We start from the raw sequence: 144,179 nt of genomic DNA on the forward strand, positions 1-144,179 counted from the left end.
TCTTCAACTGCCCCTAGCGATCCTACCCAACCTAAGGCCCTGAAAGTACTTTTACTTTATAGGTTGTAAACTGTTTCCGATAAAGTGACTGTGCCCAGATACCCTATAGTGCATTTTAATGTACATATATTACCACATTTGTGCATGTTGTAAATATTTGTATAACAAGATGAGTTTATTCGTGTGTGCAATGTTTAAGAATGTTTCCGTTTTTTGGTTGAAGTTTCCAATTAATTTTCATGATAAAGACCTACGTTACACCCGGATGTTAAATATGTAAGTCTTTCTTAATTTAAGTCTAATAACTTGTCAGATGTGAGTATTGTTAAAATATGTTTATGACTGACATATCAATTCAGGTATACAACAGAAGCAAAGTTGAAGATTTCTTGATGTGGGTCCTCATCCTGGGCTCCCGCTGGGCCTTCGCCCTTGGACGCAGTCAGGAGCCATTAGGCGGGACCATGGACACCACCCGATATAAAGGCTTTGCGCCAAGCCGGTCGCCTTCAGTTTTATTCATATTCAGTCATTTATTCCCCCCCCCCCCCTCCACTTTCCAACTGGGATTGACGCCACTGTGTCTGGCCCTCATGAGCCGATCATTATCTAGAGACGTTTAAAACAAAATAGGAGATAAAAGACGTTTAATGTTGTTATATACAGCGCTCTGGGGTTAAGACGGCAATCAAACCTGTGCACATATCTTCTGAAATTATTTGATCTGATTTACGCTGCTTCTGCGAAGTGCAAAGCTTCATCGTTATGAGCGAGCCACCTACATAACAATGCAGTTGTGGAAATAACTTGAGAAGTTTCTTAACCAACAATGCATTTATAGTTAGTAACCTGAGACTATATCACATGTTGAAATCTTTGGAATGAAATAGATCAGCCCACTGATATTGGTTAAAGTACCTTATTCCCACTGAGGAAAATGAGGTTATCAAAAGAATGTCTTCTCTGCGAAATTTGAAAAGCCCTGGGTTTAATCAGATGCTACTGCACGCGTTGTCTCTCATGTTTTTAATATATCTATAGAGAGCGGCATCTCCCCCCCCCCCCCTCCAAAGAAAAACCAACCAAAGTAAAAAATCTGGAATTTGTTAAAGTGGTTCCAATTTTCAAAGATGGTGATTCTAGTTTAATAAAAAAAAAATGCAGACCTATTTCTGTACGACCTGTCCTTTCTAAAGTTTTTGAAAGGTTAATGCATAACATAATTAGTAGTTTTCTCACCAAATACAATATCCTTAACAAAAATCAATATGGCTTCCGTGAGAACCACTCAACACATATGTGGCAGTTGCTAACCTTGATAAGATTGATAAGGTTACTTCTGCCCTGAATAAGAGGCTCAATGCCATTGGTGTCTTTTAAGATTTATCTGAGCCGTTTAATTTATCTTAAAAACCAAAATCTCATGGCTTTAGAGGTCAAATGTGTGACATGCGTTAGTGGCTATCCAAGAAATCGTTTGCAATATGTTGATTTTAGTTCCAACAATTCCAATCTATAGAATTTTGCATGTAGAATTTTGCGAGGATCTAGTTTTTGACCTCTTTTATTTATCATCTACATGAATGATATCGTTGCAGTATTCAAGATGTTACATTTTTACTCTATTTGCAGAACGGTACAAATACCCTGTACGAACATATTCACTTCGCAGCTATTGAACTCTGCTCTTTTAGCATATATGGTAGTACAATACATAGTAATAAGCTGTCCTTCGTTTGTGAATTTCTTTATTTCATTTCATACAAGGAAAATATAAGAAGCTAACAAATGTTAATATAGAAATGAATAATGCTGAAATCATAAAGTCACGCAAACAAAGCTATTTGGAGGTACTGTCCTTGAATTTATACAATGGACTTTTCATATTAATAACGTTTGTAATAAAGTAGCATATATGCCTGTAGGCATTATCAAAAGACTATGTAATTTGCTTCAAACTAGAATTCACAATATTATTTCTTTTTGTAAAAGTGTATGTAGTTTATATATGTAAGTATATTTAGTATATATATATATATATATATATATATATATATAGATATATATATATAGATATATATATATATATATAGATATATATATGTATATATATGTATATATATATATATATATATATATATATATATATATATAATTCGTAATTCCACTGTAGGCGATATACATAAATATATATATATAATATTTATATACATAAATATATATATCTATAATATAAATATAAATATATATGTAGAAAGGTAGATAGATATAGAACTAGATATAATTTTATTGTTAAAATTCTAGGCATCAGCGAACAAAACGGAATAACTAGTAGCTAGTTAGTATTTATTTAAAATAGCGAGTCCGTAGACTCGACACACCATAACTGTAATGTCATAATGTACTTGTGTACTGTAATGTCATACACCATTTTTATCCTCTCCTTTTCCATACTCACGAATGTCAACAATTGAATCAACTTGTAAACATTCTTCGGTTTTTCAGAAATTGTTCTATATTTGGACAAATGAATTGGCCCTCGTTAATTCCGCTTCAATCGTCGTTTTTCGACGTGTATATATTAGTTCAGAGTCCGTACCACACTACAGACGTCAATGTACCTTCATTAGGGATATTTATATCAACCAAAGCTCTTTAATTGAGGTGGTATAGACGATACCGCTTTTCGGAAAGACAATCTTTATTTAAACCCAGCTCTCAGCTTATCTTAACCGTTATGCTAAGAAGATGATATAAAAACACACTTCTCTTTTCGAACTGGACTATTTATCAGTCTCCGATTAATCAGGGGAAACGACCCCACAGCGAATTGTTTATGGAGAATGATGATTCCCTCTGTTTAATTTGTTTGAAATTAAATTCTAGTCCTCCAATTGACTGAATGGCTTAAGGCGTTGTGTCCTGTTTTGTAAGCTGTTTGTGTACCCAGGGTGATTAAATCTTTTCCACTCAAAATAAATTTAATCGCGTATCTATTTGTCCTAGAAGGATATTACCGACCCAGATAAAGTAAATCCTTTACATAGAAGACTGTAAGAGAAGAGAAGGCGATATGTAATCACATCAGGATCAAATGATACGTTGATAATAGCAGAGTAATAGCTCTAACTGGTACAATTTAAGGGATATCATGTTTGCTTTCTTTCTTTTCGAGTCCTGTCGATTACATGACGCGTGCGAGATTCCTGCACTATACGTCACTGATTAATCTCCTCGGTCAGCTAAAGTTTGAGATATTTAAAGGTGATAGGTCGTTTTCCATCGAGAAATCAGTTGCACGTGACTTATATACTCTGTACGAGAGCGAGCTTCATTATGCGTTTATGATCGGAGAAGCTGTACAAGTTTTGTGATTGTTTCAATACATGCAAATGGATTACCCATTTTAGTAGGCAATATTATCCATGAGACAATACCGACTACACGTTTGAATTTCAAAGAAAAAGATGATATTTTGCGCTGATGATAGCGGAATATGCTAATTGTCCTGTTGGGTTTGCATTCAGTTTCTATTACATAGTCGTAAATTTCATATAGTTGCACACTGGCAACAAAATGTTTTATTTTACACACAAAAACTAAACTAGTCAATATTGCCACGGACTAACGTTAAATTAGTCTGTAACGTTAGTCAATGCACACGGACTAGCAAAAATCTTCGTTTCATCGCTGCTTCTTAGTCAGTTTACACTGACTAAGGAAAATATAATCGCAGCTTAGTCGGTGGCGACGGACTAAAGTATTTTAACCCATGGACTAAGAACGATACGGACACCCGATTTACGCCATAATCGTAGCTTAGTCGGTGTCGACGGACTAATGTATTTTAACCCAATTCGATTCACTTCAATTTGGAAACCGAGAGGCAACGGCAGCTTGCTGGACTTGGCATAGTTTCATACGATCACTCTAAGCAACTTTCAACCGTAAATCACCCAAGAAGGTCTTTACAAGAATGGAGGTATTAACTGCCATCATCGGCCTACCTGTTATTCCTTTAACTTGAAGGTAAAATTAAAGTTAATTGTTAGGCCACTGGCACTAGTACTGTATTATGGTTAGTGTAACGCTACCGTTGTCACGCTGGCGTTTCGCAATACACAAGTGCAATGACAGTGAGTAGCCTATAGGCTTCTACTGGGTACTGCAGTGCATTCTCAACACTAAAGTGTGCATTCTAAACACCAATTAACAATGTGTTATGTGTGTATTGGGCTAGATTGAACAGTGGCACATAATCTTCTAATTTATTCCCAAACAAATGCTGGAACTATAAGTCTCAATAGTTTATTTGAAGTCTACACTCATTTGGTAAAGATTTCCTGTAATTTCCCATGTGAATCTAAATGGGTAGGCTTTGTGATATTGAATAAGCAAGGCTAGACCTTCAAACGTACAGTCACAGTAGTCTGAACAAATTATGTTGGCTAGTCAACGGTATTATATGTTGCGAGCAGTCAGGATGCACGCTTCAGTTCTATTTAACCTTTTCATTTATCATTTTTTAGTATTTAATTTCCGGTCACGCCCAGGAAACAATTGCGACATTCCTTCACGGTCGACTTGTTTACTGTAAGAAGTATTAACCGTTTTTTCTTAGGAAAGCTTGATAGTCTGAAGTTATTATAACATGTGCTTTTAGTATACTGCCAAAAGAGTAAGTTGTTGTATTTGTATTGATATTTTATGTAGAAGTAACGGAAAATTTAGTATGTTTAGTTTGGTCTAATTGCACGTTTTTTTCTGTCCAATGTAGTGCAGGGTACACTTGCGCGAATTCAAATTATTCTGTTTATCTATATGTATATGCATCGATTCGTAGATTATGATGTTCTTTTGACATTTATTTGTAATTCAAGCATATCTGTTTAGTAGCAAAGTTTAAAGGTTAAGATTAATTAGTTTTCTCATTTTGATCCTAGATTGAATGAAACTCATTGACGTAAATAATAGATCAGATGATACAGTTTAACGCAGTTGCTAAAACTCTGGGTATTCTCTAGTCTTCGCCGGTCCATTATATACTTTAATACTACTATTAAGACTAAATCAAAACGACCGAAAGACAAACTTAGTGTAACAAAGTACTGATTCTCCTCTAGCCTATGTCTAAACAGGCTTGTTATGTGAGCAAGCAAAATAACAACTAAAAACGATCAGGCCTATAAATAAGTTGGCTCAGTGCATTTCTGTTTCTAAAATTTTATATTTTTAAAGATCATAAAAACAAACAAAGATTTAGCCCATGTTTTATTATCTCTGTATTCTGGGCATTTGATTCTGGTTGCAATGGTGATGACACTCTCGTTCAAATTTTCAGCTTTATACAGTCTGCTTCAAACTTTGGGATTGTTTTTTGAGACTATAGTGGAAGCAAATCTCACATAACTTTGTGGTGACAACTTTATTTAATTTTTTTTTTCAAATGATGAATACTTTGCTGTTTCTTTTTTCCAGCAGGAATTGAAAAGCCAAATATCTAAGTCAAGGGTGAGGTGTCCTGTGATGTACGACACCAGTGTGGAGGCAACAACAGAAGAGGAGAACTGTGTTATATATGGCTTAAAGACATGTTTTAAGATGATATATTGGTACCCTTCGCAGAACCAAAGAGTTTATCCAAGAGTCCAAAAAGCAAAGGAACAAGTACCATAGAGAAAAAAGATGGAAGAGTGAGTTTAACTATTGTACCCAACTGTTTAATGATATTAAAGATACTTTTCATAACCTGTTTTTAAAAAAAAAACAGTCTAGTATATCATTTACGTGCAAGCTTCATAAATTTGGTCAAATTTTCTGATCTGTAGAGCGGGAGTCCAGAGAGTTTGGTTAGCTGGGAAGGTAAGCAATTGCCTGGTACATCACAATGTTCACAATGCATTCCTGTATATGAAACCTGACGACTGGCAAACCGACTGTGGTGGATGTGGCTGGGAGAGCAATTTTAAAGTCACCTAATAGCTAACCTAGATCAGCTTTCATGGTAACCACATCAAAGTAAGTACAATGTGTCAAGTATGGCCCCAAGAGCAACAAATGGCCATCGCCAGTAATTATTGGTGGTGGGGTACCCCTGCCAGTGATCAACAATTGACCCCTCACGGCTGACCTGGGTCAGCTCATGTGGTAACCACTTGTAACCTACTGGAAAATGTTGGTTAGGACTTCAGATACAAGGGATGGGCATTGCCAGTAATTTTTATTGGTGGGGTACCTCTGCCAGTAGACCCCCAATATGCCCATCCCCTCATTGACCTAGGTGAGCTCATGATTTGACCAGTTGAAACCTATAGGAAAATGATAGGTATCACTTCATATGTAAGGATGGGCATTTCCAGTATTTTATATTGGTGGGCCACCACTGCCAGAGTCCGCCCCTGCCTTACATATAGAATCCTGTCAATCATTTTCCAGTAGTTTTCAACTGGCTAAATCATGAGCTGACCTAGATCAATGAGGGGGAGGCGGGCATTTTGGGGGTCTACTGGCAGGGGTACCCCCCAATATAAATTACTGGAAATGCCCATCCCTTACATATGAAGTGATACCATTTTCCAGTAGTTTTCAACTGGTTACATCATGAGCTCATCTAGGTCAATGGGGGATGGGCATTTTGGGGGTCTATTGACAGGGGTACCCCACCAATAAAAATTACTGGCAATGCCCATCAGTTGTATCCGAAGTCCTAACCAACATTTTCCAGTAGGTTTCAAGTGGTTACCTCATGAGCTGACCAAGGTCAGCCTTGAGGGGTCAATTATAGATCACTGGCAGGGGTACCCCACCACCAATAATTACTGGCAATGGCCATTTGTTGCTCTTGGGGCCATACCTGACACATTGTACTTACTTTGATGTGTTACCATGAAAACTGATCTAGGTTAGCTATCAGGTGACTTTAAAATTGCTCTCCCAGCCACACCCACCACAGTCGGTTTGCCAGTCGTCTGGTTTCATATACATGAATGCACTGTGAACATTGTGATGTACAAGGCAATTGGTTACCTTCCCAGCTAACCAAACCCTCTGGGCTCCCGGTCTATTGGGATCATTATTAACATGATTAACATAATTATTAAGCTTTGAAAAATAACTTGGTGTTATGCTGTGCAAAGCTAATAATTATTTGGTAAAGCTGCTATTCCTGGCTTATAATTTGAGGGACCTAGATTTAAATGTATACCTCCCAATATGTTATAAAATTTTAATGTAAATGTATGTTTATGATAATGTGAGTTATCATGTGCTATATCTGTATCTGTGCTTACACGTATATCATATTTTCTGTTCACAGGTCAGTAATGGTGCAGATTTTGGCTTCCTGAAGACAAGTGGGAGGCCATTTGTAGTTAAGAGAAACACTCTTTGTTCGTGAAGACTTAGCTGGTGTCGATTTGGGGTACCACTTTAAAACGAAAGTCATGAGGAACCCTTGCCCAAGATTCAGCTTTGCATTATTGTGCAGTGCTATACTTTTGCGATTCATGTTTGATCCATTAACTTGTCTTAACTTTGTTGGACTAAAATCAGATTTTCAGATTTTTGTTTACAGTGATTTCTTCTCTATCTGTCGATAGTCAGCCTTTGTAGACATCAGAAGTTTTATCAGAAATAAATACTGCCAACGTACACATTATTTGTGTTTCTTCTGCTCTCTTTTCTTTCAGTGATGCTAGTCAGTGAAACTAGTCGGGTTTAATTCTTTCAGTGATTCTAGTCAGTACAACTAGTCAGTCGATACCGACTAAGAAAGGTTAGTCGGGAGAGGCACCATCCTGACTAATGTAAAACCTGCTATAAACTAGTCGGTGGCTTATATAAATTAGTCGGTAAAGACCGACTAATGTCACCAACTAATGTAACTGACTAATATACATTTACCGACTAAGAAATTGTTGATCGACTAAGCTGACGGACTAAGATGACCGACTAAGAAATCCAACTGACTAAGGAATAAATTAGTCGGTATAGCAACTGACTAAGGCTATGTTAGTCGGGAGAGGCACCAGATGGACTAACGTTATGTTAGTCGGTGAACCAATTTAAGTTTTCAGTATAGTATATTCCTAAATCTCATTGGTTTGATCTTGAATTTGAATAAAGTTCATAGAAGGGCTGTGAATTAAGCTATCAAAACAAGAATAAATAAACATTCATGTGCCGGCATCATACGTCTTCGCTTACTGAATTTCAAGTTTGTTACTTCAAACGCATCAGGTTAAAATGTTTTGATTTTGAAAATGGCATGTAGGAAAAATTCATTGAATACAATATTCAACAGCCTGGATGAATTTAATATATGCCTCTTTAAAATTAATTTACTCCTTTAATGGCAATCATTTTAAACAATGCTCGATCCCATAAATAACATTTAATTAATACTTGATGCCATGATTTCATTTGTTGTGTCAGGAGTAGTGAATGCTTTAGATTTAATTAAAATCACTCGTGCAGGTGGAAGCGGAACTCCAACTTCTTGAATATCATTAACTTACTATCCATTACACTAGAAACCGTCCGAGCATTTCTTCGTCGTGATTTTAACTGCATTGTGAAACTTGGAGTATACTCGCAAGTTGCACGTTATATTGCATACTTCCACGGAGAGATAATAACATAAGGCCACGTTAACAGGTTAAAGGTCGTATGTTTTATAAATGATAACTTTTCCAGTAACTTTTATTGAATCAATATTGAACGAACAAAAATGTATGACAATGCTTTTATATAGGTTTTAAGAGTATTCTAATCCATTTCCTACTTTGGATTAAATAAAAATGAAAATAATCTCTCAAATGCAGACTGAGTTTATATTTAATTTGATAAATTAACGGGTATGTTTTTCTTTTATGGTCAAGTCTCTCGAAAAGAGATCAAGATATATGACTCCCGATTACAAGCAGCCGTGCACGGAATGCATGGCGTGTATGAGTTCTATAGGTGTATGTTAAACATGGCTGCTACAAAACATTCAACTTAACTATAACGTCAACGTGACGAATTCAATCTTAAGGTGACATAGCAAATGATGTTATGATTGATCTCTCAAGGTAAGGGTAGGTGTGATACTTCATATTTAGCATGCTAATGTATTAATCATTATGTTAAGTTTCAATATCAGTATTTCAGCAACAACATCAACATGTTACAATTCATTAAAAGCAAGCCACTGTTATAATCATTATGTTAAGTTTCAATATCAGTATTTCAGCAATAACATCAACATGTTACAATTCATTAAAAGCAAGCCACTGTTATAATCATTATGTTAAGTTTCAATATTAGTATTTCAGCAATAACATCAACATGTTACAATTCATTAAAAGCAAGCCACTGTTATAATCATTATGTTAAGTTTTAATATCAGTATTCGGAAATAACATCAACATGTTACAATTCATTAAAAGCAAGCCACTGTTATCATCATTATGTTAAGTTTCAATATCAGTATTCAGAAATAACATCAACATGTTACAATTCATTATAAGCGTGCCAATGTTATAATCATTATGCTAAGTTTCAATAACAGTATTTCAGCAATAACATTAACATGTTACAATGTAGATTTGAACCTACTGGCGTACATGGCCGGCGTCAGTACTTCAAAATCAAAATAGTTTTGTGTCAGTACTGAACATCAATACACCACGGTTGATTTTCATGTATCACACACAAATATCAGTGTGTCGGAAAGCAATATTTACTAATGTTTCTGTTTACTACTAACATTGTGAAACAATTGTGTTTCTGTTTTCATAACTATTGGATAACAAGAACTGACAAGTCATGATAATATTCATATTCGAAAAACTATTCATTTGATCCGAAATTGGAATGTCACCCTTATGAAATTCAATTTTATTTTGAGTAACGAATTCACAGTATGGGTTTGGCGACCAAACACAAATGACTGTTTACATGTAACACGAATCGTACGAGAATAAATTAGACTCTTCATGGCACTCAGTACAGTTCACACTCAAAAAGTGTTAGAAGCTAATCACGTTGCTATGTATGTATAAGCTTAGTTACACCAAGGACGTTTTACTTGCTGCATCGGATACAGTAACGACTCTGAAATACTTGGACTAGCTTTGAAAGTGAGAACTTGGAATGATTTATTCTTCCTCTTCGATGTCGAGGTGTTAATTTATACTTTTGGAATCTCTGTGTGAGAAAGAACTTGTGGTCGATATGTATAATCTTATCTCGTGCGTTGTCGGAAGAAATAGTTCGAGAAGTTTATTATCATCAATTTGGTTATGCTGATTTTTTGAGATATTGTTGAACTTTGCATGCAATGAACAGAACATATGAGACAAATTCTAACGGATTAAGTTATCATTTGGGCACAAAGAGGGAAAATAGATACCTTACGTGAATATCACCTTACCTTACCGCGCCTGGAGCACCCTCCCGCGCCCTGAGAACCTTTCCGGGTGGATATGCGCGCGTATGGAACGTCATGTTAACATTTAACATCAATAATTAGAGATATCTTCAATTACATTCGAGATATCTGCAATTAAGTTCAGATATCTCGAATTAAATTGAAGATATCTGTTATTATTCCGGATACTTCAATTCAATTTGAGATATCAGAAATTGCATTTTCAATATCTTGAATTTTATTTTATTTTTAAGTTATGAAATAAATAAAAGCTATCAAAAGGGAAATATTATTTTAAGATATCTCGAATTGAATTCTAGATATCCAAAATTGAATTCGAGATATCAAGGAAAGAAGAATTTGAGATAACAAGAATTCGAATTCGAGATATTCAAAATTGAATGCAAGATATCAAGAACTCGAATTCGACATATCCAACATTGATTTAGAAATATCTGTAATTGTTGAGTAAATGTTACAATGGCGTTCCATATGCGCGTTATAAATCACTATTATTATCATTATATAAAAGTAACATCCAATTCATATTTAACTCAATCACTGAAAAGAGGCCTCGAGTTCCAAGTTTAGCCATGGGGACAATAATATGACCTAGCCCCTAAATTCAGTCAGAAATGAGAGAATATGTATTCTTTGCTTCTGGGCCTCTTCACGTTTTACCGGTCAGGGTCATTGACCCGGATCGATGGGTCATTCCGAGAACCGGATAATATGGGATCAAGAGAATTGTATATTCAGCTGTTCAATATATATCGTACGTAAGGTGAAAAGGGGATTGGGGGAAGGGGAACCGACAAAATTATCCCAGGGGCCTAACCTGGGCAACTGAAAGACAACTTGCGGCAGCGGTAACATCAGCAAATGATTCAGTGACAGTGGCAAAAGTGCTATTTTGGCATATATTTGATAATTAAACGTAGAATGTAGAAAATTGTTAACAATATAAGGTATACGTTTCCAAAACAGAAAATATAAACTGCCCTTAAAACAAATATTCCTCTACCGTATATAATGAGATTTTTGCGGGTTTAAAAGCACCTATGTTTGTTTCACTTTGCAGATGTATTGCCGCCGGCATTACATGCTCTGCGGTTTATAAATTGTGCGGTTTGCTAAAATGCTCAACAAAACAGCTGACATCAAACCATTAACAACGGATACTTATTATTATTATTATTACTTTTCTAAATAAATTCTAAATTAACAAAGTTTCAAGGATTGTATAACCTTTTCGAGATACTCGAGAGCATGATAATAATAATAATATTTAGATTTATAAAAGCGCAGACTTATCCACCGATAACGATCTCAAGGCACATCACAGTATTACCCTGGTCAACGATAACCTGTCAAACATAGAGACAATCTCTCCACATGGTAGCAGCTAAACAACGCCCAAGTGGCAATTTATCTTACAGGTCCCTATTTATACATCTGGGTGAAGAGAGGCAATGGAGATAAAGTGTCTTGCACAAGGATACAACGTAATGATCTGGCTAGGCCTCAAATATGCAAACCTTAGTTCACAAGTCCAACGCATAATATATATGTGCTTGAGTATACTCGGCCCATTTCAGAGGTAGTATGAGTGCTAGTGCGGAATTACTTATTAATACTCGTACTTAGAGCTTTTTACTCGGACTCATTCGATTGGGAGTACTCATACTGCTCAATTCGTACCAAACTTCTAACAATAAAGTAATGCTCTAAACATAAAAAACCGAAACTAGGGCTGACAATTGAATCCAGTAGAATTCGGAGGAGTCATCAACGTCTTTGTCTTGTAATAAAAAAGCAGTTATAGACTAGTTTATTTTTGTTTGATTTTTTCCCCCTTGAATATATGAACGATCGATAACATAAAATTTCATGTTTAAGCATAGCGACAAAAGAGAACACATGATGACCTACGTCAGTGAATATTATTATTGTCAGACAGTCTACACAATGAACTACTTGTGTGATGAAGCCGCAATGAAAGGGTTAGTCCCGAATAAAAGTAAAAGATCATCGCAAAACTTGGAAACTGTTTATATATTTCTGTCAAGAGCCAGATTTTATGGAATATTAGGAAAGGATTAATTGGCTCATGATGATGTACAGTCGGTATTTAAGCTGTAATATATGTTAAAGTAACACTATACATTACGTCTTCTCCATATTTGTAAAATTAAAAACGCATAGGAGAGCAGGAAGAAACAGTTCTTGTTTTCTGGTTGTTGGTATTAAACTATAGCTAAATATTGAATGTAAATCAGTGTTACAATGCAACACGTGTTACACATGCATGTTTTAATTGTTGAACGCAAGCGTTTTGACATCAAGTGTCACGCTATATGTACATTAACTATACCCTTTATAAATTTAAAAAAAATCTCTCTCGCATACGTATTTCATATATTAGGTTTAACTTAAAATAACAATTAACAACAAATACTCTGAACAATATAACAATTGCTTGGAAAATTGCAATTTGCTGTATTACGCATTACAACCACATAATTTCATAACCTTGTGTTTCATAGCTAAAGGCACATTAATCTTATAATTAATGAACCTATAAAAACATAATGAATACTAAATATTTAACATTTTGTGAACGCTGTCTCTCTATATCCTGTAGCTACTGACAAGAGTTAAATACAACTTTTTTAATTTTCAGCACGTTTGTCTTTAGAATAAAATATTTCTATACGTTTGCCTTGTATTCACGAAGCTTTTCACGACCAGAACATCCATGAATCAGCACCGAACTGTTTTGTTGAAGACCTCAGAGTCTTTGGCAGTTATATCGCTTGAAGTCATAGCATGTCCTTGAAGGTAAGGCTTCTTATCCATCCTATGTGTTTATTTTAAAATGGCTCTGGTTGAGCAGCTACATTTCAGTAGCAAAAGGTTTCTCTTGATAGGAAATAATATACCTCCGAAATTGTTTGTTTGATCCACGGTAAGAGCAATCCATTTTTTAAAGACAATTGTCAGAAGACAGTTATCATCTAAGGGGGTTAATGATGGATGCAAACGTTAAATCATACGTGACCATATTTTCACATCAGTGACCCTTTCTCGAATCGAAAAGACTAGAAATAAAACCGTTTACGATCTAGAATTTCTCCACAAATGGGAACTGGAGACCTAAATTATAGAAAGTCGTGATGCACGGTGACCATGGAAAATCAATCTTTACAAAATTGTCATTGCGATGCATCAGGGAGTTGAAAAAACTGGAAGATAAATAGGAGGCATAAATAAGGTATAAGTCATTTCTCCACGCCAACGGCACAGGCTATTTCTTAAAAATTCCATAGTACGTCCTTGGTTCGTAGATTATTACTTTTTCGAGTATCTCCCGATTTTTTGCTTAATGTACATCACGTCACCACGGGCTACACCCTTTTAAGATTGATTGTCACATAGGCGTATGCCTACGTAAGATATACCACGCTGTTTGTATTTTGTAACATATCTCTGTGTGAACGTGAAGTACATGTTATTAACCCCTTGTTTCGCAGGATAAGACAGCAACAATCTCCGGAAATTCTTGATGAAGCTATTTTCAAATTTTACAAGGAAATGTACGTTTATGATATCGTTGTTGGACAGCTACCAAATTGTAACAATGTTACAAGCTGTAACTATAGTTGCACTTTAATCACGACCCCCCCCCCCACCTCCGGTAACACAGAAATGGTGGTGTAGCTATTCCAGAAGAAAGTTGTTAAACATACAGGTATACGGAAGAGCTCCATGAGTGTTACAGTGTATATAAAATTACTGACAATGGTTTTCTACCGTCATACAACAAAATGACAACACAATTAAAACAAAATAACGAGAAAACCCCTCTCAGTAAGGATTCCCAACTACGGAACTCGACCCAGAAAAAAAGGCGGGTCCCGGGATCTTTATCAGACGGAAGAAAATATATCGACACTGTTCTGATATCTCAGAGGGTGACCGATTAAGTTATGTAAATATATATTTTTGACAGCAAGTCCATAGATAAATCTAGCTTCGATGCATTCTGATCTCATGGCACATCCTAGGTCGTTTGCATAAATGTTTTGTGGGACGCTTCTGTATAAAGTCAATAAGAGTCTGCAGGGGAGGAGTAAAAAATCTCCCAAGCACGAGTATACTACTTTATTTTGCTCTAGTGCCTAGACTACCATTATAATTATTTTGTGGGAGGTCTTGCTGAGTACAACACCACAATATTAAGACCAACTAAAATATCATGAGTAAGATCTTTGGTAGCTGTTCACAGTCAAGGGAGAGGTATTGTTAAGTACAACACCACAAGATTGAAACAAACTAAAATATCATGAGTAAGAGCGTAGGTAGCATTTGACAGTTTCATCTATTCTCCACTAATTGAGATATACCATGATACAATGTTTTGTTGCCTCATGCAACTCTCTTGTTGGGTGTTATTCAAAATGAAAGTCATAACATACCAAAAGCTTCCGCATCAGAAGTCGTGTTGATTCCTAGGACTATAGTGTGTTTTTTTCCCGCTTATTTTATTAGCAATATATCATGTTTATGTACAGCGATGTATTTTTTTCACAAGTCACTATATTATTGTCGTATGGAGAAAGACATGGCAGCTTTATTAGTCGGTTTCGTTTTGAAAACTTCTTAGCAAGCAAGGGTAAAGCAAACTAAAAGCCATTATATTATAAAGTGATATATTTCGTTATAAAAGGCATGTGACATTTACTAACGTCTTACCGAAGTCACAAAAGAAGGGGTGAAAAGATTAATATACTAATAAGATATAAGCACAATCAAATTTCCAAGCTCCGGTCTTCTTCACCGTGCATTACCAACAATGAGACTTGTGTAATATAAGCACCTGTGCAAATAAAGCGACTGTTTTAATGAAACCATAACCCTTTGAACTAATTCTCCCGCACTTACGATGTCCCTGACTACAAGGTTCTTCAGATTGCTCTGTAAATATCGAGTTAGTAATCATTTAGGTATTCTCATTTACATATGATGCACTAAATTATAGGGTTCTTTAGTGTTCTAAATAGTCAGAAGAAAACAAGATAGCAGTAATAGGAAGGTCAAAAAGTGACGTTGTATTCGTTACAAAAGAAGGAAAGAAGAACCGAATGATTTTTTTTTTTGGACGTGGATGCTGTATTGTTTACGTTTATATAAGACAAAAAAAAAACTAACGTCATGAGTTTACTGGGAGGTACGGACAGGCTGAAGAAGTCATACCAAATTAGAAAAAAAGAGAAAATGTAAATTAATCAGTGTTTAATGAGTTATCGATATTAAGAATGGGTTTAGATGACTCTCTTGGTTCCTTAATAGAAATAACAGTTATTGATCATTTTTTGGAAGTGAGAAGGATGGTTGCAATAGCGATTATTTATCGTCATCGTCCTTTTTCCGTCATCACAATCGTCGTCGCCATATTATCGTCATCGTCATTGTACTGGTGACGTGCACAGGATTTCAAAGGTTGAGGAACATATTATTTTAACTCCCCCGACTGATTTACGTAGGGGCACAAACCTTCAAGGACGGGCTTAGGCACATCAAAATCTTTTCGAATGAGGGGTGCAGGTGTGGGGTCGCAGAATGAGGCTCCTTATTGTAGAGGGTCTGTGGTTCCTCTCCCAGAAAAAAAAAATCAGTTTGGACGTCAAATGTTTCATTTTCATCCTTGAAGCAAGGTTGTGCTGTTAATTACTTTTTAACTTTGAAAACAATTCTCTAACTGAACGTTCTCCCACCGACTAACTGGGCCATTGGGCCATGCCTCCATCCCACATCCTCCTTGCCTCCCATCACTACATTACATCCATCACCGACAACGTTCTCTGTAATTGTTTCATTATATGTTATTTATATATATTAATAACTATACTTATATGTGTAGACAGAGGTTTCCAGTCAACAAAATACAAAGGAAAGTTAAGTCAATGTTACATTATACATGCAATATTCTACGTCAACCATGCACCTCCCTTTCGTATGTTGTGCATGACCATGCAAAATCAGTCTCCTTGTGACTCCAACCTCTTTCAGCTACTATAGGCGAGAAAAACAAAATAATTATGAGCGTTGATTGTTCAACACACTAATTACCGCAATGTTGGCATTATTTCCCAGTGCTTGTTTCTACTTGCAACCAGCACAACGATGTGGCACCGACCTATTTTTGCTACCGACTATACCTATCTAGTTTCAGTCAACCCCCCTCCACCCCCCACCCACCAATAAAAAATATGATGAAGAAGAAGATGGGGGAAAATGTCAAGAATGTCTTCATCTTCGTCACATCTGATTTCAGTCACATCTGTTAAATGAATAATCATCTCTGCTTACCAGCATGATTAAAATGATTTCATTTCCGTCACCCTTTATCATACTGATATGCATCTGTAGGTTCTGACAATCCGTCATATTCATTAGGTTGTGTCTCAATATGTAGATCATTCGATATACTTTAAAGCGGCTTTCCAGCTCATCATAAAGTGATACTCAACTCCAGTAGCAATATATAAAGCTATTCAAGTGTCATTTTCAATTTGGCATCTATATGTGGTAAATACTAACTGGAACAAAATATCTTTTCTATTTGGCAATATTTTGGACGGAATCAATCAAACTCATTAACCGTCGTCTGGTAAAATAATTTGAAAGGGTTGAATAAATTTGCAACTAACTTGCAATCTTATGTAGAAATAAAATGTGTATATAGGCTTGTTGAAAAGGCCAACAAATAAAGAAAGTAACTTTAAAGCTGAATTTTCCGTGGATTTTAAATCCCCACCCGGTGTATCCATGCTCCACTTTCTTAAGGAAAGAAAAGAAATTCGAAAATATATCACCCCCAAAAATAAAATTAAAAAAAAAAAATATATATAATAATTTACATAATAAATCCTACAAAATCGCACAAAGTATAATGAAATTAGGTATCAGTTACGATAAGTTTACAAGTTATTCAAAAACAATCTTACTTTAGATGGACTTTCACTCACACGGAGTGATTAAATGGTTGTAAAATCACTTTTATCTCCAATTTAATCAAATATCCATATCAAATTGACTGCTTACAACACAACACAATTTGTCATTCTTTGAGATAACTGAATTTTCATTGATAATATTATTTACATTTAAGTCTAGATGTAAGTGATGATATTGTCTAGAAGGTTGCTGTCTGTTTAAATTAGATTTAATTTAAATTTGACAGTTTATTAACAACTGAAGATGACATGATGTCTCATGTACTTGAGGCTTGCCCTTGAACTAATGAAATAACATAGCTCACGATTTGGCATTGTTTCTCTCTGATAACCTAAGCATGAACTCCGTGTCGACTTGGCAGCGGTGGTAAATTAGTGGCGCTCAACGCAATCTGTTCAGTTGAATTGATAATATAAGTAGGTACCGTAGTAGGCCTATATCTGTTACAATTCACAAGTACAATACCCTCGATGTCTGCACGCTAGCAATAAGATACCGTGCTAGTATCAGAACCATGATTTGTAATTATGGTTAATCTTCGTGGATTGTACGCTTCATATCATGCATGTACACATGTCTATTATAACGTTCGTAATGTCTTAAAATAATAACAAGGTCCTTAATTTAAGGTACTATATAGCGAGGAACCAAAATTGCTGGATATGCTAAATGGCCTAAACATTGACGATTCAACATTAAACAGTAACGATTTTACGTTTTTCAAACGTGGTGTTTCTTAACACTCTAGGCAGTTAAGCATGTTGTTGTGGAACACTACATATTACCTTTTCATCTCCCTAAGGTTTTCGTATCATTATTTCCACAAAAAAAAGACAATTATGAAACCCTATAAAGCATGTATTAAATTCACTCAACCAGTCATGACCGAGGCACTTGACTTCATGATAAAGTTGGTTTATGTCTTTCGTGTTCATTAGAGTGATTTATAATTAAAATATTTGCCTTGTAGGGCATAAATTCTTGTTCCTCTGACGTCAACTTTTAAGCTTAATGGAGTACGAAATCAACACTTGGAACGCCAGTATGTAGTAATTATATCCCATGTATTATCAAACGTAAGTTTATCCGATATATTATTAATGGTAAATCTATGCGACATATTTTCAAACGTAACTATCCCATATATTATCAAACGTAAGTCTATCCGATATAGTATTGAACGTAACTCTATCCAATTTATTATCAAACGCAACTCTATCCCATATATGATCAAATGTAAGTCTATCTGATATATTATTAATGGTAAATCTATCCGACATATTATCGAACGTAACTATCCCATATATTATCTAACGTAACTGTATCCCATATATTATTAAGCGCAACTATCCAATATATTATCAAATTAAATTTACTGATGATACGAAGTATATAAATTGTTTGCCGTATGAGAATGCTCTTCCATTTTACAGCCTTCTTGTTACTGACGTATTCTGAAAAGATGGCGCTACTTTCAATTGAAGTGAATTGATTTGATTCTTTTTCCAACTGCACTAGGTATTTTGGAATACGGCTCATTAGCGTTTTGCATATGTTCCTTTGGAGATTTTTTTTTTTCTTCTGTAGGATGGATTTCTTAGGGAAACAATCTTCATAACGAGTTGGGGGGGGGGGGGTCTAAGCAGCAGGTGGAAGATAAATAGGATTAATAAAATGTTTAAAAAAAGTGAACCGCTTCCTTTCCATGATTCCAAATTTCAAAAACATCATCCAGATATCTCCCCCAATTGTATGGAGTGGACGGACCTTCAGTTCTGGCAAACAATTCAGTCGGGGGAGATATCGTCCACTGCCGTGGCCTCCAACCGCTTTTTGACCACATACACAAAATCAAGAGCATTTTTTATTATTTTTATTATTTTAGGTTTACAGTCTTGTTCAAGGCCAAGGCCCTCTAACACGATTTTGGAACTAACCCTGGGCATTGGTAACTTGTCACACCTACCCACCAAAGTGTGCACACTTCAGTGAATCTCTCCTGGGGCTCCATAGTGCACCACAACCACGTGTCCCCGGGGGACTTCCCATAGGGTGCTGTCACAAACCGGCGCACGCATATATTTACAAGTTACCTCGCAAGTCCCCATTTATACACCTGGGTGAAGAGAGGCAATGGAGATAAAGTGCCACTGCCTTAACCCCTTGACCACAACGCCCTATATTTAGTGGCACGAACTTGCGCAAAGAGCTAATTACAGATATATAAGTCATATTCTAAATACGAATGCACCATTAGACGTATCTACTTTAATTTTTGTGTCTCGGGAAACCCCAGACTCCCATGAATGGGAGATGACTGCAACGAGCCAGGGCCATCCCAATCCTTTATAAAATCCTTCATTCGATTCTGTCCGTCACATATATACATACAAGACTTATTGATAACATTATTGTTACTGTTAGTTAACATTGCCTTGATGTTCCAAGAAACTAGATTGACAAAACTGAAATGGGCATAGACCTACTAAGGACCACTATGACTTACAAATTCGTAGTATTTTATTATCTAAAACTTCATCTAATAGCAAGTGCAAAACTTTTTTTTCTCGAACGGGAAACTTATACCAAATGTGTTTCATCACACATATAGGATATTAACATAAAATCGACAAAAAAATTAAACTTTTGTTTAACATTTCTCATTCGTATAACGCAATTCCGGTAAAATTGAATTTTAAGTAACTCAGAATTGAATAAATGTTTGCACAAGTGTTGAATCAACATAGCACATGAAATTCTTTGGAAAGAGGAATACGAAGGTAGGGCAGTGTCAAGTAGTTACTTTGCAGTTAAAAGTGGTATATCGCCCCCATATTCATATATCAGTGTTGTAAATATTTGGGGATTCCAACAATGTAGTTGAATAGCATCACCTTACATTGTAAATATGTTATTACAAGTTCAGCGAGGTACGTGCATGTTAAACATATGCGTTAAGTGGAGTCCTGACATATAATTATCTTCGAACATTTTCTTATCAAGCTCACTTCTTAAAGAGTTGGTACTTTTCATTTAAATTTTACGTAACCCCCCGCCCCTCCCCCTACTTGGTGTACTCAAGAGCTGTAAAGTTTTATGTTTTATACGAATGCCATTAATTCTTTCTTCACATCTACAAGGTTTCACAATTAGCCTAGGCTATACATAAGGTAGAAATGAAAGAATGAAAATTTCGTCCAGATTCCTTTTGTGCAGTTTAGGCTAGGTCAAGTATTTGCCCTGAATAGTAGGAAACCAGCCTGGTTTAGATATTAATGCAATTAGCTAACGATCCATTTCTCACTGACATTCATTGGAATGACGAGTGATACGTCGTTTTCACATACACTATAGTAGTTTTCATAATCCAAACTCCCTACAAAATACTTTCGTCACATCATTTCCGTTTGAAAAATAACATTACCTAAGCTTATTTTCTGCACCACATTACCCACAGTACTTCAACCACGATACCACATTTTACTGTTTCGAATTGAGCCTTCTAAGTGTGTTGGGGCTTATGTTACGTCCAGGGGCGGAGTGTGGGATAAATTGATACCGGCTCAGTTATCCAGTCGGTGGCGAAAGGGCCTTGAAGGAAGCAGAGCATTCGGCAATTCGCGGCCGACCCAATATGAGAAAAAATCGGGTGGATAAAGAGTCAATCGCCGCCTTCGGCATATCAGTTTGTTCCTGAACCGGTAGGACGAGTCTCCCCTGGTAACGTCAGTGCGGACATGCGGTGGCGCAGACTTTTTCGAGATGGATGTTCCGAGGTAAAGACGTTTTGTGTTGAGTGTTCATTCCTACGTACAACTGATACGTGTAATTTTAATGCTGCCAAGATGTTTCTTCTAGTCCTTACAAGTCCATCGCTTACGTTTGATGAAATTATTAAGAGGAAGGAAGACGCAATTCGCGTTAACTAAATATAAATATGTGATTGAAGAATGCTGTAATGTCAATACTGTATGAAATCAAATATTTAAAGTAATACAAGTTTATTGAACGCTTTACGTCGGACATATCAACCACATCATAATATGTTGGAATCTCATTTATGAAAAAACCGAACGATCAATGAACCGAACATAACCGAACATGAACGAACAAGAACGAACAAGAACGATCAAGAACAGGAACGACAACTTAATATACAATAACAATTATCAAGCAAGACATTCCATTGGAATCGGATTACCTTTTCGTCTTTGGTCTTTCATCAAAAAAATAAAACCAAATTAAATATTATAAACCATTTTTTTTTTGCAATTGTATCAAATATTTCAAGGGATGAAGAAGTATTATCCGATAACTTTAAAGGTGCAGGTCAATTATTTCTCAACTTCAAATAATTTATCATGTGGTATTATATGAAACGTCAATTTTCCGATGTGAACACGAATAGACACCAGACAAAACATTTCCGTCTAGTAAAACATAACTAACAATGAAAGATGTCTACCGCCATCTATATATGACAGTGTATTATATATTGGTAGTCATTATGTCCACACAAGGCCAACGAGCTTACGAATGTGTATAAATTGCTTTCAAATGTGTCGATGGTTCTACCTGATATGTAGACACAAATTTACACTTGCTGAAAACCTTTGTTTTGGGCTTTCTTGATCTTTGGGGAGGCTGCACATCCTTGCTCTGGTGGATGGGAAAATATATGATAACACGATATGCTACCGATTCAAAAGAAACATATTTTTTATGAAAGTAAATTTTCGTCAAAAACATGCCAATGTTAAAATTTAAAAAACTGTAAATGGTATTAAAAGTTTTCTGGAGGATAAACATTCTCAAATCTGCACTTAATTCACAAGAGACTTAAGTAATTTCCACCTTGGCATTTCACAATAACTTGTGTCAACATCACTCCCTTAGAACGTCAATAAAAGGTAAGCAAATTTTCCTTCCAAATGTAAACTAACTTATTTGAATGAACGCAACTTCTTATGTTTACTGCTCAATCTAAAGACATGTTTTCAAGAAACACTACTTGCAAAGAACACAAAGAATGTGCAAGTTGCTTTTAATCAACAACGAATTTGTTGCAATGTTAATCAAGCTGAGGTTGTAGCAAACTAAAAGTAGAATAAAAGAGCAATTTATTTGCTAGTAACAACTCATTCAATTTACTGTAACACATCACACTAAGGCAGTGGCGGACTGTCCACACGGGCATTTGGGCAATGCCCAGTGGGCTTGGGAGCCTGGTAAAAATTAAGCCCATTTTCACAGTAGTTAATAGAATACAGACGGGCTGTGCAGAAATATTATTTTAACTGTTGGAATCAGCTCATGAAATCACCATGTTATAGTTAGTCCGTTAGTTCGTAACAAAATAACGTGCTATTGGCAACCCGTCAGTACTAATGGATGTTATTTAGGTTTGTTTCCATTTTTCAAGCATGTTGTCACAACTTGCTTGAAAAAATGAATAAAATCCAGTCTTAAACATATGTTTTGTCTATATTTGTTTACGTTTTTAACTTTCCTTAGATGAATCAAGTGTTGGTTCTGGAATATTATTTTTGGGTCAGTTTTAAAGGATGATTGTAACCTACAAAATTGAGAAATATAGCACCATTTTGCATTTAGGCATTCCTTAACTTCAAAAAATCTCAACGGGGAGGGGGACACCCCTCCCCTAGGATGGCGATCGCTATGTAAGTAGCATATCAATGAATAATGGGCCGGTCTAGGTGGAAAATGCCCAGGCCGGTTTTAAGACCCAGTCCGCCCCTGCTTTAAGGTAACCGCAGCGTCAACAATATATGTCAATTTGGTAAACTATATATATAGACATATATACTCGATAATAAAACTTTTGGACATCCAAGTGGCAAAGGATAAAACTATAATTACTTTGACTAGTTATATCAATAATTCATCAGTTTTCACTATACTTATAGGCAAGAATACTCATGTTTCAAATAAGGCTTAGATTCAAAGTACAGTCCTTTTTGCTTTATGAAGGAAATGGATAAAAAACAAACTTGTTCTTTTTTTTATGACGTGCAGTCTTGACTCCTTCAAATGTACCTCATAGGTTATGGTGTTATCATCCGTACTAAGAAACTGTTTCAAATTCTGACCTTTTAAATATGGCCTCCGACAAAATTAAACCGAGAAATTTGAAACTGGCCTCTTGAATTTTCAACGCGTTCGATCTTTATCAAAAAATTGTTTGACTGAAGTTTCACAAATATTTTATTAAGAAACACCAGTTACTGTATTATGTGTATCAATTGTAATTTCCTGGAGATTAACATCTTTTAAGATGCCCTTTAGTATGCCCATAGGTGTGGATATATAGTCATTAAATATTCCTAAACTCTTCTGTCTGATTATCCTTGAGCAACTTCACATATTATCTTGGATATGTTTTTAAAGTTGGATATGAAATTTATTATCTTGTATATTTTTTTCAAGTTGAGATAGCCCAATCATTGCAGACATTTTTTGCATGTGCTACTATTAAATTTATTTATAATATCTCCAGGCGTCTAGAGAAGTCTAAAGGAAACAGAGCTTGTAATTACTTTAGAGCAAAGGGAAAACTTTATAGTGTTTTGTACTTTCTCTTCCAAACCTCTTTGAATACTACTCCGATTTATTCCCATATCTTCCCATCATCTGACCTGCCTCTTTTCTATGTATTTCAAATGTTAACATCAACGGGTATCACGATATACCTACCTGCATAAGTGTATAGTAGAGTTGGAAACTTATAAATCTCAATATTCTCCAAAGTTACGAAGATTCTAACCTATCGTTGTGTAACTTGCTGTTTACCTTCTAATACTTAGTGTGATTAACCACATCATAATTTTTTTCTTACATTATACAGTAATTGATCCAGGCACGTGTAAACTACAGCAAACACTTTATCTCCATTCAGTTTTCCTACTTGCTTTCTTTATTTACATGAAGAAATCTTCATCAGTGAATAAGGTTTGAAAGTTGTTGACCAAGATGTTGTCTCTTCTACTTCGGATAGCTCGGCTATGGGAAACGAGAGAGAGAGAGAGAGGGAAAGCGAGAGATGAATCTGTTTGAAATGATGGATATGTGATAGCAAAACGTAAACTGCTGTGATGGATTTTTATTGCCAAATTCCGCTCAACAGCTTTTATTATTAGATTGTGAGTACGGTCTTCAACTACTTCTTAATCAAATGACTAAACAGCTAAGAAATATGGGAAGAGAAGTCAGTGACACCCACAGTGAACTTTAACTTCCAATGATTTTGCATCTATTCATTATCCCTACAGATTCATTCAGGTGCATCAACAAGTTTACTTATAGAACGAATCCGGAGAGCGTCAAAATATATTGGACAGCTGTTTTCCAGAAACTTTCCGCCAAGATGAGCCAAAATGCTGTTGTGATCAATATACGGACGACTCAAAGATGATGATGTTATCAATCACTCATCTTATCTGGGGGTAACTCTTCCACTTCACTTTCATTTATGTTGTTCCTCTTTCCATGGTTCATAACTTGCCCTTTTCATTCACCAATGTTACAGAGGATTGCTAATGTACTGTTAGAGACAGCTCAGGTAAACGAATTACAGCACTCTGTAGAAGAGTGTTGGGTGATATCATTATAGGATGACTAGACATATATTTAAGTGCATAAAAATCAATTGGCTAGTTGGAAGCGTATTATATTCTTTGCAAAAAGTGACACCGGTCGAAATGGACAGGCCACTCAAGTGTATGGCGGCGCTTGGAGAAGTTACGCCCTCACATAAATTAGTTTTGATTTATTTTTTGTTTAGTCTCTGGTGTACATTTGTTGATTGGGGGGGGGGGGATTTGAAAGAAAATGAAGCATTTAAGAATTACACATGACATTTTTATAACAAAAATACCTGTTTGATTGTACTTCAGTTACATCGTGTGCTGAAAATTGGTCATTAAACATATCGCAAAGTAAGTTTTCAGGTTTGGAATCTAGTGAACAGCTTTCATCATGCGTAATGTTGTCAGTCATCTTGAGAGCTTTATTTTCCTTTGCGTCAAGTTCCTTGTTATCCGGGTTATTTCCCAACAACAGCGAGGTTCTGCTCCTTGTTCGAACTCGAGAAGCTGTCAATTTTGTTGGGTGTTTATAAGAAAACAATAGCAAAGTAATTAGATGTTAGGTTTCAAATTTTAAAAGACAAGAACCGTATTTTCTTTTTGCTTATTTCATAGGACATAATATCTCGGTACATATGTGATTGATATTCATGAGTTTACCTTTACAGTATCTTGCTGAGAATGGATATAACCCAAAAAATATGGCTTCACTTACCAACGATGCGGGTGGGTTCTAAGTTATTGCGGGAATCCTTCAAAACTTCATAATACTCATAGGAAGACTGTGGTCCCATCTCGCCAGTATCTTCGTGTTCATCTTCACAAGATGAACTTAGAAGTGAGGACTGCTGACTGCAAAACTGGCTAAAGCTTTCGCAGATTTTTTCCCCCTTCTTTGCAATTCCTGTAAAAGCGTCGCGACTTTCTAGAGAATTTGTACTTGTCCAGATACATTTGTTAATATCATCAGAAGTGGTATTGGTCTTAGAAAACCCATCTTTATCGTCTGGGAGCGCTGAATAAGTATGCTTTGACCGTGAATTGTCCATCAATGTTTCTCTTTTCCGTGAGTTAGGATCATTATAAGATCTCCGGATTAGTGCGGGATCGTCTTCATCACTTTCCGTAGAATTTTGACACCATGAATCAAAGCTGTAGATATCTTGTTTCTCACCCGCTTCACCACTACCCCTGCGAGCGTTTTGTGCAAATCCATTATTCCCTAATTCCGAGATGCCCGGATGTTCACGCGTATGATCTATTTTGCGCTTTCTACTTGTTTTGCTCTCGCCTTCTTTTATTTCATCGGCTTCATCATTGTTTTGAGGTTCAGCTGATGTTTTCGATCGATCATAGTCAACAAACTCAACAAACATGTCTGAACATTCACGTCTTGTAACTAAAATTGCGTCTTCCTCACTAGAGTCGCTGGATTCATTCGTACCATAGCGACTGCCTTAAATGTAAAAGAAAGACAAGTTAAGACCTTAATAAATAAAACAACGTTATCAAAGGGTCTCACAAGAAGTTGCAAATCCTTTTGATTAAAAAAAAAACACGCATCAGGTACGAGTGTTATAACAAGGTAATAGGAGATAAACAATGTAAAATTACACAAAAGGTTTCATCTTAGGTTGAAAATATGCAGACAGTCGAAGTAACTTGGGGGTCACCCGCTACAGACTATCCTCTCAAAAACTTCTTCATACCTTCCTTAAAAAGACAGACACTGCTGCGAATTAAGTTCCGTGCAGGGGGATGCTACAATTTATGGTAGATTTTGTAAGTAAAGAACTCACAATTTGTTTACTTCAAATACTCATCACACAAATGAAGAAAGTGACTTAAAACAGTTTTTGGTTAAATTTAAATAGTGGATGCTAATAGATCTAAAACAAGTGCGTCATAAAATCTTCAACTTCCCTATTCAAATACTGATCACGTGATATATTAAAGTGTTTAGAGTTTCAACTATGTACGCCTACAGGTGATTTCTCAATAAGAAAATGAATGCAAGAAATGTGTCTAGGCGACAAATGGTTCGTCGAATAGAATTCATTAATTAATTAATATTCAGTTGATGGAGGAAGGATGTGTTATAGTTTGATTGTTGCCGTGTTATGTTGAGAAGTACTTGGTAAGTTTATTGATATTGTAATGCAAGCTAAACAAATGAGGAATCTAGGGCCTCAGGCCTCCCTTGCAATAAATGGTTCGTCTTCATATATACCTTGCTGTCGCGTTCCTGCTTCATCGGTCTTTCCGGTCGAGATGTGTTTCTTTATACGTGAGGAACGTCGTTTTGGGTAGAATCGTCCCACAGTATTCCACTTAGGCTCCTTGTTTCTGTCTGTGTGTCTGCGGATTGATTTCTTCCTGTCTACACCCATTGATTTCTCTGTTAATTTACGTGCCCGTGTTGATGAATTGGTCTTTGTACGTAATTCTCTCTGAGCCATTTTAGTTGACGCGGTGTGTTGAGTCTTGCCTTTTGCACCTCGCCGAACAAACTTACTTTCTGACTTGAAGTTTCCTTGTCTTTTCGTGCTGTTTAAGTTACTCTCTGCGTTATCACTGAACTCGTATTCTTGTAAAACAACCTCCGGTATAACACGCTTACGGAGTTTCACACCAGTAAAACTTCTGTCCGTCTTTTTCATGACTTTCTCTTTAGTGTCTATACAGGGTATTGTCCTCCCCGTTTCGATATCTTTGATGCCTTCAGCACGCTTTGAAATTACTCCAGCGATTCGCTTTGATCTTCTTATTGCAGAATTCGCGAGCCCATTATTAGCAGAATGCGAAACATGTGAAGCACTATGTCTCTTCGGAAATTGTTCACGGGGTTGTCCTGCTATTTCATCCGGTAACTTTTTTTCAAGTTTATCCAACTTCCTGCTATCAGCAATTTCTAGTTGACGTTCCTCTTTAAAACTACACACGTTTGGGTCTATTTCGTCATCAGTTGCAACTTTACTGCTATCTGATTGTTTAACTTTTCCATTAGAATTCCAGAACATGCGGTTTTGGTAATGTATTTGCTCTGCTTTTGTGGGTACGTTTAGCAAATTGGAGGTAACGCCAAATAATTTTCTTTCGGAATTCGTCAAGCCTTTAAATTCTAACCTAGACGGTGACCTGTGAAAGATTAAAAACGATACTCGTGCAAGAAATAATTGCGTGGATCTGTACATGTGAGGTCGAAGAATATTATCTTCACCGGAAGTGGAAGAAGATATATAGAAGGAATTAAAAAAATAACTTACCAGAATTATTTTGTAGCACAATAAGAAAGTTACTTTTGTTTGCAAGCTGGTAATGAATTTGTTTATTAAATTACAAGGTGAATTTATGACTATAAAAATCAGCTTTTACAGCGGTGGACCTAGAAGTAACGAGAGCAACAAATACAAGCACCATGTAACTTACGTGGATTTTCTATTGGTTGACATCAGCTTCATCTCTGTCGATAATGAACGCCATCTTTTCTTCACTTTAGCGGTTATCTGAGCAGACGTTAGAAATGGCATTTTAACGGACATAACCTTCGTTTCGCTGTCGCAGAATCGATGATAAAGTCGTTTCAAGGAAGATGGAGATGTTTTTGTTGTTGCTTTCAATCTCTTAGAATCCATGTTGCTATAACCAGGAAGGAGAAGAAAAGGTTTAATACATTCATCAAGTAACTAGCTGGTTATTGTGTTGATATTATATGGTGTTTAACCATGTGTTGTTCATTAACAATAAGATTTTTCATTGACCTGTACGAAAATGATATTACAAACATATTCCTACTCATCCAACTTTTTCTTCCTCTTCTTCTTCTTTTTCTTTTAGATACAAGTAATATTTTTATCTGATCTTTTTCCTTTCAGAAAGGAAGCGTAACTTTACGGCAAAAAATTGTTGGCCATGCTTTCGATGTATTCTGCAGAAATTTGTAATAAATGAAATATATCGTTATGACTTATTTATTAACGTACCTAATATTGGAATAAAAATATCAACCCCATATCCATACATCTTTTCTTTTCTTTTCTTTTTTCTCTTTTTTTTTTTTAAATGAAGCAGCATCCATCTCGGATGAATGGGTTTTAAGTTAACTATAACCCAGAACATTTCCGTTATGAATTATTTCGCAAGAGCTTTTAACTTGCCAAAGGGAATTACACAATATGTTATTGACGGAATTAACAATAGTTGTGGTAACGAAAGCACGTGTCTCTTTAAACGTTGTTAAGATAGCTAAATTTTTTAGCTTTTAGCTTTTTAGACTTTTTAGCTTTTCGGTAATTACAAAAACTCTAACCAGTTGTTAAATTTAGTCCTCAATTGGTTTTCTATAATTTCATACCGTGCACTCTACCTACGTCGACCATGTAAGTAACGTTTCTGTGAAACTATTTCTGAATTGTGTAACAGTATATTGAGGACTGATATTACAACGAGCACTTAGATGATCCCAATTTTACAGTGATGTGATTTTTAGATATTAAAGCTTCAAATTTAACAAGTGGGCAGTTCCGTAAACTAGTAAACCTTTTCACCAAAAATTAAAAAACGTTGAATCATTACATGTAGGGTATCAGATGAAAGCTAAAACTATGGAGTTCCATAATATTTAGCTAATTTTCACAGAACACATTGTTTTCAGGCAGATTAAGGTGTGTATCAGTCAACCGAAAAAATCTCAAATTTGCTTCACAAAAATCACCCCAAAACAAAATGCCTATTTTTGCCTGTGTATCTTCAGAGGAATAAATATTCTTGGATTTGCTGAAGTAATATAATATATAGATTCAATTGACAAATAGATAAAGTTGCAGGGATTTTCAGTTTTCTGAGAATAACTTTTTTTACAAATGTCGCTTGTCATGTGTACGTCCGTCACAGAAAAATCACATTTTTTAAAATTTCATACAGAAGAAAGTACCCAGATTTCAAGACATCTACAATTCAATGCACATTTTGAACACTCAATTACTACATAATGTGCCTTTAATCCCTAGGATTTTATTTTTTTCAGAAAATGCTGTGACAGACGTACGTATTTTCGTACGTCCGTCACGTACGTCCGTCACATTATTTCTGTTTAGATAAACAATGTATTTTAACATGTTTATCACTACATTACCTCTGAATTTAAAAATCAAACCCATTTAGTCATTAACACAGACATTAGGTAGTTTTAAGGTTGTCTCATTAGCATTAATGTAGTGGTATGCAAACACTGCATACTTCAGTGTCAACTAGCATATATTTTGTGTTACTGGCTAGCACTTGGCAAAATATCAAATAAATGGCATGGTATTGAACCACATGTACAGTATGCTATTGTCTACATTGATATAACACTTTCATCTAAAAAGCCTTGTTCACATTAGAACATGCACAGAGGGGATCCGATCGAATCATATCTCCTGCTCGAGACCAACATCCTAGTGTAAATACTATCCTACTCAGAGTCAGACCGCTACATGTTGGTCCCATGTTCTGGGGGATTTCAGTTCCAGAGTGTGAACACTCGGGGGACCAAGGTGACCCGAGATCAAGGCAAACGAACTACATAACACCATGCCTGTTCCACGCACTATTAGGCAAATTAACCATGGACATATATGGAACTATTAGCTACAAACTATTTGTTTGTGTACAACATTGTTTCTTGTAGTTCTGCCATTTATTCTTCCCTCTGACCATGAGGTTTCCTTTCGATATCCAACATATATATTACACTGTGTTCAACTAGTTTTGAGTAAATAATAAATCAATTTTAGAAAGGAGATTGTCTGAGAGTCATCAAGAACTGTTATTGCAATTGTTATTATTTTGTTACTGCTGTAGTATGCATGTTATTGTTTTGATGTAATTTGTTCTACATTTGCTTTAGGTTCATTACCTTTTGTGTTGGGTTTCAGGTATCATTTGTAGAAGAAGAGTTAATTTTGAACCACATGTGCTCATAGTTTTATGTTGGTGGACAGAGTTACCAGATGGTTCTTCCTTAACTTCACAGTGTTTGTGTGTATTACTTTTATACATGTTTCATAGTTGCTATACTAACCAAGGGTTTGCCGCTGTATCTCTGTATCTTGACATGAGATATTTAAGAACTATTGCCAGTAAATGCTCTCATAGCTATTCAGCAATACTACTGAAAAGCTATTTGTAGTATGCACACCCTGGTTATAACACTGACTTCACTTGTTATAACAGTGTTATCACACTGACTTCTTTCTCCCACTTTCACCTCAATCTTGAATCTATGCAGAAGTTAGTGAAACTCATCTATATTATAAATTTGCCATACACTTTGTGCATTTACACTTTTGTGAGAGTCACCATACAAATATTGTAACTTCCTCTTCATTGACTCAGAGTGGGAAATCAGAGCTGGAGCATGAGTTCAAGTGTAAACACTATAGATTTTGGAAACATATTTGCGGTTAAATTGTCAACACAGGACTAAAAACAGGGGATCCAATGCGAACACAGCCTAAGAGCGTCTGAAGCAATACAACACAATGTATCACTCATCTGAAGTTCTGAATTTCTTGTTTGCTGAAATGTGCTGTTATATTATCCATACAGAAGCCCGCAGTACATGTATATATTTTAATAAAAAAAATTGTCAAATAAATAAACAGGGTGTGAAGAAAAGTGAAAGAAAAAATGGTTTGGTGCTCATACCATCTTAATGTTAATAAAGACCCATCATTCTGACCCACTAGAGAACTTCAACACCCTAGGGGTCTAACATCTGTATTGTTTGAAATGATGCACACAAAATTTTAAATGAGCTTACCATTACCATTTCAAGTGATGATTTGCATACAACTTAAAGTGAAATATAGATTTCCAATAGAATAGAAATTTTGTGAGAGGGTGAACCTTCTTTTCACCATTACTTTTACCTAAGTTATTCCATTAGCCACAAGTAAATGCTGCATTATAGTGTACATCTGTCAACAGTGGAAACTCTGGGTGAAACTCTGTCACAAATTGAAATTTTAGGGATACCAAGTAGCACTTTTGTTTGTGACGGACGTACATTTACTATATAATTTCACACATGTACTTCCGTCACAAAAAATTGTACGTCCGTCACAGAGGAATTTTTGAAAATATTGCAGGGAAGTGATAAAGGTTTCAACTTCTTGTTTACTGATATGTGTAGTTGAGAGTCTTCTTCATAACATGTATAGTAGTTTTTAATTGTATCCCATTCCAATTCACAGAAATTTTCAAACGAAAAATACGATCTGAAAAAGTCACTTTCTCTGGGTACGTCCGTCACAGGGAGGTTTTTTGAGTATTTTTGTAGTTTATTTGGATGGACAAGGAATGAAACTCCATCAAGAATAGTACAAGGTAGATGTTCCATAAAACCCAAATGAAAACTTATCTCCTATATATAGCCATTGAGATATGGATCAACAAAGTGTCCGAAATGTACGTCCGACTTTACGGAATTGCCCAAGTTTAGAACGTTCACTGTCAACTTTGATCAGTGCCGGATAAACAATTCTGGAGCCTAAGCACCAAATGCTTCTCCCAAACCTTATTTATTTATGCACATCCGGAAAATAAAGGCTGGGATGTCTTTTCCGGAAGTCTTATCATTGGACCTTTGACACGAGAGGCCCTAAGAACTTGGGACCCACAGGCACTTTTCTCATCCGCTTATGTTATAACCTGACACCGATGAAGCCAGATGTTTAGTTAAAGTTTCAGTTATTAATATGTTGTTAATTTATTTTCTTTCAGATTTATAAATAAATTTGAAATCCACTGTAAATGTGTGTTGCAGTGAATGTGTAATTCCACATATCATAACTGCATCACATGACTGTAGCATTAAAGTTGGTGTTATGCAAGGTTACAGTCACCAAACCACCAGTAGTCTGTAGCATTTTAAACAGAGTGCGTTTAAATAATAGAAGCAAATACCCCAAGTTCGCTACTACTACAAATCATTGAATAAAGCAATACTAAACATGACTCCCACGATATTTTAGCAGTTTTAAGGCCTTGAAGCATAAGCAGAAAGGTCATTGGCTGCTCCACAAATACGTTCAAATCAAAACCTTGGAAAATCAGTATTCTTTCTAAAAGTAAGACTCATATTAAAACGATGTTTACCTTGCCATTGTTGTACATGGAAACGTCTTATTTAGTACTTTTCGCGCAGCTATTGTTACACTTAAAATACCAGAGTTAAATGTGTGTATTCTGTGGAATTCAGCTGTCTCCTGCAATAAGGCCTACACAGATTATTTAACTTCGAGACGCCGGATTTTGTCATTTTAAAAGCAGTTACCTATCCAGCAAGGCTAAATACATTTTCTAAGTTTAATATCGAACACAGAGACGTATATTGGTGGCTTGTTTCGTTACTAATCTCTAAAGATTAGAGTTGATAGAGTTTATTTGTACGTGTTGGTACAATGCTAAATACATTGTAACGCCATAAATGGAAAACACCTTAATCTGTCTGTCGATCACTCAGTTAAGATCGCTGTCTGATATTTTCCAAAGTTCCATAATCATTTCTTACACTTTATCACGGCCGATTATTGCGAAATGCAACGACATAAACTGCAATTAGTATATTTTGTTTCGGAAACAAAACAAACTTTTATTACAGGATTTGGACCAATGTGTTTCTTTCTTTTATTTAAATGGAAGCTTTATATTATGTATTCTTTAACATTAAGACGTTAACTCTTTAAGGCGGATTGAAGAACTAGAGCTACTATGCTGGATATTCTTTTCGGTCTATAAAAAATCAGGTTCCAAACACGAAGTTAACCGTCTGAAAAGTATTCTACAGATACGCTTAATAAGGCCTGTAACGATTGCCTGTAAATCTACCACTTTCATTTATAGTCAATATACAAAGTCGATATTTCGACAAAATATTGTCATATATATAAACAGAACAACATAACTTATTCTGAACTGCACGAAAATAAGAAAGTTTACTTGTTGGTAGTTGTCTTGTGCATATGTTGTTTTTGGTATTGTGTTTATTTGCATTTCGTAAAATCAGTACGGCTGCTGTAAGCTTTCACTGGCAATTTGTGATTAAGCCTAGGCTACATGTATAGCCTAGCCTCCGTAGTATTTTAACTTACTTAATTATGCCTAGATTTAGCGAAACGGAACTAAACGTGTGTAAAAATACCAGAAAATGGAAATTACCAAGGAACGTTTTAGGATTTTCCTTGCCAAAAGTTTAGATCGTAACGTCGGTTAAGCCTTTAATTATAAGGACTAGGCTTATATGCCTAGTGATTAACTGGTTTGCTGTTTCATGTAACAAAACTTAAGCTTGGACTGAGCCTAGGCTATGGCAAAGCAAACATTTTTAGACAATATGTTGAATTTCATGTGAACCGCGAAAACATGCTTATTCGAAATGAGTATTATGCATACAATTTTGGCAACGAGTTCCTTGTATTTCGCTATATTGATCTAACTACTCTAGAGCAGGCCCTAGCCTAAACCTAGTAGTAGCATGGACACTTCGAAGTTCGGACACCTAAGCCTTAAAACACCCCAAAACTGTATCTTCTGGTATAAATCACCTGAAAATATACTTGATATGGTGGGAGAAGTGTGTTATATTAAGATACACGGCCAAACTTTCTTTCCTGCAAACTGTTTTCACGTTGCATTCCAAGAAGATTCTTCGTGATTGTGGAACTGGTATTTCTTTGCTAGAGTATTGCGAAGTTCGGACACCCGGTCCCACAGTGTGGCGCTGGTGATAACATTGGTGGCGCAGTTGCTCTTTCAGTACTTATAACAGACTTCATAGATCTCCGTCATTTTATTGACAAATATGTAAGTACTTACTTGCACACGGGTCATTTTGGAGAGAAAATAACTGTAGCTTTGTAGTTTTTCGTGAAATTGGCTGTTGCTATAGGCCTAGGTTGTCATGGTGAAATCGTGTATTTCTTAGGGGTGTCCGAACTTTGCAGTGTTCCGAACTTCGCAATACTGACTATACTAGTAGGTCTCAAACTCAAGTTACGGGAATAGCTCTTCAAAGTCAAGGTAGGCGGAGGCTATATCTGCCTGGCCTAGTGCTTATCAGTTATCATATTATATAATCCAAGGGCGTAGGAACCGGGGGGCTGGGGGCGCCATCCCCCAGTGAAAAATATGGGGGCGGAAGTATCATTCCGCCCCCCCCCCCCCCCCCGCTCCGCAAGTCAGAAAACCCCTTTTTCATTTCCAAATGAGAAAAAAATCTCATTTGGAGCACGAAATTGCATTTAAGGCAAGGTGAAAATGCAAAATTCTTTACAAAATGGAGTGGGAGTTGAAGTGTGCTATATTGCACCAAATTGCATCTGAGGCCAAGTGGAAATGCAAAAAAAAATCCAAAGGGGAGGGGGACACCCCCTCCCCTTAGACCCCTCCCCCAGGCGGGCCATCAGTGATGTAGGCAGTATTACTAGTATTAGCTAACGGCAGTAACGTTATGCCGTTGCCCAGAACGAATCAGTCACGCTATGGTTGTGCTAACGAAACAGTAACATTAGACTCGAGTAACTTAGGCCTACGTTATACTAAAGCCTAACGTTACCGTTAGAGCAAATACAGCACATGTGCTGTCACAAAGAATGGATAAAGGTCGTCTTAACAACCCAACTTGCCTTTCCGTGAAGCAGAAAAACTGTTCTGGCATGTAAGCCTCTGCATCAGGCTTTTGAAGGTTATCTGAGGCCTCGTATTGAAGACGATTTGACCCGCAAACGATGTCAAACCGTAACGAAAGCACAGTACGATGGGTAAACGAATTAAAGGCTAAAGCGGTCGCTAGGCGCAGTGAAGAGACAAGTTGACGCTAGTATATTACTCGCGTTATCCAACTGGAATATAGTTAGCAATTAAACTGTGGTGACCAGTTTCTATGAGAATAAATGCAAGTTTTGTTTCATGTAGGCTTAAAACGCTATGAAAATGGGATAGCACGCGAAATCACTTTTACGTGTATGCTTCGTTGTAAAGCAATACTGCTAGAAAATATAAACTCAAAGATCCGTGTGTTAGATGGATCCCAGTGAGTAGAGAACGATTTGAAAGGCAGTGCGGGTGGGTGTGATATAGTAGATTTTGTTAAGTTTATACAGAAATTTCAGGTCGAGGCCCTTGGGGCGTAAGGCCACTGTCATATACCTGTAGCGGAGGCTGGGAACCATCCCTCAAAATAAAAAAAATAACACCCCTGTGACCTCGTGGCCATTTCAGAAGGAATACAGATAAACTGAATAATATCATTTACAATGTGGCGCTGAGGCAGATTTTAGCTCCCTGGTACAGTTATGTTGGTAGGCCGCAATGCCAAAAATTGGAGACGATTACTGTACACACTCAGAATCTTTGGTCGATAAATGCAGATCACGCACGAAATAACGATGTGGAACAAAAGTTTCAAATGTGGACTTCATGTCGGTTGATAATATCCACTTCATCAAAATGTTTGAGTCCATAGCATAAACGGCAGCTAATTTGTTCCCGAGGAGTGCAGTGGTTAAGAAAACCTACATGGAACAGAGCGTTTAGGCTGTTAATTAAAGCATGAAGACTTGGATTGATTGACTGATGGATTGATGTATGTATTGATTGATTTATAGTGATAGTCAAAGTCACAGTCATAGTCATATATGCATAGGCGTAGGAGCCCACTTTGATGGGGGGGGGGGGGCTGTAAGGACTTGCACGACAAATATAACCACAATTTTTCCGCGCGCGTACATCTTCAATTACATATCACATAGACATGCATCGGTTATTACACCGCATGCCAATTACACACAATCATTTGCCATCTTCTTACCCTACCATATTGGTTATAATTTTTGGGGAGTCGTTACAATAATAATGATAATAATGAAAAACACATTGCAATATAACCACAAGTTTTCCGCGCGCGTACATCTTCAATTACATATCATATAGACATGCATCGGTTATTACATCGCATGCCAATTACATACAATCGTTTGCCATGTTATTACCCTACCATATTGGTTATAATTTTGGGGGAGTCGTTACAATAATAATGATAATAATGAAAAACACATTGCAATATATTTTTCTTTCAGTAGGTGCCCGAAAAATTCTCAGCATATTGCCCGAATTTTCACAAAATATTTGGTTGGGGAGGGGCTGCACCCCATGCCTCCCTACGCCTATGCATATATGTAGTCATAATCATAGCCATAGTCATAGACGTAGTCATAGTGATAGCTAGTGATGGTGATGGTGATGGTGATGCATGGTGATGATGATATTGATAGTGATAGTATAATAATCAACCACAAATGTAGGAGAACTCCGCAAAGGCTTATATATTACAACTTTCACGTCGGGTATATATCTGCCAATTCAACATTTCAACTCAAATTTAGAATCTTTGCAATTTAGAAAATGTTTGGATGTACGGATGTTTTGTTAAAGTGCATATCACTCAATACACATGATTGAATAACAGTACTTGGATGAACGCAAAAATAAAATAAATAAATAAAAAAATAAATCTGGAAACACTTTGGAACATTTCATGTAAGTTCATGTGTTCCGAGGATGAGAAATGTACCCCCCTCGATTCCCCTCCTTTTTCTCGGGAGAAAATTGGCAAAAATGAAATTAATATATATAAACGCTATGTTCTTACCTTTTGGGAGTTCTTGTTCTGAAAATGCCTTTCTTACAACTTACTATGTAAAATCGAAGACTAATTAATAAGTTATCTACAATCTACGAACCATCATGATGTGTTGCTTCCGTGTTTACTCCATGAGGCGAGCGAAGCTTCTGCGGTCGTAAAATAAGTTTAAATGATCTTTATAGTACGAAAAATCGATGAATCGTCCTTCGTCAAACATTTGGACTAATCATAAAATTACCCTTATCACATTTCACTAATGTAATGTTATTTTCTGACCGTCGGTCTGTTTGAGACCACTGCAGCTAATTTGCAACAATGCAGTTTAATATGATATTTGTATAAATGGTCCCTACATAATTATTTTCATTTTACGACTACAGTTTACAACCAGCCAGATTTTCTTTGCTGGGGGAGGGGAGGGGGAGGGGAGGGGGAGGGGTTACAAGCAATGTCCGTATATCGGGCAGGGTTCTAAAGGAACGGGTGTCCCCTCCTTTATGAGCATGCTTTGTTAGGTAAGGGACTTAGATGCAAAATGTTTTGACCATTTCCATCCTTTTCGTTACATTATGGTAGTACAATTGATTCCGTTTTTTTTTTTTACATCAAGAGTTTTTAATACATGTTATTAAGTTCTACGACTTTAAATTTTTACGCATGCATTGGTTCCAGAGATCAGAAATAATATATTCCCCGTTTTGATTAGGAAGAAGTGGCGGGACTAGGGGTATTGGTCAGGGGGCGAGAATGGTCTGTACGGGTGCCTTGACACTATCTTAGCGGAGCGCCACCACAGGTTGGCGCGGAGCGTACAGACATGTTTTTAGTAAAGATACTCCATAAATCGCCGGAAATGACCTTTCCGGGTCTTGCTAATTTGCAGATTGAACGAAAAATAAATAGTTGACATCGCCATTTGTGACAACTCGGAAGTTTAAATGGGTGTTGAAAGTACAGGCAATGTTGTCAACTAACAAATAACCTACTGCACTAATCAACACACTGATCATGGAGCGGCGTCTAACGTACACTACATGCCGACTTAAATTTTGGTGTTTATTACGATTTCAGACACTGCGCGTGGCGTATCGTCTAAAAATAGATCGAAAATCCTGTACAGTTCTTGGAAATAGTTTCGTACAACGGAAGTGCCGATAAATTAAAGACCGCCGTTAGAGCATTTTGTTAGAAAATGACACCAACAAAATGTGACAAATGTCAATAGGTAGATGAGAGCGCATTAAAAAAGTCAACAATCGCAAATAAGTAAAAAGTGGTAAAAAGCTGAAAAAGGCGCCAGCAGTCCATTTGAGTCCGTCGGGGGGGGGGGGGGGGGGGGGGGGGGCAAGGGCGGCGGAACCGGGGGGCACAGGGGGAACGTGCCCCCCCCCCACTTTTCCTCAGGGTTAAAAATTGTGCCCTTTTTCTACATAAAAATTGAGGTGTCTCAAGTAAGCAAGAGGCCAGGGAACCAGAATGAACACTCGGGAAGGGCCGTTTCCGGCCATCTGAGGGGTTTGTAAAACCAAAAATTTTCTTGCACGCTCCGCGCCAACCGATGGTGGCGCTCCGCTCAGAATGTCGTGCATACAACTTTGGATATTGCAGTGCTAGTATGCTTTTTTTACATGAAAGGGGGATAATACAATAAGAGTTATAAAGGTTACTAAATATAAGGCTACATCAGTCCAATTGAATTTCTGCAAAGTGCCCTTTGATGTCGGTGCCCCCCCAGATTAAAAGTGCTTCCGCCGCCCTTGGGGGGGGGGGGCATCCGCCGACCTGACTGTATGGACGCTCCGCAACTGTTAGGAAGAAAAGAAAATATATAGGATTTTGTGAAGTATAACTGGCACGGATTGTCTATACATGACTTTAGAAGTCAATCGATATTTTAAATAAGATTGTAATGTAGTATTGTATTATTTATTATCGGAGCTAATATTATTACATCAATCAAATTGAACCGTGTTTTTGTTCCTTAGAGCTCATGAGAACGAATATATGACCCCCCCCCCCCCCTCCCTATACTCCTCCCACACTCTATTAGATGGCAGTATTTGCATGGGTAACATTTGTTAATTGAAAACTTCTCATTCTCAGCCCCACGCCAATATCAGTACAAGTCCTCCAAAATGACGTTCTTCTAACGAGATATCATTTAAAACGTTTGAGCTACAAAATTTGAGTATAATTTTGAAGCATTGGCAACAGGTTAATTGAACAATTTGCTGGAAAATTTACATTATTTTTAAATTCAACCAAACAGTTGTAGTTGTCTTTACAGTTTTAATTCCATTTTTATTCAATATGGTTCATATGAAGTTATAAGTGATATTTGTGGAGTCGAAGTTATTGTTAAAAAGTTAGTTTTACAATCAACATCACGTTTACGGGTGAGACTTTAACCAGTGGAATTTTTACCATAGATATTACATAATGCAAGACAAGTCTGTTGGTTCATGTAAAGGTGAATAATTGCTCGTAGAAAACAAGCGAAAACAAAGGCAGCTGAAATACACTCCATACATATCGTTATCTTTATGCTTAAGGCAGTTTCAATACACTCCAGGTTTACCGTTATCTTTATGCTTAAGGTGCAGTTCGCATTTGGAAAGGATCGAGCCGTGACACAATACCTAAAACAAATATTTGATATTATAGTCATCTTATAATCATAATAAAAGTGGCTTGCCACTTCCGAGACAAATTTAATGAAAATGATCAGATGTTATACATTTGTATCCTTTCAACAACGATCAATTAGGGAATTTTCACTGCAATGGATACTGGCTGCGTTTTGCATGTAGGCTGTATAGTCGAGGCAGAACATATCGTCTCTAAGGGGTTCAGGAAAATTCCACTGGCTTTTTACTGAACAGTACGATATATAGATTTGGGAATGTGCTCAAACATCGGAAATGGGGAAATCGATATACTAATAAAACAAAAATTCTTCGTTTTTGTTTTTAGTTTATCACGTATACCTACGCAGGAAATGCAAGTATTGCTGAAGTCAACTTGAGCGTTAAGTCTCATAGATTAATTTGTCACACTAACTTTCAAGTGCATCGGAATGTCGTCAACTGGAAACGAATCAAAGTTTACGAAACAACAATAAAAATTACACAATTTTATTACCTTTTCAGAAAGCCGGGCATTCACACGACCTGATTGACTTATGCAAGGAAACACAAGACATCTGGTTCCATACCGTGACGTTAACAGTCATGTCGAGTTATACATATTTATTTGATTACTTATTGAAAAATGATAACAGAACGTTTTGGGATTTTGTGAATATTTTCTGTCAAAACAATGCCTCCTGGCAAGAAATGTGTTTCCGCACGCTCTTATAGAAATATTATACCCGTAGCTTATAAACTATGAAGAGAAAAAACTTTCCTAGTGTATTATTCTTTAGATTTTACAAGATGAACTAAATGTGTGTTCATACTGTTAAGTTTGTTTTCAAAGCCCATGCATGGTATCTCTGTTAATCATTGATTTTATTAATAAAATATAAGCAGTTATGCAAAATGGTTTAGTTTGATAATGATAAACAGATAAGATAAGAAACAACGCAGTACAAAAAAAAAAGGTATTTGAGTTGGTTTGAGATCTCCACGCTTTATTCGTCGTTAATACTCAGTTCATAAAATGCATTATATTAACTCCACATGTCATATAATAAATACAAATTCAAACGGGCAATTTATATTATTCATAAATAAATACCATAAAAGTGTTCGGACGACGAATTGTTGACGAACCGAATGGAATTTCAAATAAATTCATTTATTTACAAAGCTAGAAGACAATGGGGTCAATTTCAATCTTACTTTGAACGATACTCGATTGTTTGTTAAACTTTTTGACCAAACTTGAGAAAAATGGTTTAAAATGGGGAACAATGAACCACCTTTCAATATTTGGAACAACACATAACGTGACTAAAGTGAACGTGAGACTTATTTGAATTTTTCTTTTTTTCAAATTTCATTTGAATTACATCAACAATTCGACGACATTAATGATTTCGTCTCTCGATATATTTGGTCTTACTTTTCATAAATTTCCTAATCAGTATATAGCATAAGTTATTTCTGCATACGAGTTACACATATATGTTACATTCTACAAGTATCGTTACCAAACCTGGGGGGGGGGGCAGGGGCTGGTTATCTGTCTTACTATATATACAGAAACGGTGATTAATGAAGCCAAGGGTACCCGGGATTTGCCGATGATAAAGTATTCTTCATTCCCAATATTTTAGATGTGTGTGTCAAGGGAATGCAACCTATACGCTGGAATGAGAATTTGTTTTTTTTTAATCTCAGATACGAGCTTTCTCGTTTCAAACACCTTGCCTACACGACTTCATGCGCATGCATATAAAATCGCGAGACACCACAGTAGTTAATCACAATATTCATATACAGGAGTTTTCAGAAAGGTAGTAAATTATAAATATTCAAGTATACTAATTCTTCCACCTCTATTTATGTATACCATATATACTGAACTTTCCTAGACACCTTATAACTTTAATACATGACTGAATTGTTCCATGATACAACATATACAGCATACATTCATACATACAATGTATGCCAAAGAAAAATGAAAGTAAGTGACGTGTCAAACTTTTACTTTTCTGCGAAATTTCGGAAAATGTCATAAAGACTGGAATAAATTTTTATGCATAATATAGACATTATTTTTTTTTTTTATGGTTTCTGTTTCTCCTTCATAAAATAACCGACAAAGGGATATGAGAGCTATTAAACGTGATGAGCAATCCTCAAATATTAACTTTTGTAACATTCTCTTGACGATCAGGTGAATGCTATATTACACCATACGCGAATCTTTGACGAATGATCTCACCATTACCAATTATTAAATTGTTGTCGCGATGTCGAATAAAATAGTCGACGGTTTCGCGTGTTCGATCAAATGTAGCCGATGCGTTCAGTTTATGGTAGAATGAGCACAAATTAGGCATGCTTAAAGCTGTACTTTTTGCTTCATGTACTGTTGATGTTAACCTGAACCAATCTGTTAAACGAGCACAACAACGTGGGCACGAGTAAAAGTAGAATTCTCCCTTCGGTTTTGTGAGTATAAAGCAAGGGCGTTACCACGTATAATTCAAGCTCCCTTCCCCTCGAAAAGAATCAGGGGGTCACCGCCCCTCCGTCAAGTTGGACGCTGCAGAATTTCAAAAAAAAAACAAATCGTTGTGTACAGTACAGTACATTAAATATATATGTATATACGGAACAACATAAACCGTCAAAAATTCCTCAACATCGTTTCAAAAGTTGCAAAATATAGCATCATTTTGCATCTAAGGACCCACCATTTTTCTAAAAATTGCCAAAAGGGAAGGTATGGGGACCCCTCCCCCTGGACGACTTAACACGTTAGCCCCCAAGACCAAGCACATGACAGGTGTGCAGGTACACTTATACCTATAAAGTATTTAACCTAGATCTCCAAAATGCCCCAAGCAAGAGTACGGGTCATCTACATGGGCTATAGTTCGGATATACACAAGTACAAGTACGGTACGCTAGAAGCTCGGACATGCTACGAGTCTACCAAACACTCGACAAAAGAAAGGTTTAACTTTGTATTTGAAAATAAGGGGTTAGTCAACGGTCGGGGGATAATGCAAGCGATGCACGAGGGCGGAGCCCGAGTGCATCCAGCGATAGCATTAACACCCGGAGTGCATTAATCATGTGAGTAACGCACGCTAGACCGTTGATTAACCCCGTTCATTCATACACTACCATTTGTGTGGGGGGGGGGGGAAATCATAAAACAAAACATTTTTGGTTACATATAACCGAAGATTTATTAAAGTGATGCCCCGTAAGTCGAATTAACGATTTACAACCAGCATAACAATAATGTACATGAGCAATTATAAAGTAATACTGAACGATAGTGAATAATTATAAAGGAAACGTCTTTGAAAGGCTGTCATTCATAAAAGATGAACCATAATAACATTTTAACTAACCTTTGGCAATATTGCGGCCATAAAACTATTTTTGAAAGGTCTCAATAACAAGGAACTACAAACAATTACTAGTTGGCTTAATCATATCAATACCCTACAGCTTCTGGTTCCCATAGCAACCATTCTAGGGACAAACATGTACGTATGGTATACAGTCATACGATAACATAGTAGGCCTTGTATTGAACACGTACACTCACTTGAACGTACACACTACACAGTGCTTGGCACTGCGGTCGTTTAACTTTAAATTTATAACACCATGAGCAACATAACGGCCTTGCGAACATTTAATTACGGACAGATACTGGATATATTTAAACTCAAAGCATCCACAACTGTTTGGTGTTTTAATACGGATATAACTATGAAATTTGGAAGTAAACATTCACAGGACTTTGGAAAGAACATTTGGAAAACAGTTTGGACATGTTAGACGTTTCAGCCCTAACAGCAGCAGTAACGTTAAAGTCATTGTTGGAGGCAACAGCTGTGCAGCCTACACTTTGGCCTAGACTCGAGTGCGGAACCATGTTTTCGCGTCCTTTACCTCTGATGGCATCTTGCAAGACTTTTGAACAAGATCGTTTCTGTGAATTAAGTCTTTCTCAATCAGGTTTGCAAATCTTCCATTGTTTTCCTGAGTGTCTACCTCGTCTAAAGTGCGCAAATCGAAGTTCAAATCAAACGTTATATTAGCCATTTTGTGTTTTTGATGTATTTCGATAGCTCATCAAAGCAGACGACAAAACATGGTAACAATTGTATTCATCCGCCGGTAATTTTACCGTGCGTTACTCACAGGATTAACCACGGTCAGCTGACCTGAATGGACCAATAGCATTTAGGAATCTTTACTAAGTATGAATGAATAAAGGGTTAATCAACGGTCTAGCGTGCGTTACTCACAGGATTAATGCACGATCGGGGGATAATGCAAGCGATGCACGAGGGCGGAGCCCGAGGGCGGAGCCCGAGTGCATCCAGCGATAGCATTAACACCCGGAATGCATTAATCATGTGAGTAACGCACGCTAGACCGTTGATTAACCCCGTTCATTCATACACTACCATATGTGTGGGGGAAAAATCATAAAACAAAACATTTTTGGTTACATATAACCAAAGATTTATTAAAGTGATGCCCCGTAATTTTACCGTGCGTTACTCACAGGATTAACCACGGTCAGCTGACCTGAATGGACCAATAGGATTTAGGAATCTTTACTAAGTATGAATGAACATGCTTTATTAGTCAACCTAAAACCGCTTAATAAACACTAATATTAGGCATAAAATTCAAACGGCTTTCAAAGGATGAAGAAATATGGTTCACATTAAAATTGTGGAACACATTTAACTGTATTGTACTAACCGGTAAACAAATTAGTTCATTACTGGCAACCAAATGATTGTATCCACATACCAGACAAAATGTATAGCTTTAATCTTTAACTTTTGATGTATTTCGTCATGTTTGCTTCGTTAATCATTCGGTCGTTTCTTGGTCGTTGAAACTGTTTTTTTTTATACTGGCCTATAAACACCTCACTTGACGGTGCCGACAAGACATTTATAGTTTTGAAATTAGCGGGACACATTGAACCTTCTGATCATACTTTATTACAAACTCATAATTATTTAAACAATGGTAGTTGAACAACCAATACAAATATGGAAAATTGATATATAAACAGAATTAACTTTTTCAAATTGAGTTCTCAGTTTTTTGTTTTTGTAACATTAAGCAGAAGATAGCTAATATGACAAATATGCCACATTGATGTCTTTATATATTTATATAATATTGGATACAACCTTAGCTTCCAACTATACTGTGTGTTTTCTAACAAAGGGATTATTAACATCGTCATACGGCATGAATGATTAACTTGTCTAGCTAAGTATTCTGTTACATATCTCATTTTATAACAACAAACCAACAATAAACAGACATTGCTTCACACACTGTGGTGTTGATCGAAAAGCAAATTTAACCATTTTGCCTTTAGAACGATGCAAAACACGTTTTGTTTTTGCAAGGTTGATACATGTGGCTACAATATCATCATCGTTATGTGTCAGAAAATGATCGGGCAAGTATTGATTATTTTGATTTTCATTTCTTTATACATAAGAGAGTTGGCGTATAGATATAAAGCAAAGCAAAAAAGTGAGAGTACGCTTCGACCATAGATATACTGCGCATGATCGCACTCAAAATCTGGTTTAAAAATTTTTCAATTTTCAGAATCTTAACAGGCGTCTTAATATCATCCCGAGCAGAATAAAAACATATTACTCAATCATAAACTATAAACTACGCTTTTTGAGACCCCCATACAGTGATGCAACCACGAGTTTGTAGGGAACAAATCTGCTAGAATTATCTCGCATGTAGCATTTTGTGCCATAGAGGAAAAGACTACCTTATAAAACACTCAAACTAAAAGGACCGTATTCTAATTTCTTACGCGCTTTTACTTATCGTTGCATCAATATTTTATTTTCAGTTTACACAAATACCAAAATCATTCAACACTACTCCGAAATTTGAATTGTAAAGTATGTTTTAAGTGTCGAAAATATGTATTGAAAGTTACATTGAAATATATTGAGAGTGGAATCCATTTCGCTCTCTTGATCATATCAAGTTCATAATCAAATCAAAGGGGGAAAAAATATCTCTAATAAATCTAAACGCCAGTTGGCTGTCAACCCGAATGAAATCAATTCCATTTCCGAATATTTCCCTCTAAATGAAATGAACCAAGAGAGGTGGATATAGTTCTGATTTAAGTGATAAATCTATTCGTCAGTTTGGTAATCTATCTGCCAGTGACGGCTATACCCTTATCTTATTTGGAACCTCATATCACGTCAGATAATGTTGTTGATTAAAGAATTTCATCAATGTCTTTCGGATAAGTAATGATGATATTAATGGCTAATCAAGTACACGAAACATTTTTTTTTTTGGGGGGGGGGGGGCTAATTTTCAAAAGAGGATTTTGTTTTAAACATCTCCTTCAAATTCTCTGTATTAATATATCATAAAAATGATTGACAATAATTAGTCGGTTCCAAATGAATGGCGATGATATTTATCTCGCTTAATATACTGTATGCATGTAGGCCTATAGAAAATGTAGGTAAACAATAGATAACAAGCGCTCTGATGGTTGTATTATATATTTACCCCGCAAGAATCATTCGTGTAGTTTTCTTCAGCCTTGTCAGTGGCACACTTTATCAGAATTAAAAGAAAGTGATTTGAAGCCCTTTTCGTGACTTTTCGTTAACGTATATATGTTACAAGCGGGTAAAACTGATACAGCACATCTCGGGTTGCGATTCATGTTCATTCCTAACGTCCTAAACGTTGAATCACGAAACTCAGCTTAAATCATTAGCGTGAGAGGGTACCTGCCTATAGAATAGATGCATTTATTTGTCAAAACATTACATACTAAATCAGATACTAGATTGAGGGATAATCCTGTTGGTGTTAATATCTTATTAAAGTAGAATAAAGCAATTCAAAATAATGAAGAGAAGACAGAACCCAATTGTTAAATTGATAATTCTGCTTTCTAATCCTCGAACAGAGTCTCTAATGTGTGACCATTTCCGGGGGAGTGGTTAAAAACTGCTTCATTTGTCAAGTCGTTCATGAGTCTTTATTAAAAGCAATCTAGCTTATTCGATAAATATCGAAATCGCACATGGTATGCACACACGTTATGTGCCTTAGTAGTTCAACAATATACTACTACCAACCCATATACAATATACCACTATCATCACATATACAATTGCCACTATCATCACACATACAATATACCAATATCATCACATATACAATATACCATTATCATCACTTATACAATACACCATTATCATCACGTATACAATACACCATTATCACCACATATACAATATGCCACTATCATCACATATACAATACACCATTATCATCACGTATACAATACACCATTATCACCAAATATACACATACCACTACCATCACGTATACAATACACCATTATCACCACATATACACTATACTACTATCATCACGTATACAATATACCACTATCATCACGTATACAATACACCATTATCATCACATATACAATACACCATTATCACCACATATACACTATACTACTATCATCACGTTTACAATATACCACTATCATCACGTATACAATATACCACTACCGTCACGTATACAATATGCCGCTATCATCACATATACACTATATCACTACCATCACATATACAATACACCATTATCATCACATATACAATATGCCACTATCATCACGTATACCATATACCACTATCATCACGTATACAATATACCACTATCATCACGTATACAATATACCATTATCATCACAATATGGGGTGGGGTGGGGCTATTTATCACTCACATGAGAAAAAAATCAATTTGTTCACTTCATTCCAACCGAGCATTTGGAATGAAGTGAACAATAAAACATTTTGCAAAAAATGTTGAGTTGACGAGATACGATAAGTTCTCAATTAAACATTTTGCAGAGAATTTTTCAATTGCTCGGTTGGAATGAAGTGAACAATTGAACATTTTGCAGCAAAATGTCCAATTGAGGAGATATGATGAATTGTCAATTAAACATTTTGCAGAAAATTTTTCAATTGCTCAGTTAAAGCAACTGAGCAATCCAAAATTGTTCTTACTTTTGATAAGATTTTATCTTGTTATCTAAACATTTTACTGAAAAATGTCAACTTATGGGGCAAAGTTTTTCTTATGTTGGTGGCCCTTTTAAGCTTCCGTAGCATTGAGTGTTTAATTGTATACCATAGAGACAATGTATATCCTGAACTTACTTGAAGCTAGCGAACAGGGTCAACCCACCCCAATAACAAAATAAGTACATAAATAAACCGAATTGAAGTTGGCGAACGTTGTACAGTAGTTCTATTAGGCATTTAGGTATTCAAAATCATACGAAGTTTTGTATGGTGGAGTATAAGGATCGCGAGATACAATTTCTCGAAGTTGCAAGAGAAACGTGGTAAATATGACTGATTAAAGGCCAATTTTGACCAAAAATTTTAGGTCATTCACAATAACAAGAATATATGTATAGGCCTAGGTAAATGAAAGTGCAACAGTCGGAAATTCCGACTGTCGCACTCAAATTTTCCAACTATCGTCAGTTTTACCAAGATTGAGGGTGAGACACCCCCACACCCGCCTCTACAGACGTCCCTGCCCGCAAAGAATCATTCGTGTAGTTTTCTTCGGCCTTGTCAGTGGCACACTTTATCAGCATTAAAAGAAAGTGATTTGAAGCACTTATAGGGACTTATCGTTAATGTATATATGTTAAAAGCGGGTAAAACTGATACAGCACATCACGGGTTGCGATTCATGAACATTCCTAACGTCCTAAACGTTGAATCACGAAACTAAGCTTTAATCATTAGCGTGAGAGACTACCTGCCTATGAAGTAGACGCATTTATTTGTCAAAACATTACATACTAAATCAGATACTAGATTGAGGGATGATCCTGCTGGTGGTAATACCTTATTAAAGTAGAATAAAGCAATTCAAAATAATGAAGAGAAGACAGAACCCAATTGTTAAATTGTAATTCTATCTTGTAACCATCGAGAAGGCTCTTATGTATTACCGTTTTCGGGGGAGTAGTTAAAAACTGCTTCATTTGTCAAGTCGTTCATGAGTCTATATTAAAGCAATGCAGCTTATCGATACATATCGTAATCGCACATGGTATGCACATACAATATATGCCTCAGTAGTTCAACAATATACTATTACCAACGCACATATATATATATATATATACAAAATACCACTATCATCACATATACAATATGCCACTATCATCACGTATACCATATACCACTATCATCACGTATACAAAATACCACTATCATCACGTATACAATATACCATTATCATGACATGTACAATATACCACTGTCATCACATATACAATATACCACTATCATCACGTATACCATATACCACTATCATCACGTATAAAAAATACCACTATCATCACGTATACAATATACCATTATCATGACATATACAATATACCACTGTCATCACATATACAATATACCACTATCATCACGTATACAATATACCACTACCATCATGTATACAATACATCATTATCATCACATATACAATACACCATCATCATCACATATACAATATGCCACTATCATCACGTATACAATATACCACTATCATCACATATACAATATATCACTATCCCCACATATACAATATGCCCACTTTCATCATATATACAATATACCACTATCATTACATATACATCAGATCACAAAATAACTTTTTATTTCCAGTTGGTTATTTCAAAACATTCTTGACACGCTCTAAAAGACGCCATGCATATTCTTTTTCATGTTTTAAATACAAAAAAAACCCTGACATATTCGATTAAATTTCTTTTCTATTTATATCATAAGTTTGTTCAAACGTCCTAGTTAAATCTTTAAAGTTCAAGAGGCAGGACTTGTCCCTTCAACCATCACATTTCAAGTTTAATCACGTGCAAGGTGATGACAGAAGAGGACCCTCGGAAGTGGCGTAACCTTGACTACACCCCGTTAAAGAGCAAGATTTATTGAATTAATGTTGACTGCGAAATACTTGAAGCTCTATAGAATATTTATGAAATATTAAGTTCCGTACCAGGTAGATGAAACAATATTTATTCTATACAAGTGTCTGTATCAATGGAGTACTTTATGTATAAATGGAGGGGGAAATGGATAAAACTTTGAGTGCCAGTAACGTTCCTGTGGTTAATTCAGTTTTCGAGACCTTTCAGTAATGCTTTATCACTGGATTCCGTAAAAGTTAATGTTAATCCATTGTTTAATAAATATGAAAACCGCAATCAATCAGCGAATGTACGTGGTTTGACCAGTTTCTGCTGTGGATAAGAGACGACCGTTAATCGGTGTAAACTGAAGTGTGTTATAACATGTTAGACCTGTCAGCAGATGCTACTGTGCACCCAATGTACATGGCTTGATCAGTTTGTACTGTGAATAAGAGACAACCGTTAATCAGTATGAACTGAAGTATGTTATAACACCGTAACACATGTTAGACATGTCAGCAGATGCTACTGTGGAAAAATTACTAACAGACGAATTCATTACTCAAAGGCTGTTTCAACTAATGACTGGTTAGGAGTCTAAACAATTGTCCCTATGTTTGACTAGTAAGTATTGCAGAATATAAGCTTTTATTGCCACCCACTGTCTGTGAAACTGTTGACGAAAATTATTGGCGAAACCTTTAGAGTAGTCTGGTTAGTCCAGTCAATCATTATCCATAGGATTGTGTGTTTAGTATTTTCTGTTTAGAAATTATAACACACATCAATTTTAATGACTAACGGGTACTCACCTGTAACAGTTCTAACTGATAAAACCCATGAAAATCGGTTGAATCAAACCATGTTATTTTAACGTCATTTTCGAAAACATGTTGTTCATGTTTAATGGACGTTTAGATAACGTTTACTTTGCGACGCATTATTCACCTAAAAAGGTCCCGCTCGCGTACCCTGCATGATAAGTGTATATTGTTGATAAAATTATAATCTTTTTTAAATGTTCAGTTTTACAAATATATAAGCAGTTGTTTCATTTCTGTTGGAACAAAATTCGGAAATATCTACATAGTCCCAAACTATAAATAGTTAAAAAAGATTGAAACATACATAAAAAACCTTCAAAAAATTATGAAACAATATATCAATGGACGTCAATTTACAAAATGAAAAGAAATACAGCACATATCAGACGTTTGCGTTATGTAGTAAAATGTTGGTATATGATCGATAAAATAATAGATTAAATTTGCATAGAGTCCTTATATCTTCAAATGACATTTTAACAACAATCACTTGCCTATCTAATACGTCGTTACAACAAGAAATAAATTCCCATTCACAAGTTGCGCATATTGAGTGTAGTAAATAATCAGTTGCTGTCCGTTGGTTATACCTTTCTATAAACCGCCCATCGTCAATCTGTCCTGTTCACAATGGCCTCTCGTTCCGTTGGGAAATCAACATCAAATGTAATTTCAGCGAAGGCCTTCTCCCGTTCTAAAATAAGTGTAATATAAGTCCAATTTTGAGACCATACGACTACGAGTGAAACGCCAGCCTTAACATTTTCAGGTTTCTAAAACTTTGCAAGACACACGGACAATTCATCTAAAGTTTAAACACGTGCTCGATCTTTTAACTTTTTGAAACTATATGAGTGAAATGTCAAACTTAATCTCATGATTTGTCAAGGTCTGAGGCACACTGCGATTTCTCAAAGTTTCAAAGTGAGTTGCTGTCCTTGTTATCGTCCTGTTCTGTAGTCAGAAAGAAAGGTTTGGAAACTTAACAATTCTGTTCAAAGAATTGGTTGTTTCAGATACTTCTCTGGAGCAATTAACACTACATATGTGTAGTAATAGGAGTAATATTTTAAAATTATAATTTCGGAATAATTAGTGCGATTTTATATTGCTATTCAGTCTGCAAGTTTTATTTTTTGTACTTGAAGCTTATGGTTTGAGTTGGACTATTACTCTGTGTCGTTTTGACAAGGCCGTGAAATATTTTTCACGGACATGAATATACTCTTAATCTTGAGGCATCGATGCGGTCATTTCATTTGGCTGCTCCCATACTATACGAATCACTACTATATATAACTGGTCTATCCAGTTCAAACAAAACTGCGACTACCCCAATTAACGTGTCCTGCGATAGTTTTATTCGAATCTTTCTTTCCATGAAGAAAACATATACCTTCGTCAGAACAAATAAGCCTTGAATAAATGTTGGATTCTTGTGTTATCAAGAAGGCGATAAATAATGTCTATTTAACTGATGATTCACGTGAATTTGGCACGATGTTCCCTATACAATTTCGGTAATACATTTTGGGTATACACACGCAACTATTCATGCATGTCACACTTGTGTTTAGTACGTTAATAATGAGTAGGAGTAAGAAACTCAGTAAAGGTTACCATATAACCTTTACAATTTTATTCTGTTGATACCATATGTATAGTCTCATTAATCACTTAGTCTCATAAATTAAATACGATTTGAAGCAAAACTTCCGTTGGCATTTGACGCAGCTATTGCCTCCTTAATATTAAAGGATTGGTTCAGGTGTTTGACATGTCTTCTTGTATGAAAGAGCACAAAAAACAAAACAAAAAAGAACAGTGAAGAAACTACCATGATAGCATGCTTTTAAGGAGATATGACACTTTGAAGATATCAAAATTTCTTTGAAAACGACTGTTGTAGAAAGACTTATTGTGAGGGTGTGGTGTCACATCCTCACTTCCTTAACATTTGTGAATATATTTCTTTAAAAATTATTTACATTATTTAACACATTTGAAAATAATATAATCAAATATTCTTCAGATGTTTAATCTCACAAACTTCCTTTGACAAATATGAGATCTCCTGACATATATTTTGGTTGAAAGTCATGAAATCTCACAAAATATTTAGAGAAAAAACAAAGACTTTTCAGGAATGTGAGGATGTGACATCACAGCTAGTCAGATTTCAGCAGTTTCTACACAATCTGATAAAACTTAACACTTGAATATCTCTTTATCCGAAAAAGATATTTGAACAGTTTTTTCACCATTGTGTTTCTTTTATTGTCCTCTTTCATATAACATAAACATATATGACAACTGAACCAATCATTTAAGCCCAGTTCTTAATGCACGACCAGACAAATGCTTACACAGGTAAACTGTCTCCCTATAGTTTAGCCGCTGTGCAATATTATGAAACGACATCAGCTTGGACTTTCACGGTTAAAATATCGATCACATCAGTACCAGATTAACCAGTTTAGTAATAAGCGTTTTATCCTCTAAAACCTGTAAATATTACATTCATTTTTTATTTGCAAATTGATATCATTTCCGTTACGAATACGAGGGACATAGGTAAGAAGAAACGTTTTTATATTAATCAGTTTCCCTTTAATTCGGATTACATTATTAGTTATATACATTAACAATACAGTTGATGACAGTGGATAGTTTGAAATAACTAATGAAGATAACGTACAGATTAAGTTTACAGAGGCCTTTAAGGGTTGCGCTATGTTCCGAATCTACTTATAGCTTTGAAGAAATCATGCAAAGACCATCCATCGATCGTAGTAACATACGATACGTCGTAAAAACAAGGGTGCCCATTACAAATATATATATAGAATTGATCTTCAACCTATCTTCAACCTATGCAAATTAAGCCACAAATTAAGAACAATGTATATATATATATATATATATATATATATATATATATATATATATATATATATATATTTATTTATATATGAGACTATGTAAACGGCTGGTGGAACCACATGTCGTAGTCTCTACATAAATGGTAATATAAACACTGTTATCATAATAATAATTGTGCAATTTGGGTACATAGAAAGCTATCATCTGACTGATAAAAATTGTTTGGTTTAATGTGAAGGGATTATCTCACATTTTACATACACTTGTTGTTAAGCACAATGTGAACTTCAATGACTTAACTTTCATATCGGATTTTGTCATTTTCAATGTCCGTAGCATTACTCCACTGACCCTTTAGCTTTCCAATTAAACGTAAACCACATCAGATAATCCCAGTTTGTAATCTCGAGAAATCCCGTACCAGATTAAACCTTAAACCTAATTTGCCATAACGTTAGACACGATTCAGAGTAATGTAAATACGCATGTACATGCTTGTAAGTTTAAAGATATTACTGGTCAGTAGTGTCCAATAGTGAGTCTATACTGCGACTATACAGACATAATTTCAACAAATTAGACACATTTATTATCACATTTATTATCACTTGTCATTTAGCCTTTGAAGAAGATCCTGCTAGGATCGAAACGTCAGGCGAACTTACTTTTACACATTCTCTTACACACACTGAAAACTTAAATTGGTTCACCGACTAACAAAACGTTAGTCCATCTGGTGCCTCTCCCGACTAACATAGCCTTAGTCAGTTGCTATACCGACTAATTTATTCCTTAGTCAGTTGGATTTCTTAGTCGGTCATCTTAGTCCGTCAGCTTAGTCGATCAACAATTTCTCAGTCGGTAAATGTATATTAGTCAGTTACATTAGTTGGTGACATTAGTCGGTCTTTACCGACTAATTTATATGAGCCACCGACTAGTTTATAGCAGGTTTTACATTAGTCAGGATGGTGCCTCTCCCGACTAACCTTTCTTAGTCGGTATCGACTGACTAGTTGCACTGACTAGATTCACTGAAAGAATTAAACCCGACTAGTTTCACTGACTAGTATCACTGAAAGAAAAGAGAGCAGAAGAAACACAAATAATGGGTACGTTGGCAGTATTTATTTCTGATAAAACTTCTGATGTCTACAAAAGGCTGACTTTCGACAGATAGAGAAGAAATCACTGTAAATAAAATCTGAAAATCTGATTTTTTTTTCCAACAAAGTTAAGACAAGTTAATAGATCAAACATGAATCGCAAAAGTATAGCTCTGCACAATAATGCAAAGTTTAATCTTGGGCAAGGGTTCCTCATGACTTTCGTATTAAAGTGGTACCCCAAATCGACACCAGTTAAGTCTTCACGAACAAAGAGTGTTTCTCTTAACTACAAATGGCCTCCCACTTGTCTTCAGGAAGCCAAAATCTGCACCATTATTGACCTGTGAACAGAAAATATGATATACGTGTAAGCACAGATACAGATATAGCACATGATAACTCACATTATCATAAACATACATTTACATTAAAATTTTATAACATATTGGGAGGTATACATTTAAATCTAGGTCCCTCAAATTATAAGCCAGGAATAGCAGCTTTTACCAAATTATTATTAGCTTTGCACAGCATAACACCAAGTTATTTCTCAAAGCTTAATAATTATGTTAATCATGTTAATAATGATCCCAATAGACCGGGATCCCAGAGGGTTTGGTTAGCTGGGAAGGTAACCAATTGCCTTGTACATCACAATGTTCACAGTGCATTCCTGTATATGAAACCAGACGACTGGCAAACCGACTGTGGTGGGTGTGGCTGGGAGAGCAATTTTAAAGTCACCTGATAGCTAACCTAGATCAGTTTTCATGGTAACACATCAAAGTAAGTACAATATGTCAGGTATGGCCCCAAGAGCAACAAATGGCCATTGCCAGTAATTATTGGTGGTGGGGTACCCCTGCCAGTGATCTATAATTGACCCCTCAAGGCTGACCTAGGTCAGCTCATGAGGTAACCACTTGAAAGCTACTGGAAAATGTTGGTTAGGGCTTCAGATACAACTGATGGGCATTGCCAGTAATTTTTATTGGTGGGGTACCCCTGCCAGTAGACCCCCAAAATGCCCATCCCCCATTGACCTAGATGAGCTCATGATGTAACCAGTTGAAAACTACTGGAAAATGGTATCACTTCATATGTAAGGGATGGGAATTTCCAGTAATTTATATTGGGGGGGGGGTACCCCTGCCAGTAGACCCCCAAAATGCCCATTCCCTCATTGACTTAGGTCAGCTCATGAGATAACCAGTTGAAAAATTACTGGAAAATGATAGGTATCACTTCATATGTAAGGGATGGGCATTTCCAGTCATTTACATTGGTGGGGTAACCCTGTCAGTAGACCCCCAAAATGCCCATCCCCCATTGACCTAGATTAGCTCATGAGGTAACCAGTTGAAAACTACTGTAAAATGATTGGCAGGATTCTATATATATGTAAGGGATGGGCATTTCCAGTAATTTATATTAGTGGGGTACCCCTGCCAGTAGACCCCCAAAAGCCCCCCCCCCCCCTCATTGATCTAGGTCAGCTCATGATTTAACCAGTTGAAAACTACTGGAAAATTATTGACAGGATTCTATATGTAAGGGATGGGCGGACTCTGGCAGTGGTGGCCCACCAATATAAAATACTGTAAATGCCCATCCGTACATATGAAGTGATACCTATCATTTTCCTGTAGGTTTCAACTGGTCAAATCATGAGCTCACCTAGCTCACCATTTGGGTATCTTAAATATCATTAAACAGTTGGGTACAATAGTTAAACTCACTCTTCCATCTTTTTTCTCTATGGTACTTGTTCCTTTGCTTTTTGGACTCTTGGATAAACTCTTTTGTTCTGCGAAGGGTACCAATATATCATCTTAAAACATGTCTTTAAGCCATATATAACACAGTTCTCCTCTTCTGTTGTTGCCTCCACACTGGTGTCGTACATCACAGGAAAGCTCACCCTTGACTTAGATATTTGGCTTTTCAATTCCTGCTGGAAGAAAGAAACAGCAAAGTATTCATCATTTGAAAAAAAAAAATAAATAAAGTTGTCACCACAAAGTTATGTGAGATTTGCTTCCACTATAGTCTCAAAAAACAACCCCAAAGTTTGAAGCAGACTGTATAAAGCTGAAAATTTGAACGAGAGTGTCATCACCATTGCAACCAGAATCAAATGCCCAGAATACAGAGATAATAAAACATGGGCTAAATCTTTGTTTGTTTTTATGATCTTTAAGAATATAAAATTTTAGAAACAGAAATGCACTGAGCCAACTTATTTATAGGCCTAATCGTTTTTAGTTGTTATTTTGCTTGCTCACATAACAAGCCTGTTTAGACCTAGGCTAGAGGAGAATCAGTACTTTGTTACACTAAGTTTGTCTTCGGTCGTTTTGATATAGTCTTACTAGTAGTACTAAAGTATATAATGGACCGGCGAAGACTAGAGAATACCCAGAGTTTTAGCAACTGCGTTAAACTGTATCATCTGATCTATTATTTACGCCAATGAGTTTCATTCAATCTAGGATCAAAAAGAGAAAACTAATTAATCTTAACCTTTAAACTTTGCTACTAAACAGATATGCTTGAATTACAATAAATGTCAAAAAAACATCATAATCTAAGAATCGATGCATATACATATACATAAACAGAATAATTTGAATTCGCGCAAGTGAACCCTGCACTACATTGGACAGAAAAAAAAAACGTGCAATTAGACCAAACTAAACATACTAAATTTTCCGTTACTTCTACATAAAATATCAATACAAATACAACAACTTACTCTTTTGGCAGTATACTAAAAGCACATGTTATAATAACTTCAGACTATCAAGCTTTCCTGAGAAAAAACGGTTAATACTTCTTACAGTAAGCAAGTCGACCGTGAAGGAATGTCGCAATTGTTTCCTGGGCGTGACCGGAAATTAAATACTAAAAAATGATAAATGAAAAGGTTAAATAGAACTGAAGCGTGCATCCTGACTGCTCGCAACATATAATACCGTTGACTAGCCAACATAATTTGTTCAGCCTACTGTGACTGTACGTTTGAAGGTCTAGCCTTGCTTATTCAATATCACAAAGCCTACCCATTTAGATTCACATGGGAAATTACAGGAAATCTTTACCAAATGAGTGTAGACTTCAAATAAACTATTGAGCCTTATAGTTCCAGCATTTGTTTGGGAATAAATAAGAAGATTATGTGCCACTGTTCAATCTAGCCCAATACACACATAACACATTGTTAATTGGTGTTTAGGATGCACACTTTAGTGTTGAGAATGCACTGCAGTACCCAGTAGAAGCATATAGGCTACTCACTGTCATTGCACTTGTGTATTGCGAAACGCCAACGTGACAACGGTAGCGTTACACTAACCATAATACAGTACTAGTGCCATTGGCCTAATAATTAACTTTAAGTTTACCTTCAAGTTAAAGGAATAACAGGTAGGCCGATGATGCAGTTAATACCTCCGTTCTTCTAAAGACCTTCTTGGGTGATTTACGGTTGAAAGTTGCTTAGAGTGATCGTATGAAACTATGCCAAGCCCAGCAAGCTGCCGTTGCCTCTCGGTTTCCAAATTGAAGTGAATCGAATTGGGTTAAAATACATTAGTCCGTCGACACCGACTAAGCTACGATTATGGCGTAAATCGGGTGTCCGTATCGTTCTTAGTCCATGGGTTAAAACACCTTAGTCCGTCGCCACCGACTAAGCTGCGATTATATTTTCCTTAGTCAGTGTAAACTAACTAAGAAGCAGCGATGAAACGAAGATTTTTGCTAGTCCGTGTGCATTGACTAACGTTACAGACTAATTTAACGTTAGTCCGTGGCAATATTGACTAGTTTATTTTTTCAGTGCAGGCTCTCTAGTGGATAAGCAGTTTGCTAACAGTTTTATTTTATTTTGTTTACATTTATTATCCTCAGACAAAAATGTCATTACGATCAATATGATAAGGAGGCATTACTCTTGAAGCTATCATTGTTTATTCATCCTTTCGACTACTACAAGCTTGACAATAAAAGCAATTACCAAGCTCCTATCTTGAATATCATTATCAGAACGTTTCCTATAGAAGTAATAAAGTGTTTTCGAGCTAAATATATGATTTATTTATGTGGTTTTGTAAACAGTTTCCTCAGTAGGTCATATAAGTAGTTTCCATATGTAAGAACAGTTGGCATTGTACAAGGCATGATTCAAAGTATCAACATTGTTTAAGTGATGAAGAAAAAAGTTTAAAAAAATGTATATCAGGCATGTGTTATGTGTGATAGCAAATTGTCATTTAAGCAACTCAGTACTACTTTTGCTACGAACTATTTTACACCTTCATCAAGTTTCTCATTAATCAAAGTTTCGCGATGCAGTTATTCGTCAGCAGTGTCCTAAAAATGTCGTTCCACGCACATTTTATCACCTTCCATGGCGTCGTCGGAATTGAATTGGACCGGAAAATGCCTCTTTCGTCTGAGGAACGCAAACGATTTATGATCTGAGCACTATGTGTCTACATTCATGCTCCAACCTTCTGCATGTGGAAATATTATCAACTTTCTCCGTCCATGCAGGCATGTAGTTACGTCCTTAAGGTAAGTTACTGAGTCATAAATGAGATGAGCTTGGTGCCTAATAAAGTCTTAATGAAAAGATATCACTAATTTCCTAAAGCGATAATTTCGATTAATGAACCTTTATGTCACTATCACTTTTTAAGTCTTCCAAGGGTAGGTAATTGCTTCTAATTGCTTCTTTAACATGTGGACTATGAATATTTGATGACACTGAATCAAGATTATTATGTATTCATTGAAATTGTGTAATACTTTAAGAATGTTAGTATCATATGTCGCTGTTCGTTAAACATAACAGCGATTGTGTCTTATACCGAATTATGTTCTGTTCCTTGCACAAGCATGATTATATACGGTTGTGTTGTCAACACTGATCAGCTCGGCTGGTAAAAACAAATGACTAACTGTTTCTTTGCCCAACCCTATTATTGACACTTCAAGAGTACAATATAACAGAGAACAAGATTGTCAGAGGAATGATACTCTTCACAAAGTATTTTCCTAAAGAGAAGTAACATTTCTCATCGTTTGACATTCAACTTTCATTAATGTCTTATATCGAAGGGTGAATGTACTGGGCCATAACCGATATTCCGCTCTTTACCATTACTCGATCAACGCAGGAAAGCAATGTTCTTTGCGAAGCTTTATGAATTTGTCCTTGTCTATAAACAGAAGATATTTCTTCGGTTAATATAGTTTCAACAATCAATGCTAATGACAAAGTACGTGTGTTTTAATGTAGAAAGTATACCCCGTTTTACCCACTGAGACATATCGTATATTGTTTACCTTCCTGACTAATCAAACATACATCCAAGGGGTATGAGGATAAGGTAATGTCACTCTAGTCTGTGAGTTAAAACCGTAAGTAATCTTTATGTCCTCTGCTTGTTTGTCTTGTTTCACTCATCAATCAAACCGTTGTGCATGGTGAGTTACATTAGTACTCCCACGTGGTAATTGACAGGTAGCTAGCTCTATTCATTAATGTGAGGAGTATGGTCTGAAGCAAATCAATGTTATTTTCACCTCCATCCGTACACGTCATGGTCATGACAGGTTTTGAGCAGCTACAACTTCCGTTAAAAAACAGAAACCCTTGTAATATGTTGCTGACAACATTAACTTGCAATAGGCGCTACTCAAGAATGGTTTCATGGGGCCACTTTGTTGGGATGCCTGCCAGATATGTAAACACAAAATCTTCCGCAAAGACTAGTATTGACTACACTTATCGGATTCGTTTACATTTTATTAAAAATAGTAGATAAAAGAAGTAGGTATTAGGCTATGGATATAATACCAAAGACAGGTTATAATCTGAAAATGATAAATGACAACCCCCTTCATAGTGAAGGGCACAAAACATTCTGTCTAAAGATTCTAACACCTTGTCGTGTGTATTGCATAGTGTGTTAGCGCCACCTATTCTTCTGTTCCCTGTACACTGATTTTGACACTCGTCTGTAGGTCAAACGATAGAGGGAGGGGAGGGGAGGGGAGAGGGGGTGGGGCTATAGCTCCAAATCAGAAAGGGATATAATGGGATAGAGAATAAACTATTCTCAGTGTTTTAATGAAGGCTACTTAGAAAATAAAAAATGGCAAAATGGGGTGCTGATGACACCAAACTGTATTCTGAGGTCTCTTCCGGAAACGATTCTGAGATATTTCAAATGGATTTGAATAAGGTTTTTTCCTGGTCTCATGGATAGCAAATGCTTTTTAACATTAATAAATGCAAAGTTATACATATTGGTAGTAGTAACCAAACGTATACCTACAATCTTAATGGTGGGGAGTTACAGGAGGTCTTTGTTGAAAGAGACTTGCATGGGTATGTACATCGACTGATCTCTGCAACCTTGTAAACATTGTCTCGAAGCTGCTAAAAGAGGTAATAGGGTTTTACGCATGATCAAGAGGAACTTCAGTTTTCTGAAAAAGAGGACATAGTTGATAGGCTTTATAAACAGTTGGATAGGCCTCATCTGGAGTATGCTGTGCAGGCTTGGAACCCATATTTGCTAAGGATAAGGAAGTACGGTACTCGAGAAGGTACAGAGGAGGGCTACCAGGATGATTAGTTCCTTAAAAGGTGTTCTTATTATAGGCGGTTACAATTATTGAATCTCACCACACTATAGCTTAGGAGGTTACGTGGAGACTTGATTCAGGTTTTCAAGATTGTGTATGGTTTTCACAATTTATCCTTCACTGATTGTTCATGTTTGCTAAAAGTAGTTGAACCAGAGACCATTCTTAAACTCCAAAAGTCACAAAGTAGGATTAATATTCGGCAAATGAGTGGAACGGTTTGCCTGAGAACGTTGTTCTTGCAAGTAGTGTGAATGGGTTTAAGAATTGGACAAGCACTTTAAGCATTGTAATCGGGTCTGAGTGTTTGAATCTTCAGTTTTTTTCTCTCCTATAGCCTAGGATATAGCCGGGTCCTTGATAGGGACTTGAGTGTCCCTCCTGATCCTTTTTGTTCTACTAATCTAAACTAAAATAATGCCATGCCACAGTAATAACGTTACAAGTGCCTATGTTGCAAGAGATGAATTAGTACAGATAACGCCGAGTCGTTGCGGATAAATACGATTAATATCTGTTGCTTGCATTTTGTTTGCAGGATGTTGTTAACTCATATATGCCTTCAAATGTTACCTGTCTTGTTCAATTCGAGAATAATGAACCAAAGTAGAGAATTTACGTATTGTTTTGAAGAAGAATGCTACTCAACGAGATCTATTTTATTTACGTGTGCAGAATTAACTGTTCGCCGCCACCATTCTTTGCAAACCTGAGTCTGGATTTTTTTCCTGCGTAGCTAACCTGTGAATTTGAGATGTGCTATGAAGAGTGTATGTTCAGCTGGCATTCACCAGCCAGCCATGTACATGACGGAGCGGGCTAGTAATCCCAATATTGTAGCGCGCATGCGCTCTACAATTATAAGATTTAATGGCCACAGCAGTAAGCTTCTAATGCACTACAAATTTGCCAAGGGACCATGTCTTTCAAGTCTTGTTGTTCATATGATTTTTTATTCATTTGAAAACGATCGAATAAACTATTGATATTTAGGTTTGCAATGAGGATTAGATATGATGAATAATTCTTTGAATGAGCATTCAAGAGATTAAACATCGGCCTATCTTAAATCTTGATATCTTGACAAGAGAAATAGCTGTAGCATATAATTATTCTAATCTTCCAGATTTTTCTTTCCCCTCTATATCAAGATTCAAGTGATCCTTACAGGATGCCTATATTGACGCAATTTAGCATCTGATTTTTCTGTTTTTGTCATTTTATCCCAAATTTTCTGTTTCTGTTTTTGTTATTTTTCCTATTTTCTGTGTTTGTTATCTTCCGACCTTCTTATGTTTTTATTATTTTTCCGATTTTCTGTTTATGTTATTTTTTTCCCGATTTTTCTGTGTTTTTTTATTTTTCATTTGTTTTTCTTTTCTTGTGACGGAGCTCCAAATGGAAATGACTGCTTTATACAGGCTCAACGTGATTGGAGATAAGAATCAATTCTACGTGAATTGTCATAATATGGCCTCTGCTTTAGAGTTTGTTGCTCTTAAGAAGAAACTTACTTAACATTACTTAAAAACAAAATAAAGTTTAAACTTAATTAAATTAAAATTTCAATTTATTTGGCTTTTAATGGGAATGTGACGTTATGAGAGAATACAATACATGCCTCTCTGCCTATATGCAACCATTTTTGAAATGCGTTATGTAAAATGCTATTAAACACTTTTTATAATTCTCAGCTCAATATTGCAATCCCCATCCATCCCACCTCCCTCTCTCCAAAATGCCCCCCCCCCCCTTTGCATCGCATTGACAATGACTTTCAATGAATTGCATGACCAATCATAGAAGATGGAAGGGTCTCATATATAAAATTTGTTAATCAGAATTTTATATAAAAACCTCTGTTTCATCTTTTTCCTGTAGTTTAAAGGTACATGACAGTTTGTATTTTATTTTAATTTCAATTTTTGTCCATTTTATGCAAACTTAACACTAGAAAGCAAGCCCTCTATAGTGTACGTTACGAGATAATGAAAACGTAGCTAGCCGATAGCCATCAGCCGAACCATCAATGCTTCGCATACAGACTAACTACTAACTTTCAACAAACTACGTTCCTTCGTAAATTTCCTCTCAGATGGTTAGTTTGTGTAAGTTATTAACATTGATTTCAAACTCCCAAAATCGAATAATCAAAATACGAACCGCCACCAAAGTGCAACTTCACGATCAACCTCTTTCATATTATACCGGTTCATTGTCATTAATTACTTTGATGTTTTGTAACATATTCCGACTAATGCAGCTTCGTAGGAAATAAATGTGATAAAGCGAACTGGACACAATTTAAATGGTATGAGAGATTTTTCAAAAATTTCACTGTTTCTTTCACAAACACTATGGGACTTAATGTCGAATAATTTTAACACAGCTACACTGACCTAGCTTCACCATGCGTTTCCGAGACCCAACCCTACCACGCTTTCACGCACCATTCTACCCCTTACCCTTCCGACCCCTCCCCCACCCCTCACTTCCTAATCGCCGAAACCCTTAACAAGCCCTTACCATTACGATATATTACGACTATAGGTATTTGTTTAAAGGAACATTCAACTAATTTTCATTACGATATAAACAAACCTCATATCCAAATTTAAGAACCTTAGGAATATAGTCACATACAAATTTATAGTGCCGCCATCCACGTACGCGTTATTTTATGTTTCTTTTTGTCATTTCCCAGATTTTATTCCAAATATGTATTGATTGATAAACTTTTACTTTTCAAAGTAGCTGGATTAACTGCGTGCTATCTATATGGAAACAAATACATTTTTTTAACATTGAAATAATTTCACCGTACTGACAAATATTACTGTTCGCATAATGTTTCACGAACCTTTTCCACCCCCCCCCCCCACCTCACCCTCTGCAAAAAACAAACAGTTTTAATAGTGTTTTCTTAAACCAAGAAACGGACGTTTAACGTACATCACTATACATAAACAATTCAACAAAGTTATCCGCCAGCTTTATCTGTTTACATTCTTACGGTATGGATATTGCAAATCATAGCAATACAACTCTTCCACAATCGATTCATCCTCTGATGTAGCCTATATTTCGTTTTCAATGACATACTGGTACACGAAACTTTAGCTACGTTCATCCTGCATGCATGTGGTCTTTGCTTTATATAAAAACATGATTCCCCTAATACCGTTGGCATATTACTATATGTTATTTACTAATTCTTCATAATATCCGTTAAATTATAACCGAGAGGCTATAATTCTACTCAATTATCTATTTACACCTGTCCTGATATTCCATTCCATTTTCATTAAGAGATATGTTTTTTTTTTTCTTTTCTCTTTCTACCACGACTTGGCTATGCAAATACACAACAACGACGGAACGTATACTCCTCCGTAACCTAGTCCACTTCGACTGGATTCATAACGAACATTTTCAGATAGGCGTTCATACATCACGAATTTGCCTCCTGAAATACGGAAGTGTTCGGTGGATCTGCAATTGTTAATTATAGCAATTTCCTAACACGGTATGTACTCTTCTGTTTTCTTCGTTCAGTTTCGCATAAAATTGACGAACTGAGTTATTATATTTTCGTGTAAAATTATATTATTGGCTTTAATATATATATATGTTTCGGTTGATATTACTTTAGCAGTATATATACGTTCACATTGGTACTGAAAAAAATTGTCAGCTTACAAACTATTTTAATGATTGGAGATAATTGTATCCTCTGTTATCTATCGTTTTCTTATTTCTCTTTCTATTCTGTTTTCCTTTGTGTTTTCTGCTTCTTCTTCTTCTTTTTCTGTTGTTTTCTTTCTTTGTTTTTGGCGAAATAATGGCTAAATCTCATTTGTTTTGTTCATTTTTAATACAGCATATCATTATAAGTTTACTCTTGGTAGAATACAATAGTCAGATAGTTGTTGGCAGTAATCATGGTGTCCACCAGCCAACAATCTGTTTTAGAAAGTCAACAGTTGGATAAAAATGTACAAACTGATTCCACGTGTGTCGCTTTTAATACTAAAGTAGTTATTTAACTTAACCCAAAATCGTAACAATATCAACAGTGCTATTATAATGGAGGTGGGTACAATAGACATACTTACCGCTTGACAAAGGCAGTCAAAGTTTCTTTTTTTTTATTCTCTTTTTTTTTAGAGTAAACCACCTTATGATTGAACACTCGTCAAAATTTATGCAAAGTGTGTACGGTATGGGGACTAATGGGACATGATAAAATACTGTACACATTGAGTGCCATTACTATAGTCTACAATTATCGTGTTCCCGATATGTTTATATAAACAGGTACTAAAAGAAAAAATCAATATGTCTGGGTAATCATAGTCTGCTAGAGGAATGTGTATATGTAGTCGCTAAAGGGGGGATCAATATACAGGTTGACACTTAGAGTAATAAGCATTTGAATATGACAAAATGAGATAAACGTAAAGATTCTTTAAAATAATTGGCTGGCATAAACGTAACATAAAGTATACTTGTTCTAGCATATGTGGCTAGTATACCCAGCAAACACAATAACGTTTTAAAAATATCAGGAAAACGTTTGGTCAAACGGTATGAAAATGTTTTGGAATAACGTTATAATAACGTTAAATGTTGAGTCTTAGAAATAGCGGGAAAACGTTTTAAAATGTTTTGTTCCAATATCATCACAACGTTTTTATAACGTTTTCATGATGTTTAGATGAAATATTTTAAAACGTTTTCCCGCTATTTCTAAGACTCAATATTTTATGTTATTATAACGTCTTTTAAAGACATTTTCATAACATTTGACCAAAACATTTTCCTGATATTTTCATATAACGTTTACCTAACATTTGATCAAAACATTTACTTGATATTTTAATATAACGTTAATAAAATATCAGACGAAACGTTTGGAAAATATTATGTTAACGTTTATAGCAAATGTTATGATAACATTATTTCCAAATGTCATCAAAATGTCTTGGAAATGATCGGATGACAGCGACAATACGTTATTAGATATCCCCATAACCCCGCCCCCCCCTTTAGCTCACATCTGGGTCGTATGTGTCTCACCTCTTCCCCTGGCCATGCGCAGCTCGGAACTGACAGTAGGTACCCGAAAATTCTGGCAGCGGGATGCTAGGTCACTGTGGCGTGACAACCGGCGCTCTTGCGAACACAAATGGGCGGTACTTGAGCTTGAGCTACTTGGTAGCTTGAGCTACTGGAACTACTTGGTGATTGTCGCTGAACTCCCACCCCGATTAGCGAGATAATGAGTCAAATATAAGAGACATTATTTATGTTCAATGTAAACATGTTTATTTCTGACAACAAATACTAGAACACTAGAATATTACTAGAAGAGCAAATACAAAAACAGACAACAAAATCTGAGAACACAATACTAGAACGATGAGGGTTCAATCGCTGGAGTTGCTGGTCACTCATCTGATTCAACCTCAGATTCATACACCTGTGTGTTCCTCTTTTGTGCCACTTGTGATTTCTATAAGATAATGGAGAACAATGGTAATATATTTTTATTAAAAATCTTATACATGCATGCAGTTACTGATGGTTCCATCTACACAAGGATGTGCTTAACACATACATCATCCTGTTAATTTAACATGAACAATTCCAGTTACCTTTCTCATGTAGTTGCTGCCTCCTGGCATATTAATTAGGGCATTTCTGAGAACTTATACACATAAACTGGTGATTTTTTTTAGCCTAACACACTGTAGCATAGGCGAATTTAAGGCCTAAAACTATATTTTTTTTAAATCTTCAAACGATGTCAATTTCTGTTCGGATCGTTTTATACACAAACTGGTTAATTTTATAGCCTGACACCCTGTAGCATAGGCGAATATAAAACCTATACTTATATTTGAAATCTTCAAACGATGTCTTTTTTATCCTCATCATTTTATACACATAAACTGGTGAATTTTATAGCCTAACACACCATAGCATAGGCTATTTTAAAACATATATATACATATACTATCCTCCAAAAGGGCACCTTGATTCCACGACAATATGGCGTATCGCTTTGCGATGATGCCTTTGACAGAATGTTCTGTCACATAAATTTAGCACACCCACATCTAACATTTTGCCTCAGGGTGCTATCTCCCCAAGTCCAAATCTGAGGGGTGGGGAATGGTGGTTACTCCAGATTTGGCCGGTAAAAAAACGGTATTTGATGAATTTTTCAGAACATTTTGCAGATATCACTCTTCTGCTCTGCCATGCAGAACCAAGTGCATTAAGTTTGTGCCGAGTCATTTGTTTTTCACAATATTGTTCCACTCACATCTACACAAACACTAAGTGCTTTAGAGACATGATCTTGTTTATTTCATTAATATAAACAATTCCAATTACCTTTCTCATGTAGTTGCTGCCTCCTGGCATATTTGGGGCATTTCTTAGAACTTCACCGATTTCAAACAAGAAATCGCTCCTCTTCCCATTTTTGATGCATTTCCTTAGTGCTTCTGTACAAATGAAAGGAAACAAGTATTAAACATCTGTTTGAAAAAAATTGGCTAACATATTTTATACATACCCGTACCCATACTCATGAGTCGGTACTGGTACCCATACTCAGTTTCATTTTCCTTGGACCCGTACTTACAGTATAGGCCATTACCCATACTCATGAGCCTGTACCCATGGGTCCAGCACTTGTAGTGCTGTTTAATATGTATGCAATGTAAATTTTATGACACATAAATATACTCAGTGACAGATCGATATATTTTTGTTTGTACATGTAAACCCGGGGACACTATGGTATATACACAGTTGGATGACTTTTTCAGGTTAATTTCAAAACTTGCCAGTGGGAGAATATCGGGCAACCTGGAACCAGGGTTGTTGAATTTTTTTTTTAAATCAGATTTTTTTAAATTTAAATCAGATTTGTTTAAATTTTGCAATAATCAAAAGTTCAATTTCCTCTCAAATGTTACCTAAATCTTCCAAAAACACCTATACCCACCCATATTACATACGAGCAGTCAGCCCAATGCTTTAATTTGATTTCCAGACAATCAACGGAAGTCATGCTGTCTTGTATATATTATTTCACAATTAGGCCCTATATCCCCCACTAAGGGGCCAATGATACCAATTTCCCTTTGTTGAACACAGACACTTGTTTGTACCCAATGAGCTACTTCACAACCATAGTTTATGCAATCTACTGTCTACACACAGGAAGTTAATTTATTCATGATACTCCACCCCAGTAAGGTTTGATTGGGGGATTATAGGGAATTGTATTCTATTTGGAAGTTGACACTTCACTCTGAATAGGGAGTACCACAGAAGAAGTGTGCATGGGCTCATACTAGGCTATATCTTTAGGTGCACCCAATTCAGTATTATCCAAGCTCACATACTTCATTGAGTCTCTATCAAACAGGTCAACTAGAGGAGATTCTTGCAGGCAATTTCTAGAATTGTTCAATTTGTTTTAGTACGATGGGACACATGCCATACCAGTGTGACAGGATTTTTCTCACTGAAAATACCTCCCACCCCCGAGGGGAATAAAACAGGTTTAATACAAGTTCATTTGTTTGATAAAAGTTTGAATAAAGTTCCACTAAAGCAAGAGACTCGGCTCTTTCCTTTCTACAATCAAGACTATTTGCTTTGGTATTTAATTATACGAGTTTCATTATTGCAGTTTAATCAGTGCCATGGGCTATATATTACATATATAGGGACAGATATTACTGGGATTTACTGAAGTTGCTTTGATACTTGATTGTGACTCTACTTTAATACGGATTGTTTGATTTCAGAGATTAAGCTGACCACAATTTAACTTTTCCTGCCAAGAATTAGAAAATTGATATCTTTCTTGGCTGGATATATGCTACTGAATACAAATGGTGAAAGTTGCATCTTATATACTCTTTTACAATGGATTACAAGAGGATGGGACAGGATGTTACTCTGTCTACATAAACAGTGGTTAAGCTGCTGTGAAGCTGACCACACATGCATCCTGCTGAAGATTACATAATAATAGGTGCACAAACAGGTGTAGGGTTTTGGTTGTAGAAAGTTACACTAGAGGTTACAGTGTGGATGATCTCCTGGAACTAATAAGTTGGAGGTTTCTGAGAGGTGTGATGTAAGAACTCCCTGTCTGTGCTACTAGCTAAGATATTGTAAATATGTTCCTAGGGTAAGGGGAAGGTGAGATAACAGTAAAATGCTCTCTGTTACAATTGTTACAGGAAACTCAGTTAGATGATGCTCCTGTTTGGAAACAATTATATCGATGTCAAAGCAGATATGTCTTGAGAAAATTTGTACCTTTGAACCAAGAAAATTATGTTCTAACTCATTCAATTTATCTGCAAATGTTCTGGTTAAAAATAAAAGGGCTGGGACCATTTAATAAAAAACAAAGAAATTAGCTTCTTCTATACTGTATTATTCAATAGGAAATTAGTGTTACATATCACTGGAACATTTTAAGCTACGCCTGACATGGACCAATTTCTTGACAAATCTTGTACCGATACCCCAAAAAAGTTATAAACAAACTCAAACAAGTCATCTACACATGAATGTTCTGATTGCAAGTAAAGGGTCCGAACCATTTTCAGAAAGGTAAAAAATATAAAACTGACAAAGAAATATGCACATTATTAAATCGAGCCCTAACTTTTGGCGGCCATTTAAGTCGGCTGTCTGAACTTAGCAACAATGGACGTTGTTGGCTCGATGTAATAATGCGTGCACCTGTTTCCAACAACATGTACAGTACCCTAACCTATAACACTAAAACCAACTTTTTTGTTTATTTTCTGTACTAATAATCAAATCAAACAGTTAAAAAAGGATTCAAAATAGTGTGAAATATATCTAAACCCTAACCTGTAATATAATCACCCACATTTTCTTTGCAAGGTTTAACCAAAAACAGGTAGCCTATGCCTGGCCTACACATTATTAAATAACAAGCCCCAATCTCTTTGGTTTTCCTGTACAAAAAGTAGCCCTAGCCTATATACATTTTCCTAAAATGTTGAAACTTTCACAATTAATGTCTGCTAAGCTGATCTATAAAAGGGTGAACTTTGTTTCATACAGGTATTTTTTAAGCTTGAAAATTCCCTCTGATCCTCTTACGTGTCCGAACTTCGCAGGGTCCATCATACAAAATACGTGATAACGTGCATATCGTGGTAGGGTAGGCTAGGCCTATAACGTTAGTGGTACACCTTACGTTAATGCTATAAGCCTATACTATAGTACGGTAGGCTGATTTTGCATTATTTATGAAAAATACAATGAACTTACCTAATTATTTCTTGTTTTCGATCGACTTACTCCTAACTCCTGATGAAAAGTATCAAAGAATCTGGATAATTCACAGACTTGAATGAGTAATTCTTACTGCAGTAACTAGAGCAGTACGGGCTTGAAGTTGAACTTTGAAGTTGGAGGCAAAGTTGGCAGAGTTGATGGCAAATGAGCAAATCAGCGTAACCAGCGGCACATGCCAAAAAACGCTAGATTTGCAAAAGTAAAATCCCAGAAAACGCTAGATATATATATTAATGCACATATGTAATGTAGCCTATTACCTCCATCACAAGTTGCACTTACTTATATGATAGACATTGTTATGAATATGATTATTTTAAACAAACTTCAAGTCATAATGGCTCAGAATCATAACAAAACAACTGAAGAATCAACAAAAATACAACAAATTCAGACGATTCTCGTCTCAATCCGCGGTAAGGCTGTGTACGTAGTGTATACATAAACTCACACAATGGCCCACAGTTCCGCTCCTCACGTTTACTACATGCAAACGTACGCCTCAGCTGTACGTACGTTCTGCATTATTCATTTTAAATATATCGACCGCGATAACATTGTGTAAAAGTAACATATAAATAGCGGTTCAAGTGTGTTGCAAAGCGGGAATTTCACCTCGAATGTTTCGGATACGGTCATTTTTTTGGGAACCATCAATTTTGATACGAAAAAACGTACGCTAGGACACCAGAAAAGTCTAAAACACGCTAAATCTAGTATAAAACGCTAAAGCTGGTGATCTTGGTGGTAATGGCTTTAAATTTAGCGCGTATACGTCGTACGTACGAGATTTTTTTTTAACCAATGAAATTCCTGGAATTCATACATGTGACACTAAGTTTGAAACTAAGTTTGAATCTTTTTATTTCTATTTCGGGATTATGAAAGAACATGCTCCATTAATATTAACCCTTGGGAACCTAACCGAAACCTATAATTATAACTTATTTTAAACGTATCTGTGATTAACCACGGTAGTCTAATTATTATAAACGTATCTATGATTAAACACGACTGCAAACCGCGGCCGCTTCAAGTGATGCTCAGTGGAGCGTGACCTGACGGTCTGACGTCACTCCCTAATGCGGATAAGGGTTATTATAAACGTATCTGTGATTAATCACTATCACGTGATCTACCACAGATACGTTGATAATAATTAGACTACCGTGATTTATCACGATAGTCTAATTATAAACATTATGATATAACGTTTTAAGAAAACAATATTGAAACATTTTAAAGATATTTTGTAATGCAAAACGTTATAAAAATGTTTTTAAAACGTTTTTAATATAACAGTTTGTGAACCTATTTGAATCAATTTGAGGATGCAGGCAATGTTTGTTTTTAGTTTTTTTTTATTGCGTATATACCAACAAAGCATAATTTTATCTGACTTCATTAGGAAACTAGATATTTGAACAACATTTTGATATAATGTTGTAGGTAAAACATTTTTTAAACATTTTAAAAACATTTTCTTACAAATGTTATTGTATAACGCATTGAAAACATCATGATATCACGTTTTAAGAAAATATTATTGAAACATTTAAAGATATTTTGTGATGCAAAACGTTATAAAAATGTTTTTAAAACGTTTTTTAAAAAAGTTTGTGAACCTATTTGAATCAATTTGAGGGTGCAGGCAATGTTTGTTTTTAGTCTTTTTTTATCATTTGATTGCGTATATACCAACAATGCAAACTTTTATCTGACTTCATTAGAAAATATTTATATGATATTTGAACAACGTTTTGATATAATGCTGAAGGTAAAACATTTTTTAAACATTTTAAAAACATTTTCATACAAATGTTATTGTATAACGCATTGAAAACATCATGATATCACGTTTTAAGAAAATATTATTGAAACATTTTAAAGATATTTTGTGATGCAAAACGTTATAAAAATGTTTTTAAAACGTTTTTAATATAAAAGTTTGTGAACCTATTTGAATCAATTTGAGGGTGCAGGCAATGTTTGTTTTTAGTTTTTTTTTATTTAATTTTATTGCGTATGTACCAACAATGCAAACTTTTATCTGATTCATTAGAAAATATTTATATGATATTTGAAAAACATTTTGATATAGTGTTGTAGGTAAAACATTTTTAAAACATTTTAAAACATTTTCCTCAATGTTATTGTATAACAAATTAAAAACATTATGATATAACGTTTTAAGAAAATATTATTATAACATTAGGAAGATATTTTATATAGCAAGACGTTTTAAAAATGTTTTTAAAATATTATTATTAACATGCAAGTTTATTAGCATATTTGAATCACATTTGATGAAGTGCCATTGTTTTCGTAGTTTTAATGCATCATATACCCACAATGCATATTTCCATCTAATTAACGGTAGAATATATTTTTATGATATTTTAACAACATTTTGAAATAATATTGAAAACAAAACATTTTTTAAACATTTTTAAAACATTTTTATGTTATAAAATAACATCATAATAACGTTATATAAATATAATATAAAAATGTTTTGTTATAACGTTTCTACGACCTTTTAAAAATGTTATGATAATGTTATGTGTTTGCTGGGTAAACGTTAGATAAAGTATACATGTTTTAACATATGTGACTGGTATAAACGTAAGATAAGGTATCCATGTTTTAGCATATGTGACTAGTATAAACGTAAGATAAGGTATCCATGTTTTAGCATATGTGTCTGGTATAAACGTTAGATAAAGTATACATGTTTTAACATATGTGACTGGTATAAACGTAACATAAAGTACTTGTTGTAACATAATATTATGTGACTGGTATACACGTTAGATAAAGTAGGCCTATACATGTTTTATCATATGTGGCTGCCATGGTATAAACGTTAGATAAAGTATACTTGTTTCAGGGAGCTGCTACTGCTTGTTTCAACATATGTGCATATATGCATGGCTGTTATAAACGTTAGATAAAGTTTACTTGCTTTAACAAATGTGGCTGGTATATACGTTAGGTAAAGAATACTTGTTTTGTATCTGTATCAGTTTGACCAATACGAAACACATGGTGACGGAACAAATTAGTTGCTACCAAAGGGATACCTTGACCACCTCACAACTGCGAAATACTCAACCGTCTGTTTGTAATCTGAGCTAATAAGGCAAATATCGCTTACTTTGTTCAGGAGTCTATTCTGTCAAACTTGTCTGTCTAGTTAATATTTCACAAGCATCGGTTGATCTCTCAGGGATAACTCTATTTGCAGACGTAAAACGTGGGCGGTTAAACTGCAGGCATTACAAATAATCGTTATATTTACTGATATAACCAATTCCCTGCTTTCAGCGAAACGGTTATATTACTTTTGACCATATTACAGTCGTGTTTTCCTTTCTATTTCTTTCATAACTAGGCTAAAAATGAAGGGATGAATTATATTTATTTCTTTCAAAAGGGACCATTTTGGAAGCTACCTTTTATTTCAATTTTCTTTCAAGAAAGGTTTTCTATCAGCGGTGAGAATAGAGACCCCATTTATGACAATATTTTGTTACACTCAATTAAGTTTGTATATATGGCTAGGCTGACTTAACTTTATTAGCAAAACTTAAAACCGAAGAAGAATATATTACACCATTTTCTCTGGTGGCATATCCTGATTCGAAGGGAACAGAATATCAAGAATGTAACTAATTAATACCCAACGATAGAAACCTTCTCCATTTACATTTCAATTTTGTTTTCAACGAAATAAGTAGGAAAATATAGATCGATCGCTCGATCTACATATAATGTAGATGAAGTTAAGTAACATCGCTCTCTCACATTTTAGCAATATTTTCAATGTGTGTATACGACCACATTTTCATTTTCAAAAGTGACATTCTGGTCTAAGATTGAACGACTGCAGTAGAAATGTATGATTTTGTAAATCGTTAAGGTGAGGGTGGGGTGGGGCTATCCTAGCCCTTTACTATGCACAGTGAAATGTTGGAATTTAAACTGTCGTTTAGTCTATGAAAAAAATCGTAATCGAGTTGCAAAATCAAGAACAGTGAACAAACTTCCAACCTCCACCGGGATTTGAACCCGGACCCCCCGCTTTATATGCGGACACCCTAACCACTAGGCTATGGACGCTGACCGTATATGTCCAGAGGTTCGAAGCCGGTAAGGAAGGTCGTAATTCCACTGTAGGCGTTTGTCACCTGTATCGAACCATACTAGTTCTGTTTTTGGTGACCTATTTGCCTTACTAGATCAAACATGTTTCTAACCAACTCGAAGTCATTTCTGATTCTAAAGCCGGATCTCGAAAGAGATACTTTGAACAGAATTTTTGTTTATGAAGTGGAGGTAACGACAAAGGCAAATGAATATATATAATTGAAATCGTAATGAGTTGTAAAATATTTTGTTTAAAATACTTATAAATATCTAAATAAATATATAAGTACAACAGCGTTTAAATATATATATATATATCTATATCTATATATATATATATATATATATATATATATATATATATAATGGTCTCTTAAGAAATGAGACCATATAATGGTCCATATAGGGACCATAAGAGACCATATAATGGTCTTCTAAGAAATCATGTCGGTAAAAAAACTCAGAATATTGGCTCTTCCACATGCAACTCATGTGCTTTGTTAACTTTACTTTCTGCGTTTCCCACAAAACTATCCTTTTCCAATCTAAACTATGAACAAAGGTTACAACATATATATATGCTCCTTCAGTAATAGGATACACTGTCATAGAGAGAAACATTACAATATTTATAGATAACAACCCCACCCCACATTATGGGTATTGATTAATTGATTGATTTTATGGTTGTATTTATTGATTTTTTTTATATCTTTCATTTGCTTTGACTACTTTATTCCTTTAATTACTCTGTATGTATCTTATATTTTTACTTATTATAAGATTTAATTATAGTCCCATGTAAAGTGCTCTGAGATACCGTATTCTTTTACGTAAAGCGCTATATAAATATGTATATTATTATTACTTATCTATTAAAACAAGTTCACGATTAATTACTCGATACGTTTTTTAAGGGGTTTGAACTCAATATGTGTATCAAATACGGGCATTATAACTAATACTCCCACTGAAGTTGTTGTACTAGTACTCATGCTGTTGTAATAGTACTCATGCTGTTGTACTAGTACACATGTTGTTGTACTAGTACGCATGCTGTTGTACTAGTACTCATGCTGTTGTACTAATACTCATGTTGTTGTACTAGAACGCAACGCATGCTGTTGTACTAGTACAATGATGCTTTTGTACTAGTACACATGCTGTTGTACTAGTACTGATGCTGTTGTACTAGTACTTAAGCTGTTGTACTAGATAGTGTTGCTGTACTAGTAAACGTGCTGTTGTACTAGTACACATGCTGTTGTACTAGTACTCATGCTGTTATACTAGTCCGTGTTGTTGTACTAGTACGCATGCTGTTGAACTAGTACTGATGCTGTTGTATTAGTAATCAAGCTGTTGTACTAGTCCGTGTTTTTGTACTAGTACGCACACTGTTGTACTAGTACTCATGTTGTTGTACTAGTACTCATGCTGTTGTACTAGTACTCATGCTGTTATACTAGTCCGTGTTGTTGTACTAGAACACATGCTGTTGTACTAGTACTCATGCTGTTATACTAGTACTCATGCTGTTGTACTAGAAAACATGCTGTTGTACTAGTAATCATGCTGTTATACTAGTACTCATGCTGTTGTACTATGTACTCATGCTGTTATACTAGTACTCATGCTGTTGTACTAGTACTCATGCTGTTGTACTAGTACCCATGCTGTTGTACTAGTACGCATGCTGTTGTACTAGTTCGTGTTGTCGTGTTGCTGGACCAGTACGCATGTTGTTGAACTACTACCCATGCCGTTGTACTATTAAATCCACCCTTTTATAAACTTTCTCAGGTACACCTCCTTTGTGAATGACAAAGAAATTAGTTTAAGCGTGTTGATGCTCAAGGACAAAAGCAAAGTTTGCGTAAACAATTAACCAAATGCCTTAGTTTTGACTCTATTCTGTTTTCTCTATTAATAATGTAACGTTATTGTTTGCCTATAAGAACCTAAGTACAAAGTCAGCTCTTTGATACTCATTACTTGTATACTGTAGGTTGAGAAACACCAATAAATCCTTAATGGAAGACCGTAACGAAGACGGGAATCTCTTGCATCCTTTAATAAATATAGCCTATAGTTTGACGTTAATCGATAATTTATCACTCCTAGTTTTGTTCTTAGCTGAGGTTCACTGCCTAAACGACGGACAATACGTGCCTGTTATAGCATACTATATACCGAAATGAATACGGCAAGGCCACCAGACCAACCAAACAATACTATCGGCTCCAACTTGGAAGAAATGAAAATAAACGAATCGAAATAATAAAATATGTATGAAAAGATAAAGATGAGAAAGAGAAAGATAAAAATATATCATGAAACATCTTTAAAACTCTATGAACATTGATTTTATAAACCGAGTAAGGTAAATTGACTATATGATTGGAAACAGTAAAAGAAAAAAAAGCTGGATAGAATGACAGAACAGACAATGAATGGTTTGAATGTTCGATAAACATTATACGTCATACTATGACGTCATATTAGCATCCCTACGTATATGTTTAGACTAAGAGAGTGGTAAGGGGAGTTTGAATTAATTCGGACATGCGCATTAATGTATTGGTAAATGAATAGTTTGGTACATGATGTACTTCGTGCCATCCTACCTCACCCTAACCCCCCCCCCCCACCTCTCTGTCACCATTAGACTTAAATGCACACTCACCCTACCTCCTTAACTCCCCAATCCTGTGTGAGTAAAGTAGAATCCATCATATTGTTAGCGTATGATTTTTTTTATTGGAGAAATTACGTATGTTGAGAAAGTACAGGCAACGTCAAATGAGTGAATTCACAAATTGTTCGGTTTATACTTATAGCTCAGTCTTACCTTATCGATAATGATAAGTTAATAGTGATAATGATAAGTTTAGAAAATGATATTTGATAATTGCTTGTCGAAACACGAGCCAAGTTCAAAAATAAAATTTGATATAGGTTTATTGTCAATATTACATGTTTTAAATAATAATATTGAACGTAAATCAATCAAATTAATTTCAGTGAACTACAAAATACAGCTTTAAAATATCCGAAAGTTTCCAGGTAACACAAAATGCTATATTCGTTCGAAGAATTTCCATATATATTTGGCGATCTTTTCTCTTTCTTTCTCTTTTTTTCCCTTTTTTTTTGTACTCAAGTTTTATTCTTTTTTGCACCCAGTGACGCATTCACAAGGGGTCGGTTTCGCTCTGCATAAAGTAGCGACATAAACAATAAAATGAGCGATTATTCGAGAAGAGCTTTTTTAAAACAAATTCAGTGAATAAAAATTGTAACATTCACTAAAACAACGTCAAAACAGACGAGAAATAAAATTTGATATCAAGTCTCCCCGGGGTCGGAGCGGATAGAATCAAATTCCAAAGCTGTAACAGAATCCCCAGTGTCTGCTATACTGATATAGGCAGAAGAATCATGGAATCTCAAATATGTGCAAGTTAAATCCTACAATTTACATTACTATAAACTACACGCTGCAATTAAGAGGCAGTATCACTAACGCTTTATGTAAACAGCACCGCGAAGTCGATAAATACAAACAAAACTATCTTTTTTGTAGCAATAACCAGCAAATATCCGTGAGCGAATGTTGAATTCATTCTCCACGGGCTCGTTTATTCCTTCTCTCTTTGAGATTTATACTGTATCCTTCCTTATAATTCCTCTGCTTTTGTTATATGGTTCTTTGATGTATGTATTGACATTACTTTTTATGTGAATCAATTTTCTTTGCTGCCCAAGATTTTGTTAGAACAAACGTATTTGTACCGAAAAAACTTCGAAAATCCATCCGAACAACATTAGATTCATTTTGTTAGGCGTTATCAACAAACACGTGCTATATATGCTTTCAATCTCCACGAGGTGCACGCTTTACTCCTCACATTTGATATTTTATTCGTTAGTACTAATGTATCAGAATCATGGGAATGATGTTACATTCCTTGGCAGGAATATAATTAATGTACTTATACAATTTTGGGGAATTTGACTAGTTTCAGCTGCTGAACCTCAAACTGATGATTGCAGAAAATACTTCATGCATATATTAAAACGTTTGGTGGTGGGTTATTTTCTTTGTGTGTGGGGGGGGGGGGGGTGCGAAGATCTTGTACAGGTTAATCTTCTGGAACTTTGTGTATATGATTGGTTCAAGAAGTAATTGCAGGGTACTGAACTACAATTCAATTTATTCCGACTGGTCCTTGATCGGCACTATCTTTGTTCATATTATAGAAACACACATTAAACAGAGATGAAACATGTTAAAAATACCCTACTTTGGAATGCCGAACAACATGTGGTTGGAATAGGTTACGTGTGTGAAGATTTACCTTTCGAATTTAAGACAAAAATGTTATAAATAGTTGCTTCTGTAACAGAAAGTATATCATCTAATTCAAGTTCTAATACATAAATGCAAAACATGTTAGAGATTAATACATTGATTCCTATAGCTTGAAATATGTTGTCGCGAATATTGATTCAAACCTTTCAGATGCTTGAAACATCGTATTGATAAAATCTAAACGACGTCTGGACGCATAATATGAATATGAAAGGACCATCGATCACTTGGAGACGTATCTTTAATACTGTCTAAGTGTTTTTCTATTACTTTTAACTTAAAATACTATAAATGTATGCTTAAAACATCTTTAAAAAATTGTGCCCCCCCCCCCCCCACGTTTGTCATACCGATAACCAAATAAAATATAAAATAAAAAAAGACCATATTTTAACATTTCCAACATTCTCAATATTAATTACTTTGTCTGATACACGATGCGTTAAGAAGCGTTACACTTCTTATATGTTATTCTCAAAGTTGATTTAATACATAATGATATCAATATTGAAGATTGACTTTTATCCACTTAGTGAATTTTATCACAAACCTTATTTAAAAAACTAAGAAACATGATATCGGTTTGCAATCTGTCTTTGTGTCTAAATTTGGTATAGAATCCCATAAATCACACAAAGTTATGAACTGAATTTTACAGCCATCTGTAAGTGTTTCTACTAAATTATTTAATGATGCGAACACAGAATGCAAATGCATTAATAAACTATTAAATCGAAGGCTACTTCGTTTTCTATTTTTAGTACATGGACCACAGAAAAGTCCATTAATCACCAAAATTTGTTCAAAGCATGAAGTCAACCGATACACACAAAGATCACAGTAATTAGTGAAATGAAAATGTACATTTTAGGATAAAACTCATATGTCAGTTCTTCTACTGTCCTTTTGTGTGTATGTGCGTGTGTGTGTGTGGGGGGGGTGTTTATTTATTTATCGTTGTTTCGAAGTTGATATTAGTTCACCATCAAATATATAATTAATCGTATCTTATTAAGTTAATGCGGGATCCATTTTTACGGGTAAACTTATTTACAAGTCATGCCAGTATTTTTGGCCTCAAACATGTTTTGTTAACATCATTGGAGAACAATTTGTTGACTCATTTAATGCAAGTAATTGTATTTACGTACAAGTCAATATTTGAGTTTGTACAGCGGGACGCGCTAAACAGTAGTAGGCAAATTAAACTCGTGTTATTAGCAATGGGAACGTTTCACTTACGGGCACTCCGTGCATATATGCTGAAGCCTTAATCGGAATACGTATAGTCAAACCTGAGCTAATTCTTCAACTTCACTGTTTTCACGAGTGATGGCAAGAAATTTCCTCTTCTGCAGGAAAAGTCATTACGGTAGCAAAGCTGATACCTGAGTATAGCAAGCCATGTATAATGATATACCTCACATCGGAGTCATATCCATATCCCCTTTAATGTAAATGTTTACAGGTTGAAAGCACATATTAAGTAACACCGATAAAGGCCATATTGACTAATTTTCAGTTATCTTACTTGGTAAATAGTTTACACGTTGTACTAATCATACCCACATATAGCTAATATAACCTAAGTCAACTTATAGCTCCGTTAATTTGCAAAACCCATACTGGTTGGATAGCTTACACGGGCATTTCTATACGGATACATAGCAATGTGTACCCTGTAGTGGGTGTATGAAACTTGCACGTTTATAGTCCCCTGCACTGGGTGAATGGCTTACACCATCTTAGCCGTACACTAATCCTACTCGTATAGACTCCGTCAAAGCCAACAACGGTCCTAGTGTGTTAACAGCGTAAACCCTTAACGGACATTGTCTGGTTTCCCTCTTGCTACATTCTTCCTGTAATCAAAGCAAATTCTTTGTTACTTGAAATTGTAAGAGCAATGACGTAACTTCCAGCCACAACCGGGATTCGAACCAGGACCTCCTGCATTATATTGTGGCACCCTCATCATAGCATGTCCACAGGTTCGAAACCTGTATATACATATGTGTACATTGGGGAAATAGTGCACTGACGCAACGAAACGCATTTCTATCACATCACATAGAACTATATATATACTCAAGTATATTAAGCAATCGCTGTTGAGATGTGGGTAGAAAATTGCGTTAAAGGTAGACCTAGCTATAAGCTATCATGCTTGTGTTGTAATGTTATGCTTTCAAACAATGTTTGGTTGTGTGCGTAAGAATATGGCGTTTTCTGGCGTTTTCTGTAAGCCACATACCCTTAAACACTTTCTACAAAATTAGATTTCATAATGTTAAACTTTGGCATATCATTCACAGCTATACGACCTAATTTTTTCCTGGCAAACTATCGGAAATGATCTTCTAATTACGGCATGTTTGTTCAATTTCACACTATTTACATATAGTTGTAACTTGTAACTCTCGGTGTACGTGCATGACATTGTCAAATTTAATTTACATTTTAAATGAGATATTGATTATTCAAACAGTCCCAGTGGTGTGCATACATTAACAGTAAGATTAATCAGATTTCATAACGATATCTAGGAAATATTCCACTTAAATCAATCGATGATGTATGTGTTCGGAATAACTGCAAGATATGTGGTACCTGTTAATGGCCCAAGGGTGTCTCGTCGTCAAACTATGGATGTATGTATTAACAATAATTGTTAATTGGATGTAGCAATCCTTATCTTGAACCATGACCTATATGGATGTTTCCTTTAGCAACTAATACATAAATGCTGCAGTGTATAATTGTGTACATGTAACCGATTTTTTCCTAACGATTCGCTACTCTGACAGTTTTCGTGTATTGTTGATCCTCACATGTCATTTGTAGGCCCAAAAATGTGCTAGAACGTCTGATATTGGTCGCCCGTGTTCAAATTTCAAATTGCCACAAACATTTACATATGTCACTGTAGTACAGATAGTAACCCATACTGAGAGGCTTTATTATCTATGCAATAATCCTCTATGCAATACTCCTCTATGCAATAATCCTCTTTGCAATAATCCTCTATGCAATAATCCTCTATGCAATAAATTCTCTATGCAATAATCCTCTATGTAATAATCCTCTATGCAATAATCCTCTATGCAATAATCCTCTATGCAATATTCCTCTATGCAATAATCCTCTATGTAATAATCCTCTATGCAATAATCCTCTATGCAATATTCCTCTATGCAATATTCCTCTATGCAATAATGCTCAAGGCCTGGGAATAGGTTGGAGGACCACAACCTCTGGGAAATTAAACTTTGTGAAAAACGAGGGCAAAACTTGGACCCAATGCTGATGACCTTTAAGTTAACACTGTTTCTCCGCGTTCTCAACTTTTAACGCGTTATCTAATAAATTCTGAATCCCTTACTTATTACCCGAATGGGAATTTCGGTAAAATATTTGTCTTTAACCTTTAAAAAACAACCTCTCAAGTCATTTTCATGCCATCAGCTTTGACATCAATTTATTCTATTATATATATCTATTTTTAAATTACATATTTTTTTTTCTTTCACGTTTGAATATTTTGTTTATATGCAGAGTGTCAGTTGAGTGGGGTTGAGGTGAGTTGAGTAGAGATAACATTATGTCAACTTACAGAATTCCAATATCACGACAGAGAAACATCCAAAACATATGAAATTATTGCAAACGTTGTTGGTTTGGTATACATTATGTACAACAACTCACATCAAACCATCCAAAGGTCAGATATATTGATTCAAGGGGATATGGACACTACAGGATCCTGTCATATCTCATGGTGGACCTCTTTAGTCTTGGAGAAAGTTAATTTGATCAATTACGTTTCGTTGCATTAGCCTAAATGACCCCCTTTATTGCTACTTAGAGCATAGGCGTAGGAGGCGGGGGGCTGGGGGGGGCTGCAGCCCCCAACCAAATTTTTCTGTGAAAATTCGGGCAATATGTTGTGAATTTTTCGGGCACCTACTGAAAGAAGAATAATTAGCAGTGTGTTTTTTATTTTTTTAGGTAAAAATTCTGCAATATGCTGAGAATTTTTCGGGCACCTAGTGAAAGAAGAATAATTTGCAGTGTGTTTTTCAATTTTTTTGTGAAAACTGGGCAATATTTTGAGAATTTTTCGGGCACCTACTGAAAGAAGAATAATTTGCAATGTGTTTTTCAATTTTTTTGTGAAAACTGGGCAATATGCTGAGAATTTTTCGGGCACCTAATGAAAGAAGAATAATTAGCAGTGTGTTTTTCAATTTTTTAGGTAAAAATTTTGCAATATGCTGAGAATTTTTCGGGCACCTACTGGAAGAAGAATAAATTGCATTGTGTTTTTCAATTTTTTAGGTGAAAATTCGGCAATATGCTGAGAATTTTTCGGGCACCTAGTGAAAGAAGAATAATTTGCATTGTGTTTTTCAATTTTTTTGGTGGAAACTGGGCAATATGCTGAGAATTTTTCGGGCACCTAGTGAAAGAATAATAGTTTGCAGTGTGTTTTTCAAATTTTTTGTGAAAACTGGGCAATACGCTGAGAATTTTTCGGGCACCTACTGAAAGAAGAATAATTTGCAGAGTGTGTTTCAAATTTTTTGGTGAAATTTCGGCAATATTTGAGAATTTTTCGGGCACCTACTGGAAGAAGAATAAATTGCAGTGTGTTTTTCAATTTTTTTTGTGAAAACTGGGCAATACGCTGAGAATTTTTCGGGCACCTAGTGAAAGAAGAATAATTTGCAATGTGTTTTTCCATGGTTAAACTTATATTATTATTATTGTTGTAACGACTCCCCCAATATTTATAACCAATATGGAAGGGTTATAACACGAAAAATGATTGTATGTTATTGGCATGTGATGTAATAACCGATGATTGCCTATATGATTTGCACATGTGCGAGAAAAATTTTGGTTATATTTTTCGGGCAAGTCGTTACAGCCCCCCCCCCCCCCCGAAATCAAATTAGGCTCCTACGCATATGACTTAGAGGATTATCACAATTGTAACGGAACAGTAGGTATTTAAGACTTTTGAAGAACACATCAAGTAATTACGAGGCAACGAAAAAAAAAACGTTGTAAAGATTAAGTAGAAATCTCAACAAGAGTCTTTATAATCGTTATATCGTAATATAGTCGTTTCCCTCTGAACTTTATTCTTCATCCAGTAACCTCATTAGAAGAATCCCCCTCATCAACCAGAAGGGGAAATGAGGCTTCTTTTGCGGCTGTAATTTAGACTTTAACTTAAGGGTGTTTCATTAATCCCCAATCTCAAAGCATTTTTCTCTCGAAAGGCGTGTTTTATGGCTAGATATTTTCAGTACGAATTTCTAGTTTGACACACACGAAAAGTGTCCGGTTATTTTTCCTTTGGCTTCACTATAACTTATGTTTCTACCCTTGACCAAAATCTCCTTAAATTTTTGTTAAACCTGATTATGAGAACTATAAGGCACTCATAAGCGATATACTTCCAGACACTTAACGATATCTCCAAGTACCAACTGAGACACACAAAGAAAAACCGGGACATTCTTTTCTTCTCCTTTTTCCGTTCTCATAAATCGCTTGATTTCATCTTAGATGAACCGTTTACAATTATGCCATTTCAAAGTATGGATTGATAGTCCATATCAATGTTACAGTGAAAGTGATTTGTAGTTACATACATGTATTCACACACAATTTATTCTGAATCGATATCTGAACAGACTCATGTCCCTGTAAGGAACATATGATACCCGATCATCGTATAACTTTGGTGGTTGAAGTTGTCGTGGCTTTTAGAGAGATAGAGAGATGTGACACAGCATTTTATGACGATGAATTAGGCTATGATAAGGCTATGATAAAATGTGAAAGGGATAATTCGGTGACAGAGAAAAAATGTAACACTTATCTTAGTTGAGAACTTTATTATTATTATTTTGGCCTACCAGTCAACATCTTGTTGATTGAATGTATACTGGCTTACTCTAGAATGTAGACCATGTATACTGGCTTACTCTACAATGTAGACCATGTATCCTGGTTGACTCTACAATGTAGATCATGTATACTCGTTGAATCTAGAATGTAGACCATGTACCCTGGTTTACTCTAGAATGTAGACCATGTATCCTGGCTTACTATAGAATGTAGACAATGCACCCTGGCTTACTCTAGAATGTAGACAATGCACCCTGGTTTACTCTAGAATGTAGACAATGTACCCTGGTTTACTCTAGAATGTAGACAATGTACCCTGGTTTACTCTAGAATGTAGACAATGCACCCTGGTTTACTCTAGAATGTAGACAATGTACCCTGGTTTACTCTAGAATGTAGACCATGTACCCTGGTTTACTCTAGAATGTAGACAATGTACCCTGGTTTACTCTAGAATGTAGACCATGTACCATGATTTACTCTAGAATGTAGACCATGTACCCTGGTTTACTCTAGAATGTAGACCATGTATCCTGGTTTACTCTACAAGGTAGACCATGTATCCTGGTTTACTCTACAATGTAGATCATGTATACTCGTTGAATCTAGAATGTTGACCATGTACCCTGGTTTACTCTAGAATGTAGACAATGCACCCTGGTTTACTCTAGAATGTAGACAATGCACCCTGGTTTACTCTAGAATGTAGACAATGTACCCTGGTTTACTCTAGAATGTAGACAATGCACCCTGGTTTACTCTAGAATGTAGACAATGCACCCTGGTTTACTCTAGAATGTAGACAATGTACCCTGGTTTACTCTAGAATGTAGACAATGTACCCTGGTTTACTCTAGAATGTAGACAATGCACCCTGGTTTACTCTAGAATGTAGACAATGTACCCTGGTTTACTCTAGAATGTAGACAATGTACCCTGGTTTACTCTAGAATGTAGATAATGCACCCTGGTTTACTCTAGAATGTAGACAATGCACCCTGGTTTACTCTAGAATGTAGACCATGCATCCTGGTTTACTCTACAAGGTAGACCATGTATCCTGGTTGACTCTACAATGTAGATCATGTATACTGGTTTACTCTACAATGTAGGCCATGTATCATGGCTTACTCTAGAATGTAGACAATGTATCCTGTTTTACACTAGAATCTAGACCATGTATCCTGTTTTACTCTAGAATGTAGACCACAGCAGGTGGTATTTTATGTCATCAAGGGAGATGTTCTTGAAAACCCTGGCGTTTCCATTATACCATGACCTTGTAGATTTTTCGTCAAAACACGTAACTTGTTTGAAATGCCTCAAGATATCAACGTTTATTTAGAATTTTATAACAATAAATAATTAAAAAGTTGATTGGCGTATTATAAGATATGCTGCTCGGATCTGCCATGACGACAGCCATCATGCATGCTGCTGTTGGCAAGATGGATTCAAAAGATGACATCACTTAATATGTAAAATTTGTCATCTTTGCCGTGTACAGAATGTTGTGAATTAGCAAATCGTTTACTGGGACTTTGAAAAAGAAATAAATTAAGCCAACCGAGTTTAGCATTAATGACACTTGATACTGTTAGATATTACCTTATATATATGAGTGTAATATATCGTACATAGTAAGCAACGCGCTGAGAACAAAGTCATCAATATTCATGAGCCATTCAAATCAGTTTACGTAAGGTACGCACTACAATGCATACCGCATTAATTCATATGTGTGAAAAGATGTGATAGCTTAATGCTATAAACAAGAACTAGTTCAGATTCTGAAGATTTGTTAAGTATTATATCTCGATTTACATGCACTAAATCAGAATCATATAGATCAACGACCCCAAAGATGTAGTGGATGGGGACCATAGTCGCATTTTCAATTCCCGATAGCTTCCCACTAAGGGTCGAATTACCTTTAAATGATAAAAACAGTTGTTTGATTTAAATATCTTAGGACATTTTCGTTTACCAACTGTCACGCTTTAACGCTGTATCTCGGTTATTCACAACTTTTGAAGATATATAGGCGTGAAACAAATCCGATGTTTGACATGCTTTTATCATAACATGAATTCGAAACCCAAAACCCTCATGTCTTGAAAATAAAAATCTTTTTAAATTATATTAGACAAGCGGTGTGTGAAATTGGTTTGGCGAAGACTCATCGCATATCCATCTGTTCTTTAGTTATAGAGGCATTTCTATGCTGTACCACTTAAGGTTCATTAACCAAAGATGTATTAGAGGTGTATGTTACCGATGCATGCCCACCAGCGGCGGCGCTACGGGGGCATGATGGGGCATTTGCCCAGTTTTCCTCTTGCACACTCCCCCCACCCCCCCCCCCCCCCCTCCGCCAGTAGCCAGATAGCCAGATAGTACCAGTTTGCGTCTTAGTCATTTTACTTGTAGGAAACTTCACAACGGGGAGGGGTGTAATGGAGAGGGGGACACCACTTCCCCCCTCACATATCACTGTTACATCATTACCCCCTCCTAACACTAAGACATAAATGCAAACAAACAATATGGATAAAACTAAGATACGAAGTAGAAAAAATTTACCCTCTTTCTCACTTTTTACCGATATAATTGTCTCCACAGGCCGCTCCACATGTTTATGCAGATTTTGACAAAACTTCAGTGTCACGTTGACTGAGAAATTCAAATAGTTCTTGCACACTTCACTGAAATCATCTTTCCCCATCAACTAAATACAGATCGATGTCTTAGCCTCTTTTTTGGCCTGCCGAAATATTCTGCATTATGCCTTCTTTTGGAAACGCCGCAGCCAGTTTCGGATCATTAAAATCCATATCGTTATGATTTATAAGAAATTTAAAGTATAAAATTAAAGTGTTTGTCTTTGGGGATGTTAGCTGATGAAGTTTATCATCAAGTGGAAACATTTATACATCTTCACGTCGAGTAATAAATCCATTATAAAAGATACCCTGAAGTCAATCCGTTGGAGGTTCTTTTTTATGTTAAAACAAGGAGAAAGGAATCACACTTTAGTATTTTCATATCTCACACAATTCTGGCCTCATTAAGCCTCAACAGGTTCAGTTAAGTGTACTGAAGGTCAGTGTTTGCATGAATTTTGAGGGAGGTGCCTGAACTATAAAGGGTTATCGAAATCGATCGCTAAGATATTTTCAACGATACTTGAGATCTTTTAGAACCATGCAAAACGATAACAGCCCATTTGCTAAAAAGGTTTCGTGACGTTTCTCAAAATCTTTGCCCAAATCTTCCCAATTTTGTCAAAGTCTACATTGGATTATTTAAGCTTAGCAACCGAGTCATTGTCCTCTCTTATTACCTCGTTTTGTTTCAAAGGACGTGCATACTTTAAATATATGTGCTAGTGCATGCCTATGGCAAAAGGTTCCCCCGAAAGATGCTAGAACTAATGAATATCTACTTTAATTGCCTACGTTATAAAAGATTACTTTGTAAAGGTAAAATGTTTGTTATTTTTGGTGCATCTACTGTATAGCAGAACAGAAAAGAGTGGATAGGTGATTCTTTAAAACAAACGTGATGGACAAGTTAAACGAAGGGTACGCTAAGGGAGAGGGTGGGGGGGGGGGCGGAGAGGCGAAAATTTGGAGGGCAGTGTTTCAGAACTAGTTGACATGAGATTTGAGGAAGCATACAGCAAAATCACCTCAATGCGGTCCAACGAGAGGACCCTCTTTGCTTTCTGTACCAACAATTTCAAGTATTTGAATGTTTTACAAAAAAAGGTCACTTTTCAAATACCTACAAGGTCACTTAATCATTGTAGAAATGGAAAAGAATACAGTCTGTTTATTAAAAATATGGTAAGGTACTTTTAATCAATGAGAACGGACACTAAAGTTGAAACTACATAATTACAATCTTTATTAACAACAGCATAGTTTTACATTGGCAAAACTGCAATAATTAATTAACACAGAAGGACGTCTATAGTAAGGTAAAGAGAAGTACAGGCCTGGTGAATATTTGCTCTTATAATATCATCTATAGTCAGCAATTTTCTTTCCCACTCAGATTGAAAGTATTAACATTTGGTTGTCAACGGTCGCGTACCTGTCACTATGCAATGTATCATCATGTCCAGGCCTATTCGTATCAACGTAACGGTTAGTAGTCTTCACTGGTGAATATACTTGAACTGTCGAAATTTTTTGTTTAGAGTAATGTGTCATATGACCATTGATATTAACGTGTCATATAAATATCATTGACATGAACAGAGAACTCCAGAAATAGTTAAGAGATCCAGACAGACAATTAACAAACTTACTGGTAGTTAAAATTTCCCTTACGGTCATGTATTATAAGGTTTGGAGAGTGCTCGTCTTTCTATGCGTTTACCAAACCATTCTATGCAAATTGGTTGTCATCAACAGTCACTTGGGTTGTTTAGTCAAGTTGAAGCCAGGTCCAAACTAAGACCGATATAGAGATAATGACAAGCCCTCGATACGAACTCAACTTGACTTTACGTAAACAATAGTATACGCCAGTCTGACTAACCCTCTATGTGTGTACTTTCAAGCGTGACTATACCGCCCATCTATATGTGTTTGCGTATCATTCCAGTTGTTCATAACATATGCGATATTATTCGGCTTTGGAAGATTAGGTTTTGTTATTGTACTGTTACATATTGGTTTTTCTTTTAAATTATGCATTGAGGGATAAACGCCTACCCCACCCCACCCTCACCCCACCCTCACCCCCACCCTCACCTCCTCCCCCCGTTCTTTCTCATTGTATCTTTGGCGAAATGGTCGAGCGTAGAACTTATTTTATTTGAGAAACTTTGTGCAGTTCAATGCGGTCTATGGAACAAAAAAAAAAGGTGTCTCAATTTTAGTTTGCCTTGTGTTTTCCGTTGAAATAGATATTAATGATAATACGCAACTTTAATTGGTAATAAAAAATGAGAAATAAATATCCCAGCAACAGTCACATTTCCAGGGAAGTACTAAAGCCATAATTGCGTTATTTAAAGTACATTTTCAAGTTGCATTCTTAAATTTTCTTTTATTTGAATATTTTGTTCAGCTGTATTCGGTTTTTGGTCGTCCAATAACATCTCTTCGAAAAAGATTAATAATGATTACGAATTCTAATTCCGACTTGCAATTTTATAACAAAATGTCAATGCAGTCGGTGCCATAAGACTGGACAAAATTACCCAATGATTTTATATCATCGCCTTAAATATTTCTGTATTCACTACGATACTATACTTTAACAACTCAAATGTTTTGTATTTGTCGTAAATGTAATTGTTATGCTTATCATAAATATTGCTGAAATTCCTGTTGCTACTAAGATGGCAGATAATATGACACTTTGATGGAAAAGGACAAATATAACACACTGTCAATGGAACACCATCATCTCATTATCAAGTCTCTTAGACAAGGTATGGTTGTTCTAATGGACCCTTCTTTGACTGTATGAACCCTAGTTGAACTGATCAAACCCCTCGATTCTTTTCTATATTGTAGGAAAGAATGTGGTCCGTTATGTCATAATGGTAAATCTTCTTGAATATCTTAACTTACCTATTTTAGTTTTCTTGTGGATTTATCCTTAAAATAAAACTGATACATTTGTAATGATTGCTTAGCTTTAGAGGTGCACTATACTCAATTGGAATTTCATGATATCAATATTATTTACCTCTATGCATGATGAAGTAAAATATTTAGAAACAAAGCTTTTTCAGCTGATTCGCCGCATTCGCTTTGTTGTTACAAGATGAATTTACAAAGTACAACCAAATTTGAAAAATAAAATCATAACTCCGCCATAACCAATGCTGCGAGGATGTGGTGTTGTCTTAGAAATAAAAAAAAAACTTGTCATTCATATTTCATTAATCAACTTTAGAATATTCTTTTGACATAATTCCTTCTGTATTGTTCTTTTACCTTTATTATTATTATTATTTATTGAATTTCATATAGCGTAACCCCAACAAAGTTTTCGGTTGCGCTTTACAACAAAATACGAAGAAAGAATAAACCATTCAAAAGAAAATAAGATATCAAATGGCGAAATACCTTTGAAATTATTACTTTTCATACAATGCGCCTCTTTTCTCCTTACCGTCTATACTTAGCCCGACACTCCTAAATCTATCACTTTTTATCCCTCAACATTTTTTTTTAAATCCTCTTATAAATATTTCGTAACGTAGTGTACTGGAGGCCAGCGGAGGACAGCATCTAACGAAAATCGGTACAAACGGAATTTAAATATATTAAAAGCTTTAAGCCCTGAAGGGTTTCCTGTTTTTGGCAAGGGCAGACATTTTTAACCAAATGTTGTTCATTCGCACTTGTCTTAGATTGGGCAGAGGCACGAATTAAAAAAAAACAAAAAAAAAACATGCGATTTGCTTTGATTTGATAAAATGTAACTTGGTAATTGCTTCACTAACTTTTCGTTTACACTAATTAGTTTTGTAAGGTAAATTTACATAGAATGTGCAAAGTGTCTGGTCATTTGCAAATTAAATCATGTTTTAGTCGGAAAGAAGTCCCACTATTAGCTTTCCTTTGGGATAATTTCTAACTTGTTCATTGGGGCCATGACGTAATTCTTCATCGCTTAATTATTGTCCCATTTAGCTGTCAGTTATTCAGTAAGCCTCTGAAGAAGATCTGCTAGGACGGAAACGTCAGGCCCTCTAACTATTTGTATTTATTACCAACATATTAACTGTCAGACATTTTGCAATAGATACAAACATCGCTAACAGTTTTGTGTTCTCTCATTATATGAGGGAGCTGTTATAGGTATTTCGGGTAGACATTCTAGATACTTCGGTGGATGACAAAGGAAAGTTATGAATTGAAAATATATTTGACAGATACATTATGCTGGATGTCAACATTATACACGCCATTGTCGATTGCTTTAAGTTTAATTAAGGACTGTTTCAGTTAATTGAGAAACAATAGATTTATTTAGAAATCGTTTCAATGTAAACATTCAGGCCTGCACTAAAGCGACTTGCAGTATCATAATCTATCGTAAAGGTGTATGCCATACATCAAACCTAGAAATAGTAATACCTTGAAACTGGAACAGCTAACTATGTTTTTATGTTTACGTTCTTTGTTACACCTATAATATATCAACACTAACATTCTGTCAAAGGTATTCTTTAATAGGTAAAACTCAAGATTTTCATGAATTAATTCAAATTCCCATGTATAGTTCTACTAGTAGTAGTACTATGCAGCATACTGTACATGTATGATTTACTCTCATAAGCAGCACCGGGGTAATACAATACATAGCCAACACACGGTACATATGGGTTGTAAGGATTCTATGGTTGTAAGTCACCGTAACACAACGCACAATACGGTTTAGGCAGTTCCGCGAATTCCAACCACACATGCACAGAATGGACTGGTCTTTTAACGTATTTTTCTTCGTTACAAAATTCTTACCACGTTGTATGTTCCTTGCATTAGTTCCGAACGGTTTTCTTCTTCGATATGTTGTGGAGCTTCAATTTCGGCTCGTTTAACAGGCTCGAACTGATACGGTTCTATGCCTAACAGTAACACCTCAGGTCCACCATCAACTTTCGGTTCAATTTGGGCATGATCATCGCCTTCAATCTCTGCTTCGAATATGAGAAAGGGCACTCTAATTCTAGCCCGATTTCACTGCCTGGTGAAGAACCACTATCACTTTGAACTTCGGTTGCCGCATTTGGTGGTCAATCTGCCGTTCCACGGGAAATTTAGATTTTGATTTCGCGCTGACTTGTTATCGACTTTTTTGTGTATTTATGTACACTTGTCGTAGTGTACGTACGTGTATATATGTTCGGAGGAAACAGCGAGAGCAAACCGTGTTCCTAACATGACGTCACATGACGTCGTGAGATTAGGAGAATTTTCGGGCGAACGAAATTTTAAGCCCCGAAGAGGATAAATTAATTCTCAAATTTCGACTGGAAAAATCAAGTTTTCAACTGGCAGAATGGTTGATATATGTTCTTGAGAACATGCTTAGATGGATCCCCAGAAGATTGGACGTTGAGATTTTCGTGTCATGGCCACTTTAACATTTTCATCCAAAGAGAATTGAGAATAACCATGATAAAGAAAATCATTATAAAGTTTGAGCAGTCTTAAAATAAAATGGAAATATTTCAGTTGTGAGAAATGTCTCCTTTCTCTACCATGAGCGTGATATGGTATATAATCTTTTCAAGAACCTGAAGTATTGCATGGGGAATATGAATGCATTTCATGCGGTGTCAATGACTTATATGAAGAGTAACCGTATGTATTTGAATTAGTAATAGCCAAAGACTAGAGATATCACAGGATTGCCTTCTAATGACAAAGCACTTAGAACAAAACATCTGTACTAATGCGTCAAAGTTGACAAATTAACAACTAAAACAAGGGGACTGTTCAAACTGAGTTCACATTTGGGGCTACTTAAAGTCACTTTGGCACCATGATTTTAGGTAATGTGGACTTTGGCAAAAGTAGCTGCTATTTAGTCGCAATAATTTAAAGTTTTAGAAAATCTCGAGATTGCATGGAGAGGGGAAAAAATGAAATTTCTCGCATGAGTGTCTCGTCGATGATGACCCTCGATTCTTGAATAATATTAATTGTTAAAACTAACCTCAGTCTTCATGAAATAATCTGCCATGGTGCGTTTGTGAATTTCCATTCTCACGGCTTTATCAGTCAAAACTGGTAAAAGTGAGTATACGCGTTAATCAGTTAAAACTGATGTGTGTAATAATTTCTTAACACGTGTTACATTTATGACCAGTTGCTATTGAGGACTTACGAACGGATAATACTAAACACACATTCTAATGTATAATGATTTACTGGACTCACCAGACGACTCTAAAGGTTTTCCATAATTTTGACGACAGTTTAACAGAAAGTGGACGACATGTTACTACACAACGCTTAAATCTGCAATATGAATCATATGAACAAGGTATACTGACTAGTCAAATATAGGGACAGTTGTTTAGACACCTAACCAGTAAATTAGTTGAAACAGCCTTTGAGTAATAAGATCGTCTGTTAGTAATTTTTCCACAATAGCATCCGCTGACAGGTCTAACATATATTACGGTGTTATAACACACTTCAGTTTTTACTGATTAACGGTTGTCTCTTATTCACAGTACAAACTGATCAAATCATGTACATTGGGTGGTTAGGGTCCAAAAATAATTGCAATAACACACTGATTAAAATATGAAAACATCTTGATTTGCTTTGAGTGATAAGTCTTACTTTAAATAGAGAGATGTGAAAAAGTTATGATGAGTTTCTTATCAATTAATGACATACTAGCAATATAACTTATTTCATATAATGCGTTTGTGACTTTGCTGTAATTATTTGCTGGGCTTGCAATTCTATCTGGTTTCAAAATAAAATATGTCTATATATAATAGTCTACCAGATATTATGTCATTCAATATTACCTCTTATTTATTTTCATTTGCTTTTATTTCAACAGATCTTCAGGTCTCACTCTTGTAAGTCTTATCACCATTCAAGGGCCGGAACCAATCTCCTGCAGTTCACAGAGAAAGCTACAATCGATTCAGGCAATACACAAAATGGCGCTAGTAACAGAACAGTATGACTATAACATGTCTGATAACTGTATACTGTTACAAGAAATTACAAGCTATAAATACTTCGTTATCACGGTGTTGAGCATTCTATTCGTGGTTGGAATTCTAGCAAACGGAAGTCTCATTTTGCTGTTCATTAGGGTGAAAGGTCTTCGTGATACCAACAATGCCTTCATCGCCAACCTCGCTATCGGAGATCTTCTGTACACAACTATCTTTATTCCTATAAGAATCTTTGAACAGTTTTATTATTTACGTCCTTTCGGGTTACACTTTTGTTATTTTTCAATGTCCATGAATTACATTTCTCAAGATGTATCCATTTTCTCCCTGACCGCTCTCAGCATACTACGTTTCAGGGCGGTCGTGTTTCCACTTCTCCAACCACCAAGACGCCGTAAATGTGTTACGATGACTGGGTGCCTTGCCATCTGGGTCGTCTCCGCCTTTTTAGCCATGGGCGCGATTCACAAATGTGATTCGTTAACGTTCGTTGACTGCAGCGGGAAGGTATGGCAATTCCACTGGTTAGTAGGTTCGGACAACCTCTTCAAATGGTACAGCGTTATGCAGTTTGCGGTTCTCTTTCTGGTGCCCCTGGTAGTGATCTCGATTCTGTACGGTACCATGGCCTACAAGCTCTTCTGTGTCAATCTGCCACTCGGGAACTCCTCCGGTGGAAGCCACGTCAACCGATCACGACAGAGACTCGCTACTATTGTCTTAATTTTGGTGATCACCTTCGCTCTTTGCTGGTTTCCATATCACATTTACTCTATGATTGACCAGTTCCAGGACCAGGAGAATCCAATTTTAAGCGGTCAAGCTAAAACGACATTCCGTGAGATTCAATTTATTCTAACAATGCTCTCGTCAGTGGCGAATCCTCTCATTCTTTATTTGACAAGTTCATCTTTTAGAAATCACCTGGTGAACTTATTTTGTAATTGCTGTGAGAACCGGCGTTGGATAAGAGTGGATACTAACATCACCACTGTCCGGCCGAGTTGCAAGCCACTGAAACAGGACAGTAAGCGATGTACTTCGCCTTCGTCAACGACAGCTGTTTGAGGTTGCGCAATAATCGCAAAAGATGGACGAAAATCTGACCTTGTCACATAACACAGCGACTGTAGAGCCAACGCATTGGTCTAACTCTGGAAATGGTACCAAAGTATCATAGAGAACATACGTTATATACATATATATATATATATAAATGTTTATTAAATATAAATGTATATATATATATATATAAATATATATGTAATCTTATACAATCATTTTATCAATATATATATATATATATATCAATATATAAAATCTTACATTATAAAATCGTAATAACGTCTCACGAAAATGTAAAAAAGAGATGTAAGGGTACAACTATTAGATTCTGATTTTGTTAATGTTCTGTGAAATATTACGTTTGTCTTTTTACACAATTAAAAAGATAATAGTTACTCTGGTATTATCTGAATCTTTGTGACAATCAATGCTATAACGATATATGGTATATGGTTCAGATCGATGAAATGTATCGGGTTCTCACACTGTAAGTATTAGTTTGATAGTGCCTGGACCTTTCTTAAACCAACGTCAATGGTGACTTCAGAGCACCATTTTCATAACTTTAAACAACTGGATGTGAAGCCATGTGCAATAGTATTATTAATTTGACTAGATGTTTTTCATTACAACGACCTATAATAGAGCACGCACAAGGAATTCGTTTCTGAATGGTTGATAAATATAAATTTGTAAAGTTCGTTCACAGGGATCATTTACCGTTTTGGAAAATTGTCAGGGAGCACAACTTCGAGGGAAGTGACTGCAGAGCATCCTGTTAAAAATTGTAAACGACTAACTAATAACTATGTTATTTTAACTTAATATTAAGAATATGATTTCATATGTCCCTCATATGTCCACGTAAACTATATCATCATTAAACTACTATAGATTAGTATGTGAAGCCATGTGTGTTAGTATTACTGATTTGATTAGACGTTTTTTTTTTTTTTTTACAATGACCTTTTATAGATCACGCACAAGAAATTCGTTTCTGAATGGTTGATAAATATAAATTTGTAAAGTTCGTTCAGATGGATCGGATACCGTTTGGAAAATTGTCAGGCAGCATAACTTCGAGAATAGTAAAAAGCCATTTTTATCAACAATCACATAATTGAAAGCACATGGTACCTCTAACGCACCCCGATCGATCCAATCGGCAGAAAAAATGGCATGCAACTCTTTATTGCATGAAATATTTCTTAATAGTTTATTTCTGCTTGGTATTACGCGTGACCAACCTGTGTTGTGGGATTACGTTAGATCGACACTATTGTAACATATTTTTGTACACATGTGAAGAATGTTCCAAACAGTGTTGTGTTTTGTATTCAATTTTTACTTCGCCAGATTTATCATATAAATAATAAAGTATGTAAAAACTCCTCATAACTGCACCGAATTAACTCAGTCTGCTTCTGCATGGACACTACTAATGATTTATTTTTTATTTGTATTCCATAAATTATCAGACCGATTATTCTTTCCAATGAAATATCTTTTTTTTATGTTATTCATATATGAGGCTCCCCCCCCCCACACCAAAAATAAGAAAATTAGTAGTTATAATATCAGGAAGAAAATCAAAGCATAATTGCAATTTGTGTTTGAATGTGATTAAATGATTTAACGTTGCTTAGTATGCTTTTGTCATTCCAACCACAAATTTTTGATACTGCAATAGTTAATATCTCAAGACGTTTTGAATAAAAAAAGATGGAACTGCACTAGTAATTATATTTATTAATATTTCAGTTATTAATTGTATTTTAAAAATTAGGACACTAGGGACAGAGATCTAAGAATTGGTTGTCTATCCAACTAAGAACAATAGCCAATTGTTCCGTTTCTTTTGTTTCTTAATAGACATTCTAAGTTATTGGTTTGGATAGTTTGTAACTCCAAACAATGTTGTACTAACATATAATGATAATGCCTTGTTCAATTGATTTCGTGTTTGTTCGATTGTATAATACACGTATATCCAAATGATAATTTCAGTTACATATATTCATAACATGTGGACATTCTATATTAGAAAATATACAAATTAACCATGCCTTCTGTGATACCTGTTTTCTCTTGGTGTCGTTGAAACAAATTTGGATGCAAAACACTCCGGTGGTTTCATGAGGATTAAACCAGGACTCATCATCCCCATTTCTCCCCCACCACACCGAACCCCCCCCCCCCAACCACACACACTCACCCATCTCAATCCTTCATAATCGATGCTCAGAATTAAAGAGAGCTGTGGCTTGGACTAACGGGATCGTCACCCTCTGAAAGCTGTTCATTAACTTTCCGACGTGTGCAAAAATCCCGCGACACATTGGTCTCAATAGTTTACGGACCGTTGATTTAAGTTATGACCTGAATCATACTTCAACTCCACGTTTTGACAGGCGTTTGCTATAAGAATACCGACAGCCAAAACATTCAACAAAGACTAGAAAAAAATAGAAGCAGAGTATCCAAATTGACATGGTTGGGGTGGGAAGGGGTGTGAGGGATGGGGTGAGGGTTGGGATGGTTCGAGAAAGACAAAGATATGAAGGGATAAAGTATTTTGTTTAAATTCATGTTTCATTCAGTGCGAATGCAGGTTTTAAATAGGAGGGGGAGTTGGGGGGGGGGGAAGGGTCGTGTGTTCTTAAGGTCATTGCAGCGGAATCCCCTGTAAGGGGGTCTGTGGGTCCTTCGCCAGAACAAAAGTCTAATATTGCATGCTGCTGCACTTTAGGCTATAAATTAGATTCATAATTAACGCTATGCACGGAAAGTTGTGCTCATATCAATAACTAATTAAAAGGACACCCAACACCCACTCAGCATGTTTAATATGCAAAAAGCCAACTCTCTTGATTTCTCCCTTTGTTTCTCTTTGTTCATTGTCCATATTTCTTCCCATCCCCAGCCCCTTTTGTTGAACATCTAACACTCTGCATAAACACCGGACTCCCCCCCCCCCCCCATCCCCTGGTCGATTGCTTAATTTGTACACGAAATTGCTCGTGCGAAAACAAGTTTTGGCTATTTTACTTTTCCGAGTTGTTTGAAGACTGGTATACGATTGCTGATTATCGAATCATTCACATCTGTTTGTCGATATTCCTACAAAGGAAGTGGAAAAAAAGACAATGGGTTATTTTGTTTTAGTTTAGTTTAGTTTATAAAGACCAAAGGATCAGGAAGCCTTACAATATCTTATTATGAGACCCTATCCATGTTAGATCCTGGATGAACACCGGCTTATTTCAAGCCTTCTCTTTTCGATAAGTGTTCAGAGGATAACGAGGCAGGGGTGCGAGGTCGCTCCCATTATATGCTCCCGGGACTACCATGAACATCCGCATCCGACGGACGAGAGTGTATGCCCCAGCATATACCCACTTTCTCAAATACTGAGGTAGGCAAAGGCACCCAATTCGACATCACTGAAGTGCAGCCATGACGAACAAAGTTTATTTTCGAAACCAAGAGAAGAACAAAAGACAAACCCCTTTTCCTTTGATGTTCCGTAAAGAGTTTGGTTTTCCATCACTGTCTTAACCTACAACAAGTAAAATATTATGAATTTGATTTGGTTGTACTTATAAAATTCCATGAACAGTAATTATAAAGGTATATTTGGACTGGGTTTTCTGAAATAATTCAACATCCATTTAAACTTTTAAACTTCTCGAATTTAACGTTATTATTGATTGGGTACATTCTTTCTATAGCGCTTCATTTACTGCAGTAGGTAAAACCTAATCTTAAATCGTTTATCATCGCTTCCCTACTTCAAGCTCAAAATAACCCACACTATCGCATGGAATAAAACACCATCAAGGTGAGCATTTACATAAGTAAACATTCATAACAGCAATTAATCAATCAATCAACTCATAATCGCGGGGCATAATTGAAGTTTATTTTTGCAATATAATATTTTAAACGTCAAATCTTGCTGGTTCGTTGATTTTTATGTGAGGGTTGAATTTTCCCGCTAGCAGCGTATATTGATCGGCCAATGATCAAAACTCCACGATTATTCATGCAAGGTGATCAATTTAACCTTTAGAGGCAGCGACAGTTGGCAACTGACAAGAGGGTGACCACCGTTGGCCAAACGAAATGTATGCAGAACTTTGATACATCGAGAATTAACAGACCCCTCTGTTTTCTACGTTGTATTCCGACCAGCTGAAAATAGTCATCTAAATTCCTCTGATCGTAGTAACTATGCAATGTTTCTGACAGCCGTTTTTATTTTACTCTTTGAGTTATTCTCTTGAAGACGTCAAAGTGTTTTTTCCCCTTACATTGACAAGATTCTCTAGTGGTACTCTGTCCCCTTGCGGCTCCAGAGACTTGTATAGGATGTGACAAGCCTGTCCGAAGCTGACACACCCGATTCACACAGCCTCCTCATACAATCAAACCTATATCACAGTGATATAATATAAAACATCCACAAAAAATATTTGTCGTTTATTAGTACTACATGGTACAATAATATATTATGATAACAATGATATTGTTAATTTGTAATAGTACTACATGGTACAATGATATATTATGATAACAATGATATTGTTAATTTGTGTTAATATTACAGTACAAAGTATTGAACACTAGCATGTGAATCGGCTGCTGCCTGACAATGGAGATTTTCATGCAATTGTCCTACTAGGTGACGACAAATGTGTTTTTCATTGTTATTGTTTTAAGTTAATATTAACTTTTCTCGGCGTACCTGCAGTTTCGTCAGCTGGCGTATGCAAAGGGAGTTGAGGGGGGGGGGTGGTGTGATAGATGTTCAGCTAATCATTAGTAAGTGAAGTAAACTTATATGTAATTTTATAGAACAGGGTCAATCATAGTAAACAAAAACTCAAATCACGTGATCTGCTTTAAGATTGTAACTACCCAGCCTTTGATCTTAAATCTGTTTATTGAGTTGTATTCTGTTGGTAAACATACTCACTAATTCATGAAGGATAAAGTAAAGGCCTACCGCTTAGTAGACCGTTAGGCAAACAAATCACACTTAAACGAAGAAATAGACAAATTAAACTCGTTTGAAGTTAACGAAAAGTAATAATACCTGCATTAAATTCTTGAAAAAGAATATCTTTTCTAGGCTTCTTGAGCCAAAAAAAAAGTGAATAACGAGATTACTTTAGAAGCAGTCAAACGGTTTTGGATAACATAGATAATAGTAGCCAGTTATGTGTGAATATTACTCCTGTATGGATTAATCGGAAATTCAAAAGTTATAACGTAACACAACCAACGTAAGCATAACGCATACATATCGCAAACGTAACGCAACGTTAAGCAAACATAACGTAACGTAAAGCTTTAAAACACTTTGTACATTTGATTTGATTGAAAGAAAACATAATATAGAATATCCCATTTTAAAGGGTTATTTATGAAAGATTTAGGTCCAGTGTTCATTCGTAGATAGACTCCGGTTACTCATAAATATAGTGAAATGCAATCTCCTAACATTAATATCGTAGTAATCAATACAATTGATATTATATAATTGATTATATATCATATGATTTATACAAACTACATTCATTTGGTTTCATACACAGTCATTACCAAACTTTATCATAACAACCTCCTCGACAAATGCAAACAGAACGTAAACGTTTTTTTTTTTTTTTTAAGGAAATATATATTTTACGAATGATAATATAGATCCGCAAAACTTTCTTGTAAATTTGAAAAATCATTTCTCCGAGAAATTATTTTGCTTGAGCAGCCTATCCGCTTAATAATGCAGTGATATGGATTGGACTCAAGTCAGCATACTGATTTACCGGATCGGAATCGATGAGCCACTAGGTCCACGTCCCCGAACGCGCCGCCAGATGGAGGTACTGGAGGCCCTTTTTTTCTCTTGGTCGCGAAATATGTTTGTGTCATCCGAAGCGCTGAAAGCGTTGCTCGTTTCAAGACCGCATCGCCGCCGGCTCGATCAATGCGCTGGTCCTGGTTTATCCCCTAGTCCTCCCCTGCATTTAACATATATTCATGAGATCTTGAAACAAAACCTTAATATTCGACTAGCAATAACTCAACTCTTCTAAACGCTTTTAAAGATGGAGAGAGACAGACAGATATACAGACAGACAAAGAGAGATACTAGATAGATGCATGGAGAAGAAATACGGTCAATTAAGTTTTTTGCTGACGTTTACCTGTGTCACAATGAATCATTAAAGTTTATATTTGTCAATCATTGTCAAATTATGATCAGTTTGTTTGATTTATACTGCTCTGTTATTGATTCGACATAGATTCAGTACATAATGACTTATGCAGATACACATTTCATATACAGGAGACGCACTTAATGTATGTTTCATATTCAGGACACTTACACTAATATACTCGTTTGGTATACAGGACAATCACTTCAAGGAAACATTTTTACAACCTCCAATGTCATCCTTATCCATCATTATTTGAAAAAAAATCGGGGCGTTTTGATTTTAGAATGTCATTTATTTGCTTACAACATATGGCTACTTATTTGATCTAACATTTATTTCAATACAAGTTAATCCATTGTCATTCCTGTAGGACTTCTAAGCTTTATGCACATATACGAACTGTAAAATGCCATCTAGACTCAATAACTATGACAATGACAATAATATAATGACTATGACGATGATAATGTGATGATGATGATGATGGTGATGATGATGATGATGATGATGATGATGATGATGATGATGATGATGATGATGATGATGATGATGATGATGATGATGATGATGATGATGATGATGATGATGATGATGATGATGATACAGGCTATATATAAAAGCTATATATATTATATATATATATCATGGTATTGATGTTAAATTTATATATAATGTTATTGTGTAAAATTTATTATTACTGGCAGAGTTGCAGGCAAGAAAATAATACGTTGTATCGTTCCTTCTGTTCATTGTACGATCTCTCCTTAAGCCAGCATACTCCATATTAAATACCCATTACATACTTAATCGTAATATGTTAAAGAATGTGGTCTATATACAACCTTGTGGAAATTCCCACTCACAATTTTACTCATAAATCATGCGGTAAAGAATCTCTACACTGCTCTGAAAATGGTTTAAAAAAATCCACATCCCCTTGTTCTTCCATTTCTGCACTCTGACATCCAAGCCACACACAAAAAGATGTATTCCTGCTGCTATTCGACACTTGCCATAAAAATGATTTGGGCGGATTGATGTAGTCTCAATATTGAGAATGACAGTTGTAAAGAAAGGTTGTTTATAGGGATAATGTAAATATATGAGTTAAATAAACCATAAAGAGCAACCCACAAATAAACGTGCAAACAATCTCGCGCGCTTTTAGGTAAACTTATAGGTAATGAATTTCGACAACCTGATTCATTACGTTGAAACTTGATGAGTCTTTAGGCAATGGGCTTATAAACTTAAAAAGTCAAGTCGAAATTAGAAAATTAATCAAACTGGAAGTATCGGTATGATTCAGTAGACACCGAAATAAAGGACCAATCACATTTAATATTGTTTTTATAGGTCAGTTTTCGTTTTCATATAAAAATACAAATTGCATAATGAATGCATGGTACAGTTGAAGTTATTTCATATCGATTTTTATATATCGCCTACCAATACTGAACTCTATTTCCCTATTATGTCAACTCTATGAAGGCACATTTCTAAAAATGTACACACACGCGCGCGCGCTCTTGTACATGTGCGCGCGCAGATATGTGTTTACATTATATTCAGACTGAGGACCTTATTGTTCTTCAATTGTTCACATCCACATACCTTTACCTTAACAAGACCCCTTAACAATAGAATTCTTCTGATGACGTGGTGATTCTTTTGAAATGAACGTACGAGTAATTCGTAGTCAAAATACCAAACAAGCGCGGGCTGGACGGTTAAAAAGACCCCACAAACTTAATTCATGTACTGGGATCTATTTGATAAAGAAACGTACTATCTATGAAAGTTTTGTTCCGTTTATGCCAAATGCATGGTTTGCAAGCGTCGACAGTCATGTTGGGATTTTCCAGATATAAGTAAAGAATGTTGATCTTACAAAAAGAGGCTAATAACTGCAAATGAGTATCTGCGGGTTGAATTCTGCTCTATATGCATGTATTAGCGATAGTTACTTAACATGTAGCGAGGAATTCGTGTTCAATTATCATGATATATGTCTTTGTCTACATGTGAGGTGAAAACGGGTTGCTCATTATATGATACTCCTTAGACAAACAACTATCACTTAGAGAAGGGGAGACTGACACACTTACTGGGGACATTGCTGTGGCTAAAGTTCATCGTTTAACCAAATATCTGGAATTTTCCCTCATCTTTCGGTTAAAATCAATAACATTTTGTATCGTGTTATAAATGTATCCGGCAAAAGTAGAGTTATTGATGTCATAAAGAAAATGATGTTTAGAATATGTACCAAAAAAATACCAAATACATAACAAATACTTACCAAATACATACCAAATAAATACCAAATACATAACAAATACATACCAAATATATGCCAAATACATACCAAATACATACCAAATATATACCAAATATATACCAAATGCACTACAAATATATACCAAATACATACCAAATACATATCAAATACTTACCAAATACATACCAAATACATACCAAATATATACCAAATACATACCAAATATATACCAAATACTTACCAAATACACCAAATACACACAAAATATACAACAAATATATACAAAATATGAACCAAATACATACCAAATACATATCAAATACTTACCAAAGACATACCAAATATATACTAAATATATACTAAATACATACCAAATATATACCAAATACATAACAAATATATACCAAATACATACCAAATATATACCAAATACATACCAAATATATACCAAATACATACAAAATATACAACAAATATATACAAAATATGAACCAAATATATGCTAAATACATACTAAATATATACCAAAGACAAACTAAATATATACCAAAGACATACCAAAAGTGGAAGAAATTTCATTGCTGTTGAAAGAACGTTTCAATTCATCCAGTGAATTCGGACTGATTTACAGACAATCTAGTAACAATCTTCGATATTTTTTTGTTCGGTGCCCCCTCGATCAGTATTCCCTCTTGACGATGTCCAACATATTAAATTGGTGGAGAAAATTGTCGGTATTTATTTCAGAAACTACAAAGTGTCATTGAGATTCCATCTATTGAGATTTGCATTCTAAATCCAGCATAATTACACTTGGTACAATAATTGTAGCCATCGTAACGAGTAGGTTTAAACTGATTTATTTACTGCAAAGACCCTCTCTTTGGCCTAACAATATATTACAACCTACAAAATGATTGTGAAGACAATGTTCGTTGACTTTTTTGTTTTGTAAAAAGCGAGAGAAACAGCAAACAAATTAGTCATATTATAAAGTTACGCCAAAACAATGCTTCATATCTTTAGAATTTAATAGAATGCGGTAAACTGATATTTATATATGATTTTAATGTTTTCAGTTCTTTATCTCATGTTACGGTCATAATATAAGCCGTAGAGTACCACGTGATTTTGCCAAGCATGCGTACTGACGTGCCTTATAGCATAAACCGGATCTAGCCGATTTGACCAGCTGTCCAAGTTGGTGACGAGTTGTAATACTTACGACGAATTGAGTTCATTCACTGCATAACATGTGGCAGGTCCATGTTTAGACCTTACCGTCTCATACAGTGGGGCTACAAGTTACATATCAGCCAAGATTTATCTTTGTCCCACTGTTAGAAAATTCCGGTCAGAACGGCGTTACCTCGTCGTCGATAACGTGAGCAGTGCTAACGAGGGGGGGGGGGGGGGCGACAGCGGCAGTAACCCGGTGGTGCGAGGTCAATTAGGGCGCACGAGAAATATCGGATAAAGAATTTTTACCATTCTTTTTGCAAAAGATACCTGGTAAAGTGAAGAATGAAAAGGAGAGCCCGGTGACATAACTGTCTCCGTGGCCAGAGCTGACTTTCGCCGATTCTGGACTTGAGAACATTTTCTTATTTTAACATGATCGTAGAAAGTTTCCTGCGGTGTGCTGCAAAATGTGAAGCTCAGATCAACGAACCAAGCAAAATGAACCAAAAAAGGTAACATGAATAATCTCAACAGATGCCACTGCAACAGTATAGTTTATGGCAACTGAGTGCCTTTATCAAATCTGTTAAAGTACTATATACATTTAGAAGTTTATTATCTTGCATTCGAAATGTAAACAAAGACTGGTATCTCGGACGATATTTCTCCTTTGATTTAATTTTCTACCAACGTTGCGTAAAGTAAATTGCGGTAACAATTGTAATATTTCATTGCCTCTAGTGTGACCTTAGATCTAAACAAAACTGAAAAATATTACTCAACTTTGTCATCATTTTTTATTCTTTATTTTTTGTTATTTCCCTTTCTTTCTTTCTTTTTTCTTCTTTTTTTTCTGGTTTTCTTCGTTGTTACAGTTTTTTTCTGATTCACGACGATCAAGCTTTTAACTAAATTGCCGATTGTATATATCCATTCAAGTGAAACACGGGTGGGGGGGGGGGGGATAACATATTTATGTTCTGCATTAATTAGTAAATGTTATAACATCTACCGAGAATAAGCTTCCATTTCCTCATTACTTAAATGACTGCCATTCGAAGTATGAATATATGGACGCTGTTTTACTACTTTTAGGTATAGCTAACATTCAAAATTGAGCAGCGAGTCAGAAGGACTTGCACCTAGCAAACGTCTGTTTCATCTTATCGTATACATGGTTTAATGTAGAACGAGTTAGTTTAACAGTTTCTACATAATGACGCGATGATTTTTTTTTTTATGTAAACCTATCTAAACCTCGTTCAAAATATGATTATGTTCAGATAGTGTTCTCATCTAGCTGATTATGGATGTACTTAGTATATTTATTAACCAGTGACGTCGTTTGGGACTTGGCACAGTTTATTTTGCTGCGCATCATTTTCAGCATCGACGTTATATAACTGGGTCAGGCAAGGAACAGCATCATTTTTACGTTTATACTCATGAAATTTGAATTACATTAAAAAATAAGCGCATTAGAGCAAACGGCTGCACACACGACTATTTCTCATCAGTGTATACTCGTTTTAACCCGAGTTTATTTCTACGAGCCCGGATGCTCTTAGACATGCATTACGAATGAGAAAGACGTAGACGAATGTAGTAATAGCTAAATAAATTGTACGACCGAAGCTCATAAGTGCCACCGCAACAGTAGAGGATGAATGGTTACGATATAGCATGGTGTTTCATATAATTCTATAGAAAAATAACAGCTTATTCATTTCTAACTGAAAATAAATGCTTGAAGCGGATTCATATTGAAACTCCTTTAAATGAGTGTTCCATAATATGTTATGTTCTTGAAGTCAGCTCAATCGAGTGTAATATTATTGGAAATATGCCAATGAACCCGTCATAGATATTAGGCCTATTTCATCTGTAACAGAAAATAAAATACAAAACAGATAAGAAAACGTATATATGCCCCGAAGATGTCTGTATCACCACTATTACGGTGATTTGTGACGTTATCATAATGAGCAAATGTGCAATAAATGAACGAAGAATGGATCTCTAAATTCCATTTGAAAATCTCGCTACAGGGTGTCGCTAATCTATATGCAATCAAAGTTGCAGTTAAGTTGGTCTATCTTTTCTACCGTTTCATAACAAATGAATCACAGGTAATCATTATATGTATATATATATATATATATATATATATATATATATATATATATATATATATATATATATATATATATATATATATATATATATATATATTTATATATATAATTATATATAATTAAATTAGGTAAGTGATTGGAAGTAAAACAGCCAATGTTTGGTTTTTGCAGAGCTTTCGAGCAAAACTAGCTCTTCTTCAATGCATGATCACCGAAAGTGACAAGGAGTAGCAGGAATTGAAACTATTTTATAGCGAAGAGTGTCGGCATGGTTGTGATTTACCTGTCCAAGAATCGTTCTGGTCAATGGCAATAACACGCAAATTCTCAATTGAATGATTTTGGAGATTGAAGGGATTTGCAACAGGTTGGTTGATCTTTTTTGTTTTGATCGCCGATCCATGTTGTGTCATTCTCATTCTAAGAGTGTTTTTTGACTCTCCAATGTATTGTAAGATACAAATATTGCAGTAGATGAGGTAAATGGCATTTTTGGATAGGCAGTTAATTTTGTGCCGAATTTGGAACGTGCGTTTGGTTTGGTTGCTCTGAAAGGCCCCGGTCGAATCGACAAGTAAGCACGTTTTGCAATTTTGTGTACAGGGCGATGATCCTGTAGTTTCTGTTTTGCTTTCCCCTAATGGAGTGTCATCCCCAAAGGATGCCCGAACTAAGATATCCCGTAGGTTGCTGGGTCTTTTAAAAGCGATGACAGGTAATTCTGGGATATATATATATATATATATATACGTATATATACGTATATATATATATATATATATATATATATATATACACTCAAAAAAATGAAGTGTTAAATTTGAATCGTAAAGTGTTGAATTTAACACCCCACCCTGTTTGGATTAGGGACAACACCCACCGGGTTAAATTAACACTTCAGAAGTGTAACATAATATAACACTTTGCGAGTGTTGCCTTAACAACACCCATACAAGTGTCAAAATAACACTTCCTGGTGTTGAAGGTACACTACAGAGAGTAAAATTAACACAATAAAGTGTTCATTTGTTAAAACTTCTGGGTGTCAACATGACACTTCAGGAAGTAAAATTAACACCATAAAGTGTTCATTTGTTAGCACTTCTGGGTGTCAAAATTGCACTTCAGGGAGTATAATTAACACTCTAGTGCACATTTTTTGGCCTTCTGGGTGTCAAAGTTCTGCTTCAATGAGTAGAATTACCACCATATAGTGTTTATTTGTCATCTGTGTCAAGATGATACTTAATGGACTCTCAACACACAATGGTGCTCTCTCCTTTATACTTCTGGATGTATATTTAACTGCTGGTTTGTAAAGTTTTACATGTTTATTATGTAACGCAAATACAATACTGTTATGTAAAATTTTGCCAGAAAAGTTTACATCGCACCCGTTTAGTAAATATTTTATACAGGTTTTAGGTTAATTATTACCTAGTAATTAGGTAAACAATATGGATGCATGTTTGAATCGCTCACAGCAGAAAGTTACATTTAAGAGAGAGCAAAAAGCAATGACAACACAAACAATTCAGAATGTGGGATTTTCAGCAATTAAACACCCTACTACCTTCCTATTCCAGAGGTCCATTTATTATATCCCATTAAATGTAAAACGAACAATTTAGGCTATAAAAGTATTGTCTTGTGGAATTAAGTCAACTTAAAAGTGCCAACATTTTCAAATGCTACAGTGCAGTTACTTGGTCTTTATTCTTTTGCACATGCCTTTTGGTTTCTAGATTAAAGACAAAGAAACAACTCTTCCCAAAGTCAATTTCAAATAAGCAACAACTTTAGAAAAATTCTGATCCATGGGATGAGAAAACATGGAGTGCTGTGTATGATGACTGCTACACTACAGTGACTATGTCTTTGTTGTTGGCAAATGCCTTTTGGTATTCCAGATTAAACGCAAGAAACAGCTCTTCCCAAAGTCAATTTCAAATAAGCAACAACTTTAGATATATGCTGATCCGTGGGATGAGAAAACGTGGAGTACTGTCTATGATGACTGCTACACTGCAGTTACTTTGTCTTTGTTGTTGGCTCGTGCCTTTGGTATTCCAAATTAAACACAAAGAAAAAACTCTTCCCAAAGACAATTCCAAATAAGCAACAACTTTACATACATTCTGATCCGTGAGATGAAAAAACATGGAGTTCTGTCTATGACAACTGCTAAACTGCAGTAACTTTGTCTTTTTTGTCGGCACGGTGAGCATAAAAATCTCGAATCTGGTTGCGTTTCTCACCACCAGGCAACTTGTAGACAACTTTTTGGAAAAATTCCCAGGCACCAAGACTTGCAAATTGGTATAATTCAGATTTAACACGTAGAATAATTTGAAGCAAACATCAATGGCTTCATAAATGTCCTCTGGGGTAGGGCATGTCTCTGGATGATCACAAATGACTGCTTGGGGTGTATTTTGCTTCCTCCAAGAAGTAACACATATTGCTGAGGTCTTTCTGAAATCTTTTGCAAATAGAATTCCAAGTTGATGCTTCCTAAGTAACAACAAAGAAAAAAAAAGAAAATTCCCATCATAATGAAGTTGTGTTAAAACCTTCTTGGAGCATAAGCAGTTTTTTACATGTACCCCTCACAAAACATGAACATTCCTAAAGAAAATGCACACAATTTAATCAGTTGTGATTCTAACTTCTTGAATCTAGAAAGCCAGATGGCCTATAGTGATTACTTGTCAAAACAGGAACTTGCATTAAACTTTCCATCAGACAAGGTAGGCAACTTTTATAACCAATGCATCATGTTAACAATGCTTAAAACAATGCTCACTCCCACTGTATGCAATTGTGTAGATTGATATGAATTATAAAAGCTAGATCACTTCCATAATATAGCTAAATTATAGTTGGGCCTAGGTCTAAAAGTATCACCAATCCACATCAGCTTCGGCCTACTTGCTACAACTTACAAGCTAAAATGGCAATTAGTGGTAATGATATATTGCATTACATGAACATAGTACCAGCGTAACTATAGGCCCATGCCCGATGCTATTTAAAATGCACTGTCTTGAAATAGCCTAAGTATACCCTACTAGTACTAGGCCTAGTACACTCAAAGAAATGAAGTGTTAAATTTGAATCGTAAAGTGTTGAATTTAACACCCCACCCTGTTTGGATTAGGGACAACACCCACCGGGTTAAATTAACACTTCAGAAGTGTAACATAATATAACACTTTGCGAGTGTTACCTTAACAACACCCATACAAGTGTCAAAATAACACTTCCTGGTGTTGAAGGTACACTACAGGGAGTAAAATTAACACAATAAAGTGTTCATTTGTTAAAACTTCTGGGTGTCAACATGACACTTCAGGAAGTAAAATTAACACCATAAAGTGTTCATTTGTTAGCACTTCTGGGTGTCAAAATTGCACTTCAGGGAGTATAATTAACACTCTAGTGCACATTTATTGGCCTTCTGGGTGTCAAAGTTCTGCTTCAGTGAGTAGAATTACCACCATATAGTGTTCATTTGTCATCTGTGTCAAGATGATACTTAATGGACTCTCAACACACAATAGTGCTCTCTCGTTTATACTTCTGGATGTATATTTAACTGCTGGTTTGTAAAGTTTTACATGTTTATTATGTAACGCAAATACAATACTGTTATGTAAAATGTTGCCAGAAAAGTTTACATCGCATCCGTTTAGTAAATATTTTATACAGGTTTAAGGTTAATTATTACTTAGTAATTAGGTAAACAATATGGATGCATGTTTGAATCGCTCGCAGCAGAAAGTTACATTTAAGAGAGAGCAAAAAGCAATGACAACACAAACAATTCAGAATGTGGGATTTTCAGCAATTAAACACCCTACTACCTTCCTATTCCAGAGGTTCATTTATTATATCCCATTAAATGTAAAACGAACAATTTAGGCTATAAAAGTATTGTCTTGTGGAATTAAGTCAACTTAAAAGTGCCAACATTTTCAAATGCTACAGTGCAGTTACTTGGTCTTTATTTTTTTGTTGCACATGCCTTTTGGTTTCTAGATTAAAGACAAAGAAACAACTCTTCCCAAAGTCAATTTCAAATAAGCAACAACTTTAGAAAAATTCTGATCCATGGGATGAGAAAACATGGAGTGCTGTGTATGATGACTGCTACACTACAGTGACTATGTCCTTGTTGTTGGCAAATGCCTTTTGGTATTCCAGATTAAACGCAAGAAACAGCTCTTCCCAAAGTCAATTTCAAATAAGCAACAACTTTAGATATATGCTGATCCGTGGGATGAGAAAACGTGGAGTACTGTCTATGATGACTGCTACACTGCAGTTACTTTGTCTTTGTTGTTGGCTCGTGCCTTTGGTATTCCAAATTAAACACAAAGAAAAAACTCTTCCCAAAGACAATTCCAAATAAGCAACAACTTTACATACATTCTGATCCGTGAGATGAAAAAACATGGAGTTCTGTCTATGACAACTGCTAAACTGCAGTAACTTTGTCTTTTTTGTCGGCACGGTGAGCATGAAAATCTCGAATCTGGTTGCGTTTCACACCACCAGGCAACTTGTAGACAACTTTTTGGAAAAATTCCCAGGCACCAAGACTTGCAATTTGGTATAATTCAGATTTAACACGTAGAATAATTTGAAGCAAACATCAATGGCTCATAAATGTCCTCTGGGGTAGGGCATGTCTCTGGATGATCACAAATGACTGCTTGGGGTGTATTTTGCTTCCTCCAAGAAGTAACACATATTGCTGAGGTCTTTCTGAAATCTTTTGCAAATAGAATTCCAAGTTGATGCTTCCTAAGTAACAACAAAGAAAAGAAAAGAAAATTCCCATCATAATGAAGTTGTGTTAAAACCTTCTTGGAGCATAAGCAGTTTTTTACATGTACCCCTCACAAAACATGAACATTCCTAAAGAAAATGCCCACAATTTAATCAGTTGTGATTCTAACTTCTTCAAGTACGTTTGAATCTAGAAAGCCAGATGGCCTATAGTGATTACTTGTCAATACAGGAACTTGCATTAAACTTTCATCAGACAAGGTAGGCAACTTTTATAACCAATGCATCATGTTAACAATACTTAAAATAATGCTCACTCCCACTGTATGCAATTGTGTAGATTGCTATGAATTATAACAGCTAGATCACTTCCATAATATAGCTAAATTATAGTTGGGCCTAGGTCTAAAAGTATCACCAATCCACATCAGCTTCGGCCTACTTGCTACAACTTACAAGCTAAAATGGCAAATAGTGGTAATTATATATTGCATTACATGAATATATGTTTATCCCTTATTGAACATAGTACCAGCGTAACTATAGGCCCATGCCCGATGCTATTTAAAATGCATTGTCTTGAAATAGCCTAAGTATACCCTACTAGTACTAGGCCTAGTAGTAGGCCTAGTACTATTTAAAAAAGTGACTCGCAGGGTATACCAAGTTACGGTTAACGCACAAAAAGGAATAGAATGCACTAGATTACAATAAAGGCCTAGACCAAAGTCCTCCGTCCGTCCGAAGGCAATTCCGTTTAATGTTTACTTGTATGTAGGCTACACTGATTCGTTGACAATTATGAGTTGACTATGACAAACAGCAGCTAGCCTATTATATTAACTTATAGTATGACTTTAACGTTAGGTCTACGTAACGCAAGCAATTCAAATGCATTCGTCTACCCAGCTTAGTCGTGGGTCTCTAAGCATATCTCGTTCTTGTCATGTACACTTACATCATATCAAAACATACCTTCGAATTTTTCAATCAATTCTTCCAGGCCCCAGTCTCCTATAACGTCATTTTCATGCCATTGTAGCTCGTTATCGCACACTGAGTACGTAACGTTTTGTGGCTTGAACGTATATATGGCTGTGGTTACTATAGTACATTTAGTAACGATAAATGTCGACAAACTGGTACAAGTATTGCTAGGTACGGTAAATGGGTGTTCACGGTACGGTGGTATCGTTTAAACACTTAACTTACACTAAGAATCCAGCTGACGGGAGGTTTGACCAATCAGAATGCTCGAACTGAAAGTACACTTCTGCAGGTGTTAAAAAATCCACGCTACATAAATTATGTAACCCTACTCAGGGTCAGAGTAACCCTTCAGGTGTAGGGTGAACGGTTACACCTGGAAAGTGTTAAAATTCAACACTCCATTTTTTTGCGTGTAGTAGTACTACTTAAAAAAGTGACTCGCAGGGTATACCAAGTTACGGTTAACGCACAAAAAGGAATAAAATGCACTAGATTACAATAAAGGTCTAGACCAAAGTCCTCCGTCCGTCCGAAGGCAATTCCGTTTAATGTTTACTTGTATGTAGGCTACACTGATTCGTTGACAATTATGAGTTGACTATGACAAACAGCAGCTAGCCTATTATATTAACTTATAGTATGACTTTAACGTTAGGTCTACGTAACGCAAGCGATTCAAATGCATTCGTCTACCCAGCTTAGTCGTGGGTCTCTAAGCATATCTCGTTCTTGTCATGTACACTAACATAATATCAAAACATACCTTCGAATTTTTCAATCAATTCTTCCAGGCCCCAGTCTCTTATAACGTCATTTTCATGCCATTGTAGCTCGTTATCGCACACTGAGTACGTAACGTTTTGTGGCTTGAACGTATATATGGCTGTGGTTACTATAGTACATTTAGTAACGATAAATGTCGACAAACTGGTACAAGTATTGCTAGGTACGGTAAATGGGTGTTCACGGTACGGTGGTATCGTTTAAACACTTAACTTACACTAAGAATCCAGCTGACGGGAGGTTTGACCAATCAGAATGCTCGAACTGAAAGTACACTTCTGCAGGTGTTAAAAAATCCACGCTACATAAATTATGTAACCCTACTCAGGGTCAGAGTAACCCTTCAGGTGTAGGGTGAACGGTTACACCTGGAAAGTGTTAAAATTCAACACTCCATTTTTTTGCGTGTAGTAGTACTACTTAAAAAAGTGACTCGCAGGGTATACCAAGTTACGGTTAACGCACAAAAAGGAATAAAATGCACTAGATTACAATAAAGGTCTAGACCAAAGTCCTCCGTCCGTCCGAAGGCAATTCCGTTTAATGTTTACTTGTATGTAGGCTACACTGATTCGTTGACAATTATGAGTTGACTATGACAAACAGCAGCTAGCCTATTATATTAACTTATAGTATGACTTTAACGTTAGGTCTACGTAACGCAAGCGATTCAAATGCATTCGTCTACCCAGCTTAGTCGTGGGTCTCTAAGCATATCTCGTTCTTGTCATGTACACTAACATAATATCAAAACATACCTTCGAATTTTTCAATCAATTCTTCCAGGCCCCAGTCTCCTATAACGTCATTTTCATGCCATTGTAGCTCGTTATCGCACACTGAGTACGTAACGTTTTGTGGCTTGAACGTATATATGGCTGTGGTTACTATAGTACATTTAGTAACGATAAATGTCGACAAACTGGTACAAGTATTGCTAAGTACGGTAAATGGGTGTTCACGGTACGGTGGTATCGTACACTTAACTTACACTAAGAATCCAGCTGACGGGAGGTTTGACCAATCAGAATGCTCGAACTGAAAGTACACTTCTGCAGGTGTTAAAAAATCCACGCTACATAAATTATGTAACCCTACTCAGGGTCAGAGTAACCCATCAGGTGTAGGGTGAACGGTTACACCTGGAAAGTGTTAAAATTCAACACTCCATTTTTTTGCGTGTATATATATATATATATATATATATATTACTCCATTGTAGCGTTACTCAACGATTGCCTCTGGTTATTACGGTTCAGCCGTTAACGATTCTTTAATGAAAAACAATCTCATCTACTTGAGATTATTTGGGGATCATTTCTGTCAATCAACAATCACAATGGTCAATCGTTAACAAATGCAATGTTAACAACGAAGGAATGTCTGTCAGTAACATTTTAGTACCACAATTCTCGAGAAAATCGGGAATATTACGTTGCTTGCTTTATCAAAATAAATTGAGACAAGGGGAAGGTTGTTTTGTCTACAGTAGAGCTTTACAGGAAGGAGGGGCGGGGGAGGGGCATGATGATAGAAAGATTATGAGACTTTGTGTTCTGTTTTGTCGTAGTTAGATGAGTCACGCTTTAAATACATATTTCAATGCGTGTTAAGTTCTCTGTACTCCGCATTTTGTGGCAACCCAATATTTGGTTGCCAAGAACTGGCTCGCCAATGGCGTCGCCATGTTATTTTTTCATTAATCTAGCTGTCAAATGAGCCATCATTTCTTTGAGTGATCTATTTGCCAACCTACCAGTTTTAAAATTTAATTATAGTACTACTAGTCATATATATTAAATGTACAATAATGATAATATTAATAATATAGAGTCTTTTATACATTCGCGAAACGGCTATACATGAAATGTATAGCAAGGCGACTTATTCGACCCCTTACAAAGCAATTCATATCTTCTGAAAGGCGTTTGATGCACAGTTTATGTTTTGAAGAACGTGACTCTGCCAAGTAGTAGTTTTATTGCGTATTATAAAACCAGTCATATTATTTGCTATAAAATGAACAAATATAGAACAAACAGACGCTCCGTGCATCTGTCGTCAATAGCTCTAAGCATCATTAATGATACAGAAGCTTATTCAAGTCAAACTTAATTAAAGAGAATTTCCAATGAAAAACAACAAAGTTTCATTCGACCCCAATTAGACTATATATTCTATATTTGAGATGTTACTTTCAGAATGCATTGTGAAAATCCATTCATGCAATTGAACGAGAATGGTTCATATAGATCATTTTCTCCGAGTGAGAAATATCATGATATTAGTAATAGATCATCGCAGGGTATCATATTATAAGAGACGTGAGTCGATATATATATCATACAAAGACACTATGAGTATATGTGTAAGTATTTATTTCCCGTCGGTTTACCTACTCCAGGGATTTCCACCAGCCAACCCCTTCTATCTATACCTCTCCTTCTCTCTACACCTCCACCCCTCTTTCCACCTCCCTCCACTCTCCACCTCACTATCTCTCTCTCTCTCTCTCTGTATATCAGTCTCCTTCTACCTTTTCCAAAACTGAAACATAATTGGATAAGCCATAAACTCATTAACATAAACACAAAGAACAGTGCCCTTAGCTCAAAAGGTGGACGAATTGATGCAGATATCTTTAAATAGTGAAGTAAAAAAGCAAGGAATGCGTCCGACAATGAATATGGTAACAACACAAAGGAAATATCTAAACTACTAAAGATAACTCTTACAACAATGAAATGTCGCTGTTCAACTATCAAGCGATTTGACAGAACAGCGTTCGACCATAACAACTCCCTGGTTCGACCAAACTTATGCGTGCACTACGCGTGCATTACAGAAATAGCACCATGAAATGACTGGCCTTGAACAGACCGAGTCGGTAGTGCAGAAGAGAACTTCAAAAGATAAGCAAGCGTTTTGATTGGAGGTTGTTAATAAATTATCCCTCAAACCATCAATATAATGACATTTTACAGTACTGAACTGATATGGTTTGTGCACAAAAAATATCAAAGTTGTAATGAAAATGAAAAAAAAGAAAGAATCTCAATGGTGTGATTACTCCCCCCCCCACGTATTTTTTTTTGGGGGGTTAAAACTGCATTTTGTGATTACAATATCTGTAGAGTTCAATAGTACAGGTAAAACTGCTCAGATATGCGGTGTCAGTTTTTCTAAAGTGGTAAACCCCACAGACTTCTTATCTACAAGGAACATTCAGTTTCTACAAGGTCAAACAAAAGTGTTTGTTCATGGAGTAACATTTCTATGAGTCGCTGGCTCGTGACGGTGTATGTGATTTACACCCAGCGATGAAATAGCGAGTTTAACGGATGGCTGTATGCGCAACATTATTATTGATATGTTGTAGACAGTTAAACAGCACTATTATCAGTTCAAGGTGTATTTCTAAACCAAATTTAACTTATGAGAAATGAACGTTACTGGACACAAACACACACCATTGGGTATAATTTAACTCTAAAATTGCTTTACTCCCCATAGCAACCCCGCCATCGTATATCCATAAAGGTTTGTCTGGATAAACTAGGCCTTTGTGACCCTCTCTTGATACTTAATATTAGTAAAAACTTTCCCTGATGAGACCTCCGATAATGTTACAGCAACTAAGGCGGAAATCTTAAAATTGAGCATAAAACTGCGGGGATTACAGAATGAAAACATTTGATACGATAAATGTCTTCTTGATCCTCATTTCCAATTCTCCGAGGGGATGGGGGGCAAAATTTTCTTTCCCAGCGCGGTAAAGGCCACCATTTGCATACCTCGCTTCTAATTGGCTGGGGCTTGCACCTTTGATGCTGAATTGGGATGTTCTTGCTTTCGCTATATGTACACGTGTGTGTGTGTGTACATGCATATACACGTGCGACAGAATACAACTTTGTTAACAAATTGTTAAAAAGTTTGTTCTTTGCTTTTGGGCGGACTTGTTTGTGTACATGTACAGCCATATATAAGCTCGTAAAACAATACTGCGACCATGGACTGTGAGTGTACACGTCTCATTGTAGATGACTGTCCTTCTTTGAAGGTTAGGATTACTTAGGTTTATGATCCAAAACTGAAAAGCCAATATATGGAATATGTTAGTTTTGACAAGCGTGAAGCTTCGAAGTGATGGTAGAACTTGCTGTACAGATATGTACTGCGATGCAATGTACGCAGATAAGTACCAGGCGTTTGCTTTGCTTCAAAACTGCATAAAAAACATTGGACAGCTTGACAGTTTCTGGTTGACTATATACTTGAGATGCTTTTAAATTTTAAACTGGTAGACTCTCTCTCTCTCTATATATATATATATATAATATAGAGTAGGTTGGCGTCTATCTTGGCGCAGAGTGCTCTATGTCCATTGGACAGAGCGTAATATATGTTGATACTAGATGAGACTAGTGGAACACTAGTAGTTGTTACTCGGAGTTTCACGCGTTATAGCGATCTTCAGACAACTGTTGTCTGAAGTTGTCTGAAGATCGCTATAACGCGTGAAACTCCGAGTAACAACCACTAGTGTTCCACTAGTCTCATCTAGTATCAACATATATAATATACATATATTAATCTATATATATAATATATATATATATTAATATATATATATTTATATATATATATATATATATATATATATATATATATATATATATATATTGAGTTGGTTAGAATCATGTTTGATCTCTAGAGTAAGGCAAATATGTCACCAAAACAGAACTAGTATTGTTCGATACAGGTGACAAGCGCCTACAGTGAAATTACGACCTCCCTTACCGGTTTCGAACCTCTGGACATACAACCAACGTCCAAAGCCTAGTTGGTTAGGGTGTCCGAATATAGAGCGGGAGGCCCGGATCCGAATCCCAATGGAGGCTGGAAGTTGTTTTTCACAGAATCAAATCACCCCTCTCCCCCACCCCTTCCCAAAAGAAGGGATCTTAAATGTCAATAGTCTCTTTGCGAAAACGTAATGAATGATGCGCCAGAATCTCAAGTGATATCGGCAGAAAATCATGACAAACAACGAGAACTTAGTGACTTTAATTACATCCTAAAGCTTTTTGTTTCGTCAAGGGATTATGAAGAGCAATTTGCATAAATTTTAAATAGGATTATCGATTCAGTGTGCATTTCAGATCTTAAAACACTGTTCACGTGACATGTTAAAGATTACTACCAACATAAACGAAATGTTACCTCATTTTACTATTCGTTATTTGTTTGTTGTATTATATTGTCTTATCTGTCTAATTGTTTCTTATCTTGTCTGTTTTCTTCTGGATTATTTATATATTACATAAGGTTCCTGATCTGATTTTTTGTAATCTTCGTTGACACGTTCCTTGAACATTGGTGGATAGATAACTGTGACTATATTGTACGCAATGAATACAACTTTGGATGACATCGGAATGCAGGTATACAGATTGAAGATGCTAGTCAGAATATCACAGCATTAAAAGTGTGGAGTTGTGGTGAGTTGGGATGAGAGGGGTAAGAAGGTTAAAGAATCAAGAGAGGAAGGGAGGGAGGGAACAGCAGGGAGAGGAGAGCATGGAGAGGAGGGGAGAGCTTGGAGGGGAAAGCAAGAAGACTGAACAAGGGAGGGGATAACAGGGAGTGAAGACAAGTTGGAGAAGGGAAAAGTTCATCAATGGAGTGGTGAAGTTTTACAGAGAAAACATATATACCTAAACTTATTTTTACCTCATTCACTCTATACCATGTGCGAGGTTATCGTGGAGTGGCAAGATGGTGTCAACATTTTCAAGTTTATCTTGTCAGTGTTTTCGTTTTTAGAGCATGATTTTTAATTTTCCCTTTTTGCTCCTGGCAGATCAAGAAATGTTAGGAAACAAAACCCATACATTTTGGTCAAATTTACCTGTTCCACGAATAAATTGTTAAACATGCAGACGACATGTGTTGTTTATGTCAGTATCAAGTGTCTAGTTAACCTTGGCATGACCTGGTGATATTCCAAAAAAAAGATGATTCATCCTTTTTTTAAGTGGTCGTAACTTGCCAGTAAATCAATACAGACCTGTCAACTTGTTATCATGAATATTTCCTGGTGGAATTAAGTGCAAGTAAATTGAATGTGTTGTTAAATGTTTTTGAGTTGTTCTCTGTTCACCTTGACATGTATGAGGATGTTGATGTAGAATCTTGAATGTAAAGTTGAATAAGAAACATAAAACACAAATTGTCAATGAGTTCTTCGATGTCGTCATATATAAAGGCGGAACGTTTTGGTTGCATTATATGCTAACATAATCAGTGTGTTTTTATAACCAGACAAGTAACATTACATTACAGATTTAAATTGGATATTGGCCTGTTTGGAACACAGACGGAGAAAAAGGATGAATGCATACCATATATTATTGATACTAGACAAGATCTTATATGTAAACAAGTTTGGAATGACATTTGAAATAAAACCACTTTGTTTCATTGTGTATGTTTTGCTTTTCATAGGGAATGCTCAATGAATGCAATACTTCATATCGTTACAGTCACGTGTGCTCCAGCTAACGCTTGTCTACTGTTAATATAGTATGACTTTTGTTTTCGAGATATTCAAATACTCAAAATTCCTTGAATCCTCTTGTAAGGTTAAATTGATGATGATGTCGGCTCTTCACTGCAGGCCTAAATGTTGATCATGTTAATCCATTGGATTAGAAATTCTAATAACTCGACCAAACCATGTTCTTTTACAGTAAATTCCATTTCATGCGAGCCTCACACCGCCTGAACAACATCAGCTTCGATTACCGATTGGGTGAAATAAAGCTCACTTCCGTCAACGAACATCCATATCTAGAGCTCACCTTCACATCAAAACTTTCCTGGAAGACCCACATCACTAACACCACATTAATTAAAGGCCAACAGGATGCTAGGGCTCATTAGGAGAAACCGGAGACATTGTCACCCTCGGTTGAAAGAACAGGCTTACGTTTCCCTTGTCCGGCCCACCTTGAATATTGCTCATCTGTTTGGAACCCCCATCACCAAATCACAATCAACCAGATTGAAGCTATCCAGAAGAGAGCTGCCAGATTTGTGATGAATAACTATCAAAGAGCTGAGAGCATAACAGCAATCCTTCAAGAGATACATTGGGCCTCACTTAAATTCAGAAGGGAATCAGCCACAAAGATTATGCTCTACAAAATATCGCAAGTGCTCATTGCAATCAACAAAGATGACTACCTGAAGCCAATGACTACCACTACACTCAGAAACTACCATCCCGCAAGATTCCAACTTCTCACAACATACAACACTAAAGGCATTTATTAGTACTCTTTTATGCCTCACTCTTTTCAAAAGCAAAAACATAAGCCGAAACATTAAGCTTAGGGTTTTCGAGGCTTTATTAGAGAGTTTTTTTGTTTGTACAATTGCGAACTGTGGGGCACAACGAAGGATCTTGATCGCAAATTTGACACTTTTCAAAGGAGACTATTTCGTAATTTTCTCAACATTAGATGGACCAATAACAATCGGTTATCAAACGATGAGCTCTACAATGAAACCAACCCAAATACCTTGGTCATCGATAGTCGCACATAGAAGATTGAGATTTTTCGGTCATGTAGCAAGACTCCAGGAGGACGCTCCAGCAAAGGTTGCTTTAAGAGGAGCATTGAGACATACTGCTAAACCAGTAGGAAGGCCCGTGACTACCTTGCTTGGAAAAATAAAGTCGCAATTTAAGGACGTTAACATTAACAATTTCGAGGAAGCAATAAACCTTGCGCAAGATCGTGATACGTGGCGGAGGTTAATCACTGAGCATGTCGGATAGACGGGACTCAACTTACTACCACTACTACTATTTTTATGCCAACAGCGGTTCGGCTTTGGATTGCCCTTCCTGTGGACGTCATCACTTCACCATCAGTGGACGTCTTCAGAGCAAAGGTTTTCTCCAACTAGTTCCTAGTTGATGTTTTACTCGCACCTGTATATACTTTGCACAACCATCCTCAGCCTCACATGCACTCATGGTTTGTCACCCTCGGCGTTATATCCTGAACTAGACTTTGCCGAGTACCAGCGTAGAAGTAGAAGTACCATCATATAGATAACTTAGCACCAGTATAGCATGACATGCAACACCATTTGTCCTTGAAAATGCATTGCAAATGCATTGTAAAGATGTCATTTAGTGCCATTCAACTCTATATGTTCCACCGTCAGTTGAGTTTTGTGTTGCATCTGAGAAACTGCAGGCCTATAAAGATAATATTCTAAACTAAAAAGTCCGGTCAACTTAAATGTAAATACAACTGTTTATATTTTTATTTAAAACGGTCATTTCTCAAAAATTCAAAGATTTATTGAAAGACAAGCTGAACTGATAACAGTGTATCTAAACAGTCTATAACATTTCAAGCTTAATTATATGCATGACGTCATTCTTCAATCAATTACTGCAAGATTGTTACTCTGGTTTGCTCTTAACATTGCACGGTGGTTCGTTGTAGCTGTTTGTTACTTGAAGAATCAAAGATTTAATTAAAAAGCAAATGCAGTTAATTTTCGACAAACTAGTTTCCTTCAAAATTCAAGGGAAATTGCTAAATGGGAACATCTTTTTCATGAGAGGAAAAGACGGCCTCTTGTTAAACAGACAATTGTTGAACAGCTTAATACGTCTGAGAATTGAAAAGTTGTTGGAAGTTCTGCAAGGCAAAAGGTTCCTTTCGTGCCTCCTGCACGCTCTATAAATCACAGATCAGGGACATCACAGCCATCCGTTATGTGTGTGTGTGTGTGTTACAAGATGTGCTTACTTGTCGATTTTACTGGAGCCTTTCAAATCAACCAAACTACACGCACGTTCCGAATTCGGCAGAAAAATAGCTTTTTCTCTAAAAATGTCATATGCCTTATCTACTGCAATATTTGCAACTTACAATAACTTGGCGAGTCGATAAACACTCTTAGAGTGAGAATGACTCAATATAGATCGGCGATCAAAACCAAAAAAGATCAACTTCAATCTCTCAAATTACTCATTCAGAATTTACGTGTTATTGCTATGACCAAAACGATTCTTGGACAGACAATTCAAGACGAGGGAAAGAATTATGGTAAAGAAAAAATCTAAAAGCCATGGCTCCAACGACCTGCCTTTCCAGATAGGTCAAAGCAATTCCTTACAAGTTACGTCGGAATCGGATGAAAGTAATCCGACACGGACAAAAAATAATAATCCGATTTTCAAAACTTGCTAATCTAACAAAACTCAGTAAGTCGCTTTGACTTCACTGCCATGCCGATACGTTTGCCCTAATAAAAATTCAATTCATCGCACTCCTTTAACTTAACCTGCAGGAGCCATGCTTTTCACGGCTCAATATATATATATATATATATATATATATATATATATATATATATATATATATATATATATATATATATATATATATATATATATATATATATACACACACATATATATATATATATATAGAGTAGGTTGGCGTCTATCTTGGCGCAGAGTGCTCTATGTCCATTGGACAGAGCGTAATATATGTTGATACTAGATGAGACTAGTGGAACACTAGTAGTTGTTACTCGGAGTTTCACGCGTTATAGCGATCTTCAGACAACTGGACCAGTTGTCTGAAGATCGCTATAACGCGTGAAACTCCGAGTAACAACTACTAGTGTTCCACTAGTCTCATCTAGTATCAACATATATATATATATATATATATATATATATATATATATATATATATATATATATATATATATATATATATATATATATAAACATATATTGTTCTTTATTTGTGGCTTAATTTGCATAGGTTGAAGATACATTTCAAGTCCACACCTTCATTTTAAGCGTGTTACCACGGATCGTAAATTGTTAAATAATTCAAATGGTTCTTTTCTATCACTAATATGTGAAAGACGGTAATTACGGCAATAAGCCGCTTATAAATTAAATACACTCATCAATCATACTTTAGTCCGATTTTTTCTCCTTCTCTTAATTTATTTCTTTCTGTCATTTTTTCTTCCCTTTTAATTTCTTTTTCATGCCAGAGAAAGCAAAATTAGGGCGTCAGTGAGTAGTAACAACCTGGCGTAGTATACGTTTTAGATGTATGGAAAAGCTTAGCATCCATCAATATATCACGAAAGAAATGGGCAAAAGCAGGATTTAACAAGTTTAAAGGTCGGTTATGTTAGTGAAGTGCTATCTCATTATAATTAACATAAAGAACTGATGACGTATGGAAATATTAGGTCCCTTTAACTCTTAAATCAGGAATTATTAAACAATTGTAGAGTATTTGTTTTCTTTTGTGGCTGGTATAGAGGTGACTAGGGGCGAGTGATTTTGTCTTCTTCTTTAGGCGTAGGATTCAATCTGCTAAATATTGCCAATCATATATCTTAACGTAGTGGTATCTCTTACTGCATAAAGCTAATTGCTTGGTTAAAATTACAGCAATTTTTGGCATCTCCTAAGTCAAATGTATATCCTCATAACATATGCAATCGCGAATATGTATGTTGTTGTGTTTTGCGTTTTCTTTTGAATGTATGTATGTATGTATTTTAGATCCTCCATGCAAGCAGGAACTCGCGAAAGAGGCCTCATTGGCTTATCAAAGCCGCAAGCTGACCGAAGTCAGTCCCTTAGATTCATATTTAACGTCCATGATTATGAATTGTCAATTGTAAACAACTCTGTAACTGGACGACATACATTAATCCTGGAGTGACTCGAACTGGGGACCTTATGATTGGAAGGCACCGGCGTTAACCACTGAGCTAACACTCCTGTAATGTTGTATGTGTAATGTTAGATGTGATGATAGTTTTAAATGCTTCTGGCAACAGCAGCGTGAGTAATTTCATCTCGTCAATTCAGCTAATTCTGTCTTTCTTTTGCTTCGTAATATTTCAATCATCCATCCACAGCAACTAATGACATTATTTCGGCAAGAAAATTCTAAACTCACGGAGTATAAACAGTTAAGCAAATATTCAATAGCCAAAGTATCACATTTCAAAGATTAATCAAAAACTAAAAGTATCATACAGACACAGAAAAGCTATACAAGACTAGCTAACATGATTACATTAATTACAGATCACCTACTGTGGTCCTTTTCCTTAAATAGCATAGGTTTTGTAACTATATTCAAAATCGCTTACGCTAATTCTAGGAGCTTACTAAAAGTTTGTTGTTATTATTTTTGGGCGTAAGGTTGATCTATTCTTGAACTTTTGAGTTCATTTAAATCCTCGAAACGATCCCTATAGTAACGATCTGCTAGAATACAATCTTGCTTAGAAGCATAAGGTTTGAAGACCGGCCCAGAGTATATTATGTAAATTAAGTTAAACCATGACAACAAGGAAAACGTTGCACTTGAAAGTGTCAAATTGGAGGGGTTTTCTCCCCCTATTTTTGATTTGGAGGAATACACTTTAGAACTGATTGTTTTTTAAATTAAAGAAAAATTCACGTTGTCATGTTCTGACATATCTGCTTAAAACTCCTGTTATCGTGCACGATACATATATGTTCCGTTGAGGCTCCGACAAGATGGAAAAAAAAACTACAGCGTATTCGGTTTCCATTAAAACCATAAATATGATATACTTCTCAAAGGACAAGAAAACTTTAATCTAAATATAATTTTGGTTATTATCACGGTGAATTTTTGTGACAAACAACTCATCTTCTAGTATCTAAAGAAAGTGTTCGACGTTTTGGGAAATTATCGTGGATTAGTTTTGAAGTCGTGTCGCAAGGCTGCCATTTTGTCAATCTAAGGTGTCAAGTTGCAGTAAGGAGGTGAAACCGTTTGATGTCTCTCTGTTTTTCGATTCATATTTTGGGAAAGTGAATGTTATTAAACTGTAAACACTGAAGCTAGTGTCAATAGGCTAATATATAGGCATTGTCACCGAGACGACGCTCAATGAAGCTGAACAAGGTTGTTGTATGTTTTAGCCCATTTATTCACACGCGTGGTTTGAACAAGACCACGGTGAAAACTAGAAAGTAAAGATATCAATACATCAATATACAAACATTGGTGAAATAAACACATGAATTGAACAAATCAATAATAACATAATAATAACATAATAATGCATTATATTTCTTCTTATAAAACAATGCACAAAAAGGAAGAAGTATAACAAATAACATTTGGTAACATGAAACAAGACATAGAGAAAGATTGGCGACAATTACATTCTTTATAATTAACTTACAATCGTTACCGGGCAAAACCAACAGCACGACAAACTGCGGTGTACAGGGGTTTACAGGGATTAACGGCGGCTTTCTGGGGTTAACGGCGGCTTTCTGGGGTTAACGGCGGCTTTCTGGAGAATGTACAGAACACCAACAAAGTAATAACCTCTGGCGATATATTCTATTCCAGATACTCTTACAAATAAGCAAACAACAAATACACAGTAAAAAGGCAAATATCTATAATGCGATATTAAAAGAGATATACAATTACAATATCAAGCCCCTTAATACTTATATAAAACAATTGGAATACTTACATACTAAGGAACAGTGCTACAGGAACACATGCGACGCCTCTCTGAGCCAGGAGAGGAATGTAGCATGTGCACTTCAAAATACGCAAGTATACATCGATTACGTAATTGTGCATCGATTACATAAGTATGCAAAGCGAGGTGGATATGAAAGGCAACTAGTAAATGGGCAGTATTGACATCTGCCCGACCTCGACCAAGCGGAAATTTCCATTTGTGGCGCTAAGCAAATAGCACACATCGGCAACGATGACACTCCCCCCACTGGAATACGTCATATTCAAGTATAACAACCTACAATACCTAAACCACCCCATCGATGTACATTAAATTCCATAACAGCTTTAGCAATCAAAATTCTGACGTAAAGCTTCTTTACCAAATAAACAACCATAAAGCCTGACACACCTGACAGCTCAATCAGGAAGATAAAAAATAAACAACTATATAACATGGAATTTCAACGATAATGCTTGCAAACACTTAAGAAGAAGTGCCGATTCAAGTAAAACGATCCTCTTGACCAACGGCCTTCCCTTAGTAACCCAAAAAAACCTTCCTTACAATACTTAGCACCCACTCAATACCAACATGGGCGATACTGTTTGCGTCCTTAACAATAGACTCAGCAATAGGATGTTTACCAGATATTATACACGGGTGTTTGCTGTCAAACTCTTTCAAACGGCCACCTACCCTGAGAAGCCCTCCACCATCTAGAAACGGAGTTAACGTTTTAAGGGAACTAGATGCTCTGACAGCCTTACCCTGACTTAACCTTTCTAACTCAGAACAGAAACTAGTAGACTGACTCTTACGGAGGAGGATATCTCCTGCACGACGAACTTCTTGGACAGATAATCTGCCCAAAGGTTTCTGCCCCTTAAAAAATCGCACAAGACGCAAGAGCCACGCTAAACCTCTCTTCATTTTAAACCATGAAGAATAATGATTCATGATCCTATATAATGGCTCATCTGAATCTCCAACATCACTTAACCCAGGAGGGGACACATGACCAGCAACAGTCGTATAACCCACAGTGACGTCCGTCTCTTTGACTTCAGGATCGTCATCCGTTAAGACGAGCGAATTAAGTTTAGCAGTTTGCCAATCGTTCTTGTACCGACCCAATTTGTCAGGACCGTTAAACCATTTACTACTATTAAACTTTGAGAAGGAACAATTTCTAGTAACTAGATCAGCTTGGTTAGCTTTAGTTTCAATATGGAACCACTGTTGCGGGTCACTGAACTCCCTGATAAGACTAACCCTATTGCCAACAAAAACATGGAATCTTCTGCTATCATTGTGAATATACTTCAAGACAACTTCCGAGTCTGTCCAAAAATACGACTTAGCAAATTCAAGAGCTAACTCCCTTCTCAACAGAGAATCAACCTTTACGGCTAATACAGCAGCTTGCAGCTCCAAACGAGGTATAGTACGTAGCTTTAAAGGAGCAACTTTACTCTTACTCATGACTAACTGTACATGAATTTCCCCTTTCCTATTTACACAGCGTACATAACAGCAACAGCCATAACCTTTAGAGCTAGCATCTGAAAAATGGTGAAGTTCGATGAATGCATCATCAAAGGAACAAGGCTTTATACAACGAGGTACCCTCAAACGACTAACAGAAGACAACGACTGAGCCCAGGTGTCCCAAGCCCTTACAATATCAGGGGGTATCTCTTCATCCCACGACAACCCACGGGCTGTAGCTTCCTGGAAAAGGAGCTTGCCTGAAAGGACTACAGGACTTATCAAGCCTAGCGGATCGAAAATTGACGAAACTATACTAAGCATTCTCCTCCTGGTTAACAAGCCACCAAAATCTTTCTCCAGTGCGAAGAAGAACTCATCGCGAGAAACCATCCACTTTATACCTAAAGCCCTGCTTTCACTACTAGTACCAAAATCTAGAACTTCCTTAGCCCTACATTCCACGGACACTTCAGCTAGCAATCTGAAATCATTGACTACAAACTTAGTTAACTTAAACCCTCCACTTTTCAGGGCCTTGGGGATTTCCCTAATAATGATCTCAGCATCTGATTTACTCGACACAGAACTAAGACAATCATCTACATAAGACGATCTTTCAACCTACAAGCGGAATCACACTAGGCAGATCAGTAATTGTACGCCTGAGAGCATAGGCGGAGCTAGCCGCACACCACACCCCTCCAAACAAATGTGACGTCATACGAAGGTATCTTAATTTACCATTAATGTACCATAGGAATCGTAGGGCATCTCTATCCCTAGCTGGGATCCTAACTTGATTATACATAGCTTCAATGTCTGCTTGAACTGCTATACTATGTTGCCGAAATCTCAACAAGACCGGCAGAAGCTTATTAATCATGTCGGGACCCTGCATACAACGATCATTCAAAGACTTGCCTTTGAAGTTACTAGCGCAATCGAAAACTACCCTAAGTTTGTCTGGTTTCTTCTCTGACACTACAGCATGATGGGGTAAATACCATATCCTGTCTACCATGAACAACTCTGAATCTGGTACTGCCTCTGCATAACAGTTATCTACAAGTTTCACAATCTCAGCGTTATACCTATCATAAGAGCCGTTCCTAACAAGTTTCTTGTACAACGAGTCTAACCTAGTTTTGGCAACAACAAAATTATTTGGGAGGGTCTCCGACCTGTCCCTCCAAGGAATGGGAAGTTCATGGTGACCATCCACTTTCCTGTGCTCTTTGTCCCACAAAGATGTCACCAACTTATCCTCGTATGACCAAGACGGGATATCCAACCCCGCATTCTCTATTTCCCACAAACGAGAAACATCAGTCTGAATAGTCGAAGTAGATATAAAATTTGAAATTATCTTACGACTCGGGAGGCTAATGGGAGATTGTCCATTAAGACTCCAACCAAACATGTAACGTACCGCAAAGAGCTCCCCTGGGGCACCCCGCCTAACCTCCAACGGCACAAGTGCTTCAGAATTATCTTGACCTACGAGAATGTCTACTGTAATATCAGTACTTTGATAAGCAGGTAGGGGACCGATACCACTAAGATGGGAATAACATCCCAGATCGACCATAGAATTCTTAACTGGTATTTCGTCAACTACGTAAACGGCAGATAATTTTAAGATTTCACCCGATTTAGAAGACAAAGACAGGTCTACCATCTCGGATTGCTGAATACCTGACGAGTTCAACGTTCTAAGCTCAAATTGATAAGAGTTACCAGTGATTCCTAATTGGTTGACCAATGCACGGGAACAAAAGGAATTACTGGATGCACTGTCTAACAATACAAATGCGTCACACAAACTGTTCACGGTGGCCTGAACTAGAGGCATGTGTGTACTTTTGCTACGAGAGAAGCTAGCATTAGAAACCTCAATATCAGGTGAAGAATTTACAGTATTATCATCACAATGAATGTACATGGTATGTTTCCTACCACAACCACGCACACTACAAACAGAGCGCTTGCCACAATCACTAGTGTTATGAGAGGCACGAAGGCAGTTATGACACAACTTATGCTTAATTACAACAGTCAATCTCTCTCTGGGGCGCAATTGTTTAAACTTATCACAATGCCACAGACGGTGTGATTGTTCACATAGTACACAAGGAGGTTCAGCCCTAGCGTACATTCCAGGTTTTGCTGCCTGGGCACCTTCACCAGTACATGTATTGGACTTAGACAAAGAGATAGAATAGCTGCTAGAAGTACTTCTTTGTTCACGTTTACACTTATCTGAACGCTTGAGATACACGTCGCCATAAACTGGGTCATTTACCTCACAGGCGATTTCACCTGCGAATTCAATGAATTCTTTAAACCCTGGATAACAACCATCGGCCCGTTTGGCCTTCAATGCAATTTTTTTCCATCTCAACTGCACATAGTTAGGAAACCTGGCAACTATTTCGATTAAGACTGCTTGAGAATCAACCTCCTTCAAAGTTTTTAACTCTGAAAGTACAAGGAATGCATTTTGCATATCATCAGCTAACTGTTGTATGTCTTGCGGCAGTCTAACTTGTTTACCAAATCTTAACTCGCGTATTAAACGCTCAGTGACTAGGTGCGAGTTTCCAAACCGGTTTTCTAATATGGAAATGGCTTTAGCATAACCGCTACTACCTCCAACTAACTGGCAACTCCTAATGGCCTCTTTAGCAGAGCCCGATGTATACTGCATTAACCTAGACAACTTTAAATCGTTGTCGTCACATACCCTATCAACATTGGCCTCGAAAGCCCTAATGAATTGATGATAATGTAATGGGTTACCATGAAATATTTGCAGCTCTACCTTAGGTAAATTCAATAAATGTAGAAATTCTTTACGAGATAAATCTGCATTTGGATTATCCTTAAGGGATTGATCCTCACGTTTTACTTCAGCAGAACTCAATGCATCTTTAACTAGATTTAAAGCGGAAATATAATCTTTCTGCTTGTCACAGAAATAGTCGTCGCTCTCGTCAACATCCTTCTCATCAGTAAGCGTCTCGTGGTACTTGTCGTGAGCCAACGTAAAAACTTGGAAAAGATCTTTCAATAAAATTACATGACTGTTAATGTCCACGTTACCTTCCGCGATATACTGCCTGACACGATTAATCTGCGTCGTAACAGCCCTCTTTGCAGAAGTCCTGGCAGTCTTCGGGTCTTCCATGAGTCAGCAGGCTGACGACGAGTACATTGGTGCTACGGGAATCAGGCACGTGGTACAATATTTCTGTCACTGGAATACGATGGTGAGCTTTTATACGACAGGAATTGGTAGGCTTATAGACGACAGGAATAGGTGAATAAGAAGCGACGGCCAGATACCGGACGGCGTGAGGATATGCAGGACTTCCGGTTGCCCGGTAACGATTTTTTCACTGTCACCGAGACGACGCTCAATGAAGCTGAACAAGGTTGTTGTATGTTTTAGCCCATTTATTCACACGCGTGGTTTGAACAAGACCACGGTGAAAACTAGAAAGTAAAGATATCAATACATCAATATACAAACATTGGTGAAATAAACACATGAATTGAACAAATCAATAATAACATAATAATAACATAATAATGCATTATATTTCTTCTTATAAAACAATGCACAAAAAGGAAGAAGTATAACAAATAACATTTGGTAACATGAAACAAGACATAGAGAAAGATTGGCGACAATTACATTCTTTATAATTAACTTACAATCGTTACCGGGCAAAACCAACAGCACGACAAACTGCGGTGTACAGGGGTTTACAGGGATTAACGGCGGCTTTCTGGGGTTAACGGCGGCTTTCTGGGGTTAACGGCGGCTTTCTGGAGAATGTACAGAACACCAACAAAGTAATAACCTCTGGCGATATATTCTATTCCAGATACTCTTACAAATAAGCAAACAACAAATACACAGTAAAAAGGCAAATATCTATAATGCGATATTAAAAGAGATATACAATTACAATATCAAGCCCCTTAATACTTATATAAAACAATTGGAATACTTACATACTAAGGAACAGTGCTACAGGAACACATGCGACGCCTCTCTGAGCCAGGAGAGGAATGTAGCATGTGCACTTCAAAATACGCAAGTATACATCGATTACGTAATTGTGCATCGATTACATAAGTATGCAAATCGAGGTGGATATGAAAGGCAACTAGTAAATGGGCAGTATTGACATCTGCCCGACCTCGACCAAGCGGAAATTTCCATTTGTGGCGCTAAGCAAATAGCACACATCGGCAACGATGACAGGCATTAGGTCATGTTAAGGACTTCGATAGTTTATATTCAGCTTTTATGTTAACGAAAATTAAAAGTGTAACTAATAAAATAAACCAATAAAAAAAAACACGCTTTTGTGACCAGATGATGTCATATTTAGACTTGTTCAAGTAACCTATCTCGTTGATGAGGGAAAGTTAAATGATAAGGCGTTGCACAATGTGGTTTTAGTGAACGTGATACATTATGCCATGAGGAGGGCAGCATATACCCGTTATTACTGTTCTCACTGAAACAACGTTATTATTTTCCCGAGTAAATCATTTCATACCGTTGTCTGGCCAAAGGCTCAAAATATCTTAATTCGTATTACAAAAGGAGCAAACACTGACGCAAATTGAGGATAGGTAAACTTAATCCATTTTTATGAATTATGGATTATGAATAACTTCTTATTCACTTATTGATTCTTCATGAACATGTTGTCCAATTTATACTCCTGCCTGAAGACAGGAGGAGTGGCGTTCTCAAAAATTCGGGGAGGGCGGGCGGGCGCGGGCCATGGTCCCCCAGCTTCAATCGTCAGTTGGGTGGAAATGGTCCTATGGAGGAATTAACTATATGTGTAAAAGTAAGTGGGCCTGACGTTTCGATCCTAGCAGGATCTTCTTTATTTAGCCTCTGAAGAAGATCCTGCTAGGATAGAAATATCATGCCCACTAATTCTTTTACACATTCTCTTATACACGCTCTGTAGTGGTTAAGCTGTTTGTTTACATTTTTTTTGAGGAATTAACTACATTCAACCGAGGAAAAATTACAATGCAGCTAATAGAATAGTCAAAATATTACTCAGAATGAACCATTTGATAGATAATTTTTCACCTTTTCTTTGAAGAGAACCCAAATACCCCCCCCCCCCCCACCACACCATCCAAACACTGGAGATGGCAAATCCTTCTCCTTATAATACCCTTCATTCCCTTTTGGCCCTGCCATAAAAGTTCAATCTTTACCTAAATCAGTTGGCCACGCCTTTGAAATCCTGTGTACACCACTTCCCTGGGACCGGGGGTTAATTGATGGCCCTGTAAAATATGGGATAAAGAAAAGTAGATTCTCATTGTAATAATGGAACCTGAAAGGATGGGGCATTGTGTAATAATTGTCCCCGGTCTCGAACGGCATTGTTCCTTTGCTTCTGTTTACACTTTACACTATAAATGTATACCTTTACAATTACACACCACCATACAAATGCCACAATTATTACGACTTCCAATCACGTGATCAATGGATTTGACGGGTTTTTTGTTTCTCATTCTATACAAAATAGAAATCGACAGGTTAGGTATTTCAGAATACATTCAGCCAAGGTGTTAAAAGGTAGTCAGTATAGGCCCCAAATTATTGCTAGAAGTTTCCAAAAAGTACTTTCCTTGAGGTCTTTATTCTCCAAATTATTGTCAGATTATTTTTAAGGAACACACAAGATGACTAAATGTCCCAGTGAGGAAAATTTCCTCGAAGGTTGTAATAAAAATAGTTTTACATATTTTGACCAAAGGTGACCATATTTGAATATCTAGCATATTTGGGGCCATTTACAGCATACCATTAAAGCACTGATTTCGTCATGTTACATCATCCCATGGTTAGTTGAGTCGATCACGTAGTAAATGAGTAAAAATTAGTGAAAATGAGCTTTTAAACTTCGATTGCTGTTCTTCTTGTTGTTATAGGAGGAGCGGGGGTGGGGGGTTGGGCGATTTACAGGATAAGTGTTCGTTGAATGTACATAAGCTATTCTTTAATTGTATAGGCTAAGTACATAATATTATAATTAAAAACAAATCAATGGTGTTAATCTATGCTATCATCATTCTTCTCCTCAATTAACCTTTTCTCAATCTTTACTCTTTAAATACCTCATCTGTTTTTGCACCTCTTCAGTGTCCTTGGTAAATCACTTCTTCCGTTGCGCCATGTTCTTATTTCATGCCTATAGCTTTAATTCTTCCTGGAAGTGATAGCTGTCATTCAACAATAACGTTTTACCTCTCGTCCTATATATCTATATTCTCATCATTTATTTATCTGATCCTTTTAGCGATAAATCTATAACAACCCCCCCCCCCCCCCCCCCGTTCGTTTGTATATAAACTGTGGTTTCTAATATCTACGTTGGATAAAGCTGAACTACTTTACGGAAACTCAATTTTATATATACAGAAACTTAAGCCAGCACGATTTTCTTCATATGTCGATTGTTTGTCTTGACGTACGGAAGGAGTTGCACTCTTCTCGGATAATTTGAAGACATGTAGCTACAAACAATATAAATCAGACAGTAGGAACGGAATCAGGATTTCTAGGAACAAAGGGGCCTTGAAGAAGGGGGCCTGGAAGATACAGAAATTGGACAGTGAAATAGCGGTGAAAATCACAACAGCATTGCAAGGTATATGAATGCTCACTTTCGAATTATCTTAATTATATCCACTCCTCGTCTTTAGAACAATTATGTTCCCGGATCATTTTTAATTGAAAAAAAATTGGAAACCGATACTTTTCATTACCAAGAGTAGACCCTTTAAATTTATGAGAAATCTCACAAAAATGGAAAGGAAATTGGCTTGACACCCCCCACCCACCCCTTGTTTGAGAGGGTATCCTATTATACGTGACTTCATTACATGGTTCGGTCAGAACGAATCAAAAGTTCAACACACTGCAGCTTTAAATCGAAAAATGGAAACCTCGACAAAACTTAGCAATGGCAACCCCCCTCAACCGAAAAATATGATTAATTTGTTATCACTGTGTATAAGTGAAACTTTCATCTTCTTCATATAGAACATTGTAATTATTAACAAATATTAATATTCTTGATTATCCTGTCTGATGTTTTCATCCTTTTCAGATAGAAATACGAGAGAGAAAGTTGAAGAAAACACCTGTTCTTTATGTATTTTATTTTCGGAATATCTCCAAGGAATCGGAGTTATAAATATCACGAACACTAAATAAACATTTTCCGCAGAACAAAATAAGTCGTTTTCTTTCTTTTTTCGTTAGGTCTGGTATACTTTGTTTACAATTTGTACACACCTCTATCACTCCTACATGTGAGTAGGTTCTTTTTTGAATATAATTACTCCCTCGTCTTTCCTTTTCTTTCTTCCACCCCCCCCCCTCCTCATGGCATAAATTCACTCTATGGCTGTCACCAGTAACGCCATTGGGAAATCAGAAGTATAACGCTTGGAGCAATTCGGCTTGAAATCTGCAATTTTGCTTCATAATGGTGAAAATTTATAACAGGAAATTGGTGATGAATCCAAAACGGCAAATAGGATATAGACTTGTCTGGGAATTTGTCAAAAACGTGAGACGCTTTCATAAGAAATGACTGGTACATGGAACATGAATCCCCTGGTTAAAACACTTTAAAAAAACAATGAAATATGCACGTTTCTGTCTTACTTTGTGCAGATTTACTGTACGTCAGTGATGTGTGGGCTTAATCTCACCGGTATTGGTGAGAAAAGGTAATGACGGTAACAGCGATGATGATGATGATGATGATGATGATGATGATGATGATGATGATGATGATGATGATGATGATGATGATGATGATGATGATGATGATGATGATGATGATGATGGTGATGATGATGTGTTGATGATGTGTTGATGATGTGCTGATGATGATGATAATGTGTTGATGATAATGATGTTGTGTTGATAATGATGATGAAGATGTGCTGCTGATGATGATGTGATCATAATAATGATAATGTGTTGATGATGATAATGATGATGATGTGTTGTTGATGATGATGGTGTGTTGATGATGATGATGATGATGATGATGTGTTGTTGATGATGATGATGATGATGATGATGATGATGTGCTGATGATGATGATGATGTGTTGATAATAATGATGATATGTTGATGTGTTGATGATGATGATGATGACGACGACGACGACGACGACGACGACGACGATGACGCTGACGATGATATCTTGATAATAATGATGATGTGTGGTTGATGATGATGATGATGACGATGACGATGACGACGATTACCTTATGCAATACGTACGTATATATGTTAACTGATGCCGTAAGCACATCTACTAGGAACTTTGATCAAAATAATACAACAATATTGTGTGTCATAGATAAAATAGGCTCTATCTTCAGCCCGGTCTAGAGACCTGTTTTCTTAATAAAACCATGGAAACGTTTCCATATATGTCGGTGCCAAACTGCTTAAAGAAGATGCTTTTAATCTGGGATATTGGGACGTCTGCCCTAGATGGGTTTCAGTCTATAGTTTTCAAACGAATTTCACCAATTTCAAAAAAGCCCGACACATAACTTCTCTTTATTTCCCTCGGTATATATATAAGTTCTTATTTATATGGTATCAGGCCAAACCTCCTCCGTCGATTACACAGGACATTCAACTTCGATCACAGCGGGTGCTCTCTTTGCAAATAATTTTCAAATTTTTTACATCCATTATTTGTGTCTATTATTATTCGTATTATCTTTTCATAGCATGACGAATCTGAGAGGCTTGGTTTTCATCAAAGTCATATATCAATGTCATACTTCATTAAAAACTTATAATTGTTGTAGAAATTTTATGATATTTGCTGAATCAAAATAATTATTTACAGTGTCATTAACGAAGGAAGGTAAACAGCAATAAAAAGAACTACACACGATACACACGTTTTATTAATTAAATATAAATAATATATATTGGAAAACATACTCATTTATAGCCTTGTGCTCTTCATGTTGCTTTAAAAATACGATTTATGGTTTTCCGTCAACTGTTGGGAGTCAAACCGTCTGATGTGAAATTTTTGTATATTATCTTCGATCGTTAACTGTTATCTCAACTATATTTGAAAGAGACAATATTCAAACGAAATTACTTAAAACATTAAGAAAAGAAACACATTAATGTAGTTACTGCTATAAAAGGCTATCTAACTGGAACACGCAAGAATAGAATCATTTTCAGGGTTACACCTATTAACATTCGAAAATAATACCTTTGTCTTTAATTGACTCACCCTATAATATACAATCATATTTCCTTTCTGTCACGAGAAAGAAACCGAACGCTTTTTCTTTAGTTTGTCATTAAATATATATGTTTTCCAAAACTTTCTGAAGAGTAATGAGAAACTAAAGTCACGTGTTTCAATTACTGCGGAGCAAAATGTAGATTCAGTCAGATTTAGTCAGATTGCGTAAGCAGATACTAGGATTCCGTAACAGAAACTTAATATTCTTTCTACTGGAGGCGTATTATAAAAATATTGACTTTTGAAAAAATATATGCTCCGTGTTTGACAGATATGCGTTATCAGGGAAAAGCTAATATGTATGCAACAACAATGACAACAAACATATGGGCAAACTTGCATGTTTGAAATTTTGGGCCGAGAAAAATGTGTGTGTATATTCGTCCATTGTTCGTTTTTTTTTTGTGGACATTTTCAAAACATTACCCCTCGAAGCGGGATTGTAATTAGGCAAAGTATCCTATGCTCGGTTTTGGGGTAATTGGGAGTATGGTAATTAGTCCTCAATCACATTCTCTCTATGTCTATCGTGTGCATACTCATTCAGTTACAGTTTTGCTGAAGTTTAAAATGAAATTTAGATGCGTCATTTCGTAGCAAATTTGTTATGTCGCAAAGGTGCACCAATTAAAGTTCTGTATAAAGAGAAGTCATGCTATAAATCCCTATATATTTTCACATACCCTCCGAGAGGAGAGAAGAGCAGAGGAGAGCAGAGCAGAGGAGAGCAGAGGAGAGCAGAGGAGAGCATAGGAGAGCAGAGCAGAGCAGAGGAGAGGAGAGCAGAATAGAGCGGAGCAGAGCAAAGCAGAGCAGAGCAGAGCAGAGGAGAGGAGAGCAGAGCAGAGGAGAGGAGAGGAGAGGAGAGCATAGGAGAGGAGAGCAGAGGAGAGCATAGGAGAGGAGAGCAGAGCGGAGCAGAGGAGAGCAGAGGAGAGGAAAGGAGAGCAGAGGAGAGCAGAGCAAGGAGAGGAGAGGAGAGCAGAGCAGAGCTGAGCAGAGCAGAGCAGAGGAGAGCAGAGGAAACCAGATCCTCAGGCTGTATCCCCTGCCCCCCCTTCTCATTAGGCCTGCCCTCCCCATGTTGTCCCAATTCTTTCCTTTAGCCTTACTTCGCTTCTTCACTTCTTTTGTTTGTATCCAAAATGTATCGTTATTACAATGTTTTGTAACATTTAGAAGTTAAAGTAGATACTTAAAGAAATTCACAAGGATTGTCAATGAGGTTAAGTGGATATGTCAATAATGACAGACTGAGGATATTCAAATAATTAAGGTATAAGTGTAAGAAATATGATAAGGATCATATGATAAGGATCATATTGTGAGTATATCATATTGTGATCACATTGTGAGTATTTAGAGAGACGATGCTAAAGTAATATAGGTTATTGCAGATTATGAACATTTGGATGTCTCTTCACGGCTTCCGTACGTCAAGGAAACAAAACTGTGAGGCCCCACACCCATCTCTACGCCACAGATGGTGCAAAATATAAATTGTCGAAGAAAATGGAACTCAATTAATGGAAGGTGTTTCGTACTTTCAGCAAATACCTATTTCCACTTCGAATGTCCCGTTTCCACGAATATGCAATTTTCTAAACTTCGGTTACCAATAAATTGATTATTCTTTTCATGTGGTGTACAATCTCTGCTGGGATTAAAATGATGACATCTTATCTTCCAATTTCATCAAACGTATATTTTTACGGAGGTCCTAATTGCTAGGATACGCGTAGAGTCTGGATGATTTACAGTTACAGTTCAGAGTCTTTCTAAAGATAGAAAAGAGAGCTTCCTTCCCTTTTCAGAAGAACCCTTATGATAACAATCATGCAATCTAATCGCGATCATAGGCTCTGCACTCGATGCTCTCATAACGATCACGTGGTTAAAGGTCCATATTGCGTCTATCATTCCATTGTCACTTATATATTATAGAAGATCTAGGAACATCAGCAACTAGCGATTGATGAAAGAGAGATTACTGTGATATAACTTTTACTCGAAGAACCCTAATTAACGAATAATTAACCTTTTCGTAAAAACCTGACAATTTTGTTGGCCCAAACAATTATGCTTGTTCACCGTACACCTGTCTTATTCATATTTTAAAAATCAACCAATCAGTAGTCGCTATCACGTGACGTCAGACAATAACAAACCGCCTGTTTCGCTCACTTTGTACGTACATTGATGTTCTAGACCTTTACTGCTAGATGTAACTGAGTCGTGCGTTTTAACCATTTCCTTTACACATGAAGGTAACTACTAATGAAAACCTCTTAAAAGAAGAAAAATAAGCTCTTAATAAAGTTATGCAAATATTCAATACGCGTGTTGAGTCTTTCGTAAACGCGTACGAACTAGTCAGAATAACGCGGGCAAATCATAGGTATATTATTTGTGGCCTGAACCTACTATTAACGATTAGCGTTTACTGGTGTATTAGACGATCGTGAAACGAATCAATCATGGCAAATACAAGGCATATAAATGCTAGTAAATAATAGACTAGGCTTATATGCTATAGTACTACTGCATTAGACCTTCGATATAATCCACGGTGTGTTCAGAAAATTCGCTTTTCAAACTTTCAATTTAACGTGTTGCTCAAATTGACCAATCAGTGTCCCTGTGGGTATTTTCTGTCTCGTTCGATTCGTTATTGACAACACGTTATATCATAGTCAGTAATTGCCGACTATGGGCTTGGATTTTCCTTAAACTGATGATGGTTTTATTCATTATTTCTTTGATTTTATTGTCAATTTTGTACAGTTAAGTTCATTTTACATTTTAACGGTTTAGGCTCTACTTGGAAAGCAGGTAAGTGTTGCTAAATAAGATGATTTCAACGCAATATTCAAGCTCAATTTATAACGTTCGCACACTGATATTGCATATATGCTATATTGGACGATCAGTAATCCAGATGATTTCACAGGTATTGCGCAGTACTGAGGCAACCCGACGTGTCCTTTATGCATGAAATGCATGTGCAATAGAGAAACCGTTTATAGGCGTGGCATATCGTTGCATAACTAGCCATTTTGCTAACAGTTTAAAGATTTGAGACCTTTTTCGCGCAAAATATGTTTGGTACAAATTTGGAGTAGCATAATGATCACAATCAATGGTATAAAAGCGTCACTTTGGGCTGATACTTAAACGTCATATGTTCAATGTAAGGTATGCCATATCTAAGATCTAAGATCATTGTACAATTTAATTCATTACCGTCAAAACATAATTTCCATTAAAAATCCGATCCTTGCTTATTTTGTGATTAATACACAAAAAAAGGTTCTATATACAATGGGGATCTCCAGCCACGCCCGGAGTCATATATGGAGATGAAATTAACAAAGGGCGCTATCACATATCGGTCCTTTCAGAGATGCATATCTCTATCTACACAGCCGCTCTGGGGCCTTTCTAGTTCTGCGAAACTTTTGAGGAATCTCTGACGGAAACTACACCTGGCTTAACTTGGATGCGGTCTTTTGCTTATACGTCCACACATGCGTCTACTGTAATTATTGGTGTATGGCATATAAGTATTAGTTGCAAATGGCATCTTGACCGTTAGATTTATGGTAAGTTTGAAATATATGTGGACTTACTCTCTTAAAATGATAGACTGAAGAATTCAGTCTTCTTTGAGACTGAAATTTTTTTCAGTGTTATACACTGAGTTTAGACTGAGAAACACTCTACTTAGACTGTATTATCAGTTACACCGTTCAGTCGCTGCTTTGGACTGACTGTATTAACCAATCAGCTAATCACATGTGGCATGGCATCTTACCATTTTCAGTCTCTGTATTCCACTGAAAAATGTATCCAATCAGAGAACAGAAATGCGCCTACGTCATCCGAAAACTTGCAAATACGCCGCAAAAAAAACAAGTGACAACGAGCGCTACAACTTGTGTACATATATACTACTATATTCTTCGCTTAGCCAGGTACTCGCTGTACTGTACGTACGCACGCCGTACACACAGCTAGGCATGAACGAGACAGACGACCGTATGTCTAAGCTAGAGTAAAGGTTATAAATTAGCAATGGCTGAGTCTTTAACAACTTTTCTTACAAATAAAGGTTTCCACGAAGTGAAAACAGTTTTCGAGGGAAAGGTATGTATGTTTTTTGTTGTTTTCCAATTAATACAGAATAAAAGCTTGGCAGTTCGTAACGTTAGTTATTCTAGGCTTGTGCGCGAGGTAGGCCTAGCTAGGCTGTACCATAGCAAATAGGGCCTAGGCTGTTGTTATAATTGGTGGGGCCTATTAACACGATCGTCGGCGAATAAGCACGCCGGTCCTGCATATGTACCCGATCGTCGGGCAAATCAGCCCGCCTGTCCTGCATATGTACCCGATCGTCCGGCGAATAAGCACGCTTGTCAGGACTGCAATATGTAGGATGGTGACTTCGAAGTTCGCCCACTTAAGACTTAAAACACCCCAAAACTAAATCTTCTGGTATAAATCATTTGAAAATATACTTCATATGGTGGGAGAATTTTGTTATAGTACGATACACGGCCAAACTTTCTTTCCTGCAAACTGTTTTCACGTTGTTTTCCAAGAAGATTCTTCGTGATTGTGCAACTGGTATTTCTTGCTAGAGTATTGCGAATTTCGGCCACGCAACCTACAGTGTGGCGCTGGTAAAAATTGGTGGCGCTGTTGCTCTTTCAGTAATTATAACAGACTTCATAGATCTTCGTCATTTTATTGACAAATATGTAAGTAATTTCTTGCACACGGGTCATTTTGGAGAGAAAATAACTGTAGCTTCGTACTTTTTGGTGAAATTTGGCTCTTCCTGTAGGTTTTCATGGTGAAAATCGTGTATTTCTTAGGGTGCCCGAACTTCGCAGTATGGCGAACTTCGCAATACTGACTATACTCGATCGTCCCAAAATGAATCTAGCCTAGGCTAGGTTAACCTCATAACAAATACTTGGACATAATAATGCTCAAGAAATTGCAAAACAAAGTACTATTATGCATAGATTGTAAGCACCCTTAATTATTTGAAAAATGTAGTTACTGCTACAGCCATTACAGCATGAAGCTATCACGGTACCAGATCGTCGGGCAAATTAGCCCGCCTGTCCTGCATATGAACCCAATCGTCGGGCGAATAAGCACGCTTGTCAGGACTGCAATATGTACTCGATCGTCCCAAATGAATCTAGGCTTGGTTAACCTCATAACAAATACTTGAACATAATAATGCTGAAGAAATTGCAAAACACAGTACTATTATGCATAGATTGTAAGCACCCTTAATTATTTGAAAAATGTAGTTACTGCTACAGCCATTACAGCATGAAGCTATCATGATTCTGTTAAACAATTACCATTGTATTTAAATCATGTGGAAACTGGAAAAGAATTGGTATGCTTTTGCTATTTTATTAAACATATAGTGGGCCATCAGTCTTTACTATAAGATTTTACAGTAATATTACCATTCACTAATCTTATGAAATCAGTTTCTTTTACAAGCAGATAGACATATTAGTGAAATCAGTAGGCTAAAATGTAAATCATATTCCTTGTTCACTGGTTTTCTATGCTGATGAAATGGAATCAGGAGATGTCATGAACAATTTATCCTTCAAAAGAGAAATTTCTGAAAACAACTAACAACAAACCTTGCTTGGTAACCATGTACCTGCCAAAATCAACATGATAACCCATAAATGTTAGGTTGAATTTGAATCCACCTTCACATAACACATCTCACCCGCCATGGATGACATATTGCTGCCTATCATGAATTGATATATCTCCTTCGTACAATGCCAGTCATGTTCTTCTTTCTCCATTCTCTCCTAAATATTATTC

At 36.1% G+C, this 144,179-nt stretch overlaps 3 protein-coding genes and 2 long non-coding RNA genes across 10 annotated transcripts; 1 reads left to right on the plus strand and 4 right to left on the minus strand.

The window, feature by feature from the left end:
* Nucleotides 1–21,410: 21,410 nt before the first annotated feature.
* LOC139979998 (uncharacterized) lies at nt 21,411–35,898 on the minus strand. Its single transcript, XM_071991323.1, has 6 exons — nt 35,706–35,898; nt 28,465–28,674; nt 27,266–28,173; nt 25,751–26,491; nt 25,326–25,542; nt 21,411–24,451 (listed from the first exon to the last, which is right to left on the minus strand). The coding sequence occupies exons 1-6, from the start codon at nt 35,735–35,737 to the stop codon at nt 24,370–24,372; spliced, it is 2,190 nt and encodes a 729-aa protein (XP_071847424.1). The 5' UTR covers nt 35,738–35,898; the 3' UTR covers nt 21,411–24,369.
* A 7,744-nt stretch (nt 35,899–43,642) lies between these two features.
* LOC139979811 (bombesin receptor subtype-3-like) lies at nt 43,643–98,528 on the plus strand. 4 transcript variants are annotated; one of them, XM_071990938.1, is made up of 4 exons: nt 43,643–44,376; nt 63,853–64,006; nt 65,300–65,424; nt 95,275–98,528. In XM_071990938.1, exon 4 carries the CDS (start codon nt 95,378–95,380, stop codon nt 96,464–96,466), a length of 1,089 nt encoding a protein of 362 aa, XP_071847039.1. In that variant the 5' UTR covers nt 43,643–44,376; nt 63,853–64,006; nt 65,300–65,424; nt 95,275–95,377; the 3' UTR covers nt 96,467–98,528. The 4 variants fall into 4 exon arrangements, with proteins under 4 accessions (XP_071847039.1, XP_071847040.1, XP_071847041.1 ...); XM_071990940.1 differs by lacking the exons at nt 43,643–44,376; nt 63,853–64,006 and adding exons at nt 59,621–59,816; nt 89,776–89,867; XM_071990939.1 differs by lacking the exon at nt 63,853–64,006.
* On the minus strand, nt 55,243–58,632 carry LOC139979814 (uncharacterized). Its single transcript, XR_011797341.1, has 2 exons — nt 56,978–58,632; nt 55,243–55,579 (listed from the first exon to the last, which is right to left on the minus strand). It is a non-coding gene; the product is annotated as an uncharacterized lncRNA (long non-coding RNA).
* LOC139979812 (uncharacterized) lies at nt 67,195–71,438 on the minus strand. The gene is made up of 3 exons (XR_011797340.1): nt 71,244–71,438; nt 68,301–68,413; nt 67,195–67,413 (listed from the first exon to the last, which is right to left on the minus strand). It is a non-coding gene; the product is annotated as an uncharacterized lncRNA (long non-coding RNA).
* Nucleotides 98,529–126,841: 28,313 nt separating the features above from the next.
* On the minus strand, nt 126,842–133,212 carry LOC139979965 (uncharacterized). Of its 3 annotated transcripts, none has more exons than XM_071991234.1 (3): nt 132,967–133,212; nt 127,459–132,777; nt 126,842–127,269 (listed from the first exon to the last, which is right to left on the minus strand). In XM_071991234.1, the coding sequence occupies exon 2, from the start codon at nt 132,131–132,133 to the stop codon at nt 129,563–129,565; it is 2,571 nt and encodes an 856-aa protein (XP_071847335.1). In that variant the 5' UTR covers nt 132,134–132,777; nt 132,967–133,212; the 3' UTR covers nt 126,842–127,269; nt 127,459–129,562. The 3 variants fall into 3 exon arrangements, 2 of the variants coding, with proteins under 2 accessions (XP_071847335.1, XP_071847336.1); XM_071991235.1 differs by lacking the exon at nt 132,967–133,212 and having other exon boundaries at nt 127,459–132,441; nt 132,664–132,944; XR_011797412.1 differs by lacking the exon at nt 132,967–133,212 and having other exon boundaries at nt 132,049–132,960.
* Between the last annotated feature and the right edge of the window lie 10,967 nt (nt 133,213–144,179).

This window comes from Apostichopus japonicus, chromosome 14 (assembly GCF_037975245.1).
Source record: "Apostichopus japonicus isolate 1M-3 chromosome 14, ASM3797524v1, whole genome shotgun sequence".
Classification (NCBI taxonomy): Eukaryota; Metazoa; Echinodermata; class Holothuroidea; order Aspidochirotida; family Stichopodidae; genus Apostichopus; species Apostichopus japonicus.

Bases quoted from the DNA above. Each gene is read 5' to 3' on its own strand.
- LOC139979965 (XM_071991234.1), bottom strand. From the start codon at position 132,133: ATGGAAGACCCGAAGACTGCCAGGACTTCTGCAAAGAGGGCTGTTACG.
- LOC139979998 (XM_071991323.1), bottom strand. From the start codon at position 35,737: ATGCCAGAACAGTTTTTCTGCTTCACGGAAAG. The intron at 26,492-27,265 runs GTATATATGAAG...TTTACATTTAAG, and splicing joins AGCAGGAACGCGACAGCAAG to GCAGTCGCTATGGTACGAAT. The intron at 24,452-25,325 runs GTATTTTTGTTA...CGTTTCCCATAG, and splicing joins ACTGAAGTACAATCAAACAG to CCGAGCTATCCGAAGTAGAA.
- LOC139979811 (XM_071990938.1), top strand. From the start codon at position 95,378: ATGGCGCTAGTAACAGAACAGTATGACTATAACATGTCTGATAACTGT.